General features: G+C 40.5%; 8 protein-coding genes across 12 annotated transcripts; 6 read left to right on the top strand and 2 right to left on the bottom strand.

Moving 5' to 3' along the window:
* Positions 1-7,223: 7,223 nt before the first annotated feature.
* On the bottom strand, positions 7,224-9,798 carry LOC116250064 (pheophytinase, chloroplastic-like). Its single transcript, XM_031623420.2, has 6 exons — positions 9,119-9,798; positions 8,855-8,966; positions 8,653-8,749; positions 8,261-8,438; positions 8,115-8,184; positions 7,224-7,878 (listed from the first exon to the last, which is right to left on the bottom strand). The coding sequence occupies exons 1-6, from the start codon at positions 9,532-9,534 to the stop codon at positions 7,567-7,569; spliced, it is 1,185 nt and encodes a 394-aa protein (XP_031479280.1). The 5' UTR covers positions 9,535-9,798; the 3' UTR covers positions 7,224-7,566.
* Positions 9,799-13,063: 3,265 nt separating this feature from the next.
* LOC116267567 (uncharacterized) lies at positions 13,064-31,879 on the top strand. 2 transcript variants are annotated; one of them, XM_031649382.2, is made up of 12 exons: positions 13,064-13,461; positions 13,575-13,595; positions 13,735-13,835; positions 13,952-14,009; positions 14,248-14,291; positions 14,380-14,460; positions 15,861-15,931; positions 25,336-25,446; positions 25,591-25,661; positions 28,455-28,671; positions 29,151-29,234; positions 31,671-31,879. In XM_031649382.2, the coding sequence occupies exons 1-12, from the start codon at positions 13,440-13,442 to the stop codon at positions 31,729-31,731; spliced, it is 942 nt and encodes a 313-aa protein (XP_031505242.1). In that variant the 5' UTR covers positions 13,064-13,439; the 3' UTR covers positions 31,732-31,879. The 2 variants fall into 2 exon arrangements, with proteins under 2 accessions (XP_031505242.1, XP_031505235.1); XM_031649375.2 differs by having other exon boundaries at positions 13,068-13,461; positions 25,591-25,673.
* A 2,696-nt stretch (positions 31,880-34,575) lies between these two features.
* On the top strand, positions 34,576-41,762 carry LOC116267579 (PHD finger protein ALFIN-LIKE 4-like). The gene is made up of 5 exons (XM_031649396.2): positions 34,576-35,176; positions 35,264-35,296; positions 35,479-35,707; positions 41,038-41,173; positions 41,258-41,762. The coding sequence occupies exons 1-5, from the start codon at positions 35,074-35,076 to the stop codon at positions 41,522-41,524; spliced, it is 768 nt and encodes a 255-aa protein (XP_031505256.1). The 5' UTR covers positions 34,576-35,073; the 3' UTR covers positions 41,525-41,762.
* Positions 41,763-43,077: 1,315 nt separating this feature from the next.
* On the top strand, positions 43,078-48,780 carry LOC116246153 (uncharacterized). Of its 3 annotated transcripts, none has more exons than XM_031617914.2 (6): positions 43,078-43,638; positions 44,946-45,021; positions 46,242-46,372; positions 46,465-46,535; positions 46,823-46,904; positions 48,385-48,780. In XM_031617914.2, the coding sequence occupies exons 1-6, from the start codon at positions 43,294-43,296 to the stop codon at positions 48,568-48,570; spliced, it is 891 nt and encodes a 296-aa protein (XP_031473774.1). In that variant the 5' UTR covers positions 43,078-43,293; the 3' UTR covers positions 48,571-48,780. The 3 variants fall into 3 exon arrangements, with proteins under 3 accessions (XP_031473774.1, XP_049932495.1, XP_031473934.1); XM_050076538.1 differs by lacking the exon at positions 48,385-48,780 and adding an exon at positions 47,955-48,132 and having other exon boundaries at positions 43,081-43,638; XM_031618074.2 differs by lacking the exon at positions 48,385-48,780 and adding an exon at positions 48,139-48,315 and having other exon boundaries at positions 43,095-43,638.
* Positions 48,781-52,869: 4,089 nt separating this feature from the next.
* LOC116263234 (uncharacterized) lies at positions 52,870-116,517 on the top strand. The gene is made up of 16 exons (XM_031642889.2): positions 52,870-53,261; positions 53,488-53,621; positions 55,040-55,097; positions 55,221-55,436; positions 60,234-60,506; positions 62,551-62,685; positions 62,750-62,875; positions 65,389-65,433; positions 72,072-72,179; positions 93,428-93,570; positions 93,675-93,798; positions 97,760-97,834; positions 113,372-113,746; positions 113,842-113,934; positions 114,057-114,210; positions 116,106-116,517. The coding sequence occupies exons 1-16, from the start codon at positions 53,046-53,048 to the stop codon at positions 116,348-116,350; spliced, it is 2,520 nt and encodes an 839-aa protein (XP_031498749.1). The 5' UTR covers positions 52,870-53,045; the 3' UTR covers positions 116,351-116,517.
* Positions 116,518-117,467: 950 nt separating this feature from the next.
* LOC116252820 (CLP protease regulatory subunit CLPX1, mitochondrial-like) lies at positions 117,468-130,062 on the top strand. Of its 2 annotated transcripts, none has more exons than XM_031627380.2 (15): positions 117,468-118,691; positions 119,731-119,792; positions 119,940-120,040; positions 120,237-120,316; positions 121,820-121,870; positions 123,063-123,137; positions 123,233-123,310; positions 125,439-125,495; positions 127,509-127,579; positions 127,652-127,751; positions 127,871-127,975; positions 128,377-128,439; positions 128,538-128,660; positions 129,177-129,341; positions 129,756-130,062. In XM_031627380.2, the coding sequence occupies exons 1-15, from the start codon at positions 117,819-117,821 to the stop codon at positions 129,828-129,830; spliced, it is 2,079 nt and encodes a 692-aa protein (XP_031483240.1). In that variant the 5' UTR covers positions 117,468-117,818; the 3' UTR covers positions 129,831-130,062. The 2 variants fall into 2 exon arrangements, with proteins under 2 accessions (XP_031483240.1, XP_031483248.1); XM_031627388.2 differs by having other exon boundaries at positions 117,470-118,691; positions 119,943-120,040.
* A 1,721-nt stretch (positions 130,063-131,783) lies between these two features.
* Positions 131,784-134,328, top strand: LOC116245988 (chlorophyll a-b binding protein CP26, chloroplastic). Its single transcript, XM_031617688.2, has 6 exons — positions 131,784-132,080; positions 132,229-132,313; positions 132,400-132,450; positions 133,064-133,184; positions 133,694-133,828; positions 133,933-134,328. Exons 1-6 carry the CDS (start codon positions 131,870-131,872, stop codon positions 134,185-134,187), a joined length of 858 nt encoding a protein of 285 aa, XP_031473548.1. The 5' UTR covers positions 131,784-131,869; the 3' UTR covers positions 134,188-134,328.
* A 1,758-nt stretch (positions 134,329-136,086) lies between these two features.
* LOC116266267 (protein BEARSKIN2-like) lies at positions 136,087-139,638 on the bottom strand. The gene is made up of 3 exons (XM_031647415.1): positions 139,437-139,638; positions 137,400-137,671; positions 136,087-136,764 (listed from the first exon to the last, which is right to left on the bottom strand). The coding sequence occupies exons 1-3, from the start codon at positions 139,594-139,596 to the stop codon at positions 136,087-136,089; spliced, it is 1,110 nt and encodes a 369-aa protein (XP_031503275.1). The 5' UTR covers positions 139,597-139,638.
* Positions 139,639-143,151: the final 3,513 nt, after the last annotated feature.

The raw sequence follows: 143,151 nt of genomic DNA, 5'->3' as shown, positions 1-143,151 counted from the left end.
CACTTACCTGCACAGTTAGTGATCATGAGTTTTAACGAATTTGATGTGATTTTGGGCATGGATTGGTTATATGCATATTATGCTAATATAGATTGCAGGAAGAAGCAGATACAGTTGTTGACTGATGAAATGCAACCTGTGGAGTTCCATGCTCGTAAGGCCAGTCGAACTGATAAGATAATGGTGTCTGCATTGAAAGCTAAACGATTGATAGAAAATAGAAGTGTTGCTTTCTTGGTCAATGTGTTGACCAATGAGACGGAACCGGTAAGGTTACCGGATGTGGCAATTGTGAGTGAGTACCCTGATGTGTTTCCTGAGGAACTGTCAAGTTTGCCTCCAACACGAGAAGTGGAGTTCAAGATAGAGTTGTCACCAGGAACAACTCCTATTTCTAAGGCACCCTATCGTATGGCACCAGCAGAGTTAGAAGAATTGAAGAAGCAACTGCAGGAGATCTTAGACAAGGGCTTCATCCGACCTAGTGTGTCACCGTGGGGAGCACCAGTGTTGTTTGTGAAGAAGAAAGATGGGACAATGCGTTTGTGTATTGACTACCGCATGTTGAATCAAGTCACCATCAAGAATAAGTATCCGCTTCCTAGAATCGAAGACTTGTTTGATCAGCTTAAGGATGCAAAGGTTTTCTCCAAGATCGATCTGAGGACGGGTTATCATCAACTCTTGATACGGGAGGAGGATGTTGCTAAGACTGCTTTTCGAACCAGATATGGGCACTATGAATTCAGGGTCATGCCTTTTGGGTTGACCAATGCTCCCGCAGCGTTCATGGACCTCATGAATCGAGTTTTCCAAGAGTTCTTGGATCGATTTGTTATTGTTTTTGTTGATGATATTTTGGTGTACACAGAAAGTGTGACAGAGCATAGAGATCACTTGAGAAGTGTATTGGGTCTTTTGCGCAAGCATAAGTTATATGCCAAGTATTCAAAATGTGAATTTTGGCTAGAGAAGGTAAACTTTCTGGGTCATGTAATCTCTAAGGATGGAGTATCCGTCGATCCGGCTAAGGTGTCAGCTGTGCAGGACTGGAGGACGCCATGCAGTGTAACCGAGGTTAGAAGTTTTTTGGGATTGGCAGGATATTATCGCAGGTTTATACAAGACTTTTCGAAAATAGCTACACCAATGACTAAGCTATTGAGAAAAGGAGTGAAGTTTATTTGGAGTGAAGAGTGCGAGAGGAGTTTTCAAACTCTGAAGGACAAGCTTACTGCTGCTCCTATTCTGACGCTTCCATCAGGTCATTCGGGTTTTGTATTGTACACAGATGCATCAGGAATCGGTTATGGTTGTGTACTGATGCAAAATGGCCGTGTGGTGGCTTATGCATCAAGGCAGTTGAAGACACACGAACAACACTATCCCACCCATGATTTGGAGTTGGGAGCAGTTGTGTTTGCACTAAAGATTTGAAGGCATTATCTCTATGGGGCAACATTTGAAGTGTTTACAGATCACAAGTCTTTGAAATATATATTCTCCCAAAGTGATCTTAATTTGAGGCAAAGAAGATGGATTGAATACCTAAAAGATTATGATTTCACGATATCATATCATCCAGGCAAGGCGAATGTGGTGGCTGATGCTTTGAGCAGGCAAGCTAAGGCAACGATGTATAGTATGTTAGCATGTTCTTAGAATTTGTTACAAGATGTGATAGCATGGCAACCTTACCTTTGTGGCGAGAACAAAGCAACGATGAGTGCCGTGATACAACACCCTTTGATGGAAGAGCTTGTATTGAAGCAAAAGGAAGATCCTGATTTTGCTAAGAACGTGGAAGAGTGTAAGAAGGTAGATGCTTTCTGGCATCAAGATGAAGAGGGTTCATTGTGGTTTCGACATAGATTGTGGGTCCCTAGAGATGAAGGGGTGAAGCGACGGTTGCTTGATGAAACTCATAAATCTAAGTTTTCTATACACCCTGGTAGTACAAAGATGTTTCAGGATATGAAGAGAAATTTTTGGTGGCCTGGAATGAAGCGTGAAATTGCAGAATATGTGGCAAAGTGCTTGGTTTGCCAACAAGTAAAAGCAGTGCATCAACGGCCCGGAGGCTTGTTGCAGAGAATCGATATCCCGGTGTGGAAATGGGAAGACATTACAATGGATTTTGTAGTTGGATTGCCTCACACCCGAAGACAGCATGACGCCATATGGGTGATTGTTGATCGACTGACGAAGTCCGCTCATTTTCTGTCTATTAGAATTAATCAGTCTTTGGAAAGTCTCGCAGAGTTATATATTGGCGAGATAGTGAGATTGCATGGTGTGCCAAGGTCTATCATTTCGGATCGAGATCCACGTTTTACCTCTAGATTTTGGGGGCATTTGCAGAAGGCTTTGGGTACCAAGCTTAAGCTAAGCACAGCGTTCCACCCCCAAACTGATGGGCAATCGGAGAGGACCATTCAGACCTTAGAGGACATGTTGCGTGCTTGTGTCTTAGAGTGGAAAGGAGAATGGGACAAACATGTGAAACTGGCAGAATTTGCATATAATAACAGTTACCACTCTAGTATTGGGATGGCACCTTTTGAGGCTTTGTATGGAAGGCCGTGCAGATCGCCAGCTTGTTGGACCGAATTGGGTGATGGAAAAATCGAAAACCCTTTAGTTTTGCAACACTACACCGACCAAGTGCAATTGATAAGGAAAAAGTTGTTGACTGCTCAGAGTAGACAGAAAAGCTATGCCGACATTCGTCGTAGAGATTTGACTTTTGAGGTTGGTGATCATGTGTTTTTGAAGATTTCCCCTACTAGAGGTGTCTTTCGTTTTGGGGTGAAGGGAAAGTTGAGCCCGAGGTTCGTAGGACCTTTTGAGATATTAGAGAAGATTGGCGAGGTGGCCTATAGATTGGCACTACCACCAGACTTGAGTCAGGTTCATGACGTTTTTCATGTTTCCATGCTTCGAAAGTACGTACCAGATCCGACACATGTGATTGATTTTCAAGGTATTCAGGTGCAAGATGATCTGACAATGGAAGAAAAACCTATTAGAATTGTGGACCGAAGAGAGCAAGTGCTTCGCACAAAGAGAATTCCTTTAGTGAAGGTGGAATGGCAGTACCATGGATTGAAGGAGAGCACATGGGAACCTGAGGAGGACATGCGGAAGAGATATCCGTACTTGTTCTTGCATTGAGGTATGATCTAATTTCGAGGACGAAATTTGTTTGTTAGGAGGGTAGGATGTAACGCGCGGCGTTTGGGCGGAGCGGGTCGGGTCAGGGTCCAGACCCGGACCCTAGCCCCACGCGAGAGGAGCCCGACGCGAGGGCCCTTCTCCCTCGCGTCTCCCTTTTCTTCCTCGACGCCTTCTTGCTTCCGTGTCGCCCGTGTGAGACCAGGAGGAGGACGAGGGAGCAGTGGCGACGCTTGAGCCGGCGGAGGAAGGAACGGCGGCGGCGGCGGCGGCGTCGGTGTCGGCAGTTGGGTAAGCCCTCAACCTCTCCCTAACTCTTCCTTCTTCCTTCTTCTCCTCCTCCCTCTCCCACTGTCACTCGTCTCCCTCTCCCACTGTCTCTCGTCTCCCCTCTCCACCGAACGACTCCCCTCACTCTCCACCGTCTCTCTCTTCTCTCCCGTCCTCTCCCCTCACTGCCTTCTTTTCCCCTTTTGACCGAACCCTCTCCCCTATCAGTCCCCCTCCGTTTTTCCCTCTTTCTCCCTCTATTCGACCTCCCTCTCTGTCCACGCTTCATGCTCTCTCCCCATTTTCTGCTCGTTTTCTATTTTCTCCAATCAAGCACTTTCTCTCACTGATTTTTCACTATTTCATCACTGTTGGATCCGTTTTCAGCTTGGGGATTTGTCCTCCCCCTCGTAACAGCAGTTAGAGGAGGCCTTAGTAGTGGAGGCATTGGAGGATTTTAGCCGTTTGGGGACCACTTGGGCACGTGAGGTGGCTGCCGGGAGGATTAAAGCAGTTTAGACCTTCAATTGGGGTGCGCAAGGCGAAATTGAACATATTTTATGATATATTTTTCTTTGGAACGCGTATAATTATTGTTTGAGCATGCTAAAGCTTAGAATTGATTATTTGGAACACATGTTAGTGATTTCGTTTTTGGGGGAAAGCTTGCGATTATGTTGGGAAGCGAAGATTCATATTTTGGATGATCATTTAAGCATGATAGATTAATTTTCGAAGCATTAGGGGAAACATGGTAGAGTTTGTGAGGTTGTGGGGAAGATTTAGGACCGTTTTAGTGAGCCTGTAGCACGCGTTTTTGTGAACGGGTGTATCTTGGAGTTAAATAGGGATAACGTACATAAGTTGGATGTATCTTTGGGGTAGACGCCTTGATTTAAGAAAAATGGAGTTTTGAGAAAGGCGTTAGTGATAGAAGAATTGATGGCTTTGAGTTTTGGCATCTATTGGCACGGCTAGAAGTGGGAAGTGACCCTTTTGGAGAACTTGTGGGTTGACACTACCCGTCGACACCCTCTCGAGGCGATGACACGTGCCTCAATGATTTTGTTTTGTTTTTGTTTGAATTGTTGAGGTATGAAGTAGGAATCTTATCTTGTGTTTGTGTCTACAGGTACACCGGGTACATCCCGTCGACCTTGAGCTACCGGATTCGAAGCTCGAGGCATTTTGGAAGATGCTTGTGAACGCGCCACAGGTATGGCGACATTCCAGGCAAATCCCTGCCTGGGCAAGTGAATGAATGTGTGTTCCTAGGATCATGGGATCCTAGGATTTGTGATATGAATTGATTGAGTGTTCCGTGAATGAATATGTGTATGCATGTACATAAATTGATATATGATATGAATTGTTTTGAAAGGCTTATAGTAATTGTTTTGATAATGTTACGCATTGCATGTGCATGCTAGAATTGATAACTGTTTAGGACAGATGAGGCGGGGTATCGAGTCGAGTGTCTCCTCGACCCCAATTGTGCATTAGAAAGCATTCTAGAATGATAACTGCATAGGACAGCTACGAGCCCACCATAGAATGAGACTACTCTCTGTGGTTTGGCTAAGTTTTCAAATATGTGATTGTTATGATGATGAATGTGAATGTTATGTTTATTGAATACCCATTGCTGCGGGCAATGATGCAAATGTTTGCACAGTGGGTAGTTGTACCCATATTGTTATGACGGCTAGTCAAAACTGTTGTGGTTATGTGTAACCCTCGTGTGGAGGCAATTGGAGGTGTGGGTTCACTCGTGAAGTGAACCAACCTCAGGAGCTAGCCAGTTAAATGTGTTTGTGCAAGTATAAGTATAAGAATGAAAGAATAAGAGATGAGAGGCCAGTGGGATGTGACTATGTATATGGGAGTTGTCCCGCTTTCGCCACTGGTCTCGCCTGTTCGGAGCGCAGGCGGTGCAAGGCCCCAGGGTACTGTTGTGTGATGTGCTTGGAGCGTAGGCTCCCGCCTTCTCAACCTGGGTGTCCTAGGGAAGGCTGAGTATCTCTTCTTGGAATTCACACATCCATGGATGAGTGCTCTACCGCTGCAGCGGATAGATGGATCCATACTGTTCTGGGCCACCACGGGGGTTGTCTCTCGGCTGTGGGCCGCCCGCGGTGTGCACGTGTCTGTGTTTGCACCCACAGGAACTGTAAATTCACTGATAGTAATGAAACTGCAATGTATGTGATTGAAATGTATAGGATTGTTGTGCATGTGACTGTTGTGCTTATGAATGCAAGTGATATGTTGATGATGCCTTGCATGTGATTGAAATTATGTTATTGTAGCCATTGAGTGGCGTCTGCATGTCGTGTCTTGACATGACATAATGATAGATTGTTCTGATGTTTGTTTGTGTACTGAGCCCGACCCAAGAGGGCTTGGACTTTTCCTGGCTTGTTGCCATACTGCGAAGGCTAAGCCTTCAGTTGTTTCTTTTTTCAGGTTTCGGTGTACCCGGGGCAGCAGGCTGAGCAGATGGCTACACTCACGTCCTATTGGGGAGGTTTTGGGTTTTGTTTTGCTCTTGTAGTGCCGGCGCGTCGGGTTTTTGGTTTTACTGGTGCCTTGTTTTTGATTAGGCATCGATGTTGTGATTTTGAGGCATTTTTGTCAAATGTACAATTGAATTGAAATGCTATATAATGAAAAGCTTGCCCCATTGTTTTGAATTGCTTGGCTCATTCCTTTTTGAACTATTGTGTAGTCACACCTCGATGTTGGATGTTAGAAAAAAAAATGTTTGAGTGTCAAAAAGGTCGGAGTGTGACAACAACGTCGACAAAGAGCAGAAGGAAGAGGGTTTAGGGCTTTGAGAGGGGGAAACGCCGCACGGTCTCTGCAAGAAGGAGATCGACGAGCGAGGAGGGAGGTCGGCGGGCAGGAGGAAGTCGGTCGGCGAGCCGGGCCTAATTTTTGGTGGCCAGGCCCGTCCCGGCAATATTATCGGGCCGGGCTGGCCGGCCCGGCCCGATACCCACCCCTAGTTTCCGTGCGCTGTCGTCGATGATCCATAACGTAACTCTGCTGGATGACGATCCTCCTTTTCACATAGATGATAATATTTTATGCCGATGTAAGGAGCTGTAAATTCTGACCTTGGTTCCTGTATTCTGAAGTGTCAAGGCCTAGCACTTTTGATTCTTTTGCAAGCTTTTTGCACAGCGGTGTATCAATAAAGGTAAGAAGGCCTAACCTTCCCACAGGCTTGCATCGAAAACCAAATGAGTAGCTCGTGATTTTTTTTACATAGAATATTTTTTTTATTTTAACAATTAAAAAAAAAGTGTTGATCGCACTCGATGAATTGTCATCCAGCATACCTCAAAATGATCATAGAACAGCAATGACTGTGAGAAACCATTAAAATTGTAATTGTTTAATGTTCATGTCACTAGCTAAGTTTGAAAGGAAGCATTTAGCCCCGATTACTTGTTGACGGTATCATTTAAATAACTAAATAAGGCGTCCAACTTTCCCTTTACATGACCTACAATATTCACTTCGCTTGATCCTCCGTCACTATGCTTGGTTACAGCTACAACCTATGTACGCACCTAAAAAATTAGTGATCTCAAAAGTATCTTGTGTGCAACCTAATGTCGTGTGGGATAACCATACTCAGCCTTAAAAATATTACTCCCAATCAATATATTCCTCCTTGTGAGTCTTCAAATCGAATCAGCGAAGTTGCCAATTCTCTGCGAATCAACTGATTTGAAGATTCAGCAAAATCAGTTGTGAATGGGCAAAAGAAATTAATTCAAAATTGTCCATTGATATACTTCAAAACTGCACCGACGTCGATGGAGTGGAGTGGACAGAACTTATGGTGGAAGAATTGAAATACCTGCAGGGAAGGTTGGTACTTGGTAGCCTTTCATCTAACGAGGGCAGCAAAAAACAGAAGCATCCAATCAAGCCGTACCGCCACTGGTTCGACATTGAAGATAAAGTGGGGAATGGCTTTAAACAGACCCTCAGGCTCTTTTACACGAAAATTTGCTACAATTTCCCGTTTCCTTTATAGTGATCAGGCAGAAGTTGAACCTGAGATACAGAGAATAGTGCCCAGAAGGAGGAGATGAGACAGGTTCGCGGTCATGTTTCGGGAAGGGCATCCAACCAAGGGAGCAATTTTTCATGGACTAGATCAGGTCTGTCATCGTGAGGGCAATGGCCAACTCCTTCCAGAACAAAAAGATTGACATTCGGAAGTCTTGATGGGAGAGACGCAAAGTATCTGCCAACAGGCCCATCGAGTGGAGTAAATGGGTCTCGATCTCCCCACAGTATCAGAACAGGCAGCGAGATGTTCTGCATCAAGGAAGTAGGGTTGGGCCCAGGTGGACCTGTCACAATAGATACAAATGCATCAAGCGCCCCTTCGTCTTCTGCTGGTCCATTGATGATCTGCAACCATGCAATTATTTGAGCTTTTACAACTCTTAATGTAGAGAAAGAACATGAACATAGCAAGTTCAGGCAAGCAGACATGAAGCAGGAAGCAGCGGCTATCACAATTCAAGTGCGATGACATTATGATATTCTGATATTGCTTTAACTAGCAAGATGGAAAAAAAAAAAAAAAAAAAAAAAAAAAGAGTGAAAAGAAAAGGTACTAGTACAAAGTGCCAAAGAATTATCACCTCAACCAATTCATCGTCAACGCTGTCTTTGTTTCCGTAGACAGACAAGAGAATGCCCTTCAGGGTCTCCCTGGTTCATGTTTCTGAGTCACGCACCATTTACACATGCCAGTTCAAAAGAGAAAGGGAAATGTGCGTCAGCATACCTGCTCTTGACGCGTTCAAACAGGAAGGATGCAATCCTCCGTTGCCTGAGAAGGAAATCAAACAGCAAAAGAAACGGCAGCAGAAGCTTGATCCTCCAGTCATCAACTATCGCCTTGTTATTCATGCCACCTGCGCAGTTCAGTAGCACCAGCCCCCGGACCAGACCCTGCTGCGACTCTGTTCAGGCGTCACAAAGTGAGAAAAGCAGCCGCAGACAACCTTTTAAGTGCAAGAAACAAAAATGAACCTGACTAGCAGCCCAGTCACGGATCCCTCGAACCACCAAGAAACGGACAGACAGATCATGAGGGCTTCCCTGGCCTTTCTGATTTTAAGACCAGAAGTTGGTGTAAAACATGCATGCAACGGAAGAAGAAGAAGACATCCGAACCTGAAGCAGCTGCAATAAGACATGCGAGGCTGCCGACGGAGTTGCCTATGAGCACCGTCGGCTTCTGAACCACCTCTTCCAAAAAGTCCAGGATCAACTGGTGGAAAAGAACCACTGCTCCCTGTAAATACGTCGTTCTTGCAATAGAAGGAGGAAGAGGGGAGAACAAGGTGGGTAGCTGGGTAATCATCTAAAACCTGACCTGAGCCCAGATCTCCATCTCATACGCGAAACCTGCAGGCTTATCAGACGCACCAAAACCGAGCAGATCGATGGCGAAAACGGTATGGCTCTCAGCGAGCACCTTAATGTTCCTGAAAGCATTCGTGGGGGCAAAGATATTTTAGCTGGACGAAACTGCAGAAGCGAAATTGTTTCGGGAGAGAAAGAGAACGAGGAAGAGGAAGAGGAAGAGGAAGGATGCGAAGAGGAAGAAGGCCGTGCTGTTGTAAGAGACCCCATGTACCTCCGCCAGTGACCGACCGAAGCACCGAAGCCGTGGACGAGAAGGAGCGGAGGTCCTTCTGCAGTCCCAGACTGCGAGAAATTGATGGCGTGACCTCTCCATCTCCAAATTTTACAGGTTCTATAAACGTCTTCCAGCTCCCTTCGCAAGTGCTGGGCATCGGCGGTGGGGCGTCCGGTTGAGGAGGCGAATGCCCTCCCCAGAAGAGAACGGCGATTGGTCTGTTGCTGGTTCTGCTTTGGTTGTCTGAGAAGAAAGGAGGTGGACTGCAGCGGTTGGTGGGAGGTGGATGAGGCACCCCGGAAGCGAGAGGACAGCAGAGCTCCGCGAGCGGGATGAGGAGAATAACAGCCGGCAAGAGGCTGAGGCCTGATGAATGCCAAGGGTCCTGCGTGAGGAAATGCAAGGGACGGCATCACCAAAACGGTAGGCCAATGCCCGACGGAAAGAACTGCCCGGAAACCGCGACACCGGCAGTCTTTCAAGAAAGAATCAAGTGGGTGCGGGACAACCTCTGGCTGGGGATAGCAGCAAAGAGTTTCATCTTTGCCGCGCCTCCACGTTTCCAAACGACCCTGGATCCCATCGAACCGCTGGTTTTACAAAGAAAAATCCAATAAGGAAGCAGCCCCATCTCATTGCAGAAAACACTGGTCACAATGGATTTTCTTTTTTCGTTTACTTTGTAACCAAGCGCAGGAAGAAAATTCTTGCCAAAATCGTGAGACTAGGGTAAATTTATCTTTTTCAAGGATCTCAATTCCTCTTTCATCTGATTTCAAATTCGTACTTTTACGTTAAGGTGTGGATGCCGTTTGATGCAATTGTAGATTTCAGCTGTCATGGATTTGAAACCTAAGAAATGTTTAAAAGATGCTCCAAAATTTTCTTAAGTAGCGTTGGGCTGCCATGAAAACACAAAACGCAGTCATTGCTTCTTCTAAGGGAAAAAAATTTCATGACCCGGAGGCCGGAGGTCTTTTACCTCTAAGGTTCCATAATGAAATAATTAGCAAACAGGTCATTCCGAACATGATCCAAAGTTAGCTTGATTCGTTTGTAAGTTGTAACTTGGGCAATCATGGATGGGGCAAATTAACGAGCCGTGACAAATCAAAGAACCATGGCTGACTAACGCCATCTGGTCAAGGCTGGCCATCGGCCACCACCATTCCGATCGAGCTAAAAGAAATCCATTTGGGTGCTTTAGTCCAATTTGTTGTGTAAGTAGTGATAATTCGCTTCATTACATGTCAAATTAGCCTCAAAAGTGCCGATTGGGTTGGAGATTTGGGATTTGGGACTTCGTAAAAACGCTCAAATTTGATACCTTTTTTTTCTTGGTTCTAGTATGAACTAAACACCCCCAACTTTGCCACATGACCTCGTTGACTGCATCCGCCGACTTCTTTTCTCCTTTTTTTTTTCTATATCTCCCTCTCTATCTCTTGGACATTTGGAAGGGGTCGAAGTTGAATTTGCTTCACCCCGCACTTTTATTCCTTTTCAAAAAAAACCCATTACTTTTAATAAATATTCACTTAAACGCAAAATCGCAAATAAGGCAGTGCCAATAAGAGGGCTGTTGGGAGATAGGCTCCCTCCTTTTTTATTGTAGAAAAATTAAGATGTGTACAGGAAAAAATATACAAAATGTTGAGCATGAGTCACAAAAAGAGATGACTCAGCTGCCCAAAACCAAAACCAAAAGGCCAAACTACCACAAGCGTAAATGCTTCTTATTAAAAAGCAAAAGACATTAAGCACAAGCATAGCTGTAGAGCTAAAATAGCATCAGCCGCCATCATCCCTCCCATCTCTTTCCCCGTATTGACGCATCTGCTAGCCAACCTGCATAGTGGGCAGTTAGCTAAGTACCCTTACACTTTGACTAAGTACCCTAATGTGTTGCCATTTTTTATTAATCGGCCTTCTACCTTCCAGCACAGCTTTGAATCTATACTTCTGGCCTTCATTGTTTGCTATGATCTCAAAATTTTCATAACTCTCTCCATAGATTGTAGCCAGCCACTCAGCATGTGCAATTCAGCCCCATCTTCACTATATTGAGCTCCAGTAAAGGGGCCTCACTAGATTCTATACCTCTCAATTTCCACATGTCCATCACCATGGTTTTAACGCCCTTCTTGTGGGCGACAATTTGAAGCACATTGGCTTCCATGTTTAAGCTTGACAGACTGCCCTCATCAAGAGTCCAGCCAGCAACCAAGTTGACATGGTTTCATTCCTCGTCCTTTAGCTGCAAACTTTGAAATGCCTCCATAGCTGAGTACCAAACAGTAGAGAAAATCTATTCAGTCGTAAGTATGGTCTCTCTCCCATGTGCCACTTCATTTATAAAACACCACAACTTCCACGCCATGATTGAAAATAACAACATCTAACATTTCCTAAGTCATTTAGCCTTGAAAGACACCTTGCTCCAAAGCTGGATTTTTTTATCTATACTTTGCCATGGGAGCCTACTCCTGCCAAACTTTGAAATTGCCTTGCTCCACACCACTGCACTACCAAACACTTGAGCAGGACATGCAAATTGCTCTCCTCCTTCATTTTGCATAAGTGGCATCTATTTGCCAAATCCACATCATGTAAATAGTTCAACTTGCTCTAACTAGAATGTGTTGGTTCCATGTACCCTTTCCAGCCTTCATGACTACCTTTTTGCCTCGTGGCTTTCCAAATCCACTTGTCTCAGTCTTTTCCTAAGCTTTTCCAAGCCCAAATGTTCTTCCCTTGTTTTCGCACTGTCCACAAACTCTTAGATTTAAGATATCTCGCCTGCACCACTAAGCGAAGAGGGAGTTGCTATTAAGGGAAAAGCAAAGCATGGTCGCTAGTAGAGAGTCATTAACATCCTAGAAAAGGTGTATACCAATCCCTCCTTTTGCTTGGGGCTTGCACAAGCAAACGCCATGCTATTTGGTAAATATGCCGGTTGTCCTAAGTATCAGCCCAAAGGAACCCGACCATGCATCTCTCAAGGTTCTTCACTACATCTCATGGGAGAGAGAAAGATTGCATCAAAAAATTACCCATGGAGCTCAGGTTATCAGTGGTAAGACACACATGCCCTCAATAAGATAGGAGTTGGGATTTTCAAGGCGCCAACTTTTCAAATTTAGCAATCAACCATGCGCAATGTTTCACATTTAAGTTCCCCGTAAAAAGAGGAACACCCAGATATTACAAGGACAGCTTGATCACTTGCCAGCCACCAATGTTGGCCAACTTTTGCTCTAGAGGAGTGTCTACATTAAATGTAAACTGAGAGGATTTGGAGTTATCGATTATGAAGTCCACTCTCTCTTCTAATTGGTTTAAGATTCTCATGATGCTAGTAAGCAATTTGATTGAAGCAACACTAAATAGTAAGAGATCACTTGCAAACATTAGGAAGTGGACATCTGACATGGCTCTAACTGAGGGGAAGAGGTGAATGACCCTCCTCATTATTTGGCCCTTAAAATTCCTAGGTGCAATTTCCATTACTAGGATGAATAGGTAGAGGGACATCAGGTCGCCTTGCCTAACATCCTTTGTAGCAGTAAAATTTCTCCCTACAAAATCTAAGAAGTAGAAGGCTCTTTTGCATGAATCTCCAAGATATTCTATCATATGCCTTTGAGATATCAAGTTTGAGACATGCCATCTTTTCTATTGTAAGTAGATGGTTGGTCGAGCTCATTGGCCATAGCAATCTGATCGTGGATCATCCTAGACTTAACAAAGGCTCCTTGAGTTATCCCAATCAATGGGGGCAGGATCTTCTTCATGGGTTGAACCATAACTACATAATTTGACGTTCACATTTTTGTTTTACCATTGAATTTTGAATCGAATGCAGAGTCAATCAAAGGAAAGAAGGATAAAGCAATGACTAAAGGCAGCTGACGAAGTTCCCACGCAAACGCCGAATGGGCGTCATTTTGGCAAATGGCGTTTGAAAATGTTCGTTCCTTCCAAAGACGTCCCTGTTCCTGACGTTCCGAAAACGGAAATCCAACGTCCTGTGACGTTTCGCCGCTTCTTTGGTTCTTGCCTCGTGGTCAGCTTATTTGTTTTCACCACCCACCTTCGTTTTTTTTCCTATTATTATCCTGGTTTCGCATGCTCCCGCTCCCACTCCCCCTCTCTTTGGTTTTGGGGCTAAGAGTTACAGTGGCTTTTCATGTGCCTGTCACGAAAATATGGCAACCGACAACAGTCAGTGATTTGCGGTTACAAGACATTGGTTCGCCCCTAGGAGGTGCTTTCGCCGGTCATCATCGTTCTCCTTGCTTGCAGTGGAGAAGGGGGGATGGCTGGTCTAAGGATGATAGGCATGTGATTTTGCTATGCATTTGCAAATAGTTTTTTTTTTTTAATTCATTTTGTTTGGTGTTGCTATGTTTTATGAGTGGCTGCTAATGCAAATTCCATGGCGTTTAAGCAGATATAGCTGTTAATTTTACCGGTAAGCTCTCTCTGATTCATTGTCCCCATTTCCCTCCCTCTGTCTTTCTCTCTCTCCGCGCAACACTATATACGGTTTTGCACATTTCCAACATGGCGACTAGCGAGGTAACTGATGTCCTGAAGTGTTCATCTGCTAGATGGCATGTTCAAGGGAATTTACAATAACAGGAGGTGTCATGCTGCTGATCTTCCCGTTGTGCTGCAAAGGGCATGGAATGCAGGGGTTGATCGGATAATTGTGAGTGATTTGGCGTAACAGCCATTTTCAGTAGGAAGTATCTGTAACAATTATAGTTCATCCTTCAATGTTCCTCTCCAGAAAAATCTTAGCGCGCTTCTAATTTGCTCATTAAGGTGACTGGAGGATCGCTTCAAGAGTCCAGGGAGGCGTTGGCGATTGCTGAAACGGATGGTATGCGTGATGCTTGACTGCTCATCTTTGAGTGCGGGTGTTTTAACGAGTTCTTCCATCAGTGCCCTATAGATTCTATACCAATCACCTTTTGTTCCACTGCCCCTTCATTTATGTCCTCCAGCGTCTTTCTTCGAAGTTCCGCACCCTATTTTAGTTTTTGAGACTCGACTAGGACAAACCTTAAGTGAATAGGGATTATAGAATGCTAAAGCTTCCATATTTTTCACCATTGCAGGGCGCCTTTTCTGTACGGTCGGGGTGCATCCAACCAGATGCATGGTTTGCAGATAAACTCTTGCAATATGCTTTTCAATGCGGAACGCAGACATTGTCTCATTAAAGCCCAAACTCTTTTTCTCTATGTCAGGAATTTGAAGAAAGCGGTGACCCCGAACTTCACTTTCAGGAACTTCTCTCATTGGCTAGACAAGGAGCTGAAAAAGGCAAGGTATGTAAGCGGACAACGTAGGCATGCTTGGATCTGAAGAATAATTTATAAATGTGAAGTTTGAAATGCGATGATCATGTTTCTTTGTTATTCATCGATATTGGCACAACTTAAACCAACAATGCCTGTTAAGATTGAGTGTTCTGCAACGTTTTTGAGATGTATGTACACTTTGTTAGTGATGGTCTTTCATTCCCTCCCCAGCAGGTTATCAGGAAGACTCCAGAGAGTTAAGAGAGAAAAATAGAACCCAGTTAGGGGAGATCTCTAGCCCAGCAAGGGATAAAATTCTCATTACTTTCCTATACAGCCCAGTTAACATGGATCATCAACTTTTATATGTGGTGACAGTGTATGGGTCAACCTACGAGAATCCCACCTTATTAACATCCTACCTTTTTCAACTATTTACAATTAAGTGTTCCTATGCCCCTTTTAATGTCCCGCAGCTGACACACTTTAGTGCAGCAACTCGAGTCATTGGATTGTGTTGACAGGAGAGAGAGAGAGAGAGAGAGCAGGCCATGGCAACCAGCTTGCATGGAAGCTGAAAGAAGAGTGCGGTCATGGAGCTCTGTTTGAGAAAAGAAAGGAAGAAAGGATAGGCATTTTCATAGAAACACACTTTGTTTATGCACATTTTTCAGGAACGGACAAGGCATGTCGACATGTTTCTTTTCATTCTTACTGTCCAATTGTGTCCAACTATACTGTCTTACCAAAAGAAAGAATTGGGTTTAAGAGCTTACTGACATCAGGTGTAACATGGGTTACTACCCAAGGTCAATGTACCGTAGCCCTTGATCATTCCCTTGAAGTTTGAACCTTTGAAAGCAGCCAACAACAGTTCTTTCACAACACTATCAAAGCCGGTTTTGTAATATCAGATTTCTTTTTTGGGCTCTATATTGGAGAATTTCCTTGTGTTGTGATTAAACCAACAATTAACCTTAATGTGTCTCAAGGGGCGTAGCGTAGTTGGTCGAGCTAGGGGTCTGTATAAAGGCATGTCTCTAGTTCGATTCCCGTGAGCGCTATGTTCCTGTGTCTTAAGGTGGTAGAGCGCAGCATCCAAGTTGAAGGGTGCACGGTTGCTATCGCTGACACCGATGCAGCTCAGGACCCCGGAGGCAGGGGGAATGGGGGGGCCTTCTGGCCTTTTTCGGGTGGTGGGATTAATACCTCTCGCTCACCCGGAACAATTAACCTTAATGTGCCTTCTTTTCTTTATGAAATAAATTCATATTGTTTATATACTTTCTCATCTCTATAAAATAATCGACCATGTACATTTTACTACCTAATTTTGTTTGCACTTTCCTGTTTGTTTGAGGATTTTAAAGTAGACATCTTGGTATTTTATTTCATCAAAGCCATGTGCTCATGCTGCTCTTTGTCAGGTGGTGGCTGTGGGCGAGTGTGGGTTGGACTATGACAGGACCCATTTTTGCTCACCTGAAGTTCAGAAAAGGTAATTCGCCATGCCTGCATGGCATTACACATAAAATGTAGAAACACAAACACATGCAACACACATGGGTGTGTTTGTTATCTTACTGAGCCACCTCAGTTGAGTGTGAATTCTAAATTTCCATGAATAACTTCTTTGAAGAAGATTATCCACTTTGTTATATTAAGATGGACTTGTCTGTAGTTTCATATGATAAAGTTGGCTTTATTGATTGGTTTGCATGGTCATGGTCGTCAGACTTCCCCCTTCCCTCCTCCACCACCTCTCTTTTCCTGAAAAAGAAGTTTGAGGAGAAACCTTGGATCTGAACTCTGGAAGCAGCATTCTTTGGGTCTCTAGAGGAATAGCTAAAAACTTCGGCTAATGTGGAGAGCAACATTCATGGGAGTTTGATAGTGACTGCACATCTGACAGCTGAAGCCCATGCCTAAGCCAATTGGATTTTAAGCAGTTGATCTTTATCTGGGTCTTATCATGTGCTTAAAGTGGTTATCAACTAATAAGGTAAAAAAAAAAAAAGAAAAATCATGACATACAATATAGGAAATGGAACTCTTAATGTTAAATCAAACAACTAAAAATTTTGAGATGTTCAATTTCAAGCATGTCCATAGATCTTAATTAGTACTGGACATTGGCAGTTAACTTTTTATTGTTTAGGATTTCAATTTTTTTATAATTTTAAAATAGTTCAAATTGGTGGTGTTTCCCTATTTGTATGTAGTGTCCTAAGTAAATTTAGGGTCACAAAAAAAAAAAGAATGATGGAAATGTCAAAAGAAAATAATGATTTTAAAATGGGACATTTTCTTTTAAAAAATATAAACTACCTAACTGAAAACTTATACTAATGTAGGATGACAATTGTTGCAGTCAACAGGTCGAGAGAGAGAAAAATCATGTCATTAGAATAACCCTAATCTCTTAAAATAGAGATTAGGGGGTGGAAGCATTACATATAAGTCCATATAATAACATGAAAATATTAAACACTACTCATCTATACTTTCTAAAATTCCAATAACCACCTGATTGAAATCTTATTATTTTCTCAACACCTCCCCCCCCATCCACACCTGCCGAGCTAGAGCATATATCTATCTATCATGCTTAGCTTGTTAGAATATTTTAAAAACCCATGTATAGCTAATGACTAGGTAAACATATCTATGGTTTGCTCTCTAGTTGAAACATGAATGCTAGAGATTTTCTGATGCAAGCTCAGCTTGCAGAAGCGACAATCAGAACTTTCGAAAGCAAAAGTAAATACGCTAAGCGACAAATAAAGGAACAAACAAACAACGAAAGGAACATTTACTTCTTCTTTAACTTCAAGGTATCCTCTACAAAATAAGTCGTCGTCCATTTATATGGATGAGAGAAAGTAACGGGTCGGGTCCTGAACGAGTACCCCGAATCTGAATGGATCCACACAGATACAAACTGAACGTAATTACAAAATGGTTCTCAAAACAATATATATATAACCAAAATCACAATTCAACCCTTGGCATGCCTCGAGTATCTACGCAGGGGCACCTCATCTCGACTATGCTCTAGATCCACAGGGAATTCCACAGCTAAAGACTCATGATCTGCACTCAAGCACGAAGGTGGGACCCTGAGGCGAGGAACTTGAACCGGGAGAGTGATGGGCTTGGTCCTGCTTTGCATCCTTCTCCCCTAGTTGGAGAGATGTCGTCTTCGATGAATCATTATCACCAGAGTAGGGAAACAGATCAGAAACATTGAAGATCGGCGAAATTTGCCAATCTTCAGGAAGCTCAAGCATATAAGCATTTGTTCCTAGATGATGACAGATGCGAAAAAGGTTGTATTTCTTAGGACTCAACTTACTATAGGTACCGACATGACATTGTTCAGGTTGCAGGTAGACCCAGGTTTGTTGACCTATTTTAAAGTTGACATCTCGATGACTCTGATCAACAAGGGACTTGTAGGTTTCATAACTCTCTTGAAGCTTCTATTTCACTTGACTATGGACTTCACACATATACTCAATAGCATCAAGTGCTACTGGAGTGTGTTCTCTAGCACCGGGTACTGGGGATAAATCGACAACATGGTTCGGGGACTGACTATATACCACTTGAAAAGAAGTCTTCCCAATAGAATGGTTGACTGAGTTGTTATACGCAAACTCAGCTTGTGGTAGCACTAAGTCTCAGGTTTTTGTGCTCTCTCCTACAAGACACCTAAGTAGGTTTCTTAGCATTGTATTGACTACATCGGTTTGGCCATCGGTGGTCTAAGGATGGGAAGCACTACTGAACTGAAGTTTAGTATTTAGCATAGATCATAGTGAACGTCAAAAATGTATAAAAAATCTTGTATCTCGATTTGATTGAACGAGGAAGTCTATGAAACCATGCCACATCTTTGAAATAGGAAGAGACAACCAGTGACGCATCCGTTGTCCGCTTGCAAGGAATGAAACGGTCATTTTCGAGAATCTATTTGCAACTACCATAATTGAATCTACTTCATAGACACTCTTGGGAAGTCCAACAATGAAATCCATGGAAACATGCTCCCAAGGCCTGGAATAGGTAAAGGAGTATACAACCCACTGTTTTGACTATGTCCAATTTGGCATACAGCAACATTTAACAAACTTAACATCCTTTCTCAACTTGGGCCAATAGTAGCATTCATCCACCAAGGAATATGTCTTATCTTGCCCAAAATGTCTCGACAGTACATCCCCATGGAGCTTCCCGATAAGTTGTAATCCTAGTGAGTATTGAGGGATATAGAACTTATTCACGTGGAAAAGGTAGCCATTGTGAATGGAAAATTTAGAATCCATCAATTGAAATGCAGTAGAACACTTGGACCAAATGTGGCTGAAATCCAGGTCAGCATGATAGATGTCTTTACAGCTTTCAAATCTAACTACCTCCACAGACATGAACATCATGAGGTTGTTCTTTCTACTGAGGGCGGCCACAACTCTATTAAGCTTTCTTGATTGATGACGAATGGAGAAGGTATATTCTTCCAGGAAATTGATCCACTTGACATGGCGAGCACTCAATTTCTTTTGGCTGTGGAGATACTTAAATTGCCCATGATCTCTATAGAGAACAAATTCTTTGTAGATTGAATAGTGTCTTTAATACTGAAACGCCCGCACGACATGATAGAATTCCAAGTCATAGGTAGAATACTGACATTTTGCTCAGTTTAGCTTCTCGCTACAGAAAGCGACGGGTCTCTTGTTTTGACTAAGCACGGCTCCAGTCCCAACCTTGGAAGCATCACATTGTACCTCGAATACTTTAGTGAAGTATGGTAAAGCTAGTATTGGGGCATGAGTCATATGATCCTTGATAGTGGAAGAGGCATCCTCGGCTGCTGGAGTCCACCTAAAAGTCTCACCCTTGAGACACTATGTGATAGGAGCCATGATGGTACTGAAGTTTCAGATGACTCTTCGGTAGAAAGTGGCTAGACCATGAAAACTCCTTATATTGCCTACTATTTTCGGCGTTGGCCAATCCACGATAGTTTGCACTTTATATGGATCAGCTTGTACTCCTAATGCCTATGTCTATGGAGGTAGTCGGGTTTGAAAGTTGTAAAAACATGTGTCGGGTTTGAAAACTATAAAGACATGCATCATGTTGATCTAGATTTCAGCCACATTTGGGCTGAGTGTTCCATTGCATCTCAGACAATGGACTCCAAATTTTACATTCATAATGGCTACCTCTTCCATGGAAATAAGTTGTGTATTCCTCAATACTCATTAAGATTACAACTTATCGCTGAGCTTCATGATAAAGGGGAGACATTTTGGTCAGGAAAAGACATATTCCTTGATGGATGAACGCTACTATTAGCCCAAGATGAAAAAGAATGTTGTTAAGTTTGTTCAATGTTGTCGTACTTGCCAAATTGCAAAGGGGCATAGTAAAAAAACAGTGGGTTGTATCAATGTTGTAAAAAGCGTATCGTAAGGCGTATCGGTCGGGCTTTAAGATACGCCGTATCGTAACATATCGTAACCGTATCGTAAATTTTAAAATAATAATAATAATAAATCAGAAAAAATTTAAAAAAATCAAAAAATTCATAAAAAATCAGAAAAAATTAAAAATAATAAATTCTTCATAGAAAACATGGTTTAGTCTTTTAGATAATGATAGACTTATTATTTTGCTAAATGCTATAAACTTACACGTTCATGGTTCATCATTCATACTTCATAGACATCAAAATTCATAACAATATCATTCTTTTTCATCATTATCTTCATGGTTTAAAAAAAAACCATTTCCTCTCAATGGGAATCAGCCACCCATGCACAAATCCATGGTTTAATAGATGATTTCACGGTGACAATCGATGATTTCACAATGGAAATCAATGATTTCCCTCTAAAACGGTACAATCTATAGATTAGAAATGAGGAAGGGGTGGGTTTTTATAAAAAAAACTCGAAAAAATGGGGTTCAAGTCTCCTTTTTAGAAATCAGCCCGTATCGTACGATACGGGCCGTATCGCACCTTATCGTACGATACGGGGGCCCGTATCGCACGTATCGTACGATACACCCCCATTTGCGATACAGGGGGTGTATCGTATCGTATTTTGCAAACGATACGATACGTATCGTACGATACGGCCCCGTATCGTACGATACGTACAACACTGGGTTGTATACTCCTCTACCTATTTCGGATCGACCATGGGAGCATGTTTCTATGGATTTCATTATTGAACTTCCCAAGACTATTCGAGGAGTAGACTCAATCATGGTGGTTGTAGACAGATTTTCAAAAATGGCCATTTTTGTTACTTGCAAGCGGACGACAGATGCGTCATTAGTTGCCTCTTACTATTTCAAAGATGTGGCACAGTTTCATGGACTTCTTCATTCAATCACATCGGATCGAGATACGAGGTTTTTGAGTCATTTCTGGTGTTCACTATGGTCTCTGTTAAATACTAAACTTCAGCTTAGTAGCGCTTACCACCCTCAGACTAATGGCCAAACTGAGGTAGTCAATCGAATTCTAGGAAACTTACTTATCTTGTAGTGGAGAACACCAAAACCTGGGACTTGGTGCTACCATAAGCTGAGTTTGCATATAACAACTCAGTCAACTGTCCACTGAGAAGACTCCTTTCCAAGTGGTATATGATCGGTCCCCGAACCATGTTGTTGATTTATCCCCAGTACCAAGTGTTGGAGAATACGCAGCGGCAACATTTGATGCTATTGAGTATATTTGTGATATCCATAATCAGGTTAAATAGAAGTTCTAGGAGAGCTATAAGTCCCTTGTTGATCGGGGTCGTCGAGATGTCAACTTTGAAGTAGGTCAACAAGTCTGGGTCTACTTTCGACCTGAACGATGTCATGTCGGTACCTATAATAAGTTAAGTCCAAGGAAATAAGGTCTTTTCCACATCCTTTGTCGTCTATGAACAAATGCTTATCTGCTGAGCTTCTCGATGCTTGGTCAATTTCACCAATTTTCAATGTTCCTGATTTGTTTCTCTACCCTAGTGACAATGATTTGTTGGAGACAACTTCTCTCCAACCAGGAGAGAATGATGTAGAGCAGGACCAGACCCATCATGTACCCGGTTCTAGTTCCATGCCTCATGTCTCATCTTCGCGCTCCAGTGTTGATCATGAGACTTCAGCCGTGGAATCCCTTGCAGATTTGGAATACAGTCGAGATGAGGTGCCTCTGCGTAGATACTCGAGGCATACAAAGGGACAACCACGACGCTCATCTAGCCCTTCGTCATCTTAGACTACTTGAAATGTGATTTTGGATTATATATTGTTTTGGGATCTATTTTGTACTTATGTTCAGTTTGTATCTGTTTGGATCCATTCGGATTCAGGGTATATGTTCAGAACCTAACCCGTTACTTTCTTTGGTCTATATATATGGGTGACGACTTATTTTGTAGACAGTTGAAGAAGTTAAAAGAAAATTTTATTGTTTCTTTAATGCTTTGTCTTTTTCTTTTGCTTTTTTTGTCGTATCGCATCTTTTCATCTACTTTGAAGGTTCGGATTGCCGTTTCTGCAAGCGGAACTTGCATCAATACATAATCCACGACATAACTATGCCGTTATCTTCCACCCACGTAGCATACTTGATTGCCTTCTTCTCGGATTCAGGTTCAAGCAGGATGTGCTTTCATTGATGCGCAGAAACTGACATCATAAATGTCTTAGATCAGTTCATAGTTATTACCATCTAACTTCATCGAAGAGCCACAAGAAAAATGCTTTAATGGACGCCTTATAATCTGCAGTAACCTCAGTGTTTTGATCGGCTTTAGACTCCCCCACAGTGTTCACACATTAGCAGTTTAATAGAGACTGAATATTGTACAGAAGTGGAGGAACAACAATAATTATGATCAGATGGCACTTAATAATCTATGGCAAAAATAGGAAATCAGTGCCACATATGAACCACACAACTTAGAATATCAACATCTGAAAGCATACGTGAGGGAGAATGAAAAAAAAAAAATTATGGTCTCAAATCTGCTCTGATTTCTGCCACCTTTTTATATCTCCTGAGCCAAACAATACAGTAAAAGACGATTCGATCAACACTGAGTTGTATGACACAAGTCAGACTTACTCTTCAAAACTCAAGCTCGATACTCTATATCAGCAAAATGAGCAGAAAAAATAATTCACGACTATGCATGATGGGACAACTTACAACTCAAATCTGTCTTAATATGACAGAAACAAGAATATCACGAGAGACAAAAACTTAATCTCTTAATATCCAAGATTACTCGGGCAGAAAGTAACCCACAGCATCAAATGATGCAACAACTAGGGCACAGATCAGACCAGAAAACCCGAGTGCTCAAATCACCACATAAATATCAAAATTATCCACATTTAGATCTTATTCACAAGCTGCGGACTGATCACCATGAAACACAATCTTCTTCACGTCAACTTCGTCGGCGTCGCCAATATCACCTACACATGTATTTTGCTTCATGACAGACTAGAGATGTCTTCAAACCTACAACGATCAGCGGGACCAGATTGCCTTGTTTTCAACATCAATGTCAACAGCCACTGTGATTATGATTGCTTAGGTTTCTTTACATGAGCAATCAGGTCTCTGATCACGTGATTCAAACCTTAGACACCTTCAGATATACAGAATAGAGGATAATGGTGAAGAAGAAAGAAGGAAGGGAGAAGAGAACAAGGAAGAAGGACAAAGTATAGTTGCAGACCCTCCTAGGAAGCAGTGGCTCTGATATCATGTTGTAGTCAACAGGTTGAGAGAGAGAAAAATCGTGTCATTAGGATAACCGTAATCTCTTAAAATAGAGATTAGGGGAATGGTGGAAGAATTACATAGAAGTCCATATAATAACACGAAAACTACTCATCCATACTTTCTAAAATTCTAATAACCATCTTACTGAAATCTCATTATTTTCTCAACAACAATGACCAAAATGGTGATTTGCCAATAGATCTAGGTGCCTATCTGACGGCCATAGACTCTAAAGATACCCTTTGAGGGGTAAATGAGGAAAAAAGGAAGAGCATGGTGGAGGCTCAGAAAATATCATTAAGTATTCATGTAGCTTTTGTAAGTGAAGTTAGATCACTATTGATTAATTATACATCTTTAATGATAGGAGCTAAGCTTTCTCAGAGCTAACTTTTATTATTGTGATTTACTACAATATTTTGCTCATGGAAGTTGGTTCTCTGCAATATAGTTTGCTTAAACTGTTGATTCTATGTATTATATGTGTTTTAAAGGTTAAGTAACTTCTGTCTGAAATGTTTAACTTAATTTTCCTTTTAATTATGTAAACGGTCTTATCAGTGATAAGTTATTAAGCTCGAGTAATTGGTTGTAATTCCTGTATTCAAATATCTTCAGATTTGGACCTTGATAAATGATTAGGTTTTCCTTATCGCTAGACTTTCAACCACCAGTTGCGGTACAAGCTAAGTTCTTATGTCTTAGCTATATAGATCTTTTACTGACTACTCCTTGTGTGCAAAATGCTATTTTAGATTTGGCTTTAACTGATTTTAGTATTAATATGTTTTTTGTCCTACTTAACTTTTGAATAATGTTTTTTTATTAGAGTATAGAACAAAAATTGTAAACTGTTTTTTGAAAACCAATTTCTGTTGAATTCTTCTGAAGAGAGAATATGTTTTGCAATGAAATATTATGCTTATTAATACAACCTTTCCAGAATATGTCAGTTCCTAATATTATACCAGCAAACTGTTGGCTCATTGGAAATCCCCCCAAAATTAAATATTTGCCATTGTCTCCAGGAAAAAGATTGTAAAGAGAAATGTTTTGAGAACCAATTGCATGATATCTTGATGAAATGTTATGACAGAAGCCAAGAGTCCTCACCTCCAGATGACTTATTTGAATAAGGTAGCAATACATGCTCTGGAGTGTCTGTTTGTCACTTCTGAATTAAGTTATGTTGGGTTTATAATATGAGGGTGAAATAAAATAAATGAATGGCATTACTGGTACATTTAGACATGAAAATTGAACTATCTTAAGGCATGGAACATATGGTAAGATGCTAAATTTGGCTGCTAGATGTATGCAAGGGTTTTCCATAAAGTATCATTTTCATGGTTCATGCGGGCAGAGTTCTGAAGCTCTCCCTTCTCTCCTTAGCATGCACACACATATGTAAGGACATTTGAGAGAGTTCAAATTTAAGCTGCATCTTCTTAATCAGACCAACAGATGTACGTAGCATATTTGCTTTGTTTGGGGATACCTTAACTAGTTTTTTATGTTAACAATGAGCTTTTTTCTTAACACGAACTTGAGAAGTTATCAACTGTTAGTGATTTAAGATATTAAATTCCTACAGAAATATCAGTCACATGATTGAAAAGAAGGTCTTCTGAAGAGTAAATAACTTGGCATGTTATTGGTTCTGATCAAGAAGACAACGCACACAACTATGGTTTTTAAAGTGCCATTGTCTCCAGGAAGAATATGTGGAGGTTCTGCCCAAAACCATTATTCCAAGTGTGGGAAAATGTCTGAAATATGAGAGCACAATCTGGTTGACACACATCCCACAGGAATAGGTAGTTGAATGAAATAGAAATGCACAGAATACAAATCTGGAAAACTTTCATAACCCTAACAGGACGCTATGTGTTGAATTGAATAAAAAAATCATATCCCAACATGATCTGCATCAGGCCCTATGTACATGCTAGATCTAAATTGTTTATAAGCTGTGCTCGCATATGCACACACCCTTGTACATCATTTTACTAGTGTTCTTGCTCAACTAGGTTACTATTACTTGCTGTTTATAAGTTTCAAACAATTTTAACCCTAACTTTTGAAATCAGATATTTTGAAAGGCAATTTGAATTAGCTGCAGCTTTGAAGCTTCCAATGTTTCTTCATATGCGTGCTGCTGCTGAAGATTTTTGTGACATTTTGTCAAGGAATAAACATTTGTAAGTTTCCTGTGGTTCATGTGTTTATCTAGAACTAATAGTTGTAAGTTGTAACTACATTTGTCAGATAGCACCTTGACATTTGTTCTCCTTGCTTGCAGCCATGGGCAGGGTACTGACTTGTTATCATTTTCCATTGCGTAGGTTTACAACAGGTGTTGCACATTCATTTACTGGTAGTGCAAAAGATTGTGATCTGCTTCTAAAGTTCACTGGTTTGTACATAGGTATTTATTTTATTGGGATGCTTCTCTTATTGGCTTTTGTACATGTATTGAGTGTCTTTACTAGGGGTAACTGTAACTCTGGGAATGCTCTCGTTTCAAATTTTCCTTGCAGCCTCATTTTGAGGAGACTAGGTGACCTTTTCTTTAGCAAGCTCAATTAGCCTATTAGTTTTCTAGAAATTTGCTATTCCATAATTTTTTTTTTTTTTTTCTGTCATGGACTTCAATCTTATCTGATTCTATGAGGCATCACTAGCAATGCCAATGAGTAATTAGGTGCTACTTTTTAGCGTATGGGGATCGGGTCTGTTCAGACCCGATCCATTCTCTTTATATCCACATGCCTAAGGATACTAGGCGGTGGCTCTCTTGTAATATTTTATATTTTTCTGTACAAATCTGTTGTAACCTAATTAGGGTTATTGATTAATTAAAAGATTAAGGAACGTAGGGTTGTGTTAAGCCGGCTGCTCCCTTTCCTCCATCGCCTTCTTTCATCCTCTCTTTTCAATATATCTGATTTGCAAACGGAGAGATGAGTTCTTTGTGAAGATTCTCACATGGTATCAGAGTCAGGTTGTTCGTCCTCCGGTAAGTGATTTCAGTTTGATTTGATTAGCCCTAATCTGCCCTAAATTCTCTCTTTTCTGGCGTGGTTATCCCTCTTTTCAGTTTCTGCCCTAAATCTTGTGTGATTTGCCCTAATCGATTTGCCCTAATTGTTTTGCCCTAATTTCTCATCGTTTTGCCCTAATTTCTGTCGCTTGTGGTCTGCCCTAATCATCTTTATTCAATTATGGATCAGCCGAACCCCTCTCTTCTATCTTCCAGCTTTATCTCCCAACTTATTTCTCAAAAGCTGAATCATAGTAACTATTTGACTTGGAAACGTCAAATTGTCCCTTTTATTAAAAGTCATACTCTATGGGCATATCAATGGGACCACTCCAGCACCTCCAATGTATATTGACCGTGAAGTGAAGAAGACCGTAGTGGGAGATCAAGCCGCTGGGGCTGTGGCTGTGAGTGAAATCAGATTTGAATATGAAACCCTTACTGAAAATAATCCTGAGTATGAAGTTTGGTTGGCTCACGACCAGTCTCTTGTTGCCTATATTACTTCTACTTTGTTAGAGGAAGTATTAGGAGGTATTGATGATGATTGACAGCCCTAAAGTTGTGGTCTACCCTTGCCACAACGTATTCTCAGGTATCCGAAGCACGTTTTCTGCAGTTAAGAATGCAATTTCAGGACATCAAGCGTGGGACGCGTACAGTCTTGGAATATTTGAATGAAATTAAAAGTGTAAGTGATCAACTTGCTGCCATTGGACATCCCGTCAACGACAAGGACAAAGTGCAACAAGCCTTGAGTGGACTGGGAACAGATTTTGACATTTTTTGCACAGCCTTGGAAGTCCTGGAAGTCCTACCTGTTCTCCCATCTTTCGAAGATCTGAAGGCCAAGCTATTCCAACACGAAGCTAGTCGTGTTCAGCGACAGAATTTGATTCCTTCCAATAGTCACAATGTACTGATCACAGGGACACATGCACTGCAAGGGAATCACACTCGTACTTGGACTCCTCAGGCAGGAATGGGAAGAGGGATTCTCCCAACACCACCGGGCATGAATACTACTTCTGGCACATCTAGAAGGGTCCCGACTTGTTTTTATTGCAACAAGAGGGGGCATGTAAAGTCAGAATATTGGCATAATTCGCAGAACAAAAATAATCAAGTTAGACGTGAGAACAAGGCAGTAGCAGGGTCAGCTTCATCATCGTCTGGCTCAAATCAGACATCTAATGTTTCAGCAGACATGCAACAACTCCTCATGACAGCCCTGTCTAAGCTTCATTTGAAACAAAACGAGCAAGGAGAATGGTATGTGGACTTTTGAGCAGCAGCTCATGTTACTGGTGACGTAGGTAATCTCTCTCGTGCTCTCCCTTACTTAGATAAAGGCTCAGTTGTCACGGGAGATGGTTCCCATCACACAATATCGCACATTGGAAATGTACAAATTTCTATGGGCTCTTCTTCCATTCCATTAAAGAATGTTCTTGTTGTTCCAAGTGCCAAGAAAAATATTATCTCAGTGTCCAAGCTTATTGATGATACTCACTCCTCTGTTGAATTCACACCCTCTTCTGTTTATGTCAAGGATGCTCGAACCAAGAAGACATTCGCTGAGAGCACTCGCAAAGGAGATATGTATGTCCTTGAAGAAGCTCCACAGATGTCAAAACCTCACCCTTCCGATTCATGTTTTCCAAGTCATAGTGAAGTCAATGTCGCAGAGTATAATAAGTCATCCATTTGGCATGGTCGGTTAACTCATTGTAGTCAATCTTTTGTTCGAAGTCTTGTTGCAAACGGGCTCTTAGATAAGTCCAGTCTGAGTTCAGTCAGTGAGTCCAGCATGTGCTCGAGTTGTCATATACTCATATTTGTAAGAGTCATGCCCTTCCCTTTCGATTAATAAATAAAAGAGCTTCAAAGGCTTTTGACACCATATATTCCAATGTTTGGGGGCCTGCTCCAGTTCCTTCTTCTTCTGGGAGTAGATACTATGTCATTTTTGTTGATTCATATTTCCGATATACTTGGATCCATTTCATGTTGTTTAATGTATTGCCTAACCATCTACACTGAATGGTTCATGGAAAGGGTATTTGTTTCTATCTTTGAAGGCTTTGCTTAGAGATAGTTGTTTCTGTGCTGTCTTGATGTTTTTTATGTTTCCCAAAAATATTTCTGTCCTTTGTCTAATAACAGGTATAAATGGATGTTCTCTGAAGACACCAGAGAATCTCAGTGTTGTTGGTGCTATTCCAATTGAACGTTTGATGATTGAAACTGATTCCCCATATTGTGAGATAAAGAGCACTCATGCTGGAAATAGGTTTGTCACTTCTGCATGGCCATCCAAGAAAAAGGAAAAATATGACCCTGACTTCATGGTTAAAGGTCGGAATGAACCATGTACTGTGAGGTACCTCTCTCTCTCTCTCTCTCTCTCTCTCTCTCTTTACATATATATATATATATATATACACACACACACACATACACACACATGTGTGTGTGTGTGCATGTATGTATTGCATACATAGAGATAAGTACTGCATCAAAATCACAGAGAATCATTATCTGATTGAATAAAGAAATCAGATATCGTTATGGCTTAATGCACTTCTCCTTAATCTTTATGTGATTTGGTTTTGGAAGGTGACTAGGGAATGCATGCTCGGGAGAAAACATTTCTTATCCCTTTGTGTTGTTCTAGGCTATTGGTTTAACCATCGAAAGTTACACCCTGGCTTATCCTTCATGTTGTCATTATAAAAGAGGGAGACATCCTTTATGGAATTGATTAGAGAACTTAGGTTCTTATCAAACTAACTGCACAATGTTATATTCTTTGCCATTTTTGGTGGTACTGCAAACATATGAGTAGCATTTTTTTTTCAGGCAAGTCCTTGAGGTGTTGGCAGCTTGTAAATGCACTGAGGACATCCATGGTCTGGCTAGGACTATATTCCAGAACACTTGCAGGTAAATTTGTTTGTACCTATTTCATATGTTCCAGAACACTTGCAGGTAAATATGTTTGTACGTATTTCATGTGTGCAGGTATGTGTGTATGAGTGTGCTTCTCTCTCTCTCTCTCTCTCTCTCTCTCTCTCGCGCGCTCGCTTTATAAATAAATAAATATATATGTATATATGTATGAAGCTCAAATTTGTCAGATGATGGATATTGCCGCATAGCTAAATAAATAAATAAATATACATACATATATATATTCATTATAAGTATTTATGTTATAGTATGATATGTGCACTCAATATTACATGTGCATTATACAATTATATTCATTATAACTTATAAGTATGTACTATTATTATTATTCAAGCCAGGCATTACACAGAACATAGTGTAATTATATTTAAAGGTTAATATAATAAAAAAGAAATGATTATATAAAGTGTAGTGTACACTTTCCTATTGAATATCGGTAGAATTATACTATATCCAATATAGTATACTTATTTGAAAAACTTAGTTTGTTATGAGTGCATTACATACAATTATTAAATTGTATTTCATGTAGTATAAATTTTATATTATATACTACATGTATTATTCTATATACAATTTAGTATACTTACTATGTCACATGGGTCTTTGCTCCACCCATGTTGATGCTGGTGCTAGTGCTGATGTTTCTCCGACATAGCACATCCAGTGTAGTAAGCTGAACCAGCCAAAACTGACCATTCTAACTGTGCACCTGACTAGACTAGCCTTACAAAAAGTATATAAACTTGTTTCTCATTTTCCTGTTTCATCTCTTTTATTATTATGTCGTTTTCTTTCGATTTCCCTGTGTTGTTGCATGTTTGCCAGTGATTTTCGGATTTCCATGATTCTCTTTGTTGTTGACTGGGACCCCTTGCATATAGATGAGCCCCCGTCTTTTATTTTGGTTCATCTTGATTTATATGTGAGCGTGTGCGTGTGTGTGTGCTACACCCACACCTAATCTTTTTTTAAAATTTGTTGTATGATGTATCTCGCACCCTGCATCCATGTGACATAGTATACTTACACTCAAAAGGTTATTATTCTACAATATATGTGCATATTTCCAAGACAATGACATATCCAGTTGATATAACATTCAAACTTCTATGGACATGCACCACACACAAATGGCAGATGGACACAATTAGGATCATATGCATATATTAGCCAACTCCTCCTTCTTTATGAGGTCTCTCTGGTTTGAATGGGCTTTTTAGTTTCTTACTAAAATTTTGTCAATCTACTCAAATCTCACGTCTGGGTTGTGCTTTTTCCTTCATAAGCACACATCCCTTTCCACAATGGATATGAGTTTTTTCAAATGGTTTATTTTCATTATGTTGCTTCTCATTTGACAGACTAGGCCATGTTCCTTGAAATTCCTTATTGTCTTGCTCACTTATCTGGACAACCCATCTGATTGTCGACGCCACTGTTGCCTCTATAGCTGTCTTTTCACTAGCATGAGCTTACATCAATGTCATTTTTGTAACATTTATCTAGTTGTTTTAAACATAAAATACGAACACTAATATGCTATTGAAGCATGTACATTTTATGTTTTCAGGAATGGCAATGATTTATGCTATGTGCAACCCAAAAGCAATGTTGAAAGCATATAAATTTACTCAAACAAGCTATTATGAAAATGCGGACAATTTACTTTTGAACAGCGATCTATTGGTAAAACAATTTACTGTTGGTCATGGATTTACTAATGCAACCATAAAACTGACTAACAACAATGCTTCATTTATTAGGACTATGATGTCTGCCACTTGATGATTTAGTCATGTGATGATTTAATGATCGTGATTTACTTGGATAAAAGATCAACTAAAGACAATGATTTACCTGTAAAGAAATGATATTTTCTGCACAATCATTTATTTAGCAAATATGACAAACGATAGCCTGTAAAAACACACACATCTGTGGCAAAGCGATTTATCTGGACAATAGCTTATCGATAATGCCATCTACTTTTCACAAAAAATTGACTAAACACTGATTTACCTCTAAGGACAGTGATGTTTTGTGGACAATGTTTTCCTGACATAGTGATGTAATAGTGATACAAAATGGGTTGAGAATAACAATTATTTACCTCGAAGGACATTTTACTTAGCAACCCTCATACGACCATTTACACATTCATACAACAATTTATTTGAAGTGACAAATTATTACAGTGATTTACCATACATGGCCAGCCTGCACGGCCATGATTTACATGCACAATCATACACTGGTTTACTTGAACTCATATATACCACACAATGATCTACCTATGCCTGCTAGACGGTGGATTACTGTTACAAACTTACAACCATATGCTCATAAAGTGGCTTACCAATCTTTTTTTTCTTTTCTCTTGCCTGATCCTCCCTATCGCTTTTGCAGGGTTTTCTTCCCTCAGGATCTTGATGCAGCTGCAGATGGTGTAAATGGTGACGGATGCTAGTAGATTATCTTGTTTATCGGTGAAATGTTTGTGTCCTAAGAGTCAAACTATGCATAACAGATGCATTTTTAAGTGTTTGAGACTAGAAGCTTAATTGCCTGTTGTTAATTCCTTGTTATATAAATAGTCTTACCTCTCTTGCCTGATCCTTTCTTTTACTGATTACTTATTAGTTTCTTACTCCCAAAGATTAAAAAGCTAAGTATTTGCTCATTTAGGTTTCACATGCACTTTTGGAGCATAAGTACCTAACAGTAAGTGAATTTGGGATTAATTATTGTAGAAGACTATTGCTGTCAGTGTTGGGAGATTAAATTGTTGATAGGTAATGGCATGATGTCTGGAAACTGGAATGGGGTAGGACAATTTTTTGGGAGGGGATGAATTAGAAAGAAGATTAAATTTTGCAGTCATCTTTGTTGACAAAATCACATGCGAGAAAAATTCATTTTTAGTAGTCCTTATAAACCATAATGTTTGATTTTGGGAAAATCCCATGGCAGAAGCACGACGATGAAAACAAGGGAAAATATCTGGAAAATAAGGCATCAGATTGTCTCTATTCAGTTTAACGTGTTGTTGTTGATCATGTTTCATATTGTTTTTATTCTGGGCCTGCTGGCTTGTTACATTGACTAATTCTTATGGCATCATGAGAGCTTGTGGACAAGTTCATGGGTCGCGTGGTAATGTGGTAATTGTGAGGATATATGAGCTGGACTCTTGATAGATGGATATGGAAACTTCAAAATGCACAAATCCACTTGCTTTATGGATTGGAACATTATTAACTGATGCTATAAAAGTGGCCAAGAGTTTGATTATTCACTGTGATAACATAGTAAATGTAAGTTGGGCTCAGGCAAGGACATTGAAACGTAAGGTATTAGAGAAAAATTGTCGATGGATTTGTCTTTTATTCGAGATCTTCTTTTGAGGAATACATGCTGAGTGTGGAGGATGAACGTTTGTGTTATGAGGCGCATTCTTGCATGCATACATCTTCGTGCTTTGAACCCTTGCAGCAGCTCTTTTTAGTTCGATAACTAAGTTGATTTTGCTAGACCTAGGAACCTTGAGCATGGAAATATTGCCAGTCTACTGAAAAGATGTGCTTGTGCACTTTGTGAGCTTGCACACAAGTTTTTTATGGTGTTGCATTAGCTGCAACTAAGTCTTTGTAGAACCTGCTTTGCCGTGAGAGGGGAAAGATTTGCAGGAGCAATGTATTTTTGGCCGGCGTGTTATTTAACACGTTCGACATCAAATAGCATCTCTATATTGCACTAGAATAAATCTCGAAATGATGTTCATGGATGGTATTGCTAGCAAGGCCGGTTTTGTTGCTGGCTGCTCGGTATGAATCTGGCTGATCACTGTCTAAGGTTCGTCAGCTTTCTGTGTGAGTCATGATGCTGCGAAGATCATTGCTGATTAGCTTGATACTGATCCCTACTCCATTTTCTTTGTACAGTTCTCCTCTTGACCACTCTCTGTCCTACAGAGAAAAGAACTGAAAATTATGGATGTGAACAGTTCAAACTTGGGTAAGATCTAACCTTTACTGAATTTTACTTAAACCGCATTCTATATAATTGGCCTATTACTACAGTTCAGGCTTAGAAATGGACGTTGTCTCTTTGACAATGAATCCATCTTTGACTAGCATAAGATAAAAGATCTGATGTCTATATATATTTTTTTCAGATTCGAGTCAACTATTGTAGTCAAATTCGAATTTGATTGTGGAACCACGCCCTATATCTAAATAGTTTACGGATTTGGTTCATTTACTCGACCCATCTAAACGGTTTTGAAATTGAACGTACCGTGCATGACACAAAAACCAAAAGATCACCTTGAGGGTTTTACATTGTGCAATTAGGGGCCATTTAGTAAATGAAACACTTTGTGATTGTTTTATAAATCTCCCTAAAGATTGAGACAAATTCATGAACACCTAATGCTAGTGTTCTATAAATATAACTCATTCTTCTTTTGGGTATGAATGAATCTGCCCCAGGGCATAAAACAGTATATGGAGAGAAAAGAGCAGAAACTAGCAAATATACTCAACAGCACACTCCATCATTCCCCTCCTTCCCCCAACCACAAAAAAAAAAGTCAGCATTGTGCTTCTTTCCGTCCAACCTTCGGTTTACGAGACAATGAAATTTTGTTCGCTGTTTGTTTCCAATGATTACGAACAAATGACCATTTGGACATTGACTTCTAAAATGTAATTACCTGAATCAAGTTGACATCATAAATATGTTCATATAACATCTTACTATTTTCTGATGTTTAATTAGGTCGGCCAACTTTGATTATGTTCCTTAAAAGCTGACTTCATGAATAAACTTGAAAGTTTCGAATTATAAGTTCCAAAAAAGAATACAGTGCACAATCACATTTTATCACTTTCAAATATTGAGGAATCAAAATACGTTATCGCCTTTGTAAGTTCTCTTGAAATTTTGCAGCGAAAAGTTCTGAAATTCAATTCATATATCGGTCTTAACTTTTACATACTCATAAATTTACACTTTCCTGATTCATTAGTAAAATCAGATTTCAAAAGCTCACCTAAAACCAGTATATTGTGCCAAATTTACTAACCATTATATGCATGTATATATAGAGAGGATTGAATTGATTGTTTCATGAATTTCAGAAAATAAACGTACAACTAAAAGAACATTATACATATGTATATACATATATAATTATATAATTGATGGTAACCGGTTATATTTACATATAAAGACAAAGGCTTACAAGGTTTAACGCGCGTTACACACGGCGAAAGAGAGAGAGAGAAGGGGAGAGGGGAACGGTCTTGGGAGCCGAGAGAGCGGGAGAGAGAGAGTGTATGTGAATTTTCAGTCTTTTGACCATGAAAAGGGCAAAATTGGGCATTCGTGTACTAGTTGAGCCTCTGAGCCCCTTTCCGAATAGAACCAAGCGCACCAGTTGCCGAGGCCCGTGTCCCTTCGTGCCTCTTCCTCGCCTTCTCTCCTCCATGCTCTCTGTCTTGCTCCCTTTTCCCACTCGCTTCTGCTCTCTGTTGCTAACGACCACCTTCCTCCATCAGCTTCTAACCAAATCTACTCCTCTTCCGACGTCGCTTATGTCTCTCATTTTTTTTTCCTAAAATAGGAACCCTAGCAACAGAATGGAGGAATCCTTGTCGTTGTCGTAGCTATCACACACACTCAGAAAGGCAGGGGAGGGACGTTGCGTCTCTGTCTTCGCCATTCCCGTACCTCCACTTCAGTCTCAAACTTCTTGCACATAGGCGGGGAGGGAATAGGTGGTGAAGGGTGAGGTGGGGTTAGGGGTATGGAAGGAGGAGGGTCAGGCCATTACAACCCTCGCACCGTTGAGGAGGTCTTTAAGGATTTCAGGGGTCGACGTGCTGGAATGATTAAGGCTCTTACAACTGGTACATCTGCCTTCTGTCTCTCTCTCTCTCTCTCTCTCTCTGGTTCTCTCTCGTGGTTGCTCACAACGCTTTATCGTTCTTTTGCAGAGGTCGACAAGTTTTACCAGCAGTGTGATCCAGGTGAACCTTTCTTCTTTTACCCATGGTTCCACTGACCATTGGTTGCCTTCTTCGTACTTCCAATCTAATTCTCCCAGCTGAAATCTTGCTTGGTCATGTTTCTTCGTCGGCCTAGAATACTCCGATCTAAAACTTGCGTTGTGTCTGCGTGGTTGCTAATGCATTTTCTGGTTTTCCTGCAGAGAAAGAGAACCTGTGCCTCTATGGATTTCCAAATGAGTCTTGGGAAGTTAATCTCCCCGCTGAGGAGGTTCCTCCAGAACTTCCTGAACCAGCTTTAGGGATCAACTTTGCCAGGGATGGTATGCAAGAGAAAGATTGGTTGTCTCTCGTTGCCGTTCACAGCGATGCTTGGCTACTTGCCGTTGCTTTCTACTTTGGCGCACGCTTCGGATTTGATAAAAACGACAGGTAAACTTTCCTCAGGTCATGTCTGCATCGGTATGATGTGCCCCTGTCGCTACGATGATTGTTCCTTCCCTAGCTCATATTTGTGTTTTTGCATTCCTTCTGTAGTGTATCTTCACGGTTACCGTAACCACATAAAATAGGAATTACGGCTTCTAGGAAGCAAGAAGAGAAACCCATTAGTAGTCCCGATTCCAAGCATGGAAATTTTGGTTCCGCTATCATTTAACTACAAATTGGTGGTCAATTTCATTTCTGATATTGTACTGTTCATTTGTTAAGGGTTCTCACTTTTTTTGTCAATTTCTTATTTTATGAGGTATTGTACAGTTTTACTGATATCACACATTACTTCATCGCATGTTTCTCTGTGCTGCTTCCCACTTGTTGACTTCCAGTTCACTACAAAATAATAGTAACCCATGCTAACAAGAGAAGAAAAGGAAACTTTTTAATTTTTTATTATTGTTCCTTCAGATGAGGTGCATTAAATTAAAAGCAGTTTTGCTCTTCCTACCTTCTTTGTTATTCAAAAGGTGGCACTATGTCATTGTTCCCAAACTTATTTACTTATTGTTTATTTCATCCTTCTTTCGTAGTTGTTTTTTTGACATGGATTGTGATAATAGCTGCCTTTGCAGTTCTAAGGCGATAACTTTTGTCGAGATAGAATTGTACTCAACTTGTTTTGTCATTTGCTGTGTTAGACTTTTACATTCAAACTAATGGTATTTGTCTACAGTGATCTCTTCTGTTTTAAAATTTAAAATGTATTGTATGTTTTTAACACCTTGTTCACTTTAATGTAAATGAGGGTATTCTGGAGTCTAGAAGTCCAGACCTTACTTTCCTTGAAAAATGCTGATTATCAGCTTGGTGAGCTTTTTCCGTGATTGTATTTCCAGAAAATGAAGGGTCGTTTGGGGGAAACATAAAAAAACTTGGTTTTGTAACAGGCATTAAGCACTTCTTGATAAAACATTTGCAGTGATAAAACATTTGCAGTTTTTAGGTTTGATTTCTTTATTGGATCTTATGAATGCATATGAAATGGTTTGGAGCTTCACTAGGTTTGTTTGGAGATGACAGCATGATTCAGCTGATTTTTTGTTACTTTTGTTATTTCATCTTGGTTTTCATAATAGCCGAAAGTACAGGGTCTGTCGAGATGATTCATAGTTAATTGGTGGACTTGTGTACAAATTAAATTGAGTATAAAGGACCAATATTCACATTTCACAACTACAATAAATCAAAATAGTAACAATGAAACAACAAACAAGTGAGGTAAGAAAAAACATGCCGTGACTTGAGTAACCTCAAGGTGAAGAGGTCACAAGTTCGTCTGCTATGCATAGCTTGGCAGAACTGAAGTATGTGTCTGCCTACCCTATCTCTCAATCTGGAAAAAGAAAAGGATAAGGGTACCTACTTGAACTTGGGGATGTGAAGTGCGTGGCATCTTCAATGCTTCCATTGCTGTTATTTCATAATGGACATGTCTTGTGCACCCTAGTTAATGTATCTATGGTTTGTGTGTTTTCACTAAAAGAAAGCATCACACCCTAAAATTTGTCTTATTTTTGGAATCATTTCATTGGTGCTGTTCTTTCTACAATATATTTGTATGTGTTGCATTTTTTGTTCTTACTTATTAATTATTTACGTACTTGCACTTGTAGTCTCGTCTTCCTATATGCAGACACAGTCCCTTGTGCAATTATAAATTAGGTGTTTGATGCACTCTTGTGTATTTATGCTAGCCAGAAGTACTGTAGAAAACCCCATACATGATTAGTGGCCAATGACACTTTCATGGACACAAAAATTATGGTTGGTCTATTTTAGGGCAACTTTAGGAAATGTTATGGTTGAGGTAAAAGTGGCAGAAACTTTAGGATTGAAAATTAAGGTTGTAGGAAATTTGTTGTTGCTGCAGAATTAATGCTGTAATGGATGTGAAATGAGGAATTTATTATTGATTATGCAACAAGAAAGATAGTACAAATAGATGGAACTGGATGTTCTTGGTGATGTTAATGCTTGGAGATTTTGTTGGTGTTAGGGTTATGGAGATGTGCACCGTGGTGCTATTGGAGACGGATGGTGGCATAGGTGGTGATGGACTGAAAAAATGTTGTAAGGATTGTATAGAAACTATATTGGAGGAAGTAGTGACATGGATTAATCATGCCTGATACGTGAAAAAATTTAAAGAATGAAAATATTTGAAACAAATATAAAATCCATGCCTAAAAAGATCAATTCTTGAAAAATCTAAGAAGTTAGAACAAATGAATATGGAAAAGGAACTAAAATGACCCTTGGATTTTGGAAAAACCTACCTTAAGTAACTGGTTTCCTGAAATTGGAAAAACTAGGAAAATAGGCCTATGGAATGGGGGAAATAGTTTGATATGGTATAATTCAGTACCGTACAAAGTGGTATAGCATTTTATGGTTCAATAAACTATCTCATCTTTTTATGGAGGCTATATTGTAGCTCTTAACAACCTGGTGCTATGATACAGTACATTGAATCTTATAACACTATATATTTTGCATCATTGAATTGAAATACTGGTCTATGGGTTCATTGCTGAAAGGCTAACTCAATTCCCTTGTTGAGTAGGATCAATTCAAAACTTGTTTTAGAAATTCATATGGAAGGATTTCCTTTTAAGATATAATCCTTATTGTCTTTGGATGTTGATGAACTGTTTGTTTCATTCAGAATCCATGAGGCCTGTCTTTCTGATTTAGTGACCATCCTGTGTTGCCCAAAAGAAATAAAGAAGTTGGGTTCTAAGAATTGGAAAAATAGAAAGATACATATTTTTTTGTAGTTTCCTTTGTTTCTTGCAAAATTATAAAGCAAAAATAGTAAAACTAAAATATAAAAGAAACAGAAACTAAAAGCAAGCACATATTGAAATGTGTATTAAATGGTTTTTTGACTTTCTAAACTGTAATGACATTGTTGTGGCAGACATCATCACATTTATTTCTTGATTATGATACTCTCTCTGTATGTCATATAATTTTGTTGATAACATTTGTTTCTTTTCAGGGTATCAAATTATCAGCGATTACAAGTTTTGTTAAAATAACTGAATCATATGCTTAGTAGTGGATGTGTTCCTTTATACAAACAAATATTCAGAAATTTTTGTTATGTATGATTGTATTATCTACTGACAGTACTGGAATTTCAAGGTATTGTCTTGTGCAACTAGTCAATTTGCATAGAAGCATGTGATGGCACTATTTTAATAACTTGAGATCAATTAATTTTGTAGACCACAACATCGCATCTCAAGCATCATGTAAATTCTTCAGTTTCAAGTACAAAGTTCAAAATACTAGTCCTTTCCAATTTTATTGGATGTCTCCAAAGAGACGAAATACTAGTTCTTTTCTGGTGGGCAAAAGTTATTTAGTTTTCTTAGACATAACTTGTTGATACCAATGAGATATTGTAGCATATTAGTCATTTCAAGTCAAAGTTTTTGTTGATACACATGTATATTAAAATAAGATAAATGCACCAAGTTATTGGATTTTCAAGGGAATGAAGTCTAGGATGCAAGGAATTTGTAATGGAGTGTACAATGCATTACTGGTGCAATTGATATGGTTCTACATGCTATTCTACCTTATGGCTTAGAAGAGAGGGAACAGATTTGAAAACATATGTTCTCATCATTTCAGGACATATAGACTTTATTGTTTTCCTTGGCCTGTTTCAGTTTAAGATGCCTCCGTGAGGAGCTTGATGTTTGCTCCTTGCTTGTGAGTTGTGACTCACCAGGGTAGAATAGATCTGGAACTGATACCTTAATTTTCTTCTAAGCCAAGAACATTTCTTGCACTATCATATGAAAAACAGAAAAAGGAAAATCCAACAACCTCAGATCAGATGGTATGTGTGTTGTGAGTGGTTATACTCTTAGTTCTACCTAGGCCTACAAGTTCTTCGTGTTTTCTTTTTCTAAGTTTTGGAGAACAACTTTTTTGGGGCATGGCTGGCAAAAATGACTGATTCTGCCTTGATAAGGCTGAAAATAATTTGACCTTGGATGCATGGTTTTGATTTGAAAAAGTCATGCATCAAGATACGTTTTTCGTTTTCCAATTTTTTTGCAGAAGCTGGACTTTGGGAGATCACTTCCAAATTATTCTGGGGGCATCAAATTCTTGATCTTCTTTGACTATGAGGCCCTATACTGGCCCCTGGCCAAGTGAATGGAGCTCTTTTGGCATCCAATTAGCTGTTTTATGTACAATTGATGGTTGTTGTTGGGATTAAATTGAAAACATGGTATCTAGCAGAAGGGAATTAGAAGTATATGATGTGAAGGCTTTAACATTGCTTGTTAGTCTACATGGGAAAATGTGCGTTGATACTGTGGAAGGTGTACATGCTTAATTTGAAGGAACTAACTGACGGTGGTGGCGGAGGTTCGTTGCAAGAGATTTACAAGAATATGCTCTCATATAAAGAAGAAATACCCAATTGAGAGAGTGGGACCCACCCTTTCTTTATGCTTCAACCTGTTGGGTTTTATTTGTTCCTGACTCAGCCAGTCATAAATGACTTACTGGGACTTTTGTGAAACTTGTGTAAGATGACCCTTAAACAAGTTAACTTGTTCAAGCTGAGGTGAATCGGCCAAGTCACAAGTTGGTGACTGCTGTCCTTGTTTAACCATAGTTGAATATGAACAAAATGTCCATGTGTTTTTGTTAATTTTCTTTCTTTTTTTATGCTCTTTACTTTAGATGCGCACAGATTGAGGCTTTAGGAAGGAACATAAGTAAATATGAAAAAATTTGAGTCCTACAGTCTCATTAACAGTAAACTAGTAATATTGCAGCTGGTTGATTTACAAAATAGTTTCTGAGGACCTAGATGGTTGCTTTTTCTTGGAAGATGAGTAAAAAGAAGCCATTCTTTTTATTTCATGTTTCAGATTCTCAAATGCCAGGAAGATTCTTTAGCTGGGAAGTCCGGCTTCTACTCTTCTGCAATTGCAAAACCTCATTCTTGTCTGCATCATACATCTCATGCATGTTATGCATGCGATTGGATTTACTTGGAATTAATAAATTGGTTGCTGGTTGTTGCACGTAATATGGACCCAGCTACAACTCATGTTCAGTGATGCCAGCATAAATGTTATTTTATCATCATAGTGTGATATGTGTGGGAGAAAATGGAAGACCATTCTGGTCCATTTGTCTAGTACAATCATTTTGTTGGATTGTTTGGTGGTTGATGGTGCTTAGGCATTTTATAAGTTACATATCTGATGATGCCACGTGGGGTGCAGGAAAAGGCTGTTCAACATGATGAATGATCTCCCAACAATATTTGAGGTTGTGACAGGGGTTGCTAAGAAGCAAGCCAGAGAAAAGTCAACCATCACCACAAATAGCAGCAACAAGAGCAAGTCCAATGCAAAGATGGTGGGAGCTCTTCATATTCTTTCTTTTTTTATGGTTATTCGTTTTCTGGATGGTTAATTTTTTCTGTTGTACGTTCTTTCCCAGCCGTCTCGACAGCCAGAGTCTCAGCCAAAATCAACAAAGACGCCTCCACCCAAGGATGATGAGAGTGGTGATGAAGATGAGGACGAGCATGGTGATGCGTTGTGCGGGGCATGTGGGGAAAACTATGCATCTGATGAGTTCTGGATCTGTTGTGATGTATGCGAAAGATGGTTCCATGGGAAGTGTGTTAAGATCACCCCTGCAAGAGCGGAGCATATCAAGCAGTACAAGTGCCCAGCATGCAGCAACAAGCGAGCAAGAGTCTAGAAGGCATGATGGGATCGGATTGAGCATCAGAACCCTTTTGAAAGCACAGTTGCGTCAAACGCATTAAAGGATGTGGCTTCTAATGTGGGAATTTGTGGGACTTGCTTGGCTCACATTACTTTAGATTGATCTGTTCTTCATTGACTATATAGAACTAGGTTGCAGCTCTTTGTGATGGTTTCGTTCTCCCTTATTTGTGCTATGCAGCGGTAAAAGTTTGAGTTGAAACTTCTCTTTACAGGCCTTTTGCATTTTCACTTTATTATTATGGCCTATGTGGAGGTTTATACCATATTGATTGCATAAAGCATGGTAATCGTGTGGTAAGGTAATGCGATTGGCGACCTAATTTATCGCTTGGAGCTAAATTAAAAAACTGAAGGATGCCCTTGCTCTATACCTTTCTCGGTCTTTTGGCTAACATCAAGTGTAGTGTGTGTTGCCCTTGCTCTTTTCGTTTACATTTGTTCAAGATTGTGTTGAATTTCCATATGGCTTTCTGGCCATGTACTCAGACTGAGTGCAAGCCGTTCTGCGGGCAGTGTTGACTCGGAACTATCTGAGGGCCACCTCGGATATGATTGAGTTTGCAGGTTTAAGGCAACGAATCGTCGTTGACAAAAATGTTTTAATTCAGTTTTAACAATTTTCCTGTATAGCAATTGTATCACATAAAAAATCTCGCTTCCCTTCTTTCTGAAGCTTATATCGGTAGCCGTTAAGGACTGTAAGTCTTGCAGGAGGATCCCGGTGTGTGATTTTGAGACAGCTTTACTCCTTCGATGTGTGTGATTCTGAGATCTAGTTTACTGTCTGACCTAACTAAACGTGGAGGCAGAGTTCCACATCATCTTATGGACGGGTTTGAGTTGAACTAGCTTAAGGCTCTATATTTTCTTGTATTTGGATGTAGATTCTAGTCAGATTCTGGGTTTGGTTTTAATCTGGTCGAATTGTCTGATGGAACACTAGATAGAACTGTGTATGTGACAAAAACATTCTTATATCTTTTTTTTTTCTTGGTTTATCAACGCCAACTAATTGAACTAAAATTCGATCTACTAAATTTAACAAGAGTGAGAGACTACATGCTTTAAAGGGGGACAATTGGTTTCTGCCAAGTGGGACGGCATGGCATTTGGACATTATTCGTCTTTTGGGGTAATATTGGTGTAATTAAGGTACATGACGTGCATGACATATACTGGACACTTTCATGTGAACTGTTTACTGTTAGGAAAGGCCGGATGACTTCAACTCAAAAGCAGTTAATGCTTGTATTTTCTGATGATGGGAGTGAGCCTTGTCACCAAGCTGTATCAGGAGGACGCCATAAAGGCATAATCAACGGAGTGACGGGAATGAAACTTGATTCTCCATCTTCGATTCGACCTTCCTCAGATTGCCTTCCTATCTCTGCCTAACTGTGCTGGTAAATTTCATAAAAACACTTTGTTTCTCATTTTACTATTTTCCTACAACCTTTGGCATTCAAACGAGCAACTATCACAGGGATGTGGGTTGTTCTCTTATATGGCGAAGCGTACCAGCAGACCAAATGATGACCACCTGAGTTGATTCAGGCCGGGGTGCAAAACGAGTCGAAATAAAAACAATTGACTGATTTCGGTTAATATTAATTATTAAACAAAAGATCTGGACCATCCGACCAGCAAGAGTTGAGTACGACTCACGATATTGGCGTCCATGCTTTTGTAGCCGTGCCGCCGGAACGCCAGTCTCGCCGTTTTTCGGGTTGGCGCAACTGTATGGCGGTCCTGCGGATGAGTCTTGCTGGTGCATTGTCTGCGTTCGTCGCCGGGATGAACAACCGAACGCTACGTCTATCCCTGCTTCCACCCCTCCTCAGGCTGCCTTCTGGAGACACCAAAATCAAGGTCGCCTTCTTCACAGCATCAACGGCGGCAACACCACCACCAAGTGGAGGCTGTGAGGTTAGCAGCGACGGAGGATTTCTACGGCTGTCGGATGATCAGCTGATGGGTCAGTGTGAGATGGACACCTTCAAGGCATCTGGCCCCGGCGGCCAGCATCGCAACAAGAGGGAGAGTGCTGTCAGGCTCAAGCACATACCTACTGGTATCGTCGCCCAGGTATGCCTCTCTCTCTATCTCTCCACTTATTTATATTTCCCTTTTTCATCATCGTGGCGTCCCTAGTATTCCTCTGCTTTTCCTGGAGGACAACCTGGTTCTTTGACTTGTCTTCCTTCGTGTCCTTGCACTATTTTACGCCCGAGTCAGTGAATTGGGTCGGCAGGATGCAGTTTTGAGCCCGTGCGTGCCCTTTCTTATCATCAGATCACCTGCAATTGGGTCCTTGACAACGGAAGGCCCCCAACATGAAGCCGGAAAGGTTCCTTATGAGGGATTTGGACGAAGTACCAGATGCCAAGCTTGTCTACTTTGCAGAAAGTCATTGTTGGGTAGCTAATGTCTAGAGTTGTATGTATGGTATGTGCTCCCTCAGTGAGACCTAGCATCTAGGACTTGGTATATGAAAATTTGTCGGTTTAAGCAGCAGTAGGTGAGCGCGACGCACTTGTATGCGAATGGTTCTCATTTCTCATTACTAAAAAGTACCCTTCTGTGTATAAGAGTTGTTTGGTATCGGCTCCTATATCTCGTCCAAGGCAACTTGATCTTTTTCTGGTGGTATCAGTAAGTCTCTTTTTTTGTAGAATTACTAGTGAGTGTAATGTTTCATTACTGATCTTCACAAATTGCACTCTCTTATTACATCAAGAAGGGAGATAGGTTTTGTTTTGGTTGAGAAACACGAAACCCAGGAACTATGATGGCAATAGATGTCGACCAACAAGTTTTCTCTTTGGGTTTTTTATTCTCATTAGTTTGTTGTATCTGGCCATAGCTTCTAGGTTAAAATTGATTTGTTTGCAGAAGCCCAGTAGTAGCTGTTTGGCTCATGTTGCTGCCTGATAATTACAACTAGGCAAATTGAAGACGCTTGACTTTTTTTTTTCTGGACTCAATATCTCATTTCACATATGTTTCTAGCTTATAGTTTGCGTGTTATTTTCATTTTCATTCGATCCAGCCATCTACCATTCTTTTGCTTATTCATCTTCTCATTCATTGTCGTCTGTCCATTCTTAGGCGGTCTTCTTACTTCTTAGATACCAATTGTTATTCTATCATTTTCATTGCAAAGGCTTGTCGCAGAGTTCACCTGGGCAGCTTATGTGCAGTGAGTTAAGTTTGCACGTAGTCTTGGTTAGAAGACATATTAAGCGTCTAATATAGTCTGGTTTTACTTTGTGGCATTATCATGTGACCAACTGGACTGTGATAAGATCTTCATTGCTTGAAATTTATGAGGCTGCTTATCTTTCTGTCATATTTCAATCATGTCTTTACAATTCTTCCTTTGTAAATGTCAGGCAGTAGAAGACCGTTCTCAACATAAGAATCGCGCTTCAGCATTAGCTCGTTTGCGGACTTTGCTGGCTCTTAAAGGTTCGTTTTCTTGTTTTCCTTGCAAAATAGTTTCAGTTGTCTGAGAACTAGTTTTCTGCACCCCCTATGGGTGATGGATTCACATATTATGCCTGCTCATGCGAGATCTCATCTTTTGCAAACTACAGTCTTCTTTTATATGTTATATAATATATATTTCAAAAGTCGTGAAAGTGTGTCTCGCATGACCCGGAAGGAAGTATTTATTTGCTGTGAATCATAAATTAGATACATGTACATTAGATGCTCGTGAGTTGTGCAGTTCCTTTCCTACTTCTGGGAGGGTGGCAGCCGATGTGCTTTCCATTTTCATACAAAACCTTGATTTTGTTTCAGTCCCCTTAGAAAGAGTATTCTGTTATACGAAAGGGAGCCTATTTCTTAGGTAAAGTGATTATGACAAATGGTAATTTTCTTATGATTCTTTACATCCTGCAGTTTGCATTTCAGTTGTATAAATCATTATCTGTGCATCTACCAAAAAGTAAGAATCATACATGCTAATTCTTATATGTTATTTCTAAAAGGAAATTTCTGTTTTAGGTTAATTGCCTCAGGGTTTTGTGAAATGTGAACATTTTTATGGCCTTGTATTAGTATATGACTATGGTCATAGGCTTTAGATCTCCCAATATTCATTAGGTTAACCAACTAAATGTGATGGTATGAACATCTTCAAGGATTTCATTAGCACTACTTTACCCCAATTTGATCCCTTTCGCTGATGCATGTTTCGGTGATTTATGTAATTTTGATGCACAAAATGGAGGGACAGTTTTCTAAAGCTTATCTTTGTCCGTGTATGCTTATTATTGTCAAGCTGATCAGTGTTGTTTTCATTGTTAAATGTTAAACAAATTGGAACACTTCCAGTCATGCATCTTTTCTTGCCGTATAGAATGAGTAATTAGAGAAATGATATATGTAAGTCTTTTTCCATTACCAATCCTAGATGCACAAAGTACTTGGGAAATTTAAGATGTCTCATAAAGGAATACTTTGAACTGGGAGATCTTGCATCTCCCAGCTATTGCCTTGACAACACTTTGATGGTGATGCACTTAGGATCCTTTCTTTCAACTTTTTTTTATGCATATGATGGTCTACAACTTGGCGTAGTAGTTCCCTGGAGGAGCTTTGTTTGCGGTTACCTTATACTGGTTTCAATTTTTATATATTTCGGTGTTTATATTGATAAATGCTTTCTTGTTTACAACTAGTCAGAAACCCAATAATGCTTGATGAATACTCACCTCCACTGGAGCTCATTCAAATTCTTCCTGCAAAATCGACAATAAGAGGATCAAGTGTTGGCCCGCAGATTGGACCTAATAATCCAAAATTCATCCTGGTACATACAAAAACAGTCTTCCAGCTTTTCCTTTTTTCTTGTTCATCAACTCCCTCAGATTCAGTAACACACTCATTGCCTACGTGGTAAAGGGAATGCAAGCTTTATTGGATCTACTGCATGCTGTTGATGGATCAATATCTAATGCAGCCAAAATGTTGGGGTATGTAAATTTAGTGTATGAATTGCACTTGAATGGGTGCACATAATGACGTTTCAGAAAACTTGGGGGTCGCTTGGAAAATGAAATGTCTACAGTGTGCTCTAGTGAGCAGTAATTTTCTCAGAACCATTCTTGTTTCTTGCTTTACCCCTTTTTCCTCCAAATTGCATGTGATTGGGTTCAGTTCTTCTTTTGTTGCTATTTGGAAATACAGCTTTGAGAAGGCGTTGTATATTGAGAAGCAGTACAACATCATATTGACTATGAGTCTCATTCCGAATGTGCAGTTTAAGTACTGGGGCTTTGTCAAGGTTAATACTGTCAGATGATTCACTCCGGCTAGCAGTCAATGAGATGAGAGCGTCCAAGGTAAAGGTCATGACTCATGATTCATAAATGTTTGATCATTATTAAAACTGGAGCAATGCTCTCCTGATTTTATGGCATAATTGAAATTTGAATCTATTCCAACAGGGACTAGACTTGCAGTTTTAGCTGCCTAAGTTTGTTCCTAGGTGTTTGACGTTTACAAGGAACTGCCTATTGGTTCCTTGTCAATTCCCTGAACCATTGGTGGATGAATTTAATATGCTCAGTTCAACTTCATATTTTCCGTTCTGGTTACACAAATCACTAGAAATTTTGTCAAGAGCTTGAATGCTTTTCCATTGCATTACAAACAATAAGACACATTACATTGATTTTTCTGGATCCATGTCTAATTCAAGTCCAAGTTATTGTATGGGGAAATGTCAACTTCGATTGTTAGTCAAAATCTCATTCTTGGCGAGGTTTTTCCCCAAAATATTTTTATTAAGATCTGGAAACTTCTGTTAGTTGAGAAACAAAGTCATAAGAGAACAACTTGAAGTAATGGATTCTTTCACCATTTTTTGCGACCATATAATGAAACAATTCTGAACAGTTCTTTCAAATAAAAGAAAATGTAGAGAGAAGATAGTTAAAATACATAAAAATTAAAAAGGATGAATCTTCTAAAAATATTGTGCTAATTTTATGTTATTATGATAATAAATTCCTTTGGGATATGTGATAGATGTCACTGTTTTGCTGCTGTTATCATTTGGATCTAAAGCGAGGATATTGTTGGGGTGTTTTCTTTTTTGGTGGGGAGGGGGATGCTGGTCGGTAGGTTTGCAATTCCTGTGTTGTTGTTCATGCGTAAACGCATTGCAGTGCTTTTGGCTTAAGTGTTGGCTGAGTGGAAGCCTTAGAAGTTAGAACTGTTTCTCTTTGATAAAAGAAATGACTGTAGCCACTTCGAACTTTGTGGGGATCTTGCCGTCTCAACTAGGAGTCCTGAGAAGTCAGTGAAATTGTGCAAATGTAAAATATGCTCAAGCATTAGCAAACTTTTGTTCCTTCTCGTTCTAGCAGCTGATCTCGCCTATTTCTCAGTTCAGGTGTCAAAGAGTTGGTCTCCTTCTTAGGGTTTTGGTTTTGATAGTACTTGAGATGCAGAAGATTGAATTGTCGTGTTTTACTGTACTAGCTAAAGGTGGAAGAACGAACTGCATTTTCTCCAAAGGTGACTAGGCATGATAAAGTTTTCTTCTTTTCTTTTCTTTTTCGGCTCTGTCAGGGTTTAAAGCCTCTAAAATGACACGTGGTAAAGGTGGATATATATTCTGGAGCAGTCGCCAAGGAAGATAATTTTTGTAATACTGTGTGCATACACTGGACTTCACCTTTGTTGCTCATTGAATTCTTGTAATTTCATAGCTTATCGTTCTATGTTATGAAGAAAGATCCTGTGCTCCATTCCCGACACTGGATTATGTGATGATCATCCTTCTCTTTTTTATATGCACGTACCCTGCAACAACAGGCTATAAGTCAATGCAAGAGACCTGCACCTCTCATTTATCTGGCTTCTTCTTTATCCAGAGGAGTATTGTCACATGGAAAGCATCAAAGCAGGCTGGTCTTTAGGGCTTCATTTTATTGTGAACCAAAGGCAACTTTCTCTGCCGCTTCTGCTGCGGTGGTCACAGACCCCCAGTCCAAATTATAGGATTGCAAACCTCTGTTTACCCGTCTTCGAGCTTCACTATTCGTTCTTGCTGAAGTAACCATGTAAACGTGCCATGGCGTATTCATTTCTTGCTGAAGTGATTAAAAATAACAAATGTGATTTTGAGTTTGCGGAGCTACTGCTCGATGGTTTTCTTTGTGATGCTGCGGATTGAACTTGGGCTTATCTAATCAAATTGAACTGGTGCTCAAATTACTAGTTCTTGTTGGATTCTGTATGAATATTGAACAAAAATACGGCTCATATTGTAAGGAATAGAAAAGGCTTCCTCATATTTCAAAATTGTGCGGCTCCCTCATATTTTGGTCCTTGAAGTAGCTTTTTTTGGATGGATGCCAAGGACTAAAACCAGACCACTTAATATGTCTCTCTTTTTGTGAACCAGCTCGTTGCATGCGACTTTAAAAGCAATTGAGTGTGAAGCATACACTAAGTCAGTCATTTTTATTCTTAATATTTTATTTTTCACCGTAAAAAAAAAATAGCTCTTTACAATACTAAAAGTTAGTTGAAAAAATAAACTTTTCGACAAAACTAATTTGAACCTAAGCGTTTTTTGTACAAAAATTGCACTCATTAATACATTCATGTTACGGTTACATTTACAACATATTAAGCATGCATTTTAAGTCATATACACATTTCTTTTCCAATTTGATGGTCATGGCTCGATGACCTCGAATTTCATTGTAAGATTGAAGCCATTCAACACCCACAAGCATAACAATGCATGTTAGCGACGTAGCCGATACAACACGTGAATCGAGTAAATATAGATATTATGTAACCTTGTCGTAAGATTAAATCAGCGGTGACAATGTAAATTGATTATTAGCCGTTCAATAAAGTTAATTCACGATATGCCACGCATTGTTAGGAGATTTTTTTTTTTAGTGTCAAAGTATAATGATTATTCATTCGTTTGAGTAAATAATGTTGCACTGGCATTACTCAGATCATAAATCAAATACATTAAATAGGTTCGTTTACATAGTTTCATTGCTTGCTTCGCTTGTGCCGTTCGTATTTGTTTGGTTCTCGTGCGCACGCACTCTCTCTGAGATCTTACAAGGATAACTTGGCATGCATCTATTCTGAGTTTGACTTGCGTGCACCAGCATACAGCAGAAGAAAAAAAAAAACGAACATTTTTTAGATTATTGAAAATTTGTCATTTTCATTATTTCCACTTTTTTGTATTTTATTATTTGTCTTTACAAAAAAAAAAATAAACATGATTATTTTTGCCATTAACAGTAGTCACGTACAAATCTTTTGTGCATCAATATGACACACATAACCACGTTGGATGTAGTCCAACCACTGGTTTCAAGGAAATATGTGATGTGTGCATAATAAGGAACCTGCCATACAAGTTTTAAAAGCTGCTGCAATGGCTATATATATATATATTGTTTGTTTGTTGTTTTTGTTATAGTCTATAAGCTAATTATTTCCACATTTCTCTTGAACTTTAAACTACCACCGTGTTTACTTACATGGCAAATTCAAATAATTTTTACACGAACTTACAAATTTTTGTTAAACAATACATTCATCTCTTCAGGCCAGTATAAAACAGCAGCCTAGTGGTATTTTGTTTGGAATGAAATGAAATTATCAACCAAATTAAATATTTTGGTTTGGTTGAAAATGTTAGGAAAAATCCAACTAGGTATTGAAAGATGTTTAATGCTCAAAAACCTCAAGCAACAATATTCATGTTTTAAATATCGTATAAATAATTACATATGGAAAAGAAAGAAGGAAACGAATTCAAGTTTCTAAATAATAATAAGAGATATCCCAACACTCGTTCACCCAAGAGCATAGCCAAAAAAAATTCAAGAGGACTGAACTAAAGTTTCTAAATTTTGACAATTGCAAAAAATATTATTTTTTAAAATTTTTATATAAGACAAGTAAAATTTTCTACATGTAAATTAAAACAAGATTGAAGTGGCATGCAGGCCCCCCTGGCTCTGCCCTTGAGTGAACCCAACTCACTTTCAAAACAAAATTGTAATTGCGGGATATCGCATGTTGAAAAGAGTTGTAGAAAATGACATGATATGGATTTATGGCCATCTATTTTCCTATAAAATGCTGAAAAATATGGAACACAATAACAATACGAACGAACATCCCCAATTAGTTGTAAAGAAAGACTCTTTAGATCCAATCTATGCAGGATAGATAAATTCAATGTGGTCCATTCAAAAATGGAGCTAGAAAATTCTATGCAAGAGGACAGCAGGGTGCAGGGAAATTCAATGTGGTCCATGTAGGATCGGAGCCAGAAAATTCTTCATCAAGGGTACTAAGTTATGAAATTTTTAATGGGCACTAATATATAGATAATTGTTGAAAAAATGTCATTTTCATTATTTTCACTTTTTTTTTTATTTTATCTTTGTCTTTACAAAAAAAAAAGAACAAACATGATTATTTTTGTCATTAACCGTACTCAGGTACAAATCTTTTGTGCATCAATATGACACACATAACCACGTTGGATGTAGTCTAACCATAGTTTCAAAAAAATATGTGATGTGTGCATAATACGGTACCTACCATACATATTTTAAAACCTGCTGCAATGGCTATATATATATATAGTTTATAAGCTAATTATTTTCACATTTCTCTTGAACTTTAAACTACCACCGTGTTTACTTACATGGCAAATTCAAATAATTTTTACACGAACTTACAAAATTTTGTTAAATAGTACATTCATCTCTTCAAGCCAGTATAAAGCAACAGCCTAATGGTATTTTGTTTGGAATGAGATGAAATTATCAACCAAATTAAATATTTTGGTTTGGTTGAAAATATTAGGAAAAATCCAACTAGGTATTAAGAGATGTTTAATTCTCAAAAAAACTCAAGCAACAATTTTCATGTTTTAAATACCGTATAAATAATTACATATGGAGAAGGAAGAAGGAAACAAATTAAAGTTTCTAAATAATAATAAGAGATATCTCAACACTCGTTCACCTAAGAGCATAGCCAAAAAAATTTCACGAGGACTGAATTAAAGTTTTTAAATTTTGACAATTGCAAAAAATATCATTTTTCAAAATTTTTATATATGACAAATAAATTTTTTTAAAATTTACATGTAAATTAAAATAATATTAAAGTAGGGCCAGGGCCCATGCTGGCCCCATTGGCTCTGCCGTTGAGTGCACTCAACTCACTTTAAAAAAAGATTGTAATTGCTCGATATCGCAGGTTGAAAAGAGTTGTAGAAAATGACATGATATGGATGGATGACCATCTATTTTCTCAGAAAATGCTGAAAAATGTTGAATACAATAACAATATGAACGAACATCCCCAGTTAGTTAGAAAGAAATACGCTTTAGATCTAATATATGCAAGAAGATTGAAAGGTAGTTAAATTCAATGTGGTGCATGTTCTATGCAAGCGGACAGCATAGTGCACTTAAATTCAATGTGGTGTATGTAGGAGCCAAGCCAGAAAATTCTTGATCAAGGGTACCAAGTTATAAAATTTTAAATTTTTAATGGACACTAATATATAAATAATTATTGAAAAAATGTCATTTTCATTATTTTCACTTTTTTGTATTTTATTCTTTGTCTTTACAAAAAAAAAATAAAGATGATTATTTTTGTCATTAACCGCACTCACGTACAAATCTTTTGTGCATCAATATGACATACATAACCACGTTGGATGTAGTCTAAACATGGTTTGAAAGAAATATGTGATGTGTGCATAATACGGTACCTTCCATACATGTTTTAAAACACCCTGCAATGGCTATATATATATATATATATATATATTATTTGTTGTGTTTGTTAGAGTCTATAAGCTAATTATTTTCACAGTTCTCTTGAACTTTAAACTACTACCGTGTTTACTTACATGGCAAATTCAAACAATTTTTACACGAACTTACAAAATTCTATTAAACAGTACATTCATCTCAGGCCAATATAAAACAGCAGCCTAATGGTATTTTGTTTGGAAAGAGATGAAATTATCAACCAAATTAAATATTTTGGTTTGGTTGAAAATGCTAGGAAAAATCCAACTAGGTATTAAAATTTATCAATTCTAAAATTTTAATTCATGTTTCATCGAACACATTATTTTTAATTATGAAATTAAGATGTTGGATTATCAAATAAGACTATAACTAAAGTTTTCATTTCAATTTGAATTTAAGTTTCTAAAATTTAAATTATAAAAATCGACATTAAAGATCCATCGACTGCCCCTGCTCCGCTTGTTCCACACAGAAAGGTGACAGAACAAAATTACCGTCAACCATAGTCACCCTAGCCGGCAGTAAGCCACAGCACCTACAACGTTTCCTACACCGGAAAGCCATATTCAGAGCACCCCCTCTCCCTCCCTCCCCTCTCGAGTCCCAAACTATCTCTTTCCTTGCCCCCGTGCTGTGACAGGGACGATGGCCGAAAACCAGACCGTCGACGACGACCCAGAGTTTGCAGCAGCGGATCACCCGCCCTCTTTCGACACGGAGGAGATGCCTCAAGGCTCCGAAGGAGGCCACTCCTCATCTGCAGATTCCGACTCCGATGACTCTGAAGACGAAGCACTAGACATCAGAACGCTTGAGCGGGCAGTTCAGGACAGTCCTAATGACTACGATGCGCAAGTTAAGGTGCGGTCCTCTTTCCCTGTCCCCGTGGCTTGCCGGTCTCTCTGCTGTCTGTTCCATCTCTGCTCTGAGAATGTCGTCGGTGTATAGCTTTCCGCCGCAGGAGCGTAGCAGAGGAATGCTGGATTTTTCCCTTTTTTTTTTCCGTTAGCTAGAAAAATGTCGAAACTTCATAATCATAAGATGAGGACGATCACTTCTATTGGTTGGTTGTTTTCCTTTCCGGCAGTATATAAAGTCCCTGAGGAAAGCAGGAGAAATCGAGAAGCTTCGAGCTGCCAGGGAATCGATGAGTGCGCTGTTCCCGTTAACTCCGACGATGTGGCAGGAATGGGCTAGCGATGAATCGTCCTTGAGTACGAGGTGGGTTCTTGATTCCATTGTCCTTCTTCCTTGTTTCAGCTTCTATTGCTAATGCTACGGTGTTGGACGATATCGTTTAGCATTTCGGTTTACACATTGACCTCGAGCTTTGAACTACCACATCGTCGTTTTGTAACAGACCAAGAAAGTTACTAGAGAATAACAAGATCAACAAGACGATCAAATCAAGTTACTAGCCCATGGTAATTTGTCGTACTCTCCTGCAAGATAGCCAGCACCATTTACGAATCATAGCCCTCTTTCTCAGAATTCCACATGCAGTGGCCTGACTGGTTGTTGCCTTACGATATGTTATTATCAACTGGTAACTGAAGGACCTAATCCCGTACTTCTCGCTGAGATGCAACTTTACCCTTCCAAACTTCTAGCTAGATATGCTACCAGGACAAGGCTTGTTAAGTGGATATTTTGAATTGCGTATCTTACTTTCAATCATTTCCATGTCGCACAATTGTGAAAGGCCTTACAGTTTACCTGCAATAGTAACTGTGTCGTCTATGTGTTCTATATTGTCTAAGCGTTGTGTAATATCTGGGATAGGGTTCAAAGGTCCGATCCTTTATTTTGCTCAAGGCTAAAATATGTCGGATTATCTTTTTCTTTTTGATGTTTCCACTGACTAACTAAACAATGAGCGGGCTGCAATTTAAATTACCGTGAATGAGATTGTCATTTATACCTAGACCGTATGCAAAATCCTTTTACTGGGTTAAGGGTTTTATTTTATTTAAGACTAATGATGTCAAAGAAACAGAGATGGAGTTGGCAGAAAACAACAGAATAAGATAATAAGCTTCAAAATGTCGTCGTCCAAAGAGAATGGTTATATAAATTATATATCTGGATCTGCTTATTCATACTCTTGAAATTGCACCATTTTGTATGAGCACCTTTATATGGGTTCTGCATTGCTTTTAGTTGAGTAAAGAAAAGGAAGGTGCTCTGTTTAAGGGGACAATGGTTATAGCGATGGTGGTATAAACAGTCATATTCATTTGAGCTTCAGAATGACAGCAGCTATCTTTTTTCTCTTAGATATCATGGACAAGTTCAAAAGGGACTAAGAACTACTGTAAAAGGTCCATAAGTCTTGGAATGCTACCACTAACGAGATGAAAGAGTTTCCATAAAGAGCACTGGCAAGAACCTGGCATAAACTGTCTCGATTCATGAAATTGGGTTCCCTTTTACTGCTTGAATGGGAGATAAATATTCCAATTCCTCATTTAAGGATTTAATATGCTTGGGAATTTTTTTCCAGCTTTTCCCAGTACATGGTTAAAACACGGGAAAGATGGCATGTTCATGCTCATTGCTTTCTTTCTTTGAAGCATTCCAAAATTGGCAATGTTGTTGCACTTTGTTCCCAACCGTGCAGTTATTTTCTCTTGTTTCAGCCCTGAGGCACTTACTACAGTGAAGAACATATATGAACGAGGGGTTCAAGAATATCTGGTAGGCCTTTGGTGATTGATGAATACTTTTGCTTTTCATCTAGATTCTAGAGTGTGGGAAATACTGAATAGTTTTTTCTTTCTATTTTCTTAAACTAATTATGTCTAATTACATTTTTTTCAGTCTATTCCTCTTTGGTGTAATTATCTAAATTTTATTCAAGAATACAATGAATCCGTCTCCACATTGACGATAGATGGTGTCGCCAAGATGAGGGATCTGTTTGAACAAGCTCTAACTTCTGGTGGACTACACATTGCTGAAGGGAGCAAAATCTGGGATGCATACAGGGAATTTGAGCAGGCTTACCACCTAGCTATTGATGAGGCCGATGCTGAGGTATGGGTTTTTTAGATGCTTAATTGTCAACCATTCTTCCTCTTAGCTGAAGTTTCTTGACCCATTTCTAGCTTGCTCCATCTCCCATTTGACCACTTCTGCCACACGAGAGCTTTATGTCTCAGCATCTTTCTGGTACATTAGACAATGTCTGTTTCTCTTCAGGAGCATCTTTCATCCAGCTCATTTTGACTCACATTTTATGTGGTCTTTTCTTTCTGCTTTGTGAAGCTTTTAACCAGATCTAGAATGTTTAATGCATCAATTGCCATCTATCAATTTATAGCTTAAAACTTCATATAATATTCAGCTTAATTCAAAATCCAGATTTTGTATGATACAAAAATTTAGTAAGTCTAGCAGCAAAAAAATTAATAATGTCTTTAACATGTTATTTTATAGCTCGAAACAAGAAGCTCATTTCTAGAAGTTCTTTTCTCATTATTAATAAAAAATTAAATTAAAAAGCTAAACACTGTGGTTATTACCATAGCCAAAAATATCGTGGTATTTTCGAAATTACTGCGGTATTAACAAGAAAAATGGAAAAAATGAAAAAGCCAAAAAAATATGTCTTTTTGAAAAAAACATAAAAACATATTTCTCACATTTTTCGGTGGCTTTTTCTATTTTTTGTTGTTTTTCTCTTTTAAGGTTAGTGACTTCATGGATTCACCTTTAAACTTAAATTAAATTATTTATCATCATTTTATCATTATTCAGACATCATTATTATTAAGATTATTTTTATCATTTTGTCTAGTTTTTTTAGTGTGTTTTTATTAGTTTCTGATCTGTTTTATTTTACATAATTTTTAGGAATTTTTTTTCATTTTTCAAAAGTTGACAAAATTTTCTGAAATTTTCCCGAGAAAAACAACTTTGTTGAAAAATACCTGAGAAAAACCTTGCTGCTAAGAACCCCAAGGATTATGTAAGTGGCCATGATTATCATTTAGAGGAATTATACTAGAGCTGTGAAGCATGAGAAAGCACATGAGCAGGATGCAAAATCATAATAAGCAGAGTGGAAACATAAGAGTGAAGAATGGGGAACATAAAGATTGTAACATAAGAAGTGTGTTTCTTCTTTACTTGGTTGCAAGAAGTATACTTTTAAGCGTGCTTAGTCATTATTTGATTAGATCTATTCACTGCTTTCGTATGTCAAAATGACTTGGGGAAGATTTCTTGATCATTCTTGAAGGACTAGTCTTGTTCATTTGGTCTATCAAAGTTTGCCTCTTATGAGGCATCAGAGGTGATTAGCTCTAGTAACGTGGTAAAAGTCATATTGAGCATTTGTTGTGGTTAGATTAGGTGCAAAAATTCTACACAAAAAACTCATCCTAGTGTATCAGGGTTATATATATGTACGTTATTTAGTTATTTATTCATGATTCTGTTTACTACTTCCTAGCCTGCTTATTTTTATGCCTTCGGTGGCTGAATAGCTGCATTATTTATACAACCTCAAAAGATGAAAATGATCCTTCTAAAGTATGCTAAACTCAAAAGGATACTAATGTAAGCAAGGATCCTGAAATAGTTTGTATTTGGTGAAAATGTAAATAAGTTGACAGAAGGCTTAGTTGGGACTAGTCTGGAATTGGTCCAAGTCGGTCTTCAGAAAGAAAATTAGTAAAGCAAGCGTAGGCTATATCTGATATGCAGTTCAAGAATATACAAATGAATGTGCATATAAATGAGGCCATTCTATATAGAAATCTAAAGCTGCTCCATATGATTATACCAATACAATCACACACATGCACACTCGTATATATGTTATAGCGAGAGAAAAAGATGGGGTAGGTAAGTAGGTATCTTTTTACCTTAAACTTCACGAGCAACAAAATGGTCTGCTTGGACTGTGGGCAGCATCAAGGTATGCAATTGAAAATGTATGTCATTTTCAGCCTACTCTGGTCCAAATTGCCTAGATAGTCCATCAGTAACCACATTTTCTGACACTTTCTTGTATAGTAACCCAAAGTCATAGTCCAGTAATTTAATTATCCATTTTTGCTGCGTAGAATTCAGTACCTTCTGCTGTAGATAATGTTTTTAGACTGCGGTGGTTGGTATAAATTTGAAAGCCACTATATAAGGATGCCACTTGTGGACTGCTAGTACAATTGCAATCAGCTCCCTTTCATTAACTGATTTACCTTTAAACTTTTCACCCATTGGCCTGTCAAAAAAGTGATAGGATTGTCCCCTTGAATTAATAAAGCTCCTACCCCTTGTTTTGTTGAGGCATCAGTCTCCAAACCGAAAGCTTTAATGAAATCTGGTAGTGCTAAGAATGATGCATTAGTTACTGCAGTCTTGAGCAATTCAAATACCTTCTTTCTTTCGTCATTTCACTCAAACTGGTTTTTCTTCAACATTTTCGCGAGAGGTGCTGCCATCAGTTTGAACTTTGAAATATCTCACAGAGCAGCAGTAGTAACCTGCATGCCCTAGAAGGTCCGCAACCCCTTGATTTCCTTTGGCAGTTGTATGGCTGCGAGTTTGTCCTCCTCCATATGAACCCCATGACTGGATATAATGTGGCCTATGTAAGTGATTTGTTTGCCGTCAAACAGACATTTCTCAGCCTTTGCGTACAATTTATGCTCTCTCAATCTGCTGAGTACTTCTTTCAGCTTATGCACATGCTCCTTATGTTAGGGCCATAGATTAGTATATTATAAAAAAAATACCAAAACGAACTTTCACAAATATGGGTGAAATATCTCATTCATAAGGGCTTATAAGGCCCCCAGCACATTTGTAAGCCCAAAGGGCATGACCTTAAATTCATAATGGCTTTCATGAGTTGAAGGCTGTTTTAGGAATGTCTTGATGGTGCCTGTTTGGAGGTCGAGTTTAGAAAATATTGTTGCCCCTTTCAGCTCATCAAGCAACTCTTTTAACTATAGGAATAGGATACTGATTTTTTATAGTTATGACATTCAGCCCCTTTAGTCCACACAAATCGCCATTGTCCATCTTTCTTTTTTACTAATAGGGTGGGGGAATAATACATGCTCTTACTTGGCTATTTCTCCTTCAGTAAGCATCTGTCTCACTAATTGTTCAATGCTATGTCACCAGGGTGCGGCAACCCTGGTGACGCACCCGTGTCGACGCGACGCTGGTGCAGATGCGGGTGCGGATGCGCCTCCAGTGCGCACCTAATCCGCACCCTATTAGATGGCTGCCGGCATGGGAGTAGACGGGCATGAGGCAGTCGAGGGTTGGCGACGCTCGCCGACTGGCGACTGCGCTTTCTTGGTGGTTGTCCCACAGGCGCGATTGGGAGAAGCCGTGACAGGTTGAGAGGGCGAGGCGCAGCGGCGGGAGGTGGACAACGACGACGTGGTCGGAGTGAGAGAGGAGAGATAGCAGGAGTTGATCTCGCGGCCCTTGGGCCTCCGCGCCTGCTCCGTCACCTCTGTGTCCTTCCCCATCCCGAGCCGCTTGCTGTCTCTCAACCAAAAAGTGCAGAAGAAGAAGAAGAAGAGGAAGGCTCTGGTACTAATGCTCTGTGTAGCAGGTTTCTCTGGAAGGGCGGACTCGACGGAGCTATTTATCGGCAAAGTTAACGGTGGATTGCCACGTTTTTTATGTTATTTTTTTTCCTTAACAATTTGCCGTGCAAATCGACTATCGGCAAAGTTACATTTTTTTTTTGTTTGTATATGTGGTTCTTTTTGGGTATGTTTAATTGGTCGCTACCATACATAGAACATGCAGTTTCAACAGTGGTTCCATGTATATCAAACTAATTTTCTTTTTTTTACATATTCCTGTTTCTTGAGGGGACCGTGTTTTGGAACGAGAAATTTCCTGATTTTCTAAAATCTTGGCCATGTGAATTTCTTTCCCAAGGGTGAAAAGTGCCCTCTGACCTATAAATGACCTGTTTGAATGAGGGATTAGGGTGACTCAAATTATTCTATCTTAAAAATTATATCGTAACATAATCGTGGTGGCGGAGATCGCAGCCACCATTATCAGCAAATTATGGCCCTAGAATTCTTCCATCTAGGGCTTGAAGATCGAACCCTATTAGTTTCATTTTGTTTTAGTTTTTTATGAAATTTGATATTATTAATATATTAAATTATTAAATTAATAATAATAATAAATACCCTCGCCGCACCGCTGCACGACAATTTTTTGAGATGTGCCGCATCGGCACCAGCACCCGCACCCGCACCGGCACCCGCACCCGCACCTGCACCCATCATTTTGGTGACATAGGTTCAATGGCCTCCTGAGCGTGACTATACCGGTAAGGTCTGAAATTCACTGGTTTAGAGCCCGGCTCCACTTCTGTTCGATAAATTCATATAGGTGGAAGACCAGATGGTTTAGAAAATATATCTAGGCTTCGTATACGAAAATATCACGATATTTATGAGAAAATCAAATAAAATGAAACATCCGGTCACCGGAGAAAGGTCGCGAGATTTTGAAAAATCTTGCCAACACAATTTTGTCGCGATTTTTCTTGAGATTTTAATATTTTTTAATTTTTAAGGTTTTTTATGAATCTTATGATTTTCTTAATTTTTTGAAAATTGTCAAGATTTTCCTGAGAAGAACAACTAAGCCAAACAATACCTGAGAAAAACCTCACCGACATTTTTCCGAGAACAATATGTGTGACGATGGTTTATCTTAATTGATTAGTTTATAGATCTTGTTGGTTGGTCACTATAGCTTCTGCTTGTCACCAAAAATACAATTCCAGAGCAAACTCTTCTTGTTGTTCGCACTTTAATGTCAAGTTGTATTGTGCAGGAAAAAGCTAGACAGACTGACCGCATTCGTAGCCTTTTCCATCGTCAGTTATCTATCCCCCTTGCAAACATGAGTTTCACGCTCGATGAGTACAAACAGTGGGAGATTGGGCAGGGAAAACTTGATGGGATGACAACTGATTTTGATAGCATTCCATCTAATGTTATGTCTGCATATAAAAAGGCTTTGGGGATGTACAATTCTCGTGCCAGTTATGAGGAACGAGTTTCTGGTCCAGACGTGTTGGAAACAGAGAAATTGCAAGGTTTCATGGTATGAACATTCTTTATGTGGAAAAAATCAACTAGTGATTTTTCTCTGATTACAGTTTACATGTATGTTAGTTTGGCATATTATTTCCTTCTTTTTATTTCAATTGCACCAAAAAGTTTTGTGTTTGCTTTATTCCTTCTGGGATTGCAAGTATTCTAACTTCCTACATGTGCATATTAAGAAAGAATTGAACAATGTAACAGAAAAGGAAGGGTTGCTGTTGTGCATCTTGGCTGATTGATTTTGGATGTCTAAGCAAGGTCTTTAGGCCACGTTTGATGGCCTGGATTTTTTGAGAAGAATTTTTCCAGGTAAAAAAGCCATGGTAAATGTACGGTTGGTTAAAATTTCCTTTTTCCTAATCCAGGCCATGTTTGATGGCCTCAATTTTTTTTATGTAAAAACGACCTAAAAAAATACACAAGAAAAATAAGAAGAAGAAGAATAAGAAGAAGATGAAAGAACCAATGATTCAACCAAAATTTGGGAAAGCTTGCCCTTTCCATTGATTTCACACAAAGCGAAGCCTTCTAACAGCAATAAGAAGCGAAGCTTCCCTTCAAATGAAACTCACCTATCTAAAGAACGCGTTCACCACAAGATGAAAGCCCGTGAAATGTGAAAATTTGCCGCCGAGGTAAAGTCCACTATCGATGTGAGCAAAATGGGGCATGTTGATGCCCCTAACCCATGAAGAAGGGGATATCCATGCCGGTGCAGGGATTCAATGTCGAGGACTCGATTAGGCCATTTTTGATACGCCCAGATTACACTGAAGATGAGGATAATCCTGTTAACACTCAAAATCATGTGCCATATATTCTAAGTCTGAAAGCTTTGACGCCCACCACACCAATGGAGCTTTATGGGGAACGATGATGTGCAGAACCGCCGCTTCTCTTTTTCAATCAGCAGCGGGGCAGGCTGGGGCAAGATGGACGGAGATAGAGAGAGACAAGGAGCAAGAGGGAATGGGAGAGAGGGGGCGAGAGAGAGAAAGAGGGTCCACATTCCATCCTTGAACAAGAGAGTGAAGGAGATGCTGCCGCGAGCTGAACCAAACTCGGTCGATCAGAGGAGGAAGAGGCGGTGGCGACCGAGAATGGATGCGAAGAATGAAGGTAACGGGCAAAAAAAAAAATCCTTGGAAAAAAGTCGGACCCCTCCAGGTCCGACTTTTTTCCAGGGTAAATTTACCCTGATCGTGCGTTTTTTGCGCGGATTTTTTTCCTGCGTTTGTTGACACGGGTTGAAGCCGTACGAAATTAAAAAAAACCACTCGATCTACAGTATTTTTCTTGGCCATCAAACGTGGCCTTAGTGATTAAATCTGAAAGTGACTTGTGAGCATTGGAAAATTGTCTTCTGAATTGGCTATTATTATTCATTGTACAAAACAAACTAGACACAAGTGAAAGAAATTGAACTAGAAGACATACCCATGATGAAAGTTGAAGTTCATGAATTCTGAAGTACAACCTAATAGAGGGGAACTGCTAAGTTGTACGCATTGTAACTTTCTTATTGTTCACTGTTCACAACATGTGAGCATATAATGCATGCTGGATTGTGCTAGTTTTCATTGTGTCATTAGATTTCGTCTCTCAGAGAAACTGGAAGATGATTAGCACAAGTTATATGATTCATTGTACATGCTGGCACTGAGTGTTTTTCAATGTGCTGAAGGGCCGCCATCCTGTTATTCTTTAACAAGTGTTTAATTCATATTCCTTTTTTTTTCTTTCCTTTTGGATCTTGGCAAGATTCTAATTTCTTATTTTGATCAAAGTGATCGCCATGTTGCTCTATAGTGGAGCTCCTAGTCATTAATTATGCTTTTGTTAGCATCAGAAGAGCTTTATCAGGAGAACTTTAAATGGTTAGCTACAAATTAAACTTGAAAATTTCAAAGAAAATAACAGGTTTTCATATAATGCTATCCATATAGTGTTTTGTTTTTGTGGATAATGCTTTTCTCTCTCTCTATAATAATTGTGATACTCTTTTTTCACTTCAATGATATCCGTGCATGGTTTTGTTGCAGTCCTACATAAAATTTGAAGAGCGATCTGGTGATCCTGCAAGGACTCAAGTTCTTTACGAGCGTGCTATCACAGAATTTCCAGTATCAAGTGACCTTTGGCTCAATTATACGAGTTATGTGGATAATAAGTTGAAGGTACCCTCCACCAAATGCCTGACATTGGTGCCACTGGCTAGTTACTGAAAACTGTTCATTCCAGGTGCCTAATGTTATCAAGGCTGTGTATACTCGGGCCACTAGAAGCTGTCCATGGATTGGAGAGCTCTGGACAAGATACTTGCTTTCGTTAGAGCGGCTAGGCAGTTCAGGGGAAGATTTGTCTCTTGTGAGTGACCTACATCAAGACTCTTGAATTTGTTGACTTTTTTACTTTTGCATTATGTTTGTTTCCAAAATTCAAACTAAGGGATGTTGTGATTACCTTGAGGGCTAGCAGGTCTGGGTAGATACACCGTACATCATGCCTGGTTGCTTGTCATGTACCCAAGCCTGCTAGCTCAGAACTATCACAACACTCAGACCAGAGTTACTGCAGGAGTTCTGCTGGGAAATGTTAATAGAACAGAACTGTCCACAGACAGACTTACTAGTAATGAGATGGCTCTAGCCTTATTTGGTTGAAATACTAAGTGTTAGGAAGGGAAGCCAGTTGTCACCGTTTAATGGGTTTCTTGAGTTCTTGGAGAGGAGCATGGAATGGGAAGGGGCAGCACCCCATTTTTCTTTAAAGATCATTAATTTATTGTTTGGGTTTTCCAGAAAGATGCAGTTGAACTTCCAATGGAAAAAGATACAGTCGAACTTAACCCAAACAAAATAGACTGTAACTGTGCTATATTCAGCATATCTGCACCGAGCCTGTTTGGCAGGAATACTTGGGGAAAAGTCCTGTATCCTCTCTAGGAAAATCTTGTCCTCATTTAATTGGTCACTGTTACACCCCTGATTGATAGAAAACGAATTCTTGATTAGCACTGTAAACCAATTCATCCTGCTCGTTTGTTGCTGGTCTGATTTTAGACGTTAGAGGAATTATGGTGTCATGGATCGTGATATAATCTAAGGTTGCACACTATGTCACATGGGTACGGGTATGTTAGAATGTATATATCCCTTCTATACATACATATATGTATATACATTACATATATTAGTCATCTAATATGTGTCCTATATATATATATATATATATATATATATATATGTGTGTGTGTATTTTATAGGTTTGGGTACTTAGGATATTTATGTAACTTTTTACCTTCTTTTTGTCTTTTTCTTTTCTGTATTTTCCTGTTTCACCCCTGCCCCTTTCTGATTTTATCCAAAGGGGACCCAAGGGGAGACTAGTCCCAACGGCTAGAATTCTAGCCGTTGGAACTAGTCTCCAATGGCTAGCTCTCTCCTCTCTTTTGGTTTCTTCCTTATAAATAGTGTATATTCTCTAGTGTAATATGACATGGCTTTCTAGCCACTTCTTGTTGTGATTATTGGAATCTATATTTGTTCTTTGTTCCTCTCGAGTGTGATCTCTTGAGTATTATTTTGTTGGGTTGGAGGAAGCTTCAAGTGTGAAATTACTGAAGCATTATCATTGGTTTTGCCTGATTTACAGGGTACTGGTATGGCATTTTTGTAAATCGCGGTACGGCGATAATTATATATTTTTAATTAAAAAAAAATTGAAAAAAATTGAAAAAACAAATGATATCATTACAAGTCAACAACAATCATAAGCTACATAGTGCATAACTTAATAAGTTATAATCAAATTAACGAACACGTCTGAAAGCTCGACAAGAGCCTAACAAAAAGCCACACATGAAAGCAAATGGAAGCAAGACAAGGGAACATGTCTGAAGCACAGGGAAATGAAGCAAATGGAAAAAGCCACACATGAAAGAGAGCTGAGGCCTGAGTGCAAATAGGCAGCCATTAAAATGAGTAAACGGTAAACACAGTTGTGTGAAAAGACAATCTCATTTACTCCATTTCAAGCATTGCCAAACTCCAAGTACACTAGCACCCAAAAACAGACATCAGGAACGAGTTGACGTGCAAGTTACAGTTTTCATAGAAGAGAGAAACCGCAGTCAGCAGAATCTTCTTCAAGCCACAAGAAAAGAATATGCTCTTTACCATTTTTCCGAACAAATCATGTCAGTTGAGAATTGAATGTATCAAGAAAAAGGAAAAAACTCAAAACAGGCCATGCAGTGAGGCAGATGAATAGGGAGCAGGAAATACTTGATTGTCAGCAGACAGCACACCACCGCCGGAATGTGCTTCCAATGGCGAACCAGTTATGAACAAGCCATCAAATTTGGGAAACTAGAAAGAAGAACAAATCACACAGCAAACATGTTGATCGGAACCCTAAAAATCAAAACAAAACATACAAACTAACGAAGCAAGAAACCTGCCGTGCGTCTGTCAAATGGAGAAAGGTTGCCAGCCGCCGTCCGTCACCGGTTGCTAGCCGCCGTCCGTCTCCTGCTGTTGAAGCACCAGGCGCAAGTTTAAATATCTAGTTTGTTATTGGTTCCATTGTTCTTCATCCTAACTATTCTTGTTTTGATATGCAATATCTTCTTGTTCCTCCTTTGTTTTCCATACATCCAGCTGAGATGTGTGGTCGTAATCATTTTGGCACTTGAACTATTAGGATCTCTTTTGTTATTGATAAAATAGTTGTCGAAATGTCTCAGAGCTCTCATTTCTAGAAATTATGTTTGTGGATACTCGGTACTTTTGCACCCCTGATGTTCTGATATCGTCTCCTTGTAACCCGTTTATTTGAAATGCCTTTTCTTTCAATTGACTTTAAATGCTGTCATGCAGGTGTTTGAGCAGGCACTGCAATGTAGTTTTTCAAGTTTTGGTGAGGTAAGAAATATGACTTTCGCCAGCTTATTGCAGTTTTTAATGATTGAATGGTATCTTGCTACTGGTTACTATTTGAGTATTTGTCTTCTGTTTTGCTGATGATAAGGGGCTTATGTGTTTGACTTTTCTTGTTAGAATTCACTTAAAAAGGTTATTTTACTGTAAACAGAAGTTTCAATGAAGTGAGTGACTGCTTTTGCCCGTTATTAACAAGCAAAACTCAATCAAATGGTCAGGCTTCAAATAGCATGTCCGTGGATGAGGATGGCACTATTGTGAACTCCACATGCATAATATGGGGACTCCTCCCTGTCAAGAGCAGATGAGGACGGGACTAATTGTGAACTCCATCATACATAATATGGTCTTGCTGTTTGGTTCCAATTACGTTAGACGTGCAGTCCAGAACTGGATAAGAAAAAAAGCATAGGTTTGACCATATGTAAGTCATGTCCAAGGCTACATGCATGCGCACACACATTTTTTGAAATATTGACATGGGTAAGGCAGCCTTTTAGTTTTGTTGGCATGACATGGTTATTGACATGGTTTTATCCTAATGGTTCTGCTAAGAAGCAAACTAGGATAAAGACACATTTGCAGAAACCAAATGACAAAAAGATACAACATTTCTTAACTAGGAATCACCTGGATGGCTACCAAAGGTGAAAAGAAGAGGCTGCATTAAGTGCAACCAGATTTTCAAAATCCAGTGAAATAAAGAAGATATATGTGATGACCTGAGTGAAGAACTAATATAAGATTCCAAGGTTCTAATTGGGTAGACTCCTATTTGCACTGGTGGGTTTCAATTAAACTCTTAAGGAAACCAGACATAAGATAGTGCATGACCTGACAAAGGTATGTGTTCCTTAATACCAGAACAGCCTTATTTACTCGGTGTGGAAGTCATGATGCAGCCTAACTCGCTTTGGCTTGTCACCTAAAGAGCTACAAATTATTAAAAACATAATATAAGGACTAGGAAAGTATGACCGTATTATTTCTCAATTCTTATATATGAGATTGTTCCCAAGCCACTCTTCTACTTGAGGATGGTAGAATGTGTCACCAAATAATTCTTCTGCTGAGCACACCTTTATTCAGCAATCAGATGCAGTTGTCATAGTAATGCAACATTGCATCTCATTGATAACGAAACATCAGCTTGGTCATGTAAAAATAGGTTAGTACTTTTATATCATGTAGCTTAGTTCAATTGAATGTCTGATAACTGGTAGTTGACCATAGTTGATTGACTGAGGTCATTGCAGCAAACAATGCCACGATCAGTTGATTATATTTATCGTTTGAGCTTAATTTCCTCTGCTAATTTGGTGTGCTCCACAGTTGTAGTCTTTCACCCTTTTATTTTTTACTCTATAACCAAGTGAAGAAACCTAAATGGACTGCATCTGAAGTGACCATGTCAATCTTGGTGACGTTCAGATCTTCAGTGTATATGTCACACAAGAATGGGCAGATCTTTGGTATTCTGTAAAATGTATTACCAAGTTAATGATATATCAACATTTGGGAATGTCAACACAGTAGAATTCTGATATCTATGAGCTTGTTCCTGTTCTAAAAAATTATGAATGGGTATGCCTGATTTCATCCAATCATCCTAATCTATTTAGGTTGAACTTATGAGCTTCTGATGAACTTTACATGTCCTGCTAATTGAGCCAAAAGCTAATTGAGTCAAATGGGAACTTCGAGCTATGCTGATGATACAAGCTCGATATTGAGTTCTAAGAGTGAGTTGTTAATTGATAAACCTGTGCTTTAGCTCTGAGATGAGTGTAATTGAGAATGCAAGCTGGGTAGTGATGACAGATGTAAAAGTATACTCATGCGTTGAATTGATTGAACATGATGGTTGTTTATTTACTTTACGCAATGTTTGTTGATGGCCTGAGTTATGATTATGATGTGGGCTATGGCCTAGGGCCGGTTTTATATTTCCGGGTTGATAGTATAAGGGAAAGTCTGAGAGTGGTCGAGTATACCAGAAATGAAAAGTCTGAGAGTGGTCGGGTATACCGGAAATGAAAAGTCTGAGATCAGTATTCAGATTGATGGTATAAGGGAAAGTCCGAAAGCGGCCCAATATATCGGAAATGAAAAGTCTAAGATCGACACATGTTGCTACTATAAAGAACCAAACCCAACTGTAAAACATACAAAGGGCTCGGTTAGGTGGTGCAGGGGTTCGGGGACCTGGGTGATCGAAACCTTCTCTGACTGCAGGGATTGATGTATAAAGTGCTCCTTCCCCGGGCTACTTAGAGGAGCTCATCCCTGGCGTGAGGCAACGAGTGTGGGATGCAGTTACTGCAATAATGCAATTGAGCTCAACGAATGTGGAGCACGGCAGTGGTTACCCTAAACTATGCCAATATTCCCGGTGACTCAGTGTTTGAGACCGTAAGCTGCACAATGGTGCGCCCTAAATACATCGATGAGCTGGGTGGCATCATGTGATTTTACTCAGGCGGGTGCATGTGTATGCATCATCGAATATCATGCTACTGTGAATTGCTTGTCTATCTATTTATTTATTTGTTTAATTTCTTTTACTGCTATTACTGATATGATTGGTTAACTATGTGACTCAGATTGAGTCTGATTTGTTGGAATGCCGAATAAATCGGCAAACCAAACTTAGTGAACCTTTTGAACTGCGATTTATCAGTGCTGGAGTGAGATTGCTTCTAGTGATGATACTCATTATTATTTAACAATCAATACAATACATAAACTTTGCACTCAAATGATATATCGGAGATCTTGTTATTATTTTCATTGTAATCAGCGGTTGTGCTGATGCTACGACTATATGCCTTCACTAGGTTCTCAATATGTATCGGATGATGCTTGTTGATCAGGCAGCTGAAGCTGGGAAGTAGTGCGGCAATGTCATATACATTTTCCCTATGCACTTTTGTTTATACATACTTGTACAACTTTATGGTGTTGAAGACTTAAGACTTGAGAGCTGTGGCCCTCCAACCTATGTCTAAAGTATTTTTTTATTAACAGGTGTCTTTCATTAGCAATATTAACTGTTAGGACAGATTGTGCTATGTGCTAATTATGTAGGCCCGATCTGTCTATTTCGTACAGATAACTTGCATTGGAACCCTAAAAATCAAAACAAAACATACAAGAGTATGTATTTTTCTGTCATTAAGAGAAAATCCCTAGATTTAGCTGCCAGCCTGCCATCGTTTCAAGTGCTTATGGAAACAAAAGTCAGTGTGCCTTCTGTGCTCAAGTAGGAGCTATCAAGTTCTAGATCTGGGTAGGAAGGCTAAGAGAGGTACCAAGGCAGGTTGGTAACTAGCCAGACTTTGTCTCCTACTTTAAGAATGTATTCTCTGGCATTAAGGACCCATTTGATGGCCACAGATAGATATCCATGGACAAAAATCTATGGATAAAAATTGATGGATGAAAATCTACAGACAAAAATCTCGTCCTAAATTTTCTACTTGGCAAGGACAAAAATCTGTGGATGCCTATCTCTTGTTTGATGAAAGTGGACAAAATTACATGGAAGAAAAATATAACCACTATAATTTGTAGAACACGCTCAACGTATTAAACCTGTGGACAGATATAAGTTATAACACTAAGCTGCTCAACGAGCTGCTACTACTTACAATCATAGCCACAACTATTGTTCTTGGATTTCAACAGCGTGGTTTTCTTGGGTATTTCAGCAGTTTTTTTTTTTGGAAAAAATCTGAGTTAAAAAAATCAAAATGTCAGGTAAAAGTGCAATGAATGAGAAACTAATTAGAAGATATAAAGAACATCTAATGATAAAAATGATAAAGTAATAAACATTGTATTGCATCTAGGGGACATGTAGAACAGTGAAACAAAAGTTGAAAAAAATGAAAACAGAAAATGAAATAAAAAATAAATGAAAAATCACTATAAAATTTGATTTTTTTTTTTCAAAACATCATTTTTTCCCTTTTTCTCATTGTATCCATTTTTTTTGTTAATATCACAATATGTTAAAAAATATTGCAATATTTTTTGCTGTCCTTACTATAACATAATATTACAAACCTGCTAATATTTTCAAAAACTAAAATCACAAAGCTGCTAATAATTACAATAACATAACATTACTTAGACTCAATGTTGTAAAAAGCGTATCGTAAGGCGTATCGGTCGGGCTTTAAGATACGCCGTATCGTAACATATCGTAACCGTATCGTAAATTTTAAAAAAATAATAATAATAAATCAGAAAAAATTAAAAAAAATCAAAAAATTCATAAAAAATCAGAAAAAATTAAAAATAATAAATTCTTCATATAAAACATGGTTTAGTCTTTTAGATATAATGATAGACTTATTATTTTGCTAAATGCTATAAACTTACACGTTCACAGTTCATCATTCATACTTCATAGACATCAAAATTCATAACAATATCATTCTTTTTCATCTTTATCTTCATGGTTTAAAAAAAAAACCATTTCCTCTCAATGGGAATCAGCCACCCATGCACAAATCCATGGTTTAATAGATGATTTCACGGTGACAATCAATGATTTCACAATGGAAATCGATGATTTCACAATGGAAATCGATGATTTCACAATGGAAATCGATGATTTCCCTCTAAAACGGTACAATCTATAGATTAGAAATGAGGAAGGGGTGGGTTTTTATAAAAAAAACTCGAAAAAATGGGGTTCAAGTCTCCTTTTTAGAAATCCCGTATCGCACCGTATCGTACGATACGGGGGCCCGTATCGCACGTATCGTACGATACGGGGGCCCGTATCGCACGTATCGTACGATACAGGTACGATACACCCACATTTGCGATACAGGGGGTGTATCGTATCGTATTTTGTAAACGATACGATACGTATCGTACGATACGGCCCCGTATCGTACGATACGTACAACACTAGTTAGACTCCACTGAACAGACTTCCAAAACTAACAAAAAGTTAAGACCAGTCCTAGATTTGCACAGGAACAGACAATAACGATGAACATACCAATGAGCTGCAACAAATGAGCTTATTGGATCAAAGGAGAAACAAAAGAAAAAAAAAAGCATGTAACCATTGATTATTTTCGTGCCCATTTTCTGTATGCTTTTTTGCAGCAAAAGCAAAGAAAACCAAGAAATGAAGAGGAGGACACTGAACAAGTTTTATTCACTCATCTGGATTATTGACTTGTTCTATTACATCTAAGGAATTAATAAACACTAAGAATTAATACATAAAAAACAGTATTGAGTCTATTGACCCTGATCTTACCATCAATCAACATTTAACTGAGTGGAATCTTTCTCAGTTGAGATGCTCAAGTAAATTGCTCAGTTCACCTCACCTCTTTCCCTTGCCAGCTCTTTTTTTATCCTTATGTTGGATATTTCCACCATGTGTGATGAAGCGTAGATCAAACTGCTAAGCCAGAACTCATGTCCCTCGTCTACAGTAAGATCCATGCCCATCAAACACCACTTAAAAGAAAATCCTAGATTTGGCGGCCATCAGGTCTTAGTAGCCTTTGTTGTATAATAAGCAATTGCTTGCTTCAAACAATTGAAAGGCAAATGGAGATGCACAATCAGTTGGTTCAAAATTTCAAATATTATGTTATACGTTTATGCCATCAGAACTTCAATCTCTTTCCCCTGTTTCAATCTATGCCATCCTTCTCTCTATTTCTCTCTGTCTCTAACAGACACACTCACACAGAGGCCAGAAAAATGCTATAAAAATTAAGCAGTTTGTGCACTTCTTCTCCTTCTCTTTTCATTTAACAAGAGAGCAGGGGAAAGTTTTTACTCTAGGTGTCTTTATTTTCCTTTTTAATCTAGAGTGGGAGGCAGGCAGAAAAAAAAGTTGGGTCCACTCCATTGCACATATGTCCCAAACCACTAGAAAAAGTGTCCATATTTTTGGTCACTTAGTATGTGAAAAATCACTTGTCCTGCTTGTGTCTACGTGTCGGTGTCAGTGTTGGTGTCCAAACATGTCTGAAGCCAATACTTCATGGTTTTTAAATAACATAAATCTCAAGTTTTATGGGCACAAAAAACTAGAGTAATTGTGCTGAGGACCTCTATTCACATTTTTTGGGTTTCTTTTATTTCTTTTTCCAAATAGTCAATTGTTGAGTTGTTTTAGTTACTTCTTGGTGGCACAAGGTTTTCATATTAGAGTGTTATGCAGCTGAATGGTTGACAGGGTTGAGTTGACCTTCTGTTGTTTTTATTCTCTGTTTAATTGGCTCCTCTTCCATTCTAGAGATGCATACATGCTTGCTTTTCTTTTAACCTTCGTGATGTTTTAAATTTTAATAATCATAAAACTGTATAATGTAATCAAAATAATTTATATGTTGCTCAGAAATTCTTTGGCTTCTTTTTTGATTGATTTCTGTATCTAAATGTTCAGTTTGTTTTACTCTTAAAGTTCCTGAAAATTTGTTCCATTTTTCCAAATATTTTTTTATATAATTTATTTCTATTGATATTTGAGTGTTAGGATTTGTTTCTATCTTGCTTTGATGGTTGGACTTGGAAAGGCTAATTATGTTTATGGCACATGATTTGTGAGTAATTTATTTTATCTGTGGATATTCCAGTATTTGGATATATTCCTTACTCGCATTGATGGACTAAGGCGGGAGCTTTCTACCACCTCTGCTACAAGTGATGATCAAAATTATGATACCATAAGGAAAACATTTCAGGTTTGCGTTCAACTTGTTAGAGGTTTTCTAGGGTAGTTTCTCACTTTGCAGTAATTTCACTCGTTCAGTACACCTTATTTTCTTCCCTCCTAATTGAATTCTCTCTCTCTCTCTCTCTATATATATATATATATATATATATATATATATATATAATGTTTTTTCCTTCTCAATGACTTGTTACCTATCACATTGTTGCAATAAAGCTTACCAGTTCTTCATTTAGATTGTGAACAGACAAATTTTCTTACTGTTCCTTGTTGTATTGGATTCTTTGTGTGACTTCATGGTCAATTATATGAAGGATAGAGCAATGGAATCTGTCCAGGGTACATTGACTTGTCATGGATGTTTCTTTCTCTGAGGAAAAAGAGATTCACCAAGTTTCTTAAATGCTGGAATTTATGCGCTTGAAGTTGCGTCTCCTGTATCGTGATCCATTTTTACTTGGTTTTGAGTCTCTTGCTCCAGCTGCACAGGAAGGAATGTGAACCCTGGCTAACAAGGTTGACTCATTTCTTGGGCCATTAAACATGGTTCTTTATCTTATGTATTTGACATTGATAAAGTCTGAATGCTATAAACAAGGAAAATGTCTACCTTTTGCCCATAAATCCGAAGAAAGGCCATGTTTGTAATGTAATTTTCCTTAAAAGGGCCACAGTTTTCTTGAAAACTGTTAAATAAGGCCTGAATTGAGTTCTTGTTAAGTTCAAAAACAAAAAAATTAGCAAAACTTAAGAATGTAATCTAGTGATATGAGGTAATATCCAAATAAAATTGCAGCTAATGTTTTCTGTTATTTGAAATTAACACATTGTAACAGTATCCATAAAAGCTGTATGTGTATCTGGGTCAGCTTTGGTTCCAGATCCAGCATGTCTTAACAATTTGCACTTTTACACACACACTCACAGTAGTCACAGCAATTGACCTTTGTTCTTGTAGAAATACGAACAAGAAGAAGACGAAGAGAAACAATGATCACGATGTAACGTGGAAAACCCTCAACACGAGGGAGAAAAAACCACGAATGAGGAGGAGTTGGTGCCCACTAGCAGCCAGACTCTCTCTCTCTTAAGATTATCATTAACTCTTAAGGATTAGGGTTACATGACTTAAGTAGAGCCCAAAACGGGCTACAAGGCGGGTCGGGTATGGATCCGGACCCGAAACACACAATCTATCAACACTCCCCCTCAAGTTGGACATACATATCAAACATGCCCAACTTGGATACATTCCTCTCAAATGAAGCTGAAGGAAGAGCTTTCGTCAGAACATCAGCAGTTTGGTCTTCAAACTTCATGTAAGGTAAGATCAACTCTTTCGCATCAATTCTTTCCCGAATGAAGTGACGATCAATTTCAACATGTTTTGTTCTGTCGTGAAGAACATGATTGTTGGCTAAGTTGATTGCAGACTTGTTATCACAGTACATCTTCATAGGTCATTCAATCTCTATTCCAATGTCAGTCAACAATATCTTCAACCATAATAACTCTGACACTTCCATAGCAACTGCCCTATATTCTGCCTCTGCACTGGATCTAGAGCAAACATCCTGTCTCTTGCTCCTCCATACAACAAGGTTTCCTCCCAAGTAGACACAGTACCCTGTAGTGGATCGTCTGGTATCACCACAACCTGCCCAATTCGCATCAGAATAGCCCTCGATTTCCACAGTCTCTTGTTTCACATACAGGAGTCCCTTGCCAGGATTTTTCTTCAGGTAGCATAGCACTCTGTCCACAGCCTTCAGATGTGCATCGGTTGGCGCATGCATGAATTGGCTCAAAACATTCACCGCAAAGGTGATATCAGGTCTCGTGAGGGTAAGATAAATTAGCTTCCCAACCAAACGTTGATATCTTCCCTTGTCTTCTTCACAGAGAGGCTCTCCATCTCTAAGACTCAACTTGTGCCCAGTGTCAAAAGGGGTAGGAGTAGGTCTACATCCCAATTTACCAGTTTCTTCCAGCAGATCTAATGTATATTTCCTTTGGTTTAGTACAAGACCAGTACTAGACCTAGCAACCTCCATACCAAGAAAATACCTTAGCTTGCCAAGATCTTTGAGGTCGAATTCTATAGCCAGTAACCCTTTTAGCTTGATAATCTCCTCCTCATCATCTCCAGTAACAATCATGTCATCTACGTAGACGAGCAGGAGAGTAACCCTGCTCTCCTTCTTCTTCACAAACAAAGTGTGATCTCCATTTCCTTGTTTGTATCCATGACGTATCATCACTCTTCTCAGTCGTTCAAACCACGCTCTGGGCGATTGCTTAAGGCCATACAAGGCCTTTTTCAGCTTACAACACTTTTCTGGTTCTTCATATCCTGGAGGCATATGCATATATACTTCTTCTTCGAGGTTACCATTGAGGAATGCATTCTTAACATCCAGTTGATACATCTTCCACTCCTTCATCACAGCTAGGGATATAACTACCCTCACAGTCTTCATTTTCGCAACAGGAGCAAAGGTTTCCAAGTAATCAATTCCATATTTCTGGCTAAACCCCTTGGCCACAAGTCGAGCTTTATACCTTTCAACACTCCCGTCTGGTTTGTACTTGATGGTATACACCCATTTGGATCCAACTAGGTGAGCGGCTTCAGGAATCTTCACCACTTCCCATGTCAAGTTTCTTCTTAGGGCATCTATTTCTTCTTTCATTGCATCAGCCCACTTGGAGTCACTTTGAGCTTCAGCGACAGTCCTGGGAATCACAGCCAAAGAAAGAGTAGAAACAAAGCACTTGTAATCTTTCCCAAGTCTGGAATAAGAAACAAAATTACCAATGGGGTGTTGAGTACATGACCTGACACCCTTTCTCAGGGCAATGGGAAGATCGTCATTCTTCTTTTCAACCTCATCATGAGTCTCCACGGTCTCCTCGGTAGGACTTGGTTCATCCAGGGAAGGAGTGGCATTGGGATTGGAAGTAGATCTAGCATCACAAGTCATCATCTCTGTCCGAGTACCTCGTCTAGAGTAGAACTGTCCAAACAACTGAGGGCCTTCCTTCTCAATGCTATTGTCACCCTTTTCCTCCTTCTCAGGCACATCAACAGTATTAAGTGATTCTGCTTTCTTGTAGTCCAAAAAATTTATAAACTGAAGTTCCTGTCTCTGAGAATACTCTTCCCTGCCCACAGACTGCTCCCCCTGAAGAGGATTCGCACCAAAGTAAGAGGCATGTTCCAAGAAGGTAACATCCCTCGTAACATAAGCTCGACCAGTAATAGGATCAATACATTTGTATCCTTTTTGCGTAGGGGAGTATCCAACAAAGACACCTTTGATAGACCTAGGATCAAGTTTCTTGACATTTGGACTGTGATCATGGATAAAACATACACAACCAAAAACACGAGGAGGAAGAGGAAATGGTGGACGACTGCCAGGAAGCAACGAGTGGGGAGTCCTACCATTCAAAACACGACTGGGCATGCGGTTAATAAGATAGGCACTAGTAAGAACTGCATCACCCCAATAGTGTTTAGGAAGATTTCTCTGAAACAAAAGAGCCCTGGTGACATTAAGAAGTTGACGATTTTTCCTTTCAGCTACCCCATTTTGAGGGGGGGTGTAACTACAGGATGTCTTGTGAACAATCCCCCGTTGTCTAAGAAACTCCTCAACAGGCTGACACATGTACTCACGGGCATTATCGGACCTGAAAGTTTTAACATTCGCACCATACTGGGTATGCACAAGAAGAATAAATGTCTCTATGATGCGAGGAACCTCGCTGCGGTCTTTTAACAAGTATATAAATGTAGCACGAGAGAAATCATCAATGAAAGTGATAAAATACTGGAAACCTTGACGGGTATGAATGCCCGAAGGTCCCCATACATCAGAGTGAATCAGGGAAAAAGCTTCATTAGCACAACTAGAAGAAAGAGGGTACGAAGCCCTCACATGTTTGACAAACTGACAAACATCACAAGAAATGGAAGACAAATCAAAGGAGGAACACAAGTCTGGAAACAAATGTTTCAAAATCCCAAAAGGTAAATGCCCAAAACGTTCATGCCAGTACATAAAAGACTGAAGACAATCTTCTCTTCTCTTATCTGTCTTGCGGATCGCTGTCAACAGAGCAGTAGCCACACGTATGGGAAGACGATATAATCCATCAAAAGCTAAACCAATCCCAATCCTCTTCCCTGTCACCAAGTCCTGCAAAACACAACGATCGGCAGAGAATATAAGTTCACAATTCAATTCTTTAGTAAGTCTACTGACTGATAAGAGATTTAAAGGAAACTGGGGAACATGTAAAGCGCCCTGCACATGAAATTTGTCCAACAAGGACAGAGTGCCTTCGCCTACCACACAGGTAGAGGAACCATCTGCAAGAGAAACACGTTCCTTTCCCGAGGACAACTTATACTCATGAAACAATTTTGGATTACCTGTCATGTGATGAGTAGCACCACTATCGACAATCCATTCCCCCACAGAAGAGTTACCTTGATTGCCAATAACCGCAAGAGCATGATTAGCTGTAGTTCCCTCTGAGGTCTCAATCTTGTTGACATCGATCCTGCCCAAATAAGCCCTTAGTTCACGAAGCTGGTCAGCAGAAATGGAGACTTTTTCTCCACTGGATGCTTGCACCTCAGACACAGGCGTTCTCCCAATCGAAGATCTCCCTTTGTTTCCCTTCTTTTCAGGATGAAGATTCCAACAATAATCTACGGTGTGACCTGTCTTCTTGCAGTGAGTGCACCGGCGAAGGGATCTAGACGGGCCACCAGGACCACGACTCACGAGAGCGGATCTCTCGTTATAGGGCACAAGTTCCCTCTTCCCTTCTTTTGTAACAAGCCTCCTCTGTTCTTCCGCTTCAACACAGGAGTACACATCTTCAATACTGGACACCTCCCCTGAATTCAGAATCTGGCTTCGAACACCTTCAAACTCATCATTTAAACCTGCTAAAAAGAGGAACACCCTGTTTTCCCATTCATGAGCAACATAGAGCGCCTGATCATGGAGACAATGCCAAGGAATATCAGAATGATAGTCAAGCTCTTCCCACTTGGCTTTCAAAGCCCCATACTACTCTGCAACAGACGAGTTCCCTTGTCGAATGCCATAGACTGTCTTCATTACTTGGTAAGTACGAATTGCGGTCTTCTTTTGGCCATACATTTGCTCAAGGACCACCCACATGTCTCTAGCAGTCTTCTTCCGAAGGATAAGGGGCTGAATATCGGCGGAAACGAAATTGACAATCCAAGTTTTCACTTGATTATCCTCAAGAAACCAAGTATGCCACACATCACTTGTTCTTGCTGGTTCGGGGTTGCTCCCATCAATATAGGCCATGCGACCACGGCCAGCAATCCCCATAGTCATAGCAGGCGACCACGAGAAATAATTCTCCTTGGTGAGGCGAAGAGTGATGACCTGCATGGGAACATTCTCAGTTCTAAAAGCCCCTATTTCAGTGGGATTGGTGTTGACGGTTGACGAGGAAGAGACTGCCATAATCACAAACCAGTCTAGCTACGGGTGAAGCCCAGTAGGCAGCAAGGGCAGCAGGGAGCAACAGCACAATACAACACCAAAAAAAAGGCAGAGAGCAGGCAACGGACAAAACGGAGAACGCCTAAACCTCACCGGCGGAAGAGACAGCAACAGAGAGGCAGCGCCGGAGAAAAAAAAAACGAGGGAGCGGCGCTGGGCAGAGACAGACCGCCGGAACCAGGCAGAGCGGCGCGGTGCTGGGCGGAAGCAGACCGCCGGAACCAGGCAGAGCGGCACGGCGCTGGGCGGAAATAGACCGCCGGAACCAGGCAGAGCGGCGCCAGAAAAAGACACGGCGGTGGGCGATGCTTCGGATGACAGAGAGGAACGCCGCTGGACAGGTCGTCGCTGGGCAGACCGACGCTGGGCGGAAGCGGCTGAACAGGAACGACGCTGATCAGGGCGTCGCTAGGAGGAGACGGCGGAATCCCGAGCGGCGCTGATCAGGGCGGCGCTGGCGGTGGGGCGACAGACGAAGCTCGGGCACGAGCGTCGGGCACGGGCGATGAACAGTGCCGGGCGAGACGTTTCCAATTAGATACTTTGTCCAGTTATGAGGCTGGTACTTTGCATAGCACCTCAGATATGTTTCCAATACCCGATTTAGAACCTCTGATTGGCTATCCGATTATGATGGTATGCAATACTCATTTGTAGCTTGGTTCCCTGTAATTCAAAGTAATTTTTCTAAAAGTTACTTAGAAACAAGGGGTCATGATCACTTACCACTAACCGTGGCATACCATGCAGCTTTCCTACATGATCCTGAAAAGCCTTAGCCACATCCTTGGCTGTGAAAGGGTGTGACAGTGCTATAAAATGTGTGTATTTCGATAACCTGTCCACCACAACTAAGATAACTGATTTCCCTTTTGATCGAGGCAGTCCTTCGATAAAATCCATTGACAAATCCTCTCATATTTTGTCGGGAATAGGCAGAGGTTGTAGAAGGCCAGGAGGGCGTAGCGTCTCGTATTTGTGCCGTCTACAAGTATCACATGCCTTGATGTATTTTCTGATGTCTCTCTTCATGCCTGGCCAAAAGAAGGTTTGTCAGGCCCTCTTGTAAGCGCCTTATTCCCCTTGATATCCCCCTTCGATGCTGTCATGGAAGAATGAAATTAATTCCTTACTTAGATTGGCGTTTGGGGGCACATATAGGTAAGGTTATTTCCATTGAGTCTTGTTCGAGCTGTTCCCTCTTCTTTTGCACATCAATTGAATTGTGGTGTTCTTCTCTCACCTTCTCCCATATGGCTGCGATAGGCCAACATAGCGAGGGTAGACAGAAGTTATTTAATTCAGCTCTGTTTTCTTCTTCATATTTCCGCGACAAGCTATCAGCCATTATGTTTTCAATGCCCTTCTTGTATATAATATCAAAGTTGTATTCAGCAAGCTTCATGATCCATTTTATTTGAGTAGCATTAACTGATTTATGTTGCATGCAGGGCCTCAAAGTCTCAAACTGCTGTGGTATGTGAAAACCTGAAGTTTTCGTCCTACTAGATAGTGATGCCACTTTTGGATGGCCAGAACCATTTCTATAAGCTCCCATTCATAAGTGGATTTGATTTTGAATCGAACTCCCATAACTGCCATAGCCTTGCTGAGAAAAGCTATGGGATGTTTGCTTTGGCTGAGCACTGCCCCTACCCCATTCTCGGATGCGTCTGTCTCCACCTTGAAGGTCTTGGTGAAGTCAGACATTGCTAACGTAGGTGAGCTGATTATAGCTTGCTTTAACCTCTCAAAGGCAACTTTACTTTGAGTGTTCCACCTGAACTGATCCTTCTTCAACATGCTGGTTAGGGGTGCAGCATGTAGTCCAAAATTTTTAATAAACCTGCAGTAATATCCTGCTAGGCCTAAGAAGGCTCTCAACACTTTAATTCCCGCAGGTAATGCCCATGTGCGAATGGCTGCTATCTTTTCCTCTTTCATCTCGACTTGTTTGGAAATGGTGTTACCCAAATAGGTCACCTGATCACAACCAATTACGCATTTTGAAGCTTTATCATGTAGTCGGTGCTTCTTTAATATTTTCAGCACCAACCTTAAATGCTCTTGATGTTCTTCCTTATTCTTTTTGTAAATCAGTATGTCATTGAAAAATACCAAAACGAATCTCCGTAGGAAAGGATGGAAAATGTGGTTCATTAGGGCTTGAAAGGTGGCTGGTGCATTTGTTGACCCAAAGGGCATTACCTTAAATTTGTAATGGCCTTCATGGGTTTGGAAAACTGTCTTGGTAACATCCTTCTTGGCCATCCTGATTTGATGATACCCAGCTCGAAGTTCTAGCTTGGAATATACTTCTGCCCATTGTAACTCGTCCAACAATTTTTCTATAATTGGTATAGGATGCCGGTTCTTGATGATGACTTAATTAAGTGCCCTGTAATCCACACAAAATCTCCATGTTCCATCCTTTATTCGGACCAACAATGTTGGTGAAGAGTAAGGGCTTCGGCTGGGCTGGGTCCCTCCTCCCGACAACATACTTTTTATGAGTTTTTCTGTCCCTCCTTTTTGAATGTGGTGTATCTATAAGGCTTCAAATTGACTGGTCTCGGTGTATCTATAAGGCTTCAAATTGACTGGTCTCGATCCAGTTTCTAAATCGATATGATGGTTGAATTCACGACTTGGGGGTAACCCTTTTGGATTCTCAAAGACACTAGCATATTCAGCCAAAACAACATGTAAGAAGGCGGTGGCTTCTAACTTGGAAGTGGCCTGTTGTTGCTGTGGACTGCTAGATTTAGCAGACATTAAGAGAAGATGCAACCTTTCCTCTCCTTCTTCAATCTTCTTCATCTGTGTGTCCCCTTGTCCTGTCAAGATTGCCATCGGCTGGGCCTGTATGCATTTTTCTCCATATGCCTTCTTAAAGGTTGTAGAAACATGAAACACACGAAGGAAGAAGAAAGGAACACACGGTATACGTGGAAAAACCTCAGAAAGAGGAAAAAACAACGGGAAGCTCTAACCTAGGTGCACACCGCAACCCTAGGAGAGAGAAAATCTATTCACTTAATTCAACAATTACACTAAAGTGAAGATTATATAGGAGGGAGAGAAAGAGTGCCGCCTAGGGTACCGAGCCAGCCTCGGTAACCGTGCCCATTACAATCTATTTCAACACTCCCCCTCAAGCTTGGCATACATGTCAAACATGCCAAGCTTGCTAACATTTTTCTCAAATTGAGATGTACATAAAGACTTAGTTAAGACATCAGCAACTTGATCTTCAGACTTCATATAGGGCAGGATCAACTCCTTAGAATCTATGCGTTCCCGTATGAAGTGGCGATCGATCTCCACATGTTTGGTTTTGTCGTGCAGGACTGGATTGTTTGCCAAATTAATAGCCGACTTGTTGTCACAATACATCCTCATCTTCTCTTCCATTTTCACCCCAATATCTGCTAACATAATTTTGAGCCATAACATTTCTGTAACCCCCATAGCAACCGCCCTGTATTCAGCCTCAGCACTGGACCTGGAACAAACTTCTTGTCTTTTACTTCTCCATACCACCAGGTTACCTCCAAGAAAGATGCAGTATCCTGTGGTAGACCTTCTAGTATCTGTGCAACCTACCCAGTCGTCGTCAGAGTATCCTTCAATGCTGAGTTGACCTTGTCGAGTATAGAGCAGTCCTTTCCCTGGGTCATTCTTTAAGTATCCCAATATTCTTTCAGCACTTTTCCAATGACAATCAGTAGGGGCATTCATAAACTGACTTAACACACCCACAACATACGTAATATCCGGGCGAGTAAGAGTGAGATAAATGAGTTTACCAACCAGCCGCTGATACCTCCTTTTTCCTTCCTCATCCAAGATCGTCCCAGTTTTGATACTTATCCTTGTGCCAGACTCCATTGGAGTAAGAAAGGGCCTGCATCCCAGTTTACCTGTCTCTTTTAGAAGATCCAAAGTGTATTTCCTTTGGCTCATAACAAGACCAGTCTCAGATCTAGCGATCTCAATTCCCAAAAAATACATCAATTTACCCAGATCTTTGAGATCAAATTCAGCAGCTAACGTTTCTTTCATCTTCCTTTTTTCTTCTTCGTCATCACCTGTGACAATCATATCATCAACATATACTAGTAGAAGGCTCACCAGACCATTTCTCTGCTTGATGAAGAGGGTGTGATCACCATTTCCCTGTTTATATCCATTAGTCTTCATCACAACCCTTAGTCTTTCAAACCATGCTCTAGGGGACTGCCTGAGGCTATACAATGCTTTCTTGAGATAACAACACTTTCCTTTCTGCGCATATCCAGGCGGCATGCTCATATAGACTTCTTCCTCAAGGTGACCATTCAAGAAGGCGTTCTTGACATCAAGTTGGTCCATGCTCCACTTCTTTTGTACTGCCAGAGCTAAGATGATCCTTACTGTCTTCAGTTTAGCAACGGGAGCGAACGTCTCAAGATAGTCAATCCCATATTTCTGGCTAAACCGAGCTTTATAGCGTTCAACAGTGCCATCAGGTTTGTACTTCACAGTAAACACCCACTTGGAACCAACTAAGTGAGTTCCATTAGGAATATCAACAACCTCCCACGTATTGTTCTTTGCCAGGGCGTCCATCTCCTCGGTCATGGCATGTAGCCATTTGGGATCCTCCCTGGCATCCTCCACTGACCTGGGAATAACAGCCATAGATAAATAGGTAATAAAGCACTTATAGTCTTTACTGAGTTTAGCATACGAAAGAAATCTCTGAATAGGATGAGAAGTACATGACCTGGTGCCTTTGCGTAGGGCTATGAGAAGATCTTCATTCATCGGACTTGGATCATCCGGGGAGCTCACAAGATCGGGATTGGTAACATCAACAACCTCCATCACATCGGGATTGGTAACATCAACAACCTCCATCACATCCTTCTTCTTCCTGTTGTATACCTGACCAAACAAATGATCACGGGACTGTTCTTCCACAGGGCCCCCCTCCATCTGACTGTCTCTGTCCTCACTGACTGTGTCTACCACACTCACACTCAGAGAACTAGCCGTGTAATCCAAGAAATCTGTGAACTGAATCAACTGATGCGAAGAATACTCGTCCACTCTCTTACCTAGACACTCCCCCCGAAGAGGATTCGCAGGAAAGTATGCCTCATGTTCATGAAAGGTAACATCCCTGGAGACATACACTCTGGAAGTGCTAGGGTCAACACACTTGTATCCCTTCTGGGTGGAGGAATACCCCAAAAAGACCGCTTTGATGGACCGAGGATCAAGTTTCTTGAGAGTGGGACTATGATCATGGACAAAGCAAACACACCCAAACACCCGAGGGGTCAAAGGCCAGGGATTCTGAGTAGGCCACAAAACAGAATAAGGGGAATGACCATTCAACACACGAGTAGGCATACGGTTAATGAGATGAGCACTAGTGAGAAGTGCATCACCCCAGTACCGCTTAGGGACATGACGTTGAAACATGATGGCCCGGGTGACATTTAACAAATGACGGTTCTTCCTTTCAGCCACGCCATTCTGAGGAGGTGTGTAGCTACAAGATGTTTCATGTATAATACCCTTGCTTCGCAAGAAGTCATCAAGGGATTGGGAGACATACTCTCGAGCATTGTCAGTACGAAGGGTCTGAACAGGGGTCTGGAATTGAGTTTCAACAAATGCAACGAAGTTTTTGACAATGCCGGGAACTTCACTACGTTCTTTCAACAAATACACGAACGTACACCGAGAGTAATCATCGATAAGAGTCATGAAATAATGAAAACCACGACAGGTGGGTACTCCCGAAGGACCCCAAACATCAGAGTGAACCAAAGCAAATGGACGGCTGGTTTTATTGAACGAAATAGGGTACGAGGCCCTAACATGCTTAGACAACTGACACACTTCATAGGCGAAGGTGTCCAAAGAAACAGACTGAAACATCTTAGGAAACAACTGTTTAATCAACTGAAAAGGAAGATGACCAAGTCTCTCGTGCCAGCGCATAATAACGGATCTGTCATCCACGCCAGACAACTGTCCACTGGTGGCTGAAATCAAAGCAGAGGCAACCTGTACTGGCATTCTGTCGAGCCCATCAATAGCCGAACCAATCCCAATCTTCTGCCCCGTCCTCAAGTCCTGCAGTAAACAACGATCAGCAGAGAATATTAGATTACAGTTTAGCTCTTTGATAATACTGCTGACAAATAACAAATTTACGGGAATATTAGGAACATGCAGGGCATTATGAAGACAATATTTGTTCAGTAATGATAAACTCTCTTTTCCAGCCACAGAAATAGAAGAACCATCAGCCATAGATACACGCTGCTGCCCAGAAGTCAACTTGTATTCTTGAAACATCTTAGGGTCCCTGGTCATATGATGAGTAGCCCCACTGTCAACAATCCAATCACCGGGAGGGGAATTACCTTGATCACTAGTAGCAACAAGAGCCTGAGCTAACTTAGCTCCATCAAACGTAGATGTGTCCTCTGACGTAGTAGAAAGGCGACTGATGTAAGCTTGTAGTTCCTTGATTTGATCCGGGGAAAGCCTCAACTTTTCACCACTAGAAGAACCACTCTGATTTGAGTCCTGCACAAGAGAACCTCGCCGACTAGACGGAGGGCGACCACGAACAAGTCTCTTCTCAGGGTGTAGATCCCAACAAAAGTCAACAGAATGTCCTGACTTGTGACAATGTGTACATCGCCTAACAGGGCGCTGGCCAGACACAGAAGAACGGCTAACAAAGGCCGAGGGACCATTCCCATGACTGGGGTCAATCTTCATCACTTGGCGTCTTTGTTCCTCGGATTCCACTCTGGCATAAACATCTTCTATTCCAGGAATCTCATCACAGTTGAGAATTTGACTCCGAATGGATTCAAACTCATCACGCAAGCCTCCAAGGAAAAGGAACGTCCGGTCCATCCATTCCTTTTCTCAGTACCGGGCATGATCAGAACCACAGTTCCAGTTATCATTCACATGATAATCAAGTTCCTCCCACTTAGTTTTCAGGGCTGCATAGAAGGAGGCAACAGACAGGTCACCCTGTTTCAGAGAATAAATACTGCGTTTAATCTGGTACGTACGCAGAACCCTTTTTTTGCGACCATACATCCTCGCAAGCACAGTCCACATATCAAACGAAGTCGGCTTCCGCAGAATAAGAGGCTGAATATCAGCGGACACAGAGCTGATGATCCACACCTTAACCTGACTGTCTTCCAACACCCACGTCGCCCATTGAGGATCAGTTTTGCTGGGCGCCGGTTTGTCGCCTGTGATATAGGAAAGACGACCACGGCTTGTTATCCCAATCTCGAGAGCAGCAGACCAGGAGAGATAGTTGTCTTTAGTCAGACGAATGGGCGTGACCTGGACCGGCAAGATCTCGCTCTTGGGAGCGCTGCGCGCGTCAAAAGCCACATCACTTTTAGGTGCGATCTCTTCCTCCATCACAAGCAGTCAAGTTAGACGCAACACCAAGTAGCAACAAGACAACACAGCAGCGGCTCAAACACCAGCACCACACGGAACCCTAGGTGCCAGCGACGGCGCGCTGGATCGCCCGACGGCGGCGGCGCAGAGGCGTGACAACGCTGGATCGTCCGACGGCGGAACAGGAGACACCCACGGCAGCGGAAGCTACAAACGGCAACCGGGGGCGGCGCTGGATCGTCTGACGGCGGCGGCGGCGCTGAAAACTCCAACGGCGCAGGCGGCAGCGGCGCAAGGGCGACGGCGGAAACACGAGACGAAGCCACACGATCTCACGAACCTGGCTCTGATACCATGTAGAAACATGCAACACACGAAGGAAGAAGAAAGGAACACACGGTATACGTGGAAAAACCTCAGAAAGAGGAAAAAACCACGGGAAGCTCTAACCTAGGTGCACACCGCAACCCTAGGAGAGAGAAAATCTATTCACTTAATTCAACAATTACACTAAAGTGAAGATTATATAGGAGGGAGAGAAAGAGTGCCGCCTAGGGTACCGAGCCAGCCTCGGTACCCGTGCCCCATGGGACCGGGTCCAGAATTGGACCCGGTTCCCCATTACAATCTGTAGAAACACGAACCACGTAGAGGAAGAAGAGGAAGAACACACGATGTACGTGGAAAAACCTCGGACGAGGAAAAAACCACGGGAAGCTCTACCTAGGTGCACACCCGCAACCCTAGGAGAGAGAAAATTCTATTTCACTTAATTCAACACTTATACATAAGTGACAATATAAAGAGGGAGAGAGGAGAAGCTGCCTAGGGTACCGAGCCCGCTTCGGTACCCGCGCCCTATAGAACCGGGTCCAGGTATGGACCCGGTTCCCACAATAACATATTCTAACACTCCCCCTCAAGCTTGGCATACATGTCAAACATGCCAAGCTTGCTAACATTCTTTTCGAATGAAGAAGTACAAAGCCCTTTAGTTAGGACGTCTGCAACTTGATCTTCAGACTTCATATATGGCAGAATCAGCTCCTTTGAGTCAATGCGTTACCGGATAAAATGACGGTCAATCTCCACATGTTTGGTCTTGTCGTGTAGAACTGGATTATTGACAAGATTAATCGCAGACTTGTTGTCACAGTACATCTTCATTTTATCTCCCAGTTCCACACCAATATTAGTCAAAAGAATCTTCAGCCACAGCATCTCTGTAACCCCCATTGCAACAGCCCTGTACTCAGCCTCAGCACTAGACCTCGAACATACTTCTTGCTTCTTACTTCTCCAAACAACTAGGTTACCTCCAAGAAAGATACAATACCTTGTAGTAGACCTCCTTGTGTCAGTGCAACCTGCCCAATCTGCATCTGAGTAGCCCTCAATAGTAAGTTTGTCTTGTCGAGTATACAACAGTCCTTTTCCTGGGTCATTCTTTAGATATCCCAACACTCTTTCTGCACTCTTCCAGGGACAATCCGTGGGAGCATGCATAAATTGACTTAGCACATTTACCGCATACGTGATATCAGGGCGAGTTAGAGTAAGATAGATAAGCTTGCCGACTAGCCTCTGATATCGCCCTTTTCCTTCCTCATCCAGAATAGTGCCCGTCTTGATACTTATCTTAGTCCCCGACTCCATAGGAGTAAGATAGGGCCTACAACCAAGTTTACCTGTCTCCTTTAGTAAGTCAAGAGTGTACTTCCTTTGATTCATAACCAGCCCTGTCTCTGATCGAGCAATCTCTATCCCCAGAAAGTATCTCAGCTTACCCAGATCCTTGAGGTCGAATTCTTTAGCTAATCTCTCCTTCATCTTTCTGTTTTCTTCTTCATCACTGCCAGTGACAATCATATCATCAACGTAGACAAGGAGAAGACTCACCAGACCATCTCTCTGTTTTATGAATAGGGTATGATCTCCATTTCTTTGCTTGTACCCAGTAGACTTCATAACGATCCTTAGTCTCTCAAACCAAGCTCTAGGCGACTGCTTCAGGCCATACAAAGCTTTCTTGAGGTGACAACATTTTCCCTCTTGAACATACCCGGGAGGCATGCTCATATAGACTTCTTCCTCCAGATGGCCGTTCAAGAACGCATTTTTAACATCAAGCTGGTCCATGCGCCACTTCCTGTGCACAGCAAGAGCAAGAATAACCCTCACGGTCTTCAACTTTGCAACAGGGGCAAAGGTCTCAAGATAGTCGATCTCATACTTCTGGCTGAACCCCTTTGCAACCAGACGAGCTTTATATCGATCTACAGTGCCATCAGGTTTGTACTTCACGTTGTAAACCCACTTAGAGCCAACTAAGTGTGTCCCTTTAGGGGTATCAACAACTTCCCATGTTTTGTTCTTAGCTAACGCACCCATCTCCTCCGTCATAGCATGTAACCACTTGGGATCATCCTTAGCATCATCCACCGACCTGGGAATAACAACTTTGGATAAGGTTGTGATAAAACACTTGTAATTTGTACTGAGCTTAGCATAAGAAACAAATCTCTGAATAGGGTGAGAAGTACATGACCTGGTGCCTTTGCGCAAAGCAATAGGGAGCTCTTCATTCAATGGACTTGGGTCATCCGGGGAGATCACAGGATTGGGATTGGTTCTATCCTCATCACCAACATCTTCCACTGTAGCTTTCTCCTTTCTGACATAAACCTGGCCAAACAAGTGATCCCGGGCAACAGTGGGCTGAGCATCCACCGTGACCCCTTTCATATGACTGCCCTTCTCATTACTGACCGTGACCGTGTCAATCACACTGGGACTAACCTTGTACTCCAAAAACTCCATAAACTGAATCAGCTGATTAGAAGAATACTCTTCCCCTTTGTTTCCAAGACACTCCCCCTGAAGAGGATTCACCGGAAAATACGACTCATGTTCATGAAATGTGACATCCCTCGAAACATACACTTTGGAAGTAGTGGGATCCACACATTTGTACCCCTTCTGAGTGGAAGAGTACCCCAAGAAAACTCCTTTAATAGACCGGGGATCAAGTTTTTTGAGAGTAGGGCTATGATTATGCACAAAACAACTGCACCCAAAGACACGAGGAGTAAGAGGCCACGGATTCTGAGTGGGCCACAGGGTAGAATAAGGAGACTGACCATCCAACACCCTAGTAGGCATACGGTTAATGAGATGTGCACTAGTGAGAAGTGCATCACCCCAATACCGCTTCGGGACATGACGTTGGAACATAATGGCCCGGGTAACATTCAAAAGATGACGATTTTTTCGTTCAGCTATACCATTTTGAGGAGGGGTATAACTACAAGAGGTTTCATGAACAATACCCTTGCCTTTCAAGAAATCATCAAGGGATTGGGAGACATATTCCCTTGCATTATCCGTACGGAAAGCTTGAACAGTTGTATGGAATTGAGTCTCAACAAAGGCAACAAAGTTTTTCACAACTGCTGGAACCTCACTATGTTCTCGCAACAAGTACACGAACGTACATCTAGAGTAATCATCAATAAGCGTCAAAAAATAGTGACAACCACCACACGTGGGTACTCCAAAAGGACCCCAAACATCGGAATGAACTAAGGCAAACGGATGAGTTGTTTTATTCAATGAAATAGGGTACGAAGCCCTGACATGTTTAGCCAATTGACACACTTAACAAGCGAAGGAGTCAATGGAGACAGAAGCAAACAAATGAGGAAACAACTTCTTTATTAACGGAAAGGGGAGATGTCCAAGACGCTCGTGCCATCGCAGAACAGTAGATTGATCGTTCACACCAGACAAGTGACCACGCGTGGCAGAAATCAATGCTGAAGCAACTTTTACCGGCAGCCTGTAGAGCCCATCAGTAACCGAACCAATCCCAATCTTCTTCCCCGTCACCAAGTCCTGCAGGGAACAGTGATCAGCAGAAAAAATCAGATTACAGTTTAATTCTTTAGTAATACTGCGGGCAGAGAGTAAGTTCACAGGTATATTTGGAACATGCAGGGCATTGTGGAGACGGTATTTGTTCAACAGGGACAAGCTCCCTTTCCCAGCCACAGAGATAGAAGACCCATTTGCCATAGACACGCGTTGCTTGCCAGAGGAAAGTTGATATTCTTGAAAGAGTTTAGAGTCCCGTGTCATGTGGTGAGTCGCTCCACTATCAACAATCCAATCACCAAGAGAAGGGTTACCTTGATCAGTCGAGGCAACGAGGGCTTGGGCTAGCTGAGCCCCTTCAGACGTGGAGGACTCCTCAGGGGTAGTAGATAGGTGGCTGATGTACGCCTGTAGCTCCTTGAGTTGATCAGGGGACAGCTTGGACTTTGCACCACTAGAAGGATTGCTCTGACTGGAATCAGACACAGAAGGGCTACGCTTGCAAGAGGGAGGACGACCTCTGACCAGTCTCTTCTCAGGATGAAGATCCCAACAGAAATCCACTGAACGCCCCAACTTGTTGCAATGAGTGTAATGCCGGGCAGGACGCTGCCCAGTCCCTGAGGCACGGCTGACAAAGGCAGAAGGGCCATGACCGGTGTCAAGATGCATCACCTGGCGACGTTGTTCTTCAGACTCAACACGAGCATATACTTCCTCTATCCTCGGAATCTCATCACCATTAAGAATCTGGCTACGAATAGACTCAAATTCATCCCGCAGGCCTCCCAGAAACAGAAACGTACGGTCCATCCATTCCTTTTCCCAGTAGAGGGAATGATCTGAACCGCACTTCCACTCATCAGTCACATGATAATCTAGCTCCTCCCATTTGGTCTTCAGGGCAGCATAGAAGGCAGCAACAGACAAATCACCCTGTGTCAGGGAGTAAATACTGCGTTTAATCTAATAGGTGCGCAGATGTCTCTTCTTGCGACCATACATCTTTGCAAGCACAGTCCACATATCGAAAGAGGTCAGCTTCCGTAGAATGAGGGGCTGGATATCGGAGGACACGGAGCTGATAATCCACACCTTCACCTGGCTGTCCTCCAACGCCCACGTCGCCCATTGAGGATCAGATTTGATGGGCGCAGGTTTGTCGCCAGTGATGTAAGAGAGACGCCCACGGCTAGTAATCCCAATCTCGAGAGCGGCAGACCAAGATAGGTAATTGTCCTTGGTCAGACGGATGGAGGTGACCTGGATCGGCACGTTCTCAGTCTTGGAGGCGCTGCCCGCGTCAAGAACGGCATCTTTTTGAGTCCCCATCGCTTCTGCCATCACAAACAAGCACACAGCAACAAGAGGCACAGAAACGGAGAGTTGACGGCGGCGGGATTGAGGCAGCGGCGACGGAAGGCAGGCGACGGCGCAAAACAGAGGCCACCCACGGTGGCAGAAACGTAGAACAGGCCGAACGGAGGACTGCGGAGGCGCAACCAGCGGCGGAACGGAGGACGGCGGCGGCAGAGCAGGGCGACGTCACAAGGGCAGCAGCGGCGCCGGAACTTCAACGGCGTCGGGCGACGAAAAACTTCCACGTCAAACGATCATCGGGAAAAAAAAACTCTTCTCCAACTTTGATGGCTCTGATACCATGTAGAAACACGAACCACGTAGAGGAAGAAGAGGAAGAACACACGATGTACGTGGAAAAACCTCGGACGAGGAAAAAACCACGGGAAGCTCTACCTAGGTGCACACCCGCAACCCTAGGAGAGAGAAAATTCTATTTCACTTAATTCAACACTTATACATAAGTGACAATATAAAGAGGGAGAGAGGAGAAGCCGCCTAGGGTACCGAGCCCGCTTCGGTACCCGCGCCCCATAGAACCGGGTCCAGATATGGACCTGGTTCCCACAATAACATATTCTAACACAATCTATTTCAACAAAGGTCATTGTCATGGTCGTGAAATTCCACCAAACCTTTCCCAACTGCCTCAACCATTGAATTCCTAAAATCAAATCAGCTCCCCCCATAGCTAGGGGAAGCAATTCCACCACAAATCGTTGCCCTTGGATCTCAACCTCTTCTTTTTGGCAGCGTCCTTTACACCACAGCGAGCTGCTGTTGCCAACTACCACTTTAAATTCTGATTGCTCAATTATGTTACAGCCACATACCTTGGTAGTCTTCTCCCCAATGAAGTTATGTGTCGATCCCATGTCCACCAATATGCTGACAGCCCTTCCCTTTACTCGACATTCTACTCTCATCATTTGGGGAATGTTGTCTCCTTCTAGGGCATGAAGAGATATTTCTGGAATTAATTCTTCTATTTTGTCATCGGTCTCCTGTCCTGGGCCCCATTTTTCGTCGCATTGAAAGAACAGTCCCTTCTTGCATCGTTCCCTGATTTGTTCTAGACTAAGTCGCTTTGACCAAAACATGTTTGTTCCCTGTGCCTTCTCTGTGTGTTGGCTGAGCCTCACGCGCTGCTGGCTGGACCTCGTGCAGGTCTCTTGTGACTGGCGTTTCTGTTTGGCAAATTTTTGTTGGTCCTACTCTCCTTCCAACCTTTGCGGAGTCTGTTCGATTTTTCTTCTGCAATTCTTGCCAGCTCGAAGGCTTCTAAGAGGCTTTGGGGTTTGGCCGCTTGCACCTCAATGCGATACTCCTCCTTCAATCTGCCGATGAAGGTGCCAATCAAGGCCTCGACAGGCTACCCACTCACTATATTGCTTACCTCCTCAAATTCTGCTTGATGTTCCACCACCTTCCCTTTCTGTTTTATCTTAGACAATTCAATGTTATAGTCTAAGTAAGTTGAGGGTCTAAATCTTACCTTGAGCGCCTCCATGAAAACCCTCCATGGCGGCTTCCGTTGCTGCGTGATGATCCATTTGTACCAACATATTACTTGTCCTTCCAAGTGAAAAGCAGCATGTGAGACCCATTGGTTTGGCGCAATTTTTTTTTGGCAATCGAAATACTGTTCTATTCTAAAAACCCAACTGATAGGATCCTCTCCATTAAATTTGGGAAATTCCATCCTAGGAACCTTCATATATCCCATCGTCTCTCCCTGGCCCGTCGGCGACCCTACAAACGCATCATTGAGAGGTTGCGTACCTGTTTCCGGTGGTGCGTGATGAGGTGTGGAAGATTCTGGTTGTCCACCACGTGATCCTCCAGTCTCGTCGGCCGTCCTGTTAATAACTTCCCGCTAGGCGTAATCATTTCCTGTTGTCTCGATTGCATCTCCCTCTCGATGTCGCTAAGTCGTTGTCCCAGTTCTCCGCTACTCTTTTCAACTCCTTCGAATCTCCCAGCGATCGTTTGACGATCTGCCTATGCTTGCTCGCGCAGAGCTTCCACTGCGGCCAACGCTTCTTTTGGTGGTCATCTGGCTTCGATGCCAGATGTTGGCCGCCAGCTAATTGTGATAAAGAAAATCACACACAACACACCTAACCTAATTTACCTCTAAATTAGGGCCAAAAATTCTCTCAGCACGAGAGAGGGTCCATTTCGTTAATTTCATGACGTCCTAATACAATGTTAGTCCCCTTTTATAAGAGGGAGTAAATGGGTCACCTGCTCCTAAGACCCGACCCACACTTGTTCCTGTATCTTATGCTATTACTATAAGACTGTTAAGAGTCGGGGGCTAACACAATGAATCTTAAAGATAATAAGTTTTGAATTATTGTCACATTCTCATTTCTTGTTATGTGCTGTTTCATTAAAATGGACCAGCAAAAAACAGATGGTAAGGGGGGGCATTTTTGGCTGTAGTGCCTAGCATCCATTTTGCTTCCAATGCAGGGAAAAAAACACAGAACATACTTCTTACTGGTTTTTGAGGAAAAATGTTCACATGGAGGTTTTGAACTAAAGCATAGGAAACATTTTTCATGTATTTAAGGCACAACTGAAAGATTGTTCCATTAATCCATAATAGCATATCTTTTATGCACTTTGTTTTCCAAAACGCTCTTTCCGCCCCTTGCGGTGGTTTGAAGGCTGACAGCAATTAGGTTCTTGCCGTGCCGCACGGACTGACGGAGTCAGCCTGTGACAGAAACAGCTGTATGAAAAAATATTATGTACTACTGTTACTTGAAGGATGTACTGAAGGTTAAGAAATGTCAAACAGAAAATAGAAGTATAGAACACAAAAAATTCTGGTTACTACATAAGAAATAATGGTTCTTGCATTTTACTGCATCATTTTAGTTGGAAACCCATCAAAGAAAAGTTACAGAGCTTAACTATTTTGTTCTTGTTGTAGCTTTCTAGATATCTTTAAAGTTCAAAATTTTCCCCTTAAAATATCTGTTAATTTCTGATAAGTTTGTTTGTATTACAGCGTGCTTCGGAATACTTTTCACCACATTTAAAGGGCACAGATGAATTCCTGCATTTGCATGCATATTGGGCTCGCCTAGAAGTTGAGCTTGCAAAAGATCCAGTTGCTGCTCGAGGAGTATGGGAGAGCTTAATAAAGTTGAGGTCTGGATAGATGTGGTCTTTCACTTCTAAGTGATAAGATGGTTGCTTATTTCCTTCTTATCTAATCTCATTTTCATTAAAATATGTTTTTTCACTGTTTGAAGTGGCTCTTTGTTGGAAGTCTGGCAAGGATATATAGCAATGGAAATTGGATTGAAAAACATTCATGAGGCAAGGTCTATCTATAAGAGGTGTTACAGTAAAAGATTTTCAGGAAGTGGGTCAAAGGTAACTCTGTGTGTGTGTTTGTTAATATGAACATTGTTGCAGATTGCAGATCAATTTTCTTTGATAGGTTTCTTCTCTTATCTTTGTGAAAAGCATGCCATTTGTCAGATTTCAAGTCAACTTACTTTGTTTCTCGATTGAACTGTTTATTTTTCAAACATAACAAAAAATTAGGAGATCATTAACACCATTTTAGGAGAAATATCTTGATCGTATGCCAGTGGTTATGTACATGTGTGTGTGTGTATACATATATATGGGTTGGTCACAAGAATAGACATGTATTGCTGGCATGAATCCCACTAACTTGTCATTTGAAAAAAAAAAAAAAGCAACTTTCAGGATTCGTGTCAGTAGTATTCCAACTTCCACAATGCAACTATTGCTTGGAGACAGGGATCTGGCTAAACAGCCCATGTACCTGTGTTGATATGCCAACACAGGGAAGCGGTTATGGCAACACCAGTTGGACAGTTCGGCATTGGAAAGACCCAAAACATATGATTTAAGAAAATAACAAAGTCTCCTTGATGTCTACCTCCTGTTGACTTCTCACCTTCCCTTTGCACAAATATTGTCTACCAGAGTTTATGATGGCCAGCAGTGGCACTCGCCAGCTGGTAACACCCAGCCATGAACAGCGGCAGCTGGCAGTGGCAAAGTATGCACTTTTTGTTTCAATTTTTTCTGTTTTTTAAGTTAGAGTTTGTTATTTCCCCCCTCTTTAGAGAGAGAGAGAGAGAGAGAGAGAGAGAGGACCTTGTTTCCTGCTCTGCTGCTTTCCCATCAGTGATGAAGAGAGAGAGGGAGTGGGGGGGCTGCAGCATGTGCCTGTTTCTTTCTTTTTAACATTTTTAAATTTCTCCTTAAGTCCATGAAAATTTACTCTTATTATGGAAACAATTTAAATAATATGCGAAACTTGCAAACTGGTGCGACAATGTTGCAAATTTCTTAAACAGAATACCAAGCATAAGTTTTTCTTATATATATATTATAATATACTCTCTCTCTCTCTCTCTGCCAGTACCCGCATCACGATACCCATACCGGTACTTGTGTGACTTAGTTGCACCATCAGTTTTCTGAAAATGATTTTAAAGCAAATAGGCAAATAGTGATATATTTTTGGCTGTTTCTGTGCATGAAAATATTGTCATTCACATCCTGCACATTTTAGGCTAGGTAAATTATTTTTTATTTCTATCTAATTGGTCAATTATGCTAAATTTAAAAAGATAGGGTTTCTAATCTCATCCTGAGCTTAAAGGACAACTCTGCATCCATCATCCATCAACCTGTCTTTCTTTAATTGGATGCACTGTCATAAATTCATAATTGATTGTTTGAAAACGTAAGTGGGGACAACTTGGATAATCTGAGACGTATTTCCCATCTTTTTGGGCCTTAACAAGTGTTTGCTTCTGATGGGTTTTATTAGTGATGACACTCATATAGTTATTCAGGGAAGGGTAGATATACCTGAGCAAAGATGTCCTAGAAAAGTGTTGTTCTGGTCTGTGAACTAGACCTTTTAAGTTGCATGATCGTCTCTGTCATATTATGAGTGTGAGCCATGTGAACTTCCCTACTCCATTGTTCTTCACTTATTTAATGGCAGTCGTAGTAGGCAGGATTTTGGCTAAGCTGATTACTGAAAGAGGGCTCCGTCCGTCAGAAGTAATTGTCATTGGATTTGATATGCTCTTGAAACTTAAAAGAGATGTAGGAACAAATTGTAATACCTCTAAATGTTACGTAACTGCTTTTTAGTTTTTATGCAATTATTAATTAGGACAAAGTACACCATAAAACAGACAAAACCAAGAGAAGAATGAACTGTTACACTCTTTGCAAAGGCCCTAGCATATGAAGCCAATTTAATTTGAACAAGTTCATAATATGAAGTTCAAGCAAAAATTTTATAGTTCATAAATGGGCACTAAGCTGGCGTCTGCCTTCTGTCAAACATGGGTATAAAGTGTCAAACAACACACATATGAGAAGGAAAATTCTGTAAGTAACACCTTTTCTAACTTATTAATGGGTAACATTGAAAAAAGAGGGAGTCTTGAGTCTACTGAAGTGGCCATTATAGCCATTACCAGTTTGTAGAGTCTAGGTCCACTTTAATTATGAAACACGTGAAAAAGGAAACAATTGTAGCCTTGAGAAAAATAAATAAGCACTACTGGAGTTATATATATATATATATATATATATATATAGAGAGAGAGAGAGAGAGAGAGAGAGAGAGAGAGCAGGCCATAGCAACCAGCTGACATGAAACCAGAGAAAGAAAAGAAGGAAAAGTAGAAAAGGAGCACAGTCAGTTTTGGAGAAAAAGGATAACTATTCTGTATTTTGATGGAGATCCAGCTTGTTATGAGTCCACATCCTTTTGAAGACATATCTTACCTGAGATATGCACACAAGATTTTTTGGATGTTTCATATCCCAGGCATGTCAAGTGTATTGGTTTGGGTTTTAGTGTCTAGACATGTTCAGTACTGCTGCCTCAGGCTTTGCAAGGGTAAATGCATGATATCTCCTTAGGTATCCTCAAAGTCCCAAAGCCAAGATTGTAACTAACAACTGCTAAAAATTGTGTTGCGATTAATAAAATTTGTTTTATTAAGACTGTTTCTTTTCTCAATTTCTCTTCAGTTATAAACATAAAATTTGTCAATCACATAAAGCACTGGTTGGTGCTTAGAAGAGTCAAATCTTAATTGCACGTAAAAAAAGTAATAAGGCACAATTCAAGTTCTTACCAGATGCACGTATAGGTACTAATACTATGAATTCATATTTCCAAAAAAAAAAAAGATCATGACAACAGTTTGGTACCAGATGCCTATTCTATATAATTATTAATATTATATATAGTATAGATTCATATATTTCTTATTATCATTTTTTTTCCAAGAAGTTCTGGATATACACTATGAAGTGACTATCATTATGGGCTGCTTCCAACAGCTAGAATTCTAGCACATGGAAGAGTGTGCGTGCTTGTGTCTGCTTTTTTGAAAAAAAAAAAAAGAGAACAGAAAATGAAGGAAAATAAAAAATACAATGTTTTGAAAGAATACTCAAAATGAATTCCAGGAAAAAATGTTTTTTTTTTTAAATTTTTTAAACAAATTTAATGACTAAGTTGAATTTTTGTCAGTTTAGTGCTAGAAAACTCAAATTTTGATATTTTTTTAGTTCATTGAGATTTTCCTGAGGAAAAAAAATCCCACACTTGAAAAACCTTGCCCATAAGAACTTGACAACAGAATTTGTCACAATTTTATATATATATATGTGTGTGTGTGTGTTGTGTGTATAAAGAGAGAGAGAGAGAGAGAGAGGTTATGTCCCTTGTTAACTATGTCACATGGTTGCTCCTCAACGGTTGCTGCAGCCGTGTTGATGCTGCTGCTGCTGCTTTTCTAACACAGCACGTTTTGTGTGGTCAGCTGAATTGGGCTAAAACTGATTATTTTAAATGTGGACCTAACTAAAAGACCTCTAATATAAAAAGTTTTATGTGTAAGTATAAATAAGGCTACTAAACAGTTTATATATATATATATATATATATATATATATATACACACCGTACCCTCATCTATTTTTTTTTCGAAAAATTGGCACACCCCTACTCGCACCCACAGCATGCACTCATGTGACGGCTTATTAAAGTATTCTTGTTTGTAAGCATTCCCTTGAGCTGTCCCTTGAGTTCTTGTTGAGGTGAACATGCATTGTGGCATACATGCATGATAACCACTGCAACAATTGTGTAACAAGCACATAGTTTCACAAAGAAAATAGTGCCATCCCATCAACCATAGGACCCCATGAATCAGATGACAATTTATGTTTTTTTACTGTTATGTAATGTATTTGAAGTAAATTTTTTTTCCATCAATCAGATGATACTTTTCTTTTGACACATTAAATTGTTCAGGATATATGTACTTCATGGTTGCGATTTGAAAGAGAATATGGAACTCTAGAAGATTTCGACCATGCCATGAAGAAGGTATTTAATGCATATTTCTGCTAGTCACTCATGCTGTAAAGGCATTTGAGTATTTCTTTCATGCTTTTATTAGTGGATTATGCTATGAACAAAGCCAGTGACTAGCTTGACAATGGATAGTGTAGGCTCCTGATTTGTTTTTTGACTTTTTCAGATGGCAATAGAAGAGTTTTCATTATCTATGATATGTTTTTAGCGTAGACTATCTTCATTACTTTGGTCCAGCTAGTGAGAGCAGAATTTGCTATGGGATCAACTTTATTAAGTGTTGCTTCTCCATCACAGTAAAATGCATGGTTTAAGGCAGCCGGGCTGCTTTGGTGTTCATAATTTCATCTTAGTCAACTTATTGTCAATTGTCATGCAAAATTAATTTGGGTGTAGTTTCTTAAGGAGTTAGCATCTCAGTGAACTATTTTTTGAGCTCTTGATGGCTTGCAAAGATGCATTCATGAAGTCTCTGAGTTTCCTGCTTTCAATTTACTTGTTGAAAATAGCTTCATGTAACTATGTTTTCCCCATGTTAACGAGTTTGTATCTAGACGGGTTGCAGGTTCGGACCTGACCCATCCATCTCTTAAGTGTGGTGATTGTCGGAAGGGTGTTTTAACCCTAATTTGTTTTTGTTAATGAAATTAAGAGAGAGAGAAAATCACAGCTAGTGAGTGCGCTTCTTCCATCTCTACTGTGTTTTTTTTCCTTAGTTTTTGAGGGATTTTCCACGTTAAATCCGTGTTTCTCTTCTCTTCTTCCATATCCATATTTCTACATGGTATCAGAGCAGTTTTTTTTTTCTTAATTATTATTATTATCAAAGAAGACTTTTTCCTAGTGAGACGTCGCTAGAGCCTTTTTTTTGGAGCCGTAGCTCGAGCCATCGTTTGAGTGCACCATTGCTTGAGTATGCTATCGCTGGATCCGTCGCCTGAGTGGGCTGCTGCTAGAGCCGTCGTCTAAGTGCCCCTTCTCTGGAGCCATCGCCTGAGTGCGTCATTGCCTGAGTATGCTATCGCTGGAGCCGTCGCCTGAATGAACGGCTCTTGTCGCTGGAAAAGGTTGAGGACTGCTGCCTCTGGTGGGAGATAGCCTACTGGTCGCAGGAAAACCCTGAACATTGCCGGAAGAAAAGTGAGGATTGGTCGCTGCACCGCACGGGCGGTAGCAGCAGTGAGGGCTTTGATTGTGTGCAGCTCCATGTCGTATTTGGAGCAGGTCTTCTGTGTGCAGCTTTGTGTTGCAGATTGGCGCAGGTCCTCTTTGGCGGAAGTGGTGTCACCTTTTGTGTGCAGACCTGGTGCCACAGACTGGAGCAGGTCCTCTTGCGTTGCTTGATTTCTGTGCATTGTGATTCCCATTACGCATGATGGCTACTAAGCAGAAAGAGGGTAGCTCAACTAAAAGGATGGGTTGTATCGTAGAAACCGGATCATCTTCATGTCCAAGTCACAATGATTCGCTTGACCAAGGACATTTACCTTCGCTGGTATGCCATCATTACAATGGGAATTGTTGGTCATGGCTGGATTTCCTACATAAATGGAAGAAAGAAACGGCTTGTTGAAACTGATCCTTACTGGGAAATGTGGTATCTTGAAGTTAATTAGGTCAAAACCTGGCTTGTTAACTTTGTTCACTGAACTTCAGTCATTGATTCTTCGGAAAAGGACTGCCTACAATATGTGGATTGTCTTTGAACAGATGTATGCACAAAAAAAGAAAGATGTCTGTGTCTAGTGTCTACCAATTGATGAAGGATATATATTCTCTTCAGTAGGTTGATAGCACTGTAGCTGAATTTTATGCTTCCCTGAAAGAATTGGATTATTACTTCCAAAATAAGTGGGAGTGTGCATATGACCAGAAACTGTTTTGGGAAAGAATGGAAAAGTTGCATTTTTGTGTTCCTTGGAGGCTTGAAGGATGAATTTGAAGGCATTCAAAGTCAAATTCTTAACTTTGGGGAAGTTTCTAACATTGTGGAAGTCTATTTCAGAGTTGAGGCTGATGAACAAAGGCGACTTGTGATGGTAGGCCTGGGTTCCACTGACGTTATGCCTGGTATACTATCTGCCTTGGTTAGCCATGGTCCGGGATCCAGCCAGAAAGGCATTCGGAAATGCTCACATTGCAAAAAGAATGGTCATACTGTTGATTTTTGTTGGGATCTCCATCCAAAAAGGAAGAATAATCGTGGCAGCAAAAAACTTGAGAGAAAAAAAGGTGGCTGCTGTTCCTGAAGCTGTTGATTACATTGGTGAAGAAAGGACGGTTACTGCTGATCAGATTCGTGAACTTCAAGCCTACTTAAGCTGCATTGATGTTCACAAGGATGAGCGTTCTGATGATGTGAAGGTCAATCGTGTCCTTGCCGTGAGTGGTAATAAAGGTAATTTATTCTGGTGAATGGATTGTTGATGGTGGTGCTACACACCCTATGACCGGAGATTCCAAGGTATTTCAGGAATACGACCTCTCTTATGTGAAGGAGAGGGTCGCTGTAGCGGATGGATCTTTTATATCTACAGCTGGAAAAGGGAGTCTTGTGCTGCTATTAAATAAATATCTAGTTTATAATGCACTTCACGTTCCTCATCTTCCTTTGAATCTTTTGTCTATCAGCAAGATCAGCAAAGAGTTGAACTATAACTTAATATTTTTTGTGGATCGATTTGTTTTGCAAAAACTTGTTGACATGGAGGAAGATTGGGATTAGTTTGGCTTCTGATGAGCTGTATCACTGTATCAGATGCCATTGAAGGTTGCAAGTGCTCTTATGACAATAATCATTGAGGAAAAGAACAAAGATGATCAGATTCAGCTTGTTTTGAGATGGCACGAGAGACTTAGGCACCTTCCTTTTGTTTTACTTCGACGGTTGTTTCCTGATTTGTTTTTCAACATTAGCATGGACTTAGTATCATGTGAATTCTGCCAATTGGCTAAACATGTTCATGCTTTGTACCCTATTTCTGAAAGTCGATCTCATAAAGCTTTTGCCTTGATTCATTATGATGTGTGTGGCCCTTCGGGCATTTCCTTTGGTCATGATTTTCAATATTTCGTTATGTTTATTGATGATTATTCTCGTAGCACTTTTGTCTATCTGTTGAAAGATCGTAGTGAAGTGGCTAATGTCGTTGAAACCTTTATGACTCTTGTAGAAACATAGTATAATGCTTCTGTTCAGACCTTTTGATATGTTAATGCTCGTGAGTATGCCTCTAATTCTGTTGAAACATTCTTTCGGAAAAGGGAATTGTCCATGAGACATCATGTTGTTACATCCTGCCTCAAATTGGAGTTGCTGAGCGAAAGAACTGTCATTTGCTTGATGTCACTCGAGTCTTGTTGTTTCAACGACATGCCCAAGAAGTATTGGGGTGATGTACTCACCTGTGCTTTTCTTATCAACCATATGCCTAGTCCTGTGAATGAGCAGACTCCTTATTCTATGTTAATGCATGGCCGGGATCCATTTGCTCTCCCCCCTTATGTGTTTGGCTGTGTATGTTTCATTCATAATCACAGTCCACATGTCGAGAAATTAGATCCTCAGGCCTTTAAAGGTATATTCTTGGGTTACTCTTCTATACAGAAAGGGTATAAGCTATGTCACATAGGTATGGATACGGGTGCGGGTACGAGTACTGACTATTTTAAAAAAACTTGGGTGCGGGGGTACGGCTGTATATATATATATAAACAATAAGAAATACTTAGAAAATATGTATCAAAATAAAGAATATACATCAACATAAACAAATAAATAACATAGAAGATATATATCAACGGCTCTTGCAGCAGTGTGTTTAAGAAACCTATGAAAAACTTTAAACATATGGACAACCAAACAGCCCCCTAGTCAAATATGAATATCAATCGAATTTTCACATAAAAAAAAGAATAAAAAGTAAGGTGAAAAAATTAAATCAAAGTAAAATTAAGCAGTTTTGATCTATAGGTACCCATGTGTCAAAGTACCCATTTTGAGTACGAGTACGGCGACACGGGTACGTGGACCTTACTGAAGTACCCATGTGACTTAGGGTATAAGTGTTTGGATCCTTCCACAGGTCATTGTTATGTGACCAAGGATGTGACATTTTTCGAGCATATTTTCTGCTTCCAACAAAATCTTCTTCTAGGGAGATTTTGGGAAGAAATAAGGAAGAATATTCGCAGTTGCAAGAAATTCAGTTTGTTGACTTCTTGGGCTATAAAAGTGAACAATATAGAGAAGCTGATGTGACCAAGCAGTATGTGAGTGAAATTGGGCTACAAAGTGCTACCAGGCAGTGTGAAGGGCAGCGTAATCATTTATTTGGACAGGTTTACTCCAGGAGGCACCCTATTGAAAATGAAAAAAATGAAGACACCAATCCCAATTCTGAGATACCCTTGGATGATCCAAGTCCAATGTGTGAGGAACACGATGAAAAGGTCAGAAATGACATAAATATTGAAGAACTTTGTATTGCCCTGAGAAAAGGGATCAAGTCATGTACTATGCCCCTATTGGTAACTTTGTGTCTTATTCAAAGCTTAGTAGAGATTACAAATGCTTCATATCCTTTCTTTTTACTTCTATTATTTTCGGGACTGTTGTGGAGGCTCAGGTGAATCCGAAATGAGTTTTGTCATGCAAGAGGAAATGAAAGCCCTTAACAAAAATAGAACGTGGAAAGTTGTGGATATTCTTGAGGATGCTCATCTTGTGGGATCAAAGTAGATTTATACAATTAAGTACAAACTTGATGGATCTGTGAAAAGATAAAAGGCTCGGCTGGTCGCAAAAGCTTTTAGTCAAAAGTATGGCATAGACTACCTAGAGACGTTTGCCCCAGTTGCAAAGATGAAGACTGTCAGAGTGATTCTTGCTTTAGCAGTTTCAAAGGAGTGGCAGATGTATCAACTTGATGTAAAGAATGTCTTCCTGAACGGTGACCTGGAAGAGAAAGTTTATATGAGTGTGCCCTCTCGGTTATGAGAGAACATGAAATTGCTGCAAACTGAATAAGGCCTTGTATGGTCTTAAACAATCTCCTCGAGCATGGTTTGAGCGCCTCAGACTTGTGATAAAGAAGTATGGATACCATCAAGGTAATGGAAACCACACCCTTTTGTGAAACAGAGGGAGGACAAGGTTGCTCTTCTCTTAGTTTATGTGTATGACATGATAGTTACAAGAGAGGATGAAGAAGAGGTTACAAGGCTGAAAAAGATGTTAGCTTCAAAGTTTGATCTCAAAGACCTTGGGAAGTTAAGATACTTCCTTGGTATAGAAATGGCTAGGTCAAGCACTGGCGTTGTTATAAATCAAAGAAATTACACTCTTGTCTTGTTGAAAGAGACCGACAAGCTTGGCTGCCGACCATTCCTATTGCATGTTAGTACTAAGATCAATATTAAAGATGGGAAGTTTCTTGATGGTAAAGCTAAAGAGCAATATCAGTGGTGAGTTGGGAGGTTGATTTATCTAACTCTCACTAGACCCGACATCACTTTTGTCGTGAATGTGATGAGTCAATTCATGCATACTCCTACTGATGCTCATTGGAAGGCTGCTGAGAGGATCTTGTGCTATCTAAAGAAGAATCCTAGTAATGGCCTTCTAAATGTGAGACAATATCTACTTAACATTGAAGGATATTCTGATGCTGATTGGACAGGCTACATTGATACGAGGACGTCTACCACTATTATTGTGTCTATTTGGGAGGTAACCTGGTGGTGTGGAGAAGTAAAAGGCAAGATGTTTGTTCCCGTTCGAGTGCCGAGGCCGAGTACCGTGCTATGTCACATGGGTACTTCTCTTAAGGAGGAGTAACCGCATGGTACGAGTACGGGTATGACCCTGAGTGCGGCAAAGGTGAGGTCAACGCAGCATCGGGTACGGTCAACGTACTAGGGATCATTTTTGTCCATTTTCAGACTCGGTCAAAGTTGATCAAGTCCAAAGTTGTCCAGTTTTTGAGTTGAAAATTAAAAATCCCCCTCTCTTTTCCTGTTTCCTTTTTCACTCTAAACCTTTCTTGTACATAGTTCCTTACAACTTTTCATTTAAAATCTTCCATACAATGTTTCGAAAAGCGATCCCTTCTCTATAGCGATGTCAATATATCTTAAAAGCGTTTTGGATCATGATTTATGAATATGTTATTCATTTTGAAATTTTTTGACAGATATATATATATATATATATATATATATATATATATATATATATATGTATATGTATGTGTATATGTATATATATATGTATATGTATATGTATATTGTAGAAACACGAACCACAAAGAGAGAGAGTGGAGAACGAACACACAATCTACGTGGAAAACCTCAGAAAGAGGTGAAAAACCACGGGGAGGCTCTGACCTAGGGGCTCACCGCAACCCTAGGAGAGAGAAAATGTATTTCACTTAATTCAACACTAAACACAAGTGACAATATAAAGAGGAGGGAGAGAGGAGAAGCCGCCTAGGGTACCGAGCCCGCCTCGGTACCCGCGCCCCATAGAACCGGGTCCAGGAATGGATCCGGTTCCCACAGCAACATATTCTAACACTCCCCCTCAAGCTTGGCATACATGTCAAACATGCCAAGCTTGCTAACATTCTTTTCGAATGAAGAAGTACAAAGCCCTTTAGTTAGGACGTCTGCAACTTGATCTTCAGACTTCATATATGGCAGAATCAGCTCCTTTGAGTCAATGCGTTCCCGGATAAAATGACGGTCAATCTCCACATGTTTGGTCCTGTCATGCAGAACTGGATTATTGGCAAGATTAATCGCAGACTTGTTGTCACAGTACATCTTCATTTTATCTCCCAGTTCCACACCAATATCAGTCAAAAGAATCTTCAGCCACAGCATCTCTGTAACCCCCATTGCAACAGCCCTGTACTCAGCCTCAGCACTAGACCTCGAACATACTTCTTGTCTCTTACTTCTCCAAACAACTAGGTTACCTCCAAGAAAGATACAATACCCTGTAGTAGACCTCCTTGTGTCAGTGCAACCTGCCCAATCTGCATCTGAGTAGCCCTCAATAGTAAGTTTGTCTTGTCAAGTATACAGCAGTCCTTTTCCTGGGTCACTTTAGATATCCCAACACTCTTTCTGCACTCTTCCAGTGACAGTCCGTGGGAGCATGCATAAATTGACTTAGCACATTTACCGCATACGTGATATCAGGGCGAGTTAGAGTAAGATAGATAAGCTTACCTACTAGCCTCTGATATCGCCCTTTTCCTTCCTCATCCAGAATAGTGCCCGTCTTGATACTTATCTTAGTCCCCGACTCCATAGGAGTAAGATAGGGCCTACAACCAAGTTTGCCTGTCTCCTTTAGTAAGTCAAGAGTGTACTTCCTTTGATTCATAACCAGCCCTGTCTCTGATCGAGCAATCTCTATCCCCAGAAAGTATCTCAGCCTACCCAGATCCTTGAGGTCGAATTCTTTAGCTAATCTCTCCTTCATCTTTCTGTTTTCTTCTTCATCACTGCCAGTGACAATCATATCATCAACGTAGACAAGGAGAAGACTCACCAGACCATCTCTCTGCTTTATGAATAGGGTATGATCTCCATTTCCTTGCTTGTACCCAGTAGACTTCATAACGATCATTAGTCTCTCAAACCAAGCTCTAGGCGACTGCTTCAAGCCATACAAAGCTTTCTTGAGGTGACAACATTTTCCCTCTTGAACATACCCAGGAGGCATGCTCATATAGACTTCTTCCTCCAGATGGCCGTTCAAGAACGCATTTTTAACATCAAGCTGGTCCATACGCCACTTCCTGTGCACAGCAAGAGCAAGAATAACCCTCACGGTCTTCAACTTTGCAACAGGGGCAAAGGTCTCAAGATAGTCGATCCCATACTTCTGGCTGAACCCCTTTGCAACCAAACGAGCTTTATATCGATCTACAGTGCCATCAGGTTTGTACTTCACGTTGTAAACCCACTTAGAGCCAACTAAGTGTGTCCCTTTAGGGATATCAACAACTTCCCATGTTTTGTTCTTAGCTAACGCACCCATCTCCTCTGTCATAGCATGTAACCACTTGGGATCATCCTTAGCATCATCCACCGACCTGGGAATAACAACTTTGGATAAGGTTGTGATAAAACATTTGTAATTTGTACTGAGCTTAGCATAAGAAACAAATCTCTGAATAGGGTGAGAAGTACATGACCTGGTGCCTTTGCGCACAGCAATGGGGAGCTCTTCATTCGATGGACTTGGGTCATCCGGGGAGATCACAGGATTGGGATTGGTTCTATCCTCATCACCAACATCTTCCACTGTAGCTTTCTCCTTTCTGACATAAACCTGGCCAAACAAGTGATCCCGGGCAACAATGGGCTGAGCATCCACCGTGACCCCTTCCATATGGCTGCCCTTCTCATTACTGACCATGACCGTGTCAATCACACTGGGACTAACCTTGTAATCCAAAAACTCCATAAACTGAATTAGCTGATTAGAGGAATACTCTTCCCCTTTGTTCCCAAGACACTCCCCCTGAAGAGGATTCACCGAAAAATACGACTCATGTTCATGAAATGTGACATCCCTCGAAACATACACTTTGGAAGTAGTGGGATCCACACATTTATACCCCTTCTGAGTGGAAGAGTACCCCAAGAAAACTCCTTTAATAGACCGGGGATCAAGTTTTTTGAGAGTAGGGCTATGATTATGCACAAAACAACTGCACCCAAAGACACGAGGAGTAAGAGGCCACGGATTCTGAGTGGGCCACAGGGTAGAATAAGGAGACTGACCATCCAACACCCTAGTAGGCATACGGTTAATGAGATGTGCACTAGTGAGAAGTGCATCACCCCAATACCGCTTCGGGACATGACGTTGGAACATAATGGCCCGGGTAACATTCAATAAATGACGATTTTTACGTTCAGCTATACCATTTTGAGGAGGGGTATAACTACAAGAGGTTTCATGAACAATACCCTTGCCTTTCAAGAATTCATCAAGGGATTGGGAGACATATTCCCTTGCATTATCCGTACGGAAAGCTTGAACAGTAGTATGGAATTGAGTCTCAACAAAGGCAACAAAGTTTTTCACAACTGCTGGAACCTCACTACGTTCTCGCAACAAGTACACGAACGTACATCTAGAGTAATCATCAATAAGCGTCAAAAAATAGTGACAACCACCACACGTGGGTACTCCAGAAGGACCCCAAACATCGGAATGAACTAAGGCAAACGGATGAGTGGTTTTATTCAAAGAAATAGGGTACGAAGCCCTGACATGTTTAGCCAATTGACACACTTCACAAGCGAAGGAGTCAATGGAGACAGAAGCAAACAAATGAGGAAACAACTTCTTTATTAACTGGAAGGGGAGATGTCCAAGACGCTCGTGCCATCGCAGAACAGTAGATCTATCGTTCACACCAGACAAGTGACCACTCGTGGCAGAAATCAATGCTGAAGCAACTTGTACCGGCAGCCTGTAGAGCCCATCAGTAACCGAACCAATCCCAATCTTCCTCCCCGTCACCAAGTCCTGCAGGGAACAATGATCAGCAGAGAAAATAAGATTACAGTTTAGTTCTTTAGTAATACTGCTGACAGAGAGTAAGTTCACAGGAATATTTGGAACATGCAGGGCATTGTGGAGACGGTATTTGTTCAACAGGGACAAGCTCCCTTTCCCAGCCACAGAGATAGAAGATGCCATAGACACGCGTTGCTTGCCAGAGGAAAGTTGATATTCTTGAAAGAGTTTAGAGTCCCCTGTCATGTGGTGAGTGGCTCCACTATCAACAATCCAATCACCAAGAGAAGGGTTACCTTGATCAGTCGAGGCAACGAGAGCTTGGGCTAGCTGGGCCCCTTCAGACGTGGAGGACTGCTCAGGGGAAGTAGATAGACGGCTGATGTACGCCTGTAGCTCCTTGAGTTGAGCAGGGGACAACTTGGACTTTGCACCACTAGAAGAATTGCTCTGACTGGAATCAGACACAGAAGGGCTACGCTTGCCAGAGGGAGGACGACCTCTGACCAGTCTCTTCTCGGGATGAAGATCCCAACAGAAATCCACCGAGTGCCCCAACTTGTGGCAATGAGTGCAATGTCGGGCAGGACGCTGCCCAGTCCCTGAGGCACGGCTGACAAAGGCAGAAGGGCCATGACCGGTGTCAAGATGCATCACCTGGCGACATTGTTCTTCAGACTCAACACGAGCATATACTTCCTCTATCCCTGGAATCTCATCACCATTAAGAATCTGGCTACGAATAGACTCAAATTCATCCCGCAGGCCTCCCAGAAACAGAAACGTACGGTCCATCCATTCCTTTTCCCAGTAGAGGGAATGATCTGAACTGCACGTCCACTCATTAGTCACATGATAATCTAGCTCCTCCCATTTGGTCTTCAGGGCAGCATAGAAGGCAGCAACAGACAAATCACCCTGTGTCAGAGAGTAAATACTGCGTTTAATCTGATAGGTGCGCAAATGTCTCTTCTTGCGACCATACATCTTTGCAAGCACAGTCCACATATCAAAAGAGGTCGGCTTCCGCAGAATGAGGGGCTGGATATCGGATGACACGGAGCTGATAATCCACACCTTCACTTGGCTGTCCTCCAACGCCCACGTCGCCCATTGAGGATCAGATTTGATGGGCGCAGGTTTGTCGCCAGTGATGTAAGAGAGACGCCCACGGCTAGTAATCCCAATCTCGAGAGCGGCAGACCAGGATAGGTAATTGTCCTTGGTCAGACGGATGGAGGTGACCTGGATCGGCACGTTCTCAGTCTTGGAGGCGCTGCCCATGTCAAGAACGGCATCTTTTTGAGTCCCCATCGCGTCTGCCATCACAAACAAGCACACAGCAACAAGAGGCATAGCAGCGGGACTGAGGCAACGGCGACGGGAAGGAGGCAGCGGCGACGGCGGCGGGAATGAGGCAGCGGCAACGGAAAGCAAGCGACGGCGCAACACAGAGGCCACCCACGGTGGCAGAAACAAAGAACGGGCCGAACAGAGGACGGCGGAACAGAGGACGGCGGCGGCGGAACAAAGGACGGCGGCGGCAGAGCAGGGCGACGTCACAAGGGCAGCAGCGGCGCCGGAACAGAGGACGGCGGCGGCAGAACAAAGGACAGCGGCGGCAGAGCAAGGCGACGTCACAAGGGCAGCAGCGGCGCCGGAACTTCAACGGCGTCGGGTGACAAAAAAAAAAACTTGACGATCCTCGAAAAAACGCTTCTCCAACTCCGCTGGCTCTGATACCATGTAGAAACACGAACCACAAAGAGAGAGAGTGGAGAACGAACACACAATCTACGTGGAAAACCTCAGAAAGAGGTGAAAAACCACGGGGAGGCTCTGACCTAGGGGCTCACCGCAACCCTAGGAGAGAGAAAATGTATTTCACTTAATTCAACACTAAACACAAGTGACAATATAAAGAGGAGGGAGAGAGGAGAAGCCGCCTAGGGTACCGAGCCCGCCTCGGTACCCACGCCCCATAGAACCGGGTCCAGGAATGGATCCGGTTCCCACAGCAACATATTCTAACCTATGTCACACGGATACGGGTACGGGTATCCTGTGGGTACGGGTACGGGTACGGGGATACGGCAAGTTTCAAAATTTTAGGATACGCAGACACGGCGAATATTAAATTCAAAAAAAATAAAAATGATAAAAAGATGGAAAAAACGTATAATGAACATAAAATTTATGAAACAGTGAAATAAAACATCGCACATAAGATGAAAAATATGATTCTAAACCGTCCAATCTTCAAACCAAAACATCCCCAAATCGGCAAGAAATGCCCAATATACATTAAACATAAAAAAAAGATGGAAAAAACGTATAATGAACATAAAATTTATGAAACAGTGAAATAAAACATCACACATAGCATTGAAGAATATGATTCTAAACCGAAAACATCCCAAAATCGGCAAGAAATACTCAATCTAAAAAATCCCCAAATAAAAGTTGAAACCCTAACTTCTAATATCGAAAATAATAGACAAAAGAAACACTTACCTGTCTGTCGCCGGCTGCCGCCGGACGCCACCGGAAGTCGCCGGAGGTCGTCGCCGTCGCCCGCCATTGCCGAACTGTGCTGCCAACCTGCCGCGGAAGCCGTCGAGGGTAAAGGAAGGTCGACGATCGAGGGTAAGTGTTAATGCGTAAAACAAAATGGGTTAAAAAATCGGTTATAAAAGTGGTTTGGATCGGGTCTGACCCAGACCCGATCCAAAACGTATCCAGCCGTATCGCCGTGTCGGGATCCCCGTGTCGGCGTGTCGACGCCGGTACTTGAACCATTCTGCCGTATCCGTGTGACATAGATTCTAACATATATATATATGTATATGTATATGTCCGTGTGTGTGTACGGCCGTACCCCCGCACCCAATTTTTTTTAAAATGGTCCGTACCTGCACCGGTACCCGTACCCATACCTATGTGACATAGGTACCATGCTGTAGCAAATGGGAGTCTCTGAATATTGTGGCTAAAAGTGTTGATGGCTGATATCGAGACTAAGATTGCTGAACCTATGAAGATGTACTGCGATAATAAGTCTGCTATAAATCTTGCAAATAATCCAGTGTTACATGATAGGACCAAGCATGTAGAGATTGATCGACATTTCATTCGTGAGAGAATTGACTCCAAGGAGATTATCTTATGATATATGAAGTCTGATGAACAAGTTGCAGATGTGTTAACAAAATCTTTGTCATCTACTCAGTTTGAGAAGAATGTAAGGAAGTTGGGCATGTTTGACTTGGCGAGTGTTAACAAGTTTGTATCTGGACTGGTCGTGGTTCTGGATCCGACCCATCCATCTCTTAAGTGTAGTGACTTTCATCACTTAAGAAGGGTGTTTTAACTTTTAACCCTAATTTGTTTTAGTTAATGAAATTAAGAGAGAGAAAATCGCAGCTAGTGAGCATGCTTCTTCCATCTTTGTTGTGGTTTTTTCTCTCAGTTCTTGAGGGGTTTTCCATGTTAAATCTATGTTTCTCTTCTCTTCTTCCGTATCCATATTTCTACACCCCACGATCCTGAATGTGTTCTAGTACTGTTGAACAATGTTATAAAAGGCGTAGCGTATCGCGTATCGGCCTATACGCCGTATCGTAACGTATCGTAAACGTAGTGTAACGTATCATAAAATTAATTTTTTAATTTTAAAAAATATTTAAAAAACAGATAAAAATAGACAAAAATCCTTAAAAATCTGAAAAAAATGAACAAAAAATCAGAAATCAAGAAAAATAAAAAATGTATTCAAATATAAAAAAGATCATCATACATAAGGAACATTCATGTGTATACTATCAACAACACATTCAAAAATAAGAAATCAAATATTCAAATTAACACAATAAGGCATAAGCATCCATCACAATTTTAAACTTGAAAATTTTATAAAATTTTAGGACTTAGAGTCTTAAGACTTGGAGTTTTAGGACTTAGATTACATCAGAATTTTATAAGTTCAAACGTACGTCATCATCTTTCATGATTCAACGATGATATCTCCCAAATTGATGAATCCTTGGTTAATATTTATGAAAATAGGCAAAATCTCTCCCTCCTATGTCTATTGGAGTCTTTAAATACAAGAAGAGAGAGAGGGAGGAGTGTTTAAACTTTTAAAAAATAAGGAATTTTATGTTTTCTCCCGTATCGTACGATACAGGGGTGTATCGCCCGTATCGTACGATACGGTGCCCGTATCGTGCGATACACGTGCGATACGCACATGTATCGCAAATTTATGGCGTACCGTATTGTTCATCTTGATACAGGCGATACTTATCGTACGATACGCGTCCGTATCGTACGATACGGATAACATTGCTGTTGAATGGCGACTTTTGTTGCTTTAATGGTAAAAATGATGTTGCCTTTACTAAGAGAGGTAATTCCATGCACTCAATGGCCTTTTACTGGTATAAATGCATGCATACAATAGGTATGTACATAATATCACATATGTACATATACTCACATAATCCTGTGTACATATACTCACATAATCCTTCATGACAAGGGGGAGAGAGAATGTGATATGCTGATATAGCAGGTTGTGGCATCAGGATTGAGGTTTAAGATTGGGGTATGTTGGAGTAGTTTATAATTTTACACTCTAGTGTGTATACTAGATACATATACACATATATAGGTCAGTCTGAAAACTGTGCCTGTAAGTACTTTTGCTTAATGTAAGATGTCAGATATGTTTCTTTTGAGCTTATTTGGAGAAAACATGCATCAAATTAGGTAAGTGATGCTATATGGTACTTTTTAAAAAGGGGATATATAGATCACCCAAATTTAGCAATAAAATATTCAAAATCTTTTCCTGGAAGTTGATGCAAAGCATGGCTGGTATCAGCTGTAGCCTTTACACACATACATACACATATATATAGAAGAGGATAGTAAAATGTGAGGCAGAGATGTTAAGAGAGTAGACTTGAGGCGATATACAGTCATTTCATTGCAAAGTTACAATGGGCAAAGAAGAGAAGGCACTGGTTCTTCCTTTCATGCCAGGGCATATATATATATATACATATATATATATATATATAGATAGAGAGAGAGAGAGAGAGAGTTCAATGATGCTATGTGCCGAATGCTGCTGGATGGCTAAAATGTAAAATTTTGCCACTAAAAAATTCATAATTAAAATTGGCATTAGCCATTGTTTATGGTTCGGCAAATGGTTTATGTGGCTTTAGCAACGATTTATTATTCTTTTAGCGATGAATTTTCGAATTTTAGCCATTGATCCGGTAACTATCCAGCGCACGGCAGCATTGACTTTTCATATATATATGTATAATGGTTTTTTCTTTTCTTAGGTATGTTTTCGTCATGTTTCATGGTAAAATCTTGATTTTGAACCATCAGATTCAATGTGTTACAACCTGTTGATTATGTCAGAGCAGGGGAGCATTGCTGTAAAAGTATTTCTAACTTGAGTCAGGAATTATATCAATCAATGCCTCACAAGAATAGTGCACTACTGCACAATAAAGATAGTAAGGAACTTATAAAATAATTTAATAAAAATCAGACTCTGTTATATATATCGACACAGTTGGACATGGGTGTGGGTGCATGATGGCTTGGGCACAGCAGAATTCACATTTTATTACTGCTTTGTCTATTTTGATTTTTTTATTTAGTAATTTGCATTTTATGAAAGTAAATAATGATTATATGAGTTATAAACTAACAACACTATAGCTAACAATTTGCCAAGCAATAAATTAAGTATAGGAGCCGATAGGTCTTTGGTGAAGAAGTGCATAGGTTGAAGCTCTATCAATATGAGGTTTAAATCTGTGGTCTTCTTCAAATGCTCCTGCATAATAATAGTCTATTTCAATCTGGTTGGTCATCTCATCAGAATTATGATTGCTTGCACTTTTATTATCATGCCAAAGCTTAGTAGTTAGTACAATGAGTTTGTTGTCTTTCTGATCAATTCTATCGATCTGTAGGTTACTCCTCGCTTGGAAGAGCTTCAACTATTCCAAATACAACAAGAAGCAAAGCATCAAAATCACCCTTCTCTGGAGTCTGTGGAGAGGAAAGGCGAGAATCTTGCTAACAACACATCTAAGAAGAGGAAGACAGATAGAGGTTTTTCAGCTATGCATCCTGAAGCAAAGCGGCAAAAACAGATATCTGATGGAAAACCCAAAAGTATGTCAAAACAGGGACGGGGATTTGTTGGCACATCAGAGCATTCTTCAGAATTGGTTAGGCCCACATCTGCCAATGAGGGATCAGATGAAGAGAAGCCAAGGGAGGATTCTAAACCAAGTCTCTACATTGATCAGTGCACTGCATTTATTTCAAACCTTAGTCTGGATGTAAGTTGATTTTGACTTGAGTTGGAATAAGGAATTTAATATTAAGTGGCTGAACAACACTACTGATAATGTGTGGCTCCTGAAACTTGAGCTAGGTAACAGAAGAACATTTGCACAACTTCTTCAGTGAGATGGGTGGAGTAACTGCCATACGCCTATTGAGGGATAAATTTACTGGAAAATCACGGGTGAGCTTCCACTTCTGTTTTCTCATGTTTATGAAGGGCAAGATGGTGAACACTTTGCTCATCCATGTTCTTGTTTAGACACGTGTTTCTTCAGTCATGTGAAATTGCATATTATTTTTCAGGGTTTGGCATATGTGGATTTCACCGATAATGAACATCTTGAAGCTGGAATTAAACAAAATAGGCAGAAACTGCTTGGGAAGAAGGTCAGTATTGCTCGTTCAGATCCAAAGCAGAGCAAAAGAAGTAGTGGAAGTGGTACATCCAGGGGAAGAGGTATTTGAATTTACACCTTTCTGTAGAATCAGATAGCAATTAGCTAGTAGTGCTCTTGTAATCTTCTAAATTACGAATGATGCACCTTCTGTCATTCTATTCACAAGAACTTTTGCAAGATAAATCATGCAGTTTTGGTCCAGTCAGAACTTTGTTGTGCAGTTATTGATCTTTGGCAAACTTAGCACTTATGTTATTTTAATCTTGCCTACTTGCCTTTTTGCAATTGAATGGCAAGGGATGTCATGTTCATTTTTAGAACAAAAACTGGTTCATTGTACGCATGCTGCAGACATAGGCAAGTCATGACTAAAAATCATGTCATGGTATGTGGTAGACTCACCATGCTGTGCACATTTTGTTAGAAAAAGAGATATTGGCTTCAGCGTTGGGCAGAACTCTCTTATAACATTTTCCCTCAAATTGTTAAGTTTTATGTGAGAGAATTCCTGTTTGGTGCTCGAGTGTGGTATTTGGATGCTCATTTTATTCCAGCTTTTGTTTACGTAACCTTTCTGGGCTTCATCAATTATGCCTCATTGACTCACTTTCTACCAAGGACCAGTCTTTGTCAGCGTAAACCTACAATTTCTATGTTGAACCAGAAGTGGTGAGAGAAGAGGGAAGAATAGGACCTTAACATTCTGCATGTTCTACTGGTCAAGTATCTTGCAAGAATCCTTTGTAACTTTTGTTTTTTCTTTCCCCCTCAGGACTTTTCTTCACACTTTTGAACTTTTGTAGGTTCTGGTTGAGGCTCTGAAGTTGCATACTTATGAGGCTTCCTAAGCCTTGCACTTCAAATTGTACTTTGCTACAAAGCCCCATAAGCCTTTGTTGTTGATACGAGTCTCCAAGTAGCCAGAAGAATTAAAGCTTGATTTTTTTTAGCTGGCCTAGAAGGGAAGCACCAGGAGAGCTATGAACTAAGCCAATGTTTGAAGCAAAGAAGCTTCCAAGAAGTTGAAAAACACTGCACACAACCAAAAAGGCACAGTTACATCACAAGCAAAAGTTGTTCAGGTCAAGAGCCCATGCTCATCTACCACGCAAAAATAAAAAACAACGGAGTTTCAAATTTTCTACTGAAACTTCATTAGGACGACAAGAGGTAGCTTCATGTATTATGTCCAGCTGTTGGAAGGGGGTGGAAGCTAGCTGTGAGTGTCTCCTAGATGGTAGAGGAAGCCTATCGTTGAAGTGCATCTATATTCTATGCTCTTATGAACTTTTTGTCCTAACTTGCCCTTAATTGTCCTTATCTTTTATGACTATTGACTAGGTATAGCATTGTCATATTCCTGTGCTATAAACTTAATTGAAGGTTTTAAATATGAAAGCAAGCTGCTTGAATATGCAGAGATGTAGACAAGATGGTGCTACCAGCCATAGCAACATATGAGAGATACAACTGTTGAAAAGGACTAAAAAAAACCAAAAATATCCTTGAGTTATTGCCATTCTATGAAAACTTCCAGGGACCAGAATATCATGCAGTTGTCTAGCACCATGATAGAAAGTCTGAGAAGCAAGTTTCGCGTGAAGTAATTCAGTATTATCTGTGGTTAGACACGACCAGGTTTCCAAGTATCGTATAAAGCATAGAATGAAATGGAGATTTCAGGTTCAAATTTCACCGGTGTGACTGTTCTCTGTGTTCCAAGAAAGAATTTATGGGAACCTGTAGTTCAGTTTTTTTTTTATTTAATACAGATTTAATTGTATTATCTAGTCGTCCCCTTTCCCCTTGTACGGAAGGAAGAAGTCTCTTATCGTTTGTAGTTCTTTTTTTATTTTCTCCTCATCTCTTGCTTGAGCAAGTAGTTTTTTGACTCCTAATCTGGTTTGAGCAGTTACAGCATTACATATTTTACTTTTTGACACGTTACCTACAGGTGGACGAGCATCTGACGGTAGGCATGAAGGTAGGCGCGAAAATTTAAGTGAAGCAAGTCGACAAGTTTCGTCAGTATCCCATAGGCGTGCGGGTCATGTCCAACTCAAAGGTAATACCACATTTGCTTTGCCAAGGAGCATTTCTAGGCCCCTTGGCTGGGGTACAGGCAGTTCAAAGAATGAAGATGGCGAGGATAAGCCAAAGTCAAACGATGAATTCCGGAAGATGTTTCTCAGTTCTTGATTCTTGTACATATGTGCTGTCACAAGAAGGTATATATGTTTAATATGGGTAGCTTTCGTACGGTTCTCTTGTATGTTATGTAACGACACGGACAATTTTGGTTGGTGCTGTACCCACTAGCCTTTGAATTTTTAAGCTCTATTATCATGATGCACGTGCTTGGTCTACATGCAAGGAAAAGAGACGATCATAACAGTTGCTGCTACCCAAGAACTTGGAATCGTTTTGGCTCCTGTTGTTAGGCGTTAACATGCCATGAAGGCCAAATGTGTTGGACGCAATTTTGTGACTGGACTGTTAGGTGGGGTAGAGGCTGTTAATCAGAAATTGAAAATTCGCCCAAACACCAGAACACTGTCGAAATATAATTTTAGTGGGGCAGTTGAATGCTGAAGCTTCATAGCCAATAGGCCTCATACTGAAGGAAGGCTGCTGTTGGACTGGAAGGAGCACGACCTGGTTTTGGATAACCTTTTGTTGGGCAAAATTTAACGTTGGACGCCAGAGGTTTAAAATTTGGTGTCATGAAAATTTTGTTTTACAGCTCTATTTCGTGACAGTTGAAGATTATGTTGTGCCATTTGAATCGCAATCTATTAGTTTGGCACTATAGTTATTTCTTTTGGACAACTAATATAGTTTTGTCTATCTTGAAGACGGATTCTCCACCGTCTTTGAGTGGGAACTCAAAATTATAATTTCTAAATTAGGCGCCCTTTTTGTATCAGTGGCTACGTGGATGTAATCTCGATTTGCAATAAATGAAGTGTGCGTAAAAGTGGTGCTTTGCAATAAATGAAGTGTGCGTAAAAGTGGTGCTTTTGTTGATGTGCACATCTGACGCGTAGGTCTTTTAAAATCAATTGCTTAAGTTATTTCCATTTATAAGACTCATCAACACATTGGGAAAAAAAGTTGCGTGTATGCCAAACTATAGTTTTCGAGATTTTCATTTACGTGATGACTTCAAAAAAGACTTATGGCTGCTATTCGGAGAAAAGCTTGTGATTGGGATATTCAGGCAATGTTTGTTGCACCCAAATGAAACTTGTATTGCTAGAGAGAGAGAGAGAGCCAAACGGAGTCGGGACAATCGGCCATCTGTTGGCTGGGAGCGGGTGGAGAGGATGGGGCCAGCGTTGAGAGAACGGAGAAGAGAAGGGATATAGGTCCACACCTCCTCTTCTCCCAAGCGAGATCTGCGGAGGGGTAAGGCCAAGGTCCAGCTTCCCCTGCGATCGGTCCTACTTATGATCGACCGACTGTGACATTTTATCCAAGAAAAAACGGTCGCCCTTCCGGACCCACCCCGCAACCTAAACCCATTTCTCTTCACGCCTAATTACCTGCATCTCCTTTCATTTTTTTTTTTGTCTCCTTCCCGTTGGATGCAGAGGTGGTATAAGAAGAAGAAGAAAAAAAGTTGGAGGAATCGCGCTCTCCCTATCTTGAACCAGCAGAGCATACCATGTCTGGTTTCCTCCGATGGAGAAGGTTGAGGGATGCCACGATGTCGACCACCCAATTCTTTGCCGCCTCCTCCCCGACGAAGCCCAGAAGCCACCAACCTTGGTCGTCATTCTCTGAATTCCCTCCTTCCTATCTCCTCTCCTGTCACTTGCGCAGGCGGTTCCACATCTCCACCAGGTTGAATTACCTCGACACAGGGTCCTTTTATCACCAGAAGAGGAGGAGGAGGGAGACGCGGGTGGGCTTGCTGTGGCAGCAGGAGCGCAGCAAGTGGGATGGTGGCAGGATCAGGGCGGAGGCGAGCTGCCCGAGATGCTCCAAGCAGATGGAAATTCTCTTCCACAATAAAGATCGGGGTTACCAGGCCGTCAATCTCTGCTCTAACTGTAAGACTGCCTACTACTTCCGTCCCTTCAAATTGGCCCCTCTCCAAGGCAGCTTCGTCGAGATCGAGAAGGCCAGAGGCGCTAGGAACCTCGACAGAAAGGGGGACCTCGGCCCAGCCTCCACCACGGCGGCCCCGCCGAATGGCGTCTCAAGGGAGGAAGATGGAGGCGATAAGACGGAAGACGAATACTTGAAGAAGCTGAGGATCTCCTTCTGGGAGTCGTTTAGATCCTTCGGCGGAGATCCGCCGGAAAATTGGCAGCCCCCTGGTAATGGTCTGGCTGTCCCGACGCCGCCCGTTGGTCCACCTTGCCCTGCGAGTGTAAACGTTGTGCGGGCGCACGGAAATGGCAGCGGAGACGGGCCATCTTGTGGATCAAAGGATGAATGGGGTGGATCGAATTTGGGAAAGAATTTTCCGACGCCGAAGGAGATCTGCGAGGGCCTTGACAAATTTGTGATCGGCCAGAAGCATGCCAAAAAGGTTTCTCTCATTTCAATATAATAACTGATTTTTTTTTTGCACGAAAGACACTAAATCGATCGCCTTCAGTGTTATGTATGATTCCAGCACTTAATTTTCCCCAAAAGTTCATTCTTTAAATGGAGAAAGCAGTCAAACAACTCCGCAAGAGCTTAATGTAAACGGATATAAGACAATGTGTGGGAAGTACATGGAATACGAATATTAGTTGTGTCGGCAGGAAAAATGATGAATATTTAACAGTATCTGCTAGAACTAATGAATTTCTTTTGCTGAGTTGTTCTTACTTTTGTTTTAATCGTCCAAATCTGCTCGATGGTTACTCGGTGAACTCAACTGTTTTTTGGCAGCATCTTGATTGCGTGTAACACGTAAGAAGAAAAAATTACTGAACCCCAATTTAGCTTATTGAGATTCATTAATTTTATTTTCCTTCTCAAAAACTTTTTGAGTTTGATTTCTTAATTACCAGAAGAGCCTAGCGGGAAAGATTTTAACCAATGTTGTTACAATCTTCGTCTGAAAACATTGAAACAATTAATTCAAAACGGGAATAAATGTTTCCTTTTTTTTTAAGTATAAAAACGGGAAAGTAGGAAAATTTAAAAAAATGAAGAGATATTTTACAAAGCGTAAAACTAAATAAAAACCGTTTAACAGGTCCAATCCCTTAGAATAGATAATTAACAATCATTAAATAATTACAAAGGATAGCTTCGTAAAAAACAATTAAATATAATATTCTGGACCAAAGCACCTCTTCCCTCTTTCCTTTTTGTCGATATCAACAAGACTGAATTTAGCATTCTAACCTGTCTTGTAGAGAAAATTTTGAGGATGAGATTGTTGGATTATCTTGTGGTGGAACTTGTATTTTACTTGCTGCTGTCTCTTTGGACATGTCCTCAATTTTCTACGGAACTAAATTTCTATATGAACATTTTCTATATGTGAGGCGACTGACCTAAATGCTTGTTGAAGCTTGAAAGCATAAAATTGCTGAAAGCATGCCACTTAGGTTTCTCTTCTTTGTGTTCAGGTGCTGTCAGTGGCCGTGTATAATCATTACAAGAGGATATATCATTCCTCGTTGCAGAATGGGTTAGTGAAACCGTCTCATTTCCATTTCAAAGAATTAACGCTACTTCAGATTGCAAATTCATTCATGCATGACACGTGAGGCACATTTTCTGGTCATTACCCCATCCAGCCACTTATGTATGTGAATTCATTGATTTGTAATCCTAGTAGAGAAGTAAATTCAGTGAATCCTGTTGCTGAAGCTGATGATGAAGACTCGGTGGAGCTTGAGAAAAGTAATCTACTTCTTATGGGACCCACTGGATCAGGTAGTATGTATTCTTATTTTAGGCAGGAAATAAAAGTTTTATTTGTTATTTCTTATTCTGTTGTATTGGTTGATGGAAATTGTTCTTAATGGACTTTAAGTGTCGTTATTTCCATCTTACTCATATTTTTGGTGTTATTTGTGATATAGTTGTTCACTGGGTGTCTTAAATGTGGTTGTAATGCTTCTGTGCACAGGGAAGACATTGTTGGCAAAAACATTGGCTCGATTTGTCAATGTGCCCTTTGTTGTTGCAGATGCAACAACGTTAACACAGGCAAGGCTTTGTTGTTCTTATGTTGTTTAATTAAATGTCTTTTTAGGGATGTTTGAGATATTTTTGGACATAGATCAATTCTCTGTTTACATTTCTGTCTACAGTGTCATACTCTGAAGTGAGGTCCATTCAAATATCTTGTACATTTTTTCCCTGCTTGTAGAGTATGTCAGGCTCTGAGGAGGGGTTTTAAAGCACGAGGAGTGCCGTCAGTTTTACTCTTTTCATATACTTATCTTTTTACGAACAAATTTTCCCTATTTTTCACTTTTAAGGAAAAAAAAGCAAATCCACTAAAGTCCTTCTTATGCTTTTTCTGTTGGAAACATATTATTTGTGCTGCAAATGTGGCTACCTTTTCTTTTTCAACATGATAATTTTCTTCCTCGATATGATCTTTAGATTAAATGGATGCAGTATGCACCTTTGATGCTTTTGACCATAGTAGCCAAACTTTTTCTCAGCATTTATTTGATCTTCTGATCATCTGTGAATTGTATTTAATAAGGAAAGAATGTAGCCTCTGTAAAGTAGGCCCCATGAAATCGTGATTAATTGGTCAGATAACAAATTGCGATTGATCAGTAATGGTTGTATTATGCCGGAAAATATAGTGAAATTGTCTGAAACTTAAACATAAAAGCTATTTAGTAGTGGAATATTTACCAACAAAAACTAACAAGGCTGATACTTGAAGCAATTTGCAATGAAAATTGAAAAATGATAACTTTTATCTTGGTGCAAATAATATAGCTTATTTGTTTTTAACTTAATCCTTTTATGTAGCCGTTCTCAAATTCATTAAACTTACTACTGAAATATGTCCAATATTTAAATTTATATGTGTATATTTCATTTTAGATTTATATTTAAATGTCACTGTTTTAATAGGGTTTTCAATATCATTTAAAATAATAATTTATTTTTAAATTGTAATTATTAGAAAAATGTATGTGGTGAGTTGGTGTCTGCTCTTATGCAAATACACACATGCAAACTCTCTCTCTCTCTCTCTCTCTTTTCATGTTGCATTCCAATGGCTGGCAAATCACGATTGTATATAGCAATTCATTGGCACTGAACCGATCCAATGAGTCCTGAAAAACATTATTTTCAGTAAAATGGCCAGGACACCCATTGTGGTTCATCAGTAATGTTGCCGCTGAATGACCAAGCGTGGTAACAGTACTTCTGATCACCTAATTCATGCAATCAATGTACTCATTATTTTTTCACATGGCAAAGCTTCAATATTTATTTGGCTGTGCACCCTGAAACCCATATTCAATCAATTATATGCAATCCTGCTTTTGATCAAGAGAAGAGAAAAGAAGAGAAAATAAAATAAAATAAATGAACAGGAAAAAAAACTGAAAAGTGACCTGTTATTCTGGAGAGTTAATGAGCCTCCATTTTCTATTCTATAGCAAGCTAATCTCCATTTGTTAGTGAGTTACTTACTTTGGGGCCTACTTTCTTGGCATGCAATATTGCTGTTTGCAGGCTGGCTATGTTGGGGAGGATGTAGAGTCGATATTGTACAAATTACTTACGGTATGGTCTATGACCTTGACTACGCAAATTAGTCATATAGGTTGGAGTCTGCTTGGTTTACACTTCTCTTCGAAATATTACATACTGATGGATAGGAAAATGGATATTGCACATGCCTAAGAGTTGTGTTTGTAACCATGCATTGGTGGGTGTATCCAGATATGTTTTTACATGTGTACGATGTTTCTTTGTGTGTGCTAGTTAAGTTAATTTAACTTTACTGTGAATTGCATGATTTGGTCTATTATCTAGTTTCTCTAGAAAAGCTCAATCGTTATTTGCATATCTTTTTTGCATTCCACAGCCCCATTAGATGTATTTACCTAATTTACAGGAAAGTAGAAAGGACAATAGTAAAATATAAATAAGGAAAAGAAGATGATCAACTTGTATGATTGTATCCAAACTCCAAAATTAAAGCAAATCTATGACTGCTTATGCTTTTTTGTTTTTCGTGTAAGAAGGCAAGTTGGTGTCTCCTTTAGATGGGATAATATAGTTATCATGCCAAGTTATGTTGATGCCTACTAGCATTCCATATGCTGGAAGGAAGGAAGAAATTGAGACAAGTAGAGACAGAATTTTTGGCATGCTTCTTCAACATTTATGACATTTTTTCAACAATGTTTTTGTTTTATGTTAGTATTCTAGTCATTGTTTCTTCATTTTTTAAATGCCTTTTTTTTCTGCTTCCTTTTGGTCTGATTTGCAAGCCCGTTGCTTTTTCTGGGAGCCATTTTTCACTCTCTTTTGTATCTTCAGTTTGAAGCTGAAGCTTTTTGTCTCCTCTTGTTGCTCTTTCAAACCTATTTCACATACTTCAGGACATGTGTATGGTTCTATATATTAAAGTCTAAAAATAGTTATAAAAATAAAAAGAAATATTCAATACATCCATTAACATATAAACAATGATGTTTAGAATTAAAAAAGGTGAAAAGGAGAACATGATTGATCGAATTAAGAGGAAGAACACAAAATTCAGTCAAAGTTGACTGCATCAAACATAGCACAATTAAGACATTTCTGCACTGATTTCACCTGGCATGGTTTTGACCATATCTACACCATCATTAAAGCCACATCTATGTTCTGAAGTGTTAACAGGCCACTCCTTTAGGTTGTTTGTGTCATAGTCTTTATCATATTTGAACCATAGCAGTGTTTCTGTTCCTGTATTCTTGTTCAACAGGTTGCTGACTTCAATGTTGCAGCAGCTCAACAAGGCATTGTCTACATTGATGAGGTTGATAAGATAACTAAGAAGGTACGTATATTGTTTCGATAAATTCAATCAACAATATGTGTCAATTAAAAACGATTCATTTTCTTGATTGTTTTTACCTCAATCCATGTATTTAGGCTGAAAGCTTGAGTATTAGCAGAGATGTTTCTGGTGAAGGGGTTCAACAAGCATTGCTTAAAATGTTAGAAGGAACTGTGAGTATTGGCAACTTAGTATCTTTTCTCCTGTGTTCTTCTCCTTGATGGACCAGTTGGGCAGCAGATTAACATAAAGAACGGTAATTTTGGTCAATGAAGTCTGTCATTGACATTCTCATGCAGCACAGTTTTTTGATACAGTCGATTGTTACTGCCATTAAATCATATGTTTTACGATTTATCTGTGAAGATTCAGGATTATTTGGCTTTTAACCGCTGCAATTTCATGTTGTGCTTTACCATATGCCTGTAGTATGTAGGCTTGCTACATGCATGTGAAATCTGTCTAGGCCTAGGGGGCTGGGCCTGGCTCAACAAGAGCCCCAATACTCAGCTATGTACTTACTCAAATTCTATTTGGAGAAGCTTGAAACTAAGTTTGATATATTGGTGGATTTGGAAGTGTAATTTTCCCTGGAAATCCAATGTTTCAACTAGATCTGTGTCTTTTATATGTGTTTTAGGGTAGTGATATATTTCAAAAACCCTTTTAGTATTTCAACTTGGCTTTCAGTTTGCTTGATTTAAATGGGATGGTTACCCAGATCCGACTAATTGTGATCAACATAAAGAGGATCTTATGAGACAAAGGCAAGGTTGGACATCTATTTTCTGTTTGGTCTTGTTGTGACTGAGAAGGTTGTGTAAATGGAAGCCATATGGGCATGATTTGGTATGTGTGAATTAATCAGATTTGCTTCTATATAGACTTAAGTGTGGATCATCCATCCTTGTCTAATTTAAGTGGCTTTCATATACCTATTTTTCAGGAAACAACTTTCTAGCTTGAGACTTTACCAGTCTCCATTTTTCCGTATGTACAAAGCACTTAAAGTTCCAAAAGGCCTGTTCTATCTGCTTCTAGATCTGTGTAAGCATCAATATGGGAATGCAAAAGGACGGTATTAGCTCGATTGACTTCACACACTTCTTCAAAGATGCACATGACCATAGTAATTGGGCCATAGCATATGTGCTCATGCCAATGTCCTGCATAGGTTAATAACATGGTGGATCTTGATTGTGGCTGCAATTTCCTGAAACTGGTTGAGCAACAAATTATACAGCAGTTGCTCTTAGACCTGGTATTATAGTTTAATCATGGCAGCTCATGGCCTTGGACTGGTCTTCAACCATGTTTCTTTCCCAAATTAGAGAACCTTGAAGGATGTGGACCTTCTAACATTTTCAGATGTGCCATTCTGTTGGGTACAACTTTGTTGGTATCTAAGTCACATAGATGTATGACATGGCACTTTCAGAAGACAGGTGTATGGGTGTTCACTGTTCAGCTGAGTGTCTATAGTCATGAAAATTAAACATATAATTTTCGAAATTATGAAGTTTTATATGTTTGTATAGTTGCATATTCAAATTTTGAAATTCAAAAGGATTGTTTTTTCTTGAAATGATTTTTCATTAAAGTTACTGGATTGGATTTGGGTCTTACTGAGATCCAAACGAAATATTCCCACCTGTTTCTAAATGTCTGAGTCCTGTACCTGATGCACTGACATGGTTACTTGGACCTAAATGGTAGGCTAATGTTACTTATTTTGTTACGCTACACCTATCTTCAATGTACTTCCATATTTTATCTGGATTCCTTTTGATATTAGTGATGTAAGAGAGAAAACTATTTCTTCTTTTTTAGAATGTTAAAGCTGTGCATTGTTCTGATGCAATACTTAAATAGCACAGGTTAGACACTGGTTCACATGCACCTGTGGAGCTTCGGGAAGAATTATTTGCAAATACCTGCCAACTGCCAAGTATGTTTCTTGCTGGCATAGTAAGAACAAAAGGAAATGGAGCTTTTGTATTCTAATAACTTCTCCATTCACTAAATGAAGATTCTTTTGCACATTGTGTGTAGAGTCAGCTGGCCATTTGATGGACTGGATGAGTTTTATGTGTAGTTCACAAGTATATGAATATTAGCAAGGGAAGCTAGGAAAGATGATTCTCCACTTTTAGTCAATTCTGCACTTTTCGCATTTGTTTTTCATTTTAACCTTTACCTTTCTGTGTTTGGACACTTATGAAAATGTGATGATCTGAAAAGCATTCCACCTAGAATAAGTAATTAATACTATTTGTTAAGTCTTCTTCTATATCTGAACAGGTTGTGAATGTTCCTGAAAAAGGGGCTAGGAAACATCCTCGTGGTGATAGCATTCAGGTATGCTCTACTTTTATGTGTTTACAGTAGCAAGAAATTAGCACTCTAGTAATTTTTTGGCAACTGCGTCACTAAAGTCCTGTCATAACTTGTTCTACTACATTGTAAATTTGGAGTCAGCAATTCATATTAATCATGCTTGGAACCTATGTGCTTTTCTCATGTTTGTGACTTAGATGACACCACTGTCATTTTTGTGGAACAAAGTGCTTGATGTTTTGAACTGGTGGCATCTTGCATATTCAATTTGTCAATTTTCTAGGTAGAACCTAGTTTGGGTTAGCAGAATCTGATATAACTATTCATGTGAGAGCAGAGGGGTAAGGCATCTGTTACTAGGGGAACATGACACAAAGAAGAGGAATAAACATAAAACAAGAAATTTACATAAACACCTTCATCAAGTAAATGCCTTCAACATCAATTAAACATCTGAGTTTGGAGCTAGATCTTGACTTGATTCAATCTAGGCTACCGCCTACCGTCTCAATAGCCTTATTCAAGTTGGGGCCAACTTTTCTTTTAAAAACCAGCACTTCTTACAGTCAATTGTCTAATAAACGAGTCATGTACTTGGCTTTCCGTTCCAATAGACTTCACTTCTACTCCTTGATTGTCAGTTCTCTGGCTTCTGAAGTGCTGGTCTATCCTTTTGTGGCATCTTAAATCAGGTACACTGAGACTTCATTGCAATTCATCGCAGAGAAACAAACCAGAGTGATCTTTCTTGCTCCTCTGTATACACGAAATCATGTGAGAACTTGTCAGCAAGTTTTGACACAAATCCTTTTTGATGTTCAGAACACAAATGCATAGGGGAAGTTGTGGTCTTGGAGTTGTTCTACTCACTTCAAAGTAATATATATACCAAGTGTAGTACAATCGCCAGTAATAAGATTTTTTTTTTTTAACTGAAAGATGGTCCGCAGGAACGAGCAGTAATAGGATTGTTTGAAGCTCCGGTCACGTCCGGATGGGTCTTGTCCAGTTCGCCTTCCAACGAACTTGTGATGAAATGGTTGCTGCACCGACTGCATATTGGACTAGATAATCCCAGAATGCACTGCTGGAAAGAGGCCGCGACATTCCCATCCATCCTTTGGGTCTAGCAATCATATCCGATCGCCAGGCTAAAGCAGAGAAGTTCTCTTGCTCTGCCTAGAAATTAATCTAGATAATTTACCAGCACCACCTGCATGATGGTTTTGAACAACAATGTCCATGTATTAAGCTTCTACTTTTTGCATTTCGAGGTTAAAGATGAAAGAGCTGCAACAAGGGATTTTGTCTCTTTCCTAGTTATCAGGCAGTGATTGCATCCTATTTTGACCTTGAGTATAAGATTATCCTTTATTTTATCCTAAACTAGCCCCTTGATTTTAGACATCTTAAACCGGCTTTTGGATTATATAACCTGGTATTGACATGTAGGGAACTCGTATGATTTTGAATCCATCTAAAGCATTTATATTTGTTGGAGGAATAGTAGGTGTGCAAAAGGGCCATGGTCTCCATGGTTCACATTTTTTTCCTTGACCTGCAGGGCCTCTTTCTCTAGTCATCCTTCTAATTAGTATTTCGTATGATTCTTTTAAAGTAAAAGAGGAGCCCCAATTCATTTTCTTGAGATTCATTTGGCACTGTAAATTTTGAGGCCTGAGTTCCTCTGAGTGGACAATTTGAAAACATTGTCAATAGTAGAAAGAACATCATATTTAAGGAACTGGACCAGAAACTGTTTGTTATAGATGATCTTTACTGAGACTTTCTGCCCAACCACTGCCAGCTGATCTGTGATGTTTTAAGCCTTTGTTCAGATAATCTTTCATAGACCTTTTTAGAACTCTAAACTCAGCCTACCAACAGGAAATTTAAATGCCTGTCATATTTTAAGTAATGCACCAAGCGAAATGAAAGGATAGCTTCAGTAAATTTGCAGCTACTGAAAACTTTGTTTTTTCCTTTAAATGTATGTGATATGATATTATTCAACAATTTTCTTTTCAATGACAGATAAACACAAAGGACATACTATTCATTTGTGGAGGTGCTTTTGTTGACCTGGAGAAAACTATTTCAGAAAGGTGAGGTGCTCCAAATGACATCTTAATCCAATGCAACTTCTGATAATTTTTTCTCCCTTTGTTTTCTCCCAGGCGGCAAGATTCTTCCATTGGCTTTGGAGCACCAGTGCGTGCAAACATGAGGACTGGTGGCCTCACAGATGCAGCAGTGACATCATCCTTGCTGAAATCAGTATGATTTGGTTTTTCCTCTGGAGCTTATAAGTTAAATCCCTACATTCTTGGGTGACCAATTGTCCGGCAGTCCAGAGTTTGAAGTCAACCTTGAAGCGCTTACCTGTTATATTGCAGGTCGAAAGCGGTGATCTTATTGCATATGGACTTATACCAGAGTTTGTTGGCCGTTTTCCAATTCTTGTTAGCTTGTCATCTCTAAATGAAGACCAACTTGTCCAGGTAGCCTCTAGTATTGATTGTTTTCTACTACAATAGTAAATTATTCCGAGTTAATTCCATTTTGATTTGTATATCTAGATGATGCATGTTAGAAGCAACATGCTGAACACCGGAAATAGTTGTAGAAATAGTGTACATTCTTTATAATTGTAGAAATAGTATACATTCTTTTTGTTAATTCCCTTGCTTTGTGCTGTTTGATATAGTGTATTCTATGATGATATATTGCTTCATTTATTATACAGGATTGGAAGTACTCATAGTAGTGGAAACATAATAATGAGAAATGTGGGGGCACATTTTTATGAACATGCTTCTTTGGCCATTTATGTTATCTGTTTCTTGTTGGCCCTCTGGCTTTTGAAATTAATGTATATGAGTTCTGTTGTTCTCTCTCTTAGGTTCTTACCGAGCCAAGGAATGCTCTTGGAAAGCAATACAAGAAAATGTTTAGCATGAATGATGTAAGCACTCAAATTCTTCTTTGGTTGGGATCAACCCTCAGAAGTGCAGCTCCAAGTTCCAAAATAAGGCATGGTTTTATGTCACATCAATTTTTCAGGTTAAGTTGCATTTCACCGAAAATGCATTAAGGCTTGTCGCAAAGAAAGCATTAGCAAAGAATACTGGTGCTCGAGGTCTGAGGTCTATTTTGGAGAACATTTTGACGGAAGCTATGTATGAGGTATTTATGCCTCTCTTGTCCAACGTTCATCAGAAAGTGCTTCATTTTCCTGCCATATTGTAGATATCAGAACAACTTTTTTTCGTTTTTCTTTTAAGCTGTCTATTAAATTGTGTCTATGTACATATCTATGCATAGGTATTCGTGAGTATATTCTGTACATAACTACTTTATGTGCAACATATAGTACATAACTACATATATAATATAAATATACACATTTACATTCTTATGTTTATGCTTCTTTTCGGGTTTTAGTTTTTGACTGTCCTGGTCCTTCTGGCCAATGCTAGCCAATTTGAGGCTTCTTGTGTTTGTAGAGGGACTTAGTATTGTGTGCCATTATATGCGCTGGTCTCCCTTTTTGAATTATGAGCATTCTTGTCCTGCTCTTGAGAGTTAGCCAGTTACGTCCTTGCTGGCCCTATGTCTATGCTTGGTTATTTGTTTAAGCTGTTTTCTTGGCTTGTTTGTTTTCACCCTCTGCTTCAACCTAATTACTGTTGATTGCTTCAGATTCCGGATGTCAAAACTGAAAAAGAGAAAATTAGTGCTGTGGTTGTTGATGAGGAGGTTGTTGGATCAGTAGACTCTCCAGGATGTGGTGTCAAAATTTTGCATGGGGTTGGTGCATTAGAAAACTACCTTTCTGAACAGGAACAGAAACAGAATGATTCTGTGGTAAGTGGTATTATCATTTATGTTACTATTTAATAAGAATGGATAAGCACATTTAGCGAGCTAAAGCTTGGGACTGCAAGTTTCAAAGCAAGATGGGCTTAACTACATGATCTGTAAAATAACAGAAGATGATAGCGTAGATTCAGGTTATGATATGTAATATGGTGAAGCTTTGCTGAATGTTAGCAGTAGGAAAATTGTTTAGAATTTCAGAAGCTTTTTCCTTGTTCTTTCTCTTTTTGCTGAATGTTAGCAGTTGGAATATTGTTTAGAATTTCCAACTTATTTTATTCTTCTTTGGCGTGAAATCATTACAAACACTAGCACCTGACAAAGAAGTGAAAGGGTTGTGCTTTTCCAGTTTCCCTTATTTGTTTGCCTTTATTTTGTCTAAATGCTAGCTTGATGTTGCAGCTGTCTTCTTCCGGGGGAATTTATAATGATGGTGAAGTTGAAATGGAGATCTCCAGTAGGGTGATGAACATGTAACATTGTAAAAAATTGCAATTTCAATTGTACAAATGCAATAATTCCATGCCAGTGTTGATGTAGTTATATATGTGAGGCAGCCTTTTGTTAAGGTGGAAGATGTAGCAAGCTAATCTAAGATCGGCTCAAAAAAATGCCACAAGTTCTCCATTCTTTTGTGGTTCAACATGCCGATACGAGGTTCATTAATACTCAATTTCATTAGTTAGAGAAAATGTTGCATTTTATTGAACCTTGAACTGTCTTTGGTTTGTGTTTGTCATGGTGCTTTGGCGATCACAGCTTTATGGTTTTGACATAACTCCTCATTTTTGCAAGTCGTATACAAGGGGTTCGGATATTCAGGTAGACACATGGACATTTTTGGATGTGCATGAAAGTCAGTCAAGCCCTGACAACTAAATAGTTCAAAACCAGATTCGAACTGTTCATTCTCTGAACAAAAGGGCTGTACTTAGGTGACGTGCAATACTTGGATTCCTTGAAGACTGGGTTCGTAAATCAGGTTATAGAACAAACTTGGTTGGGGAAAAACCAGTACCCCTGTCCGAGTTTGCTCTCACTGCACTCTAATCCGCTTCTTGTGCCCATGGGCAAATACCAGTCCTGGTCTAGCTACGAAAATACGGGCGCCCAATGAACATGTTTCTTTCTTGGGTTTTTGCTGGGCATGATCACATTGCAGCAACTGGAAATTTTGAACTGTTTATGTTCTTTTTAATATATTTTTTGTCCAGCTTAAGTTTTATTCAGTTGACACAACTGTGCCGACGATGTAAAGTTGAATAAGTTGCGCGGCTTCATTCTTGCACTACACTTGAAAATGCGAGACTTGTGTCTGAACAAAATGATTTTGGCTACAGGACAGATTAGAGTCGGTTGAGAAATTTCTGCTTTAAAAAACCGCTGTGCATGTGGAACTTCCAAAAGTCGCTGCCGCTGATGTTGGATGTGACGAACAAGACGGTACGGGGTCAACCTATTCATGCCCTATGGCCGGGAAAAAGCGAAAAACTCATGAGCGGAGAAAGAAAAGGAAAGGGTTTCACTCTGTTCTTGAGTGTTTAGAGAGCAATGCTCATTTACACTTTCCCTTTATACGAGCGCGAATCACTGTCAGTAGCAAAATGATCACTAGCGTTTTCGACCGACAGTACCTCCAAATGCCAGCTATCTACGACCGAGCCTGCGGGCTGCTGCTGCAACTGGGGGGGCGCATAGGTTGGTAAGGCTGGTCCAGACTAATTGCATTTAGAATTAGTAGAGGAAGTGTTCACATTTCTCCCTCCACCATAATCTCGTTAAAATAACCAAACAGAAGGCACTTGCGGTCCGTGGATCTCTCTCATCTCATCTTATTCTTCTAGTGTGTGCACGTGTTTTGCTTCATTTACATTTAAGTCGGAAAAAGAAGGAAGTTAAAGCCTGGTTTAGCTTTTCACTTTGGGTTTCTCTCTCTCGCTTCTAATATCGTGCTTATATTTGGCTCAAGCTAAGAAGACTTAGCTCAGATTCAGCTCCCTCTCATGACTACTCTGAACGGCATCTGGACGTGCCCAATGAGACACACACGTGTGCGTGTGGAAAGAAAGAGAGAGAGAGAGAGAGAGAGAGGAAAGTCGTCAGTAGCCATAAGAACTATTCTGGAAATTTGGCAACAGAAAACTTGTGCCTTTTGAAAATCCCAACATTAAAAACCAAGTGAAGGGAAATAAACGACGGAGAGAGAGAAGAGGAGCAGGGAATGTGAAGGCCCATCTATCCATGATGAGCAGAATCAAGAGGCCAAGGGTTGCCCACATCGGAGAATCTATCTGCCACGCCATCGACAGCGGGCCTATCACAACCCTCCTTCAGATTACACCCGCTAACCCATCTCCACTGCCGCTCATCCAAAATCCAATCCGACTTGTCGCACTCTCAGCCATGGCTACCCTCTTTATAGACCCCCTGACCACGCCTCCGGCACTCCCGGCTTCCCCTGTTTCCGCCTTTCCCCGACTAGAAGCCGCCGCAGAGAGCACCCTCCCCGCTTGGCCATGGCTTCCCTGACTGCGGCGACCGCCTCGGCGATGTCCGAGATGCTGGGAAACCCCCTCAACTTCTCCGCGGCCCGGCCCTCTCCGGCGCCTGCCTCCTCCTCTTCCACCTTCAAGGTCGTTTCCCTCTTCTCCAAGAAGAAGGCGGCCGCCCCAGCCAAGTCCAAGGTGGCTGTCTCCCCGGTAAACGACGAGCTCGCCAAGTGGTATGGTAAGTTTCCTCTCCTCTCGTCTCCCATTGGCTCTCGCGTAAGAACTACATTCGACTGCGTAGCCTCTCTTCCTCCCCACCCCCCACACCCACCCCCTCCTCCTGACCGTGACCACTGGATCTGATTTTCTCATTTCTTCTTTTGCAGGTCCTGACAGGAGGATTTTCTTGCCGGAGGGCCTGTTGGACCGCTCCGAGGTGCCTGAGTACCTCAATGGGGAGGTTCCCGGAGAGTAAGACTCAATGGCTTCTTGCTCAGCCCAAAGGGACTCGTCTTTGTTCTCCCGTCCCGCTTACGAATTTTGTTTTTTCTTTGCAGCTACGGCTATGATCCCTTTGGGCTGAGCAAGAAGCCGGAAGACTTCGCCAAGTAGGTTTCCCTTTTGGGTTTTCCCCTTTTTACTGTGTGCAACTTTCAGTATACTGCTTTGGTTCATCGACATTTTCAAAGATCGATGATCCTTGGGTCTGTCAATTGTGTGGAGGGAAATCCCTTTTTCTGACGTCACAAAAATTGGAAGAAGTTAGGGTTTATGAATAATCTGCCACCTGTTGGCGTAGATACTGAACCTTCTCAGCCTATTTTTCATGACGATACATGGTGAGCGACCATGTGCATAATGGGCAGTAATGACGTGCCTTTCCAGCTATGGATTCCAGCACTTACTCTGAGAACGGCTGGATTAGTCACTGATCAAGAGCGAAGATGTCAGTTCCATTTGAAAAATGTACATTCAAGAGATGGCTGCATCTTCTCTCCCGCTGCCAACCTGCCAGCGGGTGAATATTTGAATTTACATCTCGCAACACAAGCAGGTGGGCTATTGATGGTGGTAGGGCTTAGTGTTCTACACTAAAGTGGGAGCGAGGGAAAATGGATGATGAATAAGTGCAATCAAGCAACCTCCATCTTGTTTGCTTTCTTTTCATGTGTTCGTGGAATATAATTTTGCTTCCTTGGTTGGGGATGGATCGAAAAACAGGTATCAGGCGTACGAGCTCATCCACGCCAGGTGGGCCATGCTTGGTGCTGCTGGGTTCGTCATCCCAGAGGCCTTCAACAAGTTTGGTGCAGCTTGCGGGCCGGAGGCAGTGTGGTTCAAGGTTCTCTCTCTCTCTCTCTCTCTCTCTCTATATATATATATATATATATATATGAAATCGCATACACACGCTGGGAGACACATGCATTGCCACCTACCTAGAGAGCTTCAATTGAGTTTGTTCGATAGTTGCCATCTAACTAGGCCTGAGAATTCCCCCAGTCACCGACTTAGTTAGCAATTACCCATGGGGAATTCCTTTTCTGACTGCACCTTGCAGTATTAGGTTTGCTGAATTGGAAGCCCATTCTATGGAATTGGGTGTTACATCCACAGCCATCTCTTGCGCTTGTCTTCTTGTTCACGGTCCACGACCGGCTTCTAGCAGCCCTAAAAACTCGGCAAGTCTGGCCTGCCATGCTTAGCGTTTTCGGCAGAATACAGCCTTCCGAAAGGATTTGACACCATCTTCCAAGTGGAAAGAGACCTGTTTCATGATCAGTTTGAGTTATTTCGTGGTAGACTTCATCCACATTGAATCTAACCATGGAAAGTTGATGCTCACTGCAGACTGGAGCTCTCCTCTTGGATGGGAACACCCTCAATTACTTCGGAAAGAACATCCCCATCAACCTTGTAGTCGCGGTTATTGCAGAAATCGTCCTCGTTGGTGGCGCCGAGTACTACAGAATTATCAACGGACTGGTCTGTACCAACTCTTCTCCTTTCATTTTCGATAGCTCCAAGCTTTGCGCTTAGGTAAATGGCTTAGCGAAATGGTGCTTGGGCCTTGTTTGTTTTTCTTGCAGGATCTGGAGGACAAGCTTCACCCAGGCGGTCCGTTTGACCCACTTGGGCTGGCCAAGGACCCAGACCAGGCAGCGCTGTTGAAGGTGAAGGAAATCAAGAACGGACGGCTTGCCATGTTCGCGATGCTAGGCTTCTTCCTCCAGGCCTACGTCACAGGCAAAGGCCCAGTGGAGAACCTCGCAGCTCACCTAAGTGATCCTTTTGGAAACAACCTCCTCACTGTGATTGCGGGGGAGCGTGCCCCTGTTCTGTGAATCTGTGATATGTGTTATTTTCTTTTCTTTTTTTATTTTCTTTTTTTTTTCGTTGAGGTGTTGAATCCGAACGTGCTCCTTGTTGAAGAGACGACGCCATCTGCTTAAGTAAATAGATCATTCTTCTTTCCTTAATTTTCATTACTTTGCCTTTTGCCTTCTGTTACGATCTATTAAGCTAAGCGATGGTACTTTAGAAGAGATATCTAGCGGCAAATCCCGCTTTTCAAGATTGCCCTGCAATTAATAACGTTGAAATCGGTTACAACTTTGCCCGTGAGGAAGTAGTAATATTTTTGGGAGAGCATGTAAACGACATGCTCACCAAGCCTCTTAAAAACTATGTGTCGGTTGCTAAATTTGAGAGGTGTCCTCGATGAACGAATATCGGCTTATGGCGTTCATACTGAGGAGATTCCGGCCAAGATCTACCGGTTCCGCGATAGCAGTGGAAAGCCTAGCCTACACCAATAAGGAACCAATTCAAGCTTCAAAATCATGAGCGCAGGTTCTTCTACGAACTTGAATGCATACATACATGAGCGTAACTTGTGAAGAAAATCATGTTCAAGACTGAGTTTAAGAAACGAAGAGAAAAACTGAGATTTGTACCAACAATCTTAGTAAAATCTCTGCTGCGCTCTGTTATCAATGACATGTTAGAGGAAGAGAGAATTTGGATCTGCCCTGGTCAAAATGATGAAGGACCAATCCTAAGTGAACTTTCTCTTTTAATTGTCTGCTTGACTCTAGGTTTCAGCAAGCCGCATTTCATAGCTTTCCGATCGAATGTTAGGACTTTTCTTTTTCTAAATGTTGCCACACCTTGTATAAGCTTTTCAGGATCAATTTTCGTTTCAAAGTAAGATTTTCAAAATATCGGCCTTGAAGACGGGAAGTGGTAGTTGAGATTCCCACGGTAGCAATTTATTTGAGAACAACGCAATGGTTAGAGACAGGTAAGTGTTAAAGAGCGTGGATAGCATACACATTGCGTAGTGAGGAAATGATCGAAGATTAAGAAAAGAACAAAGGCATTAATATCAACTGACCTGGCTGTAGCGTGCAGGTTCCCCCATTTATGCGGATGAGCAATCTAGCGATCGAATAGCCATGATCTCATTAAAAAGATCTAAAAATAAGAGAAGAAAAAATACCGTAATTTGAGACTATGTATAATATTGCTCCTATAATATGCCAGACATAGGGAACGAGAAGATGAACTAATAACATGATGCTACTGATTTTCTGGATCTGGGATGAGAAAGATGGTATTGAGCGTTGGCGCCCATATATATATATATATATATATATATATATATATATATATATATATATATATATAACCCGCTTTAGTATATAACCCACTTTGCCTTACAAGGTGCTATTTCACAAAGTTGATCCCCTTCTCTCAATCCATCCACTTCCGGCAAAATTAACCGGCAGCCACCATTTGATAAAACTTATCCACAACTTCTGGATACATTATCTTTTATAATCAGTTTGAATGTCTAGTTGTAAAGGACACGAAGCCATGAGATGGCAAAATACATAGATAAATGAAGTCATAAAAAATCTTGAACAATTAATATCGATCAGATTAAGCACGCAAACAACTTATCATGCAGGGACACACATGAAGGATACATGCACATGCTGATGAACAACCATGGGCACGCCATGTGCTTGCCCTGCACATTAATCACATACTTGGTGGAAACACATTGTAGAAATTAATTAACCTAACATGCACACAAACACAACTTCTCCACACACACAATATATATATATATATATATAGGGAGAGAAAGAGAAGAGCCTTCTTGAATTCCCAGTCTCGCCCAAATCCAATACGAGCGGATGGATCGAACACCATCATTCATTCATTCCTTATCTCTCTTACTTCCCATATGTCCATAAATCCATCTCTCTCAAGGAGAGAGGATTCATTTGGTGTGTGGAAGTAGAGTTGGCATCTCCAAACCTGACCCTGGAAGCGTCCTCTTCCTGGTTTATCTGCCCACCACCGACAAATTTATCAAGCACATGAGCCCAGTCGTTCAAATTCTCATGATCTCTCATTTCCACGAGTTGGGCACCTCCCCCCGCGCTCGTGGCGGCCTCCATCCCTCCTCCTTCACACTGTTGGTAGCCGACATGCGCCCTCTGGTTGCAGGCCAGAAACTGCTTAGCAGCAAGGAGAGAAGTGGCGGGAGGGGCGGCGCTGCCGCAGAAGTTGTAGCCGAGGAGCTTCTGGCCGTGCAGCTGGTGCGCTTCTGGGGGCGGCATGTTCAGGGGGTTATTGATATGAGCAGCAGGTGCACCGGCGTACTGGAGGCCGCCGGCGTGGTCGAAGCCCGGTTGGTGGTCGACGGCGCCGTTGTGGTGGTGGCCTGGCTGGGTCATGAAGCGCATGTGATCTTTGTGGCCCCCCCCTGCGAGGTGGAGCTGATCGGCGCCGAAGTGATCCCCGCCGTTGCCCTCTTGGTCCATGCACATGCCGTTGCTGCCGCCTTCGTTTCCCAGCTTGAAGAAGCTCTTCTTCTTAAACACTCGGCAGACAACCCACCCTTCTTCCTGCAATCAATATGGGAAACCACAATTAACAAGCGACGAACCCGCTCTCTGATCATCCGCATGAATGCATATGCATGAGATCCATCGGCAAGACCGATGTGCCTTGATGTTTGGACATTTTCAAAGTGCTGCAGCTTTCGAAATTTATTAATTATATTTAAGCGCCCTCGGCTTCATGCCAAGAGATCAGTCACCTTGGACCTCTTTCGTTGAAGAAACACACACATATTCCCTGCGCTCGTGCACACATATAAGCATGGCATCACGTTAGAGCGCCGAAGCCACTGGCTATTCAAGACTCGTGCGATTACACTGAAGAAATCCCTCTGTCTGCTACTCTTTAAAATTGTAAAGGTGGTTTAAGCCGATGTGGTCTATATAGCGTTTAGAACTTGAAAATGTTAATTTGATCTATTTTTTTTTATATCATGAGTGCAACATTGAAGGTTCAATCATGCATTCGTCGATTAATCATAAAACTTTAGTTATTTTCAAGTGCAATTACACATAATTAATCAGTTAGACAGAGATAGATAGAGAGGGAGGGCGTCAAAACTTTAGTTCTTTTTATGTGCAATTTATAGATAATTAATCAGTTAGTTAGAAAGAGATAGAGGGAGAGGGAGTTGACGTACGCTTCCTTGAACGTCGTCGTTCTCCTCGAGTCGATACTCATGCATGATCCAGTCCGTCTTCTGGCCGTGGGGCGCTCGACCTTTGTAGAACACCAGCGTCTTCCTCATCCCTATCTTCTTGTAGCTGTTCCTTATGCACTTGTCCCTCCCCGTCGCCTTCCAGAACCCTGCATTGGTCGCCCTGTTTGTCCTCGACCCAGTCGGATATTTCTTGTCCTTATGACTGAAGAAGTACCACTCGTTCTGCGGTGTCGACCCGATTCTGCACCTCTCTGAATTTCATAAACACAAAAAACATTGGCAGGAGGAAAGCTGGTTATACTCATGCATGCCTGGCTCATCAGTTTGTCCTTTCTTTCCTTCTCAATTTCTATATATACATTGGGATATCTAAATAACGATTTCAAAAGAAGAAAATCCAATATTACGTGATTACGAGCCAAAAACAAAACCACCAACTGTCTTACCTTCAAAAAAATTTCCAATTATTGATATCTTGCTGAAAATTAAGAAACTATTAGTAAGATCTGAAGTTCCATAGGTTAACCTCTCTTTCTCCCTCTCTCTCTCTCTCTCTCTCTCTCTCTCTCAACAAAAGAGTTTGCACCTTTTCTAGAGTTTAGGAGGTGCGGCTTCGTCCTATGACGGCGAAACTCAGAGCTTAACACAATGACATGAAGAACCTACAAAAAAAAAAATACTGCTGTTCTTTCTGAAAGGAAGAAACTTATGCTTGTTCTAACCAAGTACTTCCGTCGGTGCTTTACTGACGGCGAAAGAAACCTGTCCTCACCATCACTATTCTTACCCACATGCTACTTTCCGAGAATCATGGTTGCAAATTGCTTTGACCATAATATAGTCCCTGCATATGCATATGAACCTTCGCTTGAATTATATCCTTAGCTTACGTAAAATGTGGTCTTCCTTTCGAAAGAAAACCACAACCATGCATTTCCTTTCACTTCTTAGCAGGGACTGGGTAATTACAGAAGTTGAGCGGCAGCTCCACTCTTCTCGCCCCAATTTGGCTTGTCTGTAAGATTATTGTTCATGGGCAGCTTGCTAGCTAAGCACATGACATGGGCCGAGCGCTCTCTTCCCGCAAGAACCACTTGAAGGTGGGTCCTCTCTCCAAGGCCGGCCCCCCTAAAAGGAGGGATGCTGTAATTGGGTACACGTACAAGGGAACACGATGCCATCTTAATTTGGGGAGAAATGAATTGGCTCTCGCACACAAGTTGTTGCTAATTGTCGACAAATTTGATTTTGCAATACAAATGAGTTATGCATGATGGGTGTGTGCATATGAAAATTTGTTTTATTTCTTTTAATTCGTAACAGAAGGTACTAATTCGGCGCGAGGATGCTATGATTTATAATTTGATTGGATATTTTGTTAGAATGCTTAGACTACCTCTCGTTACAATATTAATTGCATTTTAATTTCCCCTTAATTTTTTGTAAGAATTTTTTTACAGATCAACGGCTTATCATTTTCATAAATTATCCTCCCAACAGCAAATCATATTTTTCAGGAGAAAAGTATAAGCGTCTATTCATAGTAAAGAAACTATAAACCAGTGAGATAATTATGGTATCGATCTTCTGCAAGAAATTATTTGGAGAACTTCACCAATTTCACTATGCTTATTTGGTATGCACAATTAAGTTAACATGTTGCATGAACGTGCACCCGGGCAGGTGCTCTCTCTCTCTCTCTCTTGTTCATGTCAAGAATTTGCCACAGATCTTACTTGGAGGCTGCTTTAATTTCCAGTGTGCATGTGCATGTGTATTGTATTCACTTGTTACCGCAGAAAGTTTCTTTTGTGCAATATTCTAGATTAATTGCTGCCGCTAATTACTGCATGCTGCATGCATCATTTTGAAGGACTATTACTGCAAAGGTGAAGTGCTGGCCTTACATATTTTCACAATCAGAAACTCTTAGCTAAGGAATTGGACGCCTTGCTGTGTAGCTAAGTGGAAGGAGAAGGAGAGGAAACGACATGAATGGTGCTTTTAATTACTTACCTTGCAAATCCCAAGGCTCCATCTTATTCAAGTCCACCTCCCTTATCACCTCAAGATCGAACTTCTGGAACGACACCTTCTTCTTCAGGTAGTAATGCAGGAGTTCCTCATCCGTGGGGTGGAATCGGAATCCTGGGGGTACTCCTGCCGCCGACGCCATTTCCGAGCGACCTCAACAAGTCTTCAGCTCTCGCTCTCCCTCTCTGTGATCCCTCCCCACAACAACCCTGTGCATGGATGGCCTCTTGGCGTTATATAAGTCTCGAGCGCCAAAAAGTTGACACCGTTGACGTCGCCGGCGGTTGGGGCGGTCTGCCAGTGTAACTAACGTAGAAACTAAGGCATTCGCGTAAGAGAGAGGATTTTTGAATTTCCTTGGTCATTCTTTAAGCCGGGAAACGATCCCGATGCGCCTGAAAAAGGTAGTTTAGTTGCAGCATCATCTTTATTCAAACCATGGGGAAACACGTACCATCGCCTTCTCATCACCGAGTTCCCACAAAGAGAGAGAGAGCAGGGGTAGGTCGCTTTCTCAACATGAACACATTTGGCTCGATCCGAGAGTGGATATAAGAAGACAGGGAGACGTATAGAACTGAAGTGGTGACTTGCTGTTTGTGATCGGCCTTTCATTTTGATTATGGTGCATGTAATGTAATCAGGTTTGGTCGGAGAGGGGTTCGTGTATGCATCGCTTATTAACTTCAATTTATACCATCAAGAGTATTTCATTCTACCATCTAAAAAAACAAAAAAAAGTTTCACCCAACATCTTGTTTTTATGAAGTATAGGACTTGCTTCGGGAGCACCTCAAAATGTCGCACTTATCGCATGCTTCAACTTGTACATCAATGACTTCTCTTTTACAATATAGAAGGTTAATGCCGAAAGGTTCCAAACTAACTGTCTATTTAACTTTCACCCCCTGATGTTGCGCCCAATCCCCTTAGTGACTATTACATCTAATTAGTTCATTTGCACTTCCCTCATAGTGAAAAGTAAGTAAACGATTCATTGAGCACCTTAGATGATCTACACCATGTAAATATAAGATTGCATTAGAAGGTGTTTGATTGCCACGTACGGATCTTAAATTTAAGGAATTTATTTAAATGTGAGTCCCATCATATATGAAATCCGCAAATCTCAAGTTATGAATTTCAAGATACAAGGTCTACAAATTCATGGTACAGTCTCCATTTCTGAAACAAAAGATTTAATCAAAAGCTTGAATTCCGAAGATCTCAAATTCATTGGTATGAAATAGCTAAACGGCTTCTAACTCATCCGCCATGGGGTAACAAAAACGGCAAACCAAAAGATGGGTACATGGCGGCCGTTCTTTGCCAAACCAATTAACATTCTAGTGGACTATTTACGGTCCTTGTAAACGAAGATTATTGCGTAGGCATAACACCGGAAACTAATTAATTTAGAAAACAGGAAGCAACTCACAATTAGCCTCATGAGTGCTGTCACAGTTAGGTTAATTGGGGTCATCTAAGGAAAGGTGGTCGGTCGTTTCACCTTCATGTTGAAGCCAAACATGCCATCTCTTTCAAAACCAATCACTTCAATTTCGTGTCCTCTCTCTTTCTCTCTCTCTCTCTTTATATATATATATATATATATATATTAGACGTCGGTAAGTACGATTCACAGGCATCATGATCGAGGAGGGTCTTCTTAATTTTGAGAATTTTACTCGATCGATCGGGTTCCTCTTCCTCAGGTCAGCTTCTTGGCACTTGGGTCCGAGTTAAGCAATCCAATGTGGCTCCCCGTTGCATTTTAAAATGGATCGAAGACAGTGAGCAGAGTTTCTCGAGAGTTGTAACCTGAATGAATTAAAATTGAAACGGGGTCTTTTAATTTGGGGTCGCCATCCCGCGTGTGCACATGCATGTGCTGGATGGACAGACTTCAGTTTAAATTGGCACCGTTCCCTCGATCGCCCTACCTACGCGCTCGATGCAAGGGAAAAGGGTAGGTCGATCGACCAGCATCGGTGGATGAAATTAAGCAACAGCTACAGCTTCTTGTCTCTCACATATATATATATATATATATATATATATATATATATATATATATATATATGATTATCCTAATATCTTTCTTTAACCACATCTTGAAAGGGTGATCCCAACTTGGCTGATGGTCACTAACTATTTTCTCTATTAACAATTGATCTGTATATCCAAAAAGTTACTTATTATAAGCTACTGTAATATAACAATAACAGTTACCCTTTCACTACAAAACTAAACAATATTAAGTAACCAAGCTCTCTCTCTCTCTCTCTCGCTTTTGCAAAAGTAGCTAGCTACGCTTCCTTCACTAGTTTTCTTGCGTCTCTTGAATGAGCTTTCGATATGCCATACACAAGCGGGCTCAGCCTTTAGTTGCAGTATGTTTGATTTATTTGTTCTGGATAGGCAGAAGAGGGCGTCTTGTGATGTTGTTTTTGTCCGAAGCTCTTGGTCAGTGTAACAAGCACAACTCGAGGAACAGCGCCACTGCTTCTTGAATTACTTTGCTTGTCTGTTCTCCAACATTAATTGCGTATCTTATATTGAACGCTGGAGAGTAATGAATTCAAGACACACACACGGATGACACATTCTGCATGTGATCTGTGTTTGAAGTTTGCATCTATATTGATGGAACACATTAAACTGCAGTTCTGTTTCATTCCAGCACCGGAACGATGAACAGAATATGCATGAATGCGTGCTCTTAATCTTCAAGATGAAACGAGGTGCTGTGAGAACAGAAGGTATATATATCTTGGTCCAATTAATTGCCATGTCTCGGTGACTTTTACATTGTTCCGTTCTCTACGTTTGCTCTACATAATTTGAAAAGGGAAACTAATCAGAAAAATAAGAGATCATTTGGCCAGAGTTGACGCATATATACTGAACCATCGCAGCTAGTTAGAAAGTAAACGAGCTAGAAATAGATGGCCTTAACTTTGATTGCAATTAACCGTTGGCCGGCTTAGAAATATTATTAGTTGATCGATAGAGATCTACGTCCATTTTTTCAAGCCTACATGAACGAAGGGTAGTGTTTAACTATAAAGAAATATTTGCTCGACCACTGAGGCATAATTAGGCTCCATATATATATATATGGCGCCCGGCCCGGCCCCTAACTAGGTTTTGCGTTCATTTGTAACTAGAGAAGGATCAAGTGGTGTATATATATGTACCTGGCTAGCCTCTGGCTTGATATATATTTTCAGCTATAATATATATATATACATGGACCGTGGTGGACGTGCCTTCCGGCTGGCCCCATAGCACATGGCGCACTTGGTCAGCATTGCCCACAGATTTGAGACGTTGATATGATCATGAATATCACGAAAGATCGATATATTTATAAAATTTTTCAAAGTGCAGGAAGAGGTGTCATATATTAGTTTGCAGCTAATTAATTAAAATGTGGGCCGGGGATTATTCACGAGCATCTTCCCTTAATTTAATTGCTATTTGGTTATATTGATTGACATTGAAGCAAAGAAAGCTCGATCACAGCGCGTCGTGGAATCGGGATCTTCACCTTAAATGGGTGAACTTATTATAAATAAATGGTGGTTATTGATAGAATAACAGTTAAAAGAAGAGGAGGAGACAGAGCCGCCATAGCATGAGATGAGGCCATGTGCCTGTGGCCTTCCTGGATTTTGGACGACGAACGAACTCT

Source organism: Nymphaea colorata, chromosome 1 (assembly GCF_008831285.2).
Source record: "Nymphaea colorata isolate Beijing-Zhang1983 chromosome 1, ASM883128v2, whole genome shotgun sequence".
Lineage (NCBI taxonomy): Eukaryota > Viridiplantae > Streptophyta > Magnoliopsida > Nymphaeales > Nymphaeaceae > Nymphaea > Nymphaea colorata.
The sequence above is the reverse complement of the archived record's forward strand: the minus strand, read 5'-3'. Positions and strand labels throughout refer to the sequence as shown.

Bases quoted from the DNA above. Each gene is read 5' to 3' on its own strand.
- LOC116250064 (XM_031623420.2), bottom strand. From the start codon at position 9,534: ATGCCGTCCCTTGCATTTCCTCACGCAGGACCCTTGGCATTCATCAGG. The intron at 8,967-9,118 runs GTACATGGGGTC...GAATGCTTTCAG, and splicing joins TCGGTCGGTCACTGGCGGAG to GAACATTAAGGTGCTCGCTG. The intron at 8,185-8,260 runs GTATGCTGACGC...AACATGAACCAG, and splicing joins TTTGAACGCGTCAAGAGCAG to GGAGACCCTGAAGGGCATTC.
- LOC116267567 (XM_031649375.2), top strand. From the start codon at position 13,440: ATGGCTGGTCTAAGGATGATAG. The intron at 15,932-25,335 runs GTAATTCGCCAT...TTTTGAAATCAG, and splicing joins TCACCTGAAGTTCAGAAAAG to ATATTTTGAAAGGCAATTTG. The intron at 25,447-25,590 runs GTAAGTTTCCTG...TCCATTGCGTAG, and splicing joins TTGTCAAGGAATAAACATTT to GTTTACAACAGGTGTTGCAC.
- LOC116267579 (XM_031649396.2), top strand. From the start codon at position 35,074: ATGGAAGGAGGAGGGTCAGGCCATTACAACCCTCGCACCGTTGAGGAG. The intron at 35,177-35,263 runs GTACATCTGCCT...GTTCTTTTGCAG, and splicing joins GATTAAGGCTCTTACAACTG to AGGTCGACAAGTTTTACCAG. The intron at 35,708-41,037 runs GTAAACTTTCCT...CGTGGGGTGCAG, and splicing joins GGATTTGATAAAAACGACAG to GAAAAGGCTGTTCAACATGA.
- LOC116246153 (XM_031617914.2), top strand. From the start codon at position 43,294: ATGGCGGTCCTGCGGATGAGTCTTGCTGGTGCATTGTCTGCGTTCGTC. The intron at 46,373-46,464 runs GTACATACAAAA...TACGTGGTAAAG, and splicing joins ATAATCCAAAATTCATCCTG to GGAATGCAAGCTTTATTGGA. The intron at 46,905-48,384 runs GTAAAGGTCATG...CTGCAACAACAG, and splicing joins ATGAGATGAGAGCGTCCAAG to GCTATAAGTCAATGCAAGAG.
- LOC116263234 (XM_031642889.2), top strand. From the start codon at position 53,046: ATGGCCGAAAACCAGACCGTCGACGACGACCCAGAGTTTGCAGCAGCG. The intron at 65,434-72,071 runs GTAAGAAATATG...TGGATATTCCAG, and splicing joins GTTTTTCAAGTTTTGGTGAG to TATTTGGATATATTCCTTAC. The intron at 97,835-113,371 runs GTATTTAATGCA...ATCGATCTGTAG, and splicing joins TCGACCATGCCATGAAGAAG to GTTACTCCTCGCTTGGAAGA.
- LOC116252820 (XM_031627380.2), top strand. From the start codon at position 117,819: ATGTCTGGTTTCCTCCGATGGAGAAGGTTGAGGGATGCCACGATGTCG. The intron at 127,752-127,870 runs GTATGATTTGGT...GTTATATTGCAG, and splicing joins CATCATCCTTGCTGAAATCA to GTCGAAAGCGGTGATCTTAT. The intron at 129,342-129,755 runs GTAAGTGGTATT...TTGATGTTGCAG, and splicing joins AGAAACAGAATGATTCTGTG to CTGTCTTCTTCCGGGGGAAT.
- LOC116245988 (XM_031617688.2), top strand. From the start codon at position 131,870: ATGGCTTCCCTGACTGCGGCGACCGCCTCGGCGATGTCCGAGATGCTG. The intron at 133,185-133,693 runs GTTCTCTCTCTC...TGCTCACTGCAG, and splicing joins CGGAGGCAGTGTGGTTCAAG to ACTGGAGCTCTCCTCTTGGA. The intron at 133,829-133,932 runs GTCTGTACCAAC...TTTTTCTTGCAG, and splicing joins ACAGAATTATCAACGGACTG to GATCTGGAGGACAAGCTTCA.
- LOC116266267 (XM_031647415.1), bottom strand. From the start codon at position 139,596: ATGGCGTCGGCGGCAGGAGTACCCCCAGGATTCCGATTCCACCCCACG. The intron at 137,672-139,436 runs GTAAGTAATTAA...TATGAAATTCAG, and splicing joins GGAGCCTTGGGATTTGCAAG to AGAGGTGCAGAATCGGGTCG. The intron at 136,765-137,399 runs GTACGTCAACTC...TATTGATTGCAG, and splicing joins ACGACGACGTTCAAGGAAGC to GAAGAAGGGTGGGTTGTCTG.